This window comes from Zalophus californianus, chromosome 2, assembly GCF_009762305.2.
Source record: "Zalophus californianus isolate mZalCal1 chromosome 2, mZalCal1.pri.v2, whole genome shotgun sequence".
NCBI lineage: Eukaryota > Metazoa > Chordata > Mammalia > Carnivora > Otariidae > Zalophus > Zalophus californianus.
This window is the reverse complement of record NC_045596.1, coordinates 153,363,362-153,507,540: the sequence shown is the minus strand read 5'-3', so window position 1 is coordinate 153,507,540 and position 144,179 is coordinate 153,363,362. Positions and strand designations below refer to the sequence as shown.

General features: G+C 39.9%; 3 protein-coding genes across 12 annotated transcripts; 1 reads left to right on the top strand and 2 right to left on the bottom strand.

The window, feature by feature from the left end:
• Positions 1 to 25,224: 25,224 nt before the first annotated feature.
• Positions 25,225 to 63,423, bottom strand: CCDC25 (coiled-coil domain containing 25). 6 transcript variants are annotated; one of them, XM_027598157.1, is made up of 10 exons: positions 63,285 to 63,358; positions 59,137 to 59,193; positions 58,347 to 58,394; positions 54,278 to 54,317; positions 49,395 to 49,446; positions 43,577 to 43,652; positions 38,375 to 38,478; positions 37,966 to 38,168; positions 29,825 to 29,870; positions 25,310 to 25,404 (listed from the first exon to the last, which is right to left on the bottom strand). In XM_027598157.1, the coding sequence occupies exons 3-10, from the start codon at positions 58,366 to 58,368 to the stop codon at positions 25,375 to 25,377; spliced, it is 573 nt and encodes a 190-aa protein (XP_027453958.1). In that variant the 5' UTR covers positions 58,369 to 58,394; positions 59,137 to 59,193; positions 63,285 to 63,358; the 3' UTR covers positions 25,310 to 25,374. The 6 variants fall into 6 exon arrangements, with proteins under 6 accessions (XP_027453956.1, XP_027453958.1, XP_027453957.1 ...); XM_027598155.1 differs by lacking the exon at positions 59,137 to 59,193 and having other exon boundaries at positions 25,225 to 25,404; positions 63,285 to 63,423; XM_027598156.1 differs by lacking the exons at positions 58,347 to 58,394; positions 59,137 to 59,193 and having other exon boundaries at positions 63,285 to 63,386.
• Positions 63,424 to 64,968: 1,545 nt separating this feature from the next.
• On the top strand, positions 64,969 to 89,112 carry ESCO2 (establishment of sister chromatid cohesion N-acetyltransferase 2). Of its 2 annotated transcripts, none has more exons than XM_027599150.2 (11): positions 64,969 to 65,095; positions 66,587 to 66,655; positions 67,436 to 68,273; positions 70,000 to 70,093; positions 74,105 to 74,162; positions 77,531 to 77,657; positions 78,752 to 78,883; positions 79,709 to 79,798; positions 80,384 to 80,527; positions 83,487 to 83,662; positions 87,616 to 89,112. In XM_027599150.2, exons 2-11 carry the CDS (start codon positions 66,603 to 66,605, stop codon positions 87,746 to 87,748), a joined length of 1,845 nt encoding a protein of 614 aa, XP_027454951.2. In that variant the 5' UTR covers positions 64,969 to 65,095; positions 66,587 to 66,602; the 3' UTR covers positions 87,749 to 89,112. The 2 variants fall into 2 exon arrangements, with proteins under 2 accessions (XP_027454951.2, XP_027454952.2); XM_027599151.2 differs by lacking the exon at positions 64,969 to 65,095 and adding an exon at positions 65,241 to 65,256.
• Positions 89,113 to 94,096: 4,984 nt separating this feature from the next.
• PBK (PDZ binding kinase) lies at positions 94,097 to 120,403 on the bottom strand. Of its 4 annotated transcripts, XM_027599113.1 has the most exons (9): positions 120,329 to 120,403; positions 120,064 to 120,128; positions 111,751 to 111,828; positions 107,481 to 107,574; positions 102,657 to 102,799; positions 101,970 to 102,139; positions 100,398 to 100,527; positions 95,499 to 95,672; positions 94,097 to 95,027 (listed from the first exon to the last, which is right to left on the bottom strand). In XM_027599113.1, exons 1-9 carry the CDS (start codon positions 120,358 to 120,360, stop codon positions 94,828 to 94,830), a joined length of 1,086 nt encoding a protein of 361 aa, XP_027454914.1. In that variant the 5' UTR covers positions 120,361 to 120,403; the 3' UTR covers positions 94,097 to 94,827. The 4 variants fall into 4 exon arrangements, with proteins under 4 accessions (XP_027454914.1, XP_027454916.1, XP_027454915.1 ...); XM_027599115.1 differs by lacking the exons at positions 120,064 to 120,128; positions 120,329 to 120,403 and adding an exon at positions 116,974 to 117,136; XM_027599114.2 differs by lacking the exons at positions 120,064 to 120,128; positions 120,329 to 120,403 and adding an exon at positions 116,644 to 116,819.
• Between the last annotated feature and the right edge of the window lie 23,776 nt (positions 120,404 to 144,179).

Genomic DNA, 144,179 nt, shown 5'->3' with positions numbered 1-144,179 from the left:
ACTCTATTTTCAACTTTTTGAGGAACCTCCATACTGTTTTCCAGAGTGGCTGCACCAGGTTGCATTCCCGCCAACAGTGTAGGAGGTTCTCCTTTCTCCGCATCCCCGCCAACATCTGTCGTTTCCTGACTTGTTAATTTTAGCCATTCTGACTGGTGTGAGGTGGTATCTCATTGAGGTTGTGATTTGGATTTCCCTGATGCTGAGCGATGTTGAGCACTTTTTCATGTGTCTGTTGGCCATTTGGATGTCTTCTTTGCAGAAATGTCTGTTCATGTCTTCTGCCCATTTCTTGATTGGATTATTTGTTCTTTGGATGTTGAGTTTGATAAGTTCTTTATAGATTTTGGGTACTAGCCCTTTATCTGATATGTCATTTGCAAATACCTTCTCCCATTCTGCTGGTTGTCTTTTGGTTTTATTGACTATTTCCTTTGCTGTGCAAAAGCTTTTTATCTTGATGAGGTCCCAACAGTTCATTTTTGCCCTTGCTTCCCTTGTCTTTGGCGATGTGTCTAGGAAGGAGTTGCTGCGGCTGAGATCGAAGAGGTTGCTGCCTGTGTTCTCCTCAAGGATTTTGATGGATTCCTGTCTCACATTTAGGTCTTTCATCCATTTTGAGTCTATTTTTGTGTGTGGTATAAGGAAATGGTCCAGTTTCATTCTTCTACATGTGGCTGTCCAATATTGTTTTTATTATTATTATTATTATTATGAACTCATGGGTTTTAACAATTTGGATGTGTTTCAACCTATTGCACTTACTATTCTTATTTGTGGTCAAATAGCCCATCTTTGGCCTTGTCAAGTTTGTTCCTGAATTCTTCTGACCCAAACTTAGTAATTATTGGTAGTTTTCTTGCTTTCAGGAATGATAAAATGTTCTTGGCTTATCTTGTATATTTCCAGTCTTGGACCTATCTTCCAATACTCTTTAAGGAATTTTGATTCCTTTTGGTGGAAAATTGTATTTAGAATTCATAATCTGGGCACAGGAGGCACTCATTGCTCCTGGTTGATCACTGTTTCTGAATATTTTTAAAGATTTTTTTTTTTTTTTTTATTTTAGAGAGAGACAGCAGGAAGGAGAGGCAGAGGGAGAAAGAGAGAATCCTCAAGTAGACTTCCTGCTGAGTGTGGAGCCTGACACGGGGCTTGATCCGAGGACTCTGAAATCATGACCTGAGCCGAAGTCAAAAGTTGGATGCTTAACCGACCGAGCCACCCATGCGGCCCTAGTTATTTTTAATGGTTAGAGCCAGAAAATGCATATATTTTGGTGCTATTTCTTTTAGTTTTGAAAAAATTCAAACTTATGAAAAAGTTGCAAGTAAAGTATGAAGAACTCCACCTCCCCTCCCCCAAAAAATTAAGAGTAAATTTCTGGCATGAATGTCCTATAACTCCCAAACACTTTAGTTGTATTTCCAACAAACAAAAACATTTTTCCCCATAAGCACAGTATAAGTATCAAAATGAGGTTGTTTTGTCATGGTCTCATTGTCTTCTATAACAAGAGATCCAATATAAGATCACACATTGTAATCTGCTGTCATATTTCCTTAGTCTCTTCCAGTCTAGAACAGTTCTCCATCTTTCCTTGAAATTCATGCCCTTGACATTTTTGAGGATTATAAAGCAGCCATTTTGTGGAACGTCCTACAGTTCATGTTAGTCTGATGTTTCCTCATAATTAGATTCAGGTTGTGCAACTAGGGCAAAAATAGCACAGAAGTGACATCACTGCATCTTATTAGGTGACACATGATTTCAATTTGGTGAATTACAAATGATGTTTGTTTTGATCACTTGATTAACAATGGTGTCTACTAGGCTTTTCCATTGTAAAGTAATTCTTTTCCTCTTTGTAAGTAATACATATTTTATGGAGAGGTATTCTAAAAACTCTTTGTCAAACTTTTAATTTAAGCATTTATACATTTATATTGTATAGACTCAAGTTTCCTATTTTATTAAATGGGTTATAATCCATTGCAAACGTTATTTAGTTTGGTGCTCAAATTGTCTCAGATATGGTGGTCATATAGTTCTGTGTTTCTCTGACTTGTACCCATTATGTTCTAGGTTCATCTTGTCCTTTGCCCATCCCAGCTGTGAAATAAACCATTTCTTCAAAGAATCCAGTTTCTTTTAGTGTAGCGTGGTATTTAGAAAGCAAGATGGGCTAGATGGGCTTATTGCTTTCTGAGGTGTTTGCGTTCTCAGGACTTCTCTCAATGGACATAGCTAGGGGAGATATAAATGCGTGCGCGCGCGCACACACACACACACACACACACACACACACATCTGTATTTATTTCTATTTCCATAGAGTTCAATTCCAACCTAACACCACAGGGTCCATTCTGCTTTTTCCCTTTCTGTATTTGTAATACATTTTCCCAGTGGTTAGACAATTGCTCCCATTAACCATAATGTATTTACTCATTGAGTCAATCCCCCACAATCTCCCATAGCAGCTGCCACTTCCTCTCCTCTGGGGATCCTTCTGCCCACCCTCCTGGGGCAGTGATTCCCACTTCAGCTACTGCCTTTGACTACATGGACACCCTCTTCATCCTGCCCTCACTCCAATATTCAGTGTCAGGCTGCTCCTCTACACAGGCACACTCTGTCTCACTCAACTCTGAGCCCCCACACTGGCAGCCCACCTGTCCACAGGGACATCCTCCACACCCCCTGGGCTCCTCTGTCCCAAAATCCCAGCATGGACACCTATTTTACTCCTCAGCTGCACATTATGGCTTTAGGAGTTTTTTCAAGGAAAAAAAAAAAAGAAGGGAAATGAAAGGAAAGCACAAGAGGACAAGGAGAAGAAGGAATAGCTACGTTTTTTTTCTTTAAATAAAGAGAAAATACTTCTTGAGTATATATAACATTTCTAATTTAGATTTAGGAGGAGTACACAATTTTACTTAACTTCTTTGATTCTATATTTTTATCTTTTTTCTCTTAAGCTAAAAATCTTGATTCCTGACATCAAGATTATTACTTATTTACTTCACCTTACCATATATTTAATAGTTTCAGAATAACAAAACCAATAACATTACGAATAACTTGGTGAAGCAAGTTTAAGATCTTTAAGAGTTCTTTTTATCCTTAGGGTATTTCTGATTAAGAGTATACAGCCAAGTTACTGTGCTTTTTAGGTCAATTAAAGTATTACTCTCTGTGTGATTAAGCCTCCAACTCAAAATGTGGTTATGTTTGTTAGTTTCATTTGCCTTTGTATTTTAGGGATAATTGGAGGGCAAAAAGAGAACTGAGAGTGAAAAGAAATTTTGGTGAGAAGAACTGTCTGAAGGAGGCTATCGTTTGGGCTGGGTGCAGGACAGAGTGGAGAGGTCCAAAAGGTTAGATGGTCAGAAAAAAGGATTGAAAAGCCACAGAAACCATATAACCTCTTTTAAGAGGAACTTAGCAGTATCCATCAACACATACTTGATACTTTACTACCATGTAATATTCTATTACTCACTATAGACTTACTACGTAAATCTCCACGTAAGTCTACTTACATATAGAATTACCTTTGACCCACAAACCCCACTTCTAGGAATCTATCCCAAAGACACAACACCAGCATAAATATGAAAAGATATGTGTTCAAGGCTATTCATTGTGGCACTGTTTGTAATAGTAAAAGATTAGGGATAACACAAATGTCCATCAAGATGTTGAGACAGGGGCACCTGGGTGGCTCAGTCGGTTAAGTGTCTAGCTCTTGATTTCAGCTCAGGTCATGATCTCAGGGTCCTGGGATTGAGCCCCATGCTGGGCTCCACACCGAGCAGGGAGTCTGCTTAAGGATTCTCTCTCTCTCCCGGCCCTTCCCCCGTTCACTCTTTCTCTAAAATAAATAAACCTTAAAAAAAAAAAAAAAGATGTTGAGACAATCATGAGAACATAGGACCGTGAGGCATCATGATAAACCAAAGTTTGAGGAAGCAGAAACTGTGGGGAAACAGAATTATGAGGGAGAAATATAGGGAGAGAAGAGAAGAATTGATTCAATTGGAAGCTCTGTGAAGCCAGTCAGGAACCTTTCTGTTTAAGTCACTATAGTATCTCAAATACCTAAAATGGTGCTTGGCACATAATGGGTGCTCAATAAATACTTACTGATAAATAATAAGCTAGCAAGATAGGAAGAAAGAATGAATCTGACAGAGAGACGTGGTGACCAAAAAAACCCCAAAAACAAACAAACAAAAAACAACTATATAAGCCACAAAAAGGAGGCAAAGAAAGCAAGTTTTTCTTCCCTAGTCTACCATGTTCTTAGCATACTTGATTCAAAGCATCCTGGGATCCAAAGATCTAACTCAGGGGTCAAGATAAAAACTGCCCTCTTATAAATTCTACCCCCTGTATTCTGGAATTATCAAAATAAAAATATGTGGTCAAACTTTTAGCTTTTTCCTGTTGAATAGATAAGAAGTGATACCTCTGTGTAGTTTAAATTTGCATTTCTTTTATTATGACTAAAGTTGACCATATATATATATATATATATATATATATATATATATATATATATAATTTTTTTAAAGTAGTTTCTACGCCCAAAGTGGAGCTTGAACTCACAGCCCTGAGATCAACTGTGAGTTCTGAGTTTTACTGACTGAGCCAATGTGCCCCTCTTCCCATGTTTAATAGCCATTTGTACTTTTCCTTTTTGGCCCCTCCCTTAGTGTCCTTTTTGACTTCCTGAGTTGGGAGACCTCTGTATTGCCTTTGGGAACATGATAAGCCTGTCTTAATTACTTTATGACATAGACTGTTTTTTTTTTAATTTTTTTATTGTTATGTTAATCACCATATATTACATCATTAGTTTTTGGTGCAGTGTTCCATGATTCATTGTTTGTTCATAACACCCAGTGCTCCATGCAGAACGTGCCCTCCTCAATACCCATCACCAGGCTAACCCATCCCCCCACCCCCTCCCCTCTAGAACCCTCAGTTTGTTTTTCAGAGTCCATCGTCTCTCATGGTTCGTCTCCCCCTCTGACATACTCCCCTTTTCTTCCTCTCCTGTTATCTTCTTCTTTTTCTTTTTTCTTAAAATATGTTGCGTTATTTGTTTCAGAAGTACAGATCTGTGATTCAACAGTCTTGCACAATTCACAGCGCTCGACATAGACTGTTTTTTAATTGCACAAAAGTTAATAGCAGCCAGACACAAGAAGGTGAATACGAGGTATAAGTAAAACAACTTCCTAACAAATTCCATTCTAGGCCCACCCCCTGACCTCACCCCCACTCCACACTCCTCAAATCAGCTCAAACCTCAGAAACAATAGGAAACCTTATTACATTCTTAGCAACAGCATCCGGCCAGAAATCTCAGTTACTCTCACCTCCTCTCTTGCTCCTTTCTTGCCCCACCCACTATACACCTTGTCACCTAGTTGGTGACAAATACACCCTTCTCTCAGTCCTCACAGTTATAACAACATCTTAACTAACTGGTTTCTCTGCCTCCAGGCTGGCTCTGCTCTAAACCATTCTTCACAGTCTTTCATGATGGGGAAGGCTTTCTTTTTTTTTTTTTTTTTAAGATTTTATTTATTTATTTGACAGAGAGAGACAGCGAGAGCAGGAACACAAGCAAAGGGAGTGGGAGAGGGAGAAGCAGGCTTCCTGCGGAGCAGGGAGCCCGATGCGGGGCTCGATCCCAGAACTCTGGGATCATGACCTGAGCCGAAGGCAGACGCTTTAACGACGGAGCCACCCAGGCGCCCCGGGGAAGGCTTTCTAATGATGACTCAAAATCTAGAAACCATAAAAGAAAGTATTAATAAACTCAATTATATAAAAATAAAAAATTCTCTGCATGGAAAATATTCTTTATGCAAAATCCAAAGGGAAATAGAGAAGTGGGAAAATGGTTTGCAGCTTACACTGCAGACAAAGAGCTAATCTCCCTAGTAGCGGACGTCTGACAAATCAAAAAGTTAAGAAGGATGGGAACAAAGAGACAGAAAATGAAATATAAATGGCCTGTAAGAGAATGATGAAGTTAACTCTTAATAAATGTTCTCAAAGAGGGCAATTTGACAAATTTATCCAAATTAAAGTGCACTTGCATCTTTAAACCAGTAACCCTCTCATGAGAATTTATCCTGCAGATTCATCTGCGCATGTACAAAATAATGCTAAACAGCATTATTGGTTAATTCATTTCACCATTCCAACAGACTGGAATCAATCCAAGTGCCTTTCTAAATGGGACTGATTAAATAAACTGTGGTACATCTACAAAATGGAATGCTATGCAGATTTTTTTTTAAAAAGAAACATACTAATAAGAAAGATCTCCTAGACATATCAGTGAAAAATCAAAATGCAGGCCCATGTACACATATACGTGGCAGACACTGGCTAGTTGTTTTCCAAAATGTTTCCCCTTTTCTCCTGGTACCGCTAGGCAACAATTCTCACCTCCATCGCAATAGGGCTGCCTATTGACTAAATTCTGGCCAAAAAATGTAAGCAAAAGTGATTTAATGTCAGTTGGAGGCCTGGCCCATTAAACTGTTCCATGGGCCATTTGCCATTCTTTCTCTTATTATACTACTGGCTAGACGCATAGTATCCTATAGAGCTTTCCAAAGCTTTAGTGGATGGTAAAGCTATTTAGAAGAAGCAAAGTTCTTGAAGGCCTATATGATCTGCCAACCAATACCAGACTGTTGTGAGCAAAAAATAAATCTATTTTGAGATGTAGGGGCTATTTGTTACACCAGGCAGCACACATTGATTATGATGGCATTATGCTACCAAAGTAGTTCATTCTATGCATCAACTTGGGTAGGCCATGGTCCTCGGTTATCTGATCACATATCCGTCTAGATATTGTTGTGCAGGTATTTTTTAGATTGATTAACATTTAAATCGGTAGACTTTGAGAAAAGTAGGTGACCCTCCATAACTCAGCTAGGCCTCATCCAATCAGTTGAAGGTCTTAAGAGCAAAGACTGAAGTCCCCCCAAAAAGGAAAGCCTTTTGCCTCTAGACTGCAACATAAACATTTGCCTGAGTTCCCAGCTTACTAACTCAAAATTGCAACATCAATTCTTGTCTGGATTTCTAGTCTGCCAGTCTGCCCTGCAGATTTCAGGCTTGCCAGCCAAGCCCCACAATTGCATGAGCTAACTCCTTAAAAAAAAAAGAAAGAAAGAAAGAAAGAAAAGTGTGTGTGTGTGTGTGTGTGTGTGTACGTGTGTGTGTGCGCACATGCATGCTGGCTGAGATGGCCAGTAATGGGGAGCCACACAAACATGGCATTAGAGCAGGTGGTAGGGGAAACCTGGTGGTAGGCTACATGCATGAGATTGAACAAGTAAATAAATTGAGGACAATGGGAGTCAGGTTTCTCATTGACAGAGACAATCGGTGTAAATATGAAAAGGGGGAAAAGAAGAATGAACCCTGCAGTATGAAACTGAAAGTATCAGTGTGAATTCATGGTTTGATAGATGATAGATAGATAGATAGATAGATAGATAGATAGATAGATAGATAGATAGATAGATGATAGATGATAGATAAATGATAGATAGAAGATAAATGGACACGTAAAGGGGTCTGTGCATATATCTCTGCTGAGAGAGCTTGAGAGCAATGCTCCCCAGCAGAAATGATCACGTCTGGCTCTGACATCTCAAAGGCCCTGACCCTTCAATACCACTCTCTACTAAAAGGAACCAGGAATTCATGAAAAAATGACTGATTCCAGGGTTGGGGAAGTACAAGATGAGCCTGGAACTTTTCTTTTTTCTTTTTCTTTTCTTTTCTTTCTTTCTTTTTTTTTTTTTTTTTTTTGGTAGTACTAGAAATTAAGGAAATTCTCAAAGAATGATAGGAATATGTAAAAGGACATGGAAACTAGTTTGCAGGGGCTCCTGAGTGTCAAATTTGGAATACTTCAAGCATCAAAACAATGATATTAATAGATATTAATCTATTACTTAAAATAGGAAATCTACACTGATATATGTACGCAAGCTAATAAATAGATGGGAAGAAGAGAAAGATGTTTCATATAACAAAATGGCACATAATACATACAAAGGAATGATGAAGTTTAAAAAAAACCCACTTTACAGCCACATTAGGAATAATTAAATCAGACCAAAACAAAATTGATGGATGTTAAAACTAGTAGGTGAGAGTGGAATAAGAAATAGAATAATCACATAGTCTCAAAGGATTGCCACACCAAGTATCTTTTTGGTACAAAGTAGGAAATACATAGATTTCCAGTGGAGAAACCTGGCAGACACCATCTTAATTACCTGATTAAAGCTAACACCACCAGGAATGGAACAAGTCAACATCATGTGAAATCTAATAGGGCATAACAAGAACATAGCATCACTTCTGTGCTATTTCTGCCCCCCTCCCAATGCATAATTTGGGCCTAATCCCAAGGAAATATTGCATGAACCCAAACTGCAGGATCTTCTACAAAGGCTGCCTTATAATCCTAAAAATATATGCCCAGGGTCTGAAATTCAAGGAGGACCTGTTCCAGATTGAAGGAGACTAGACAGGCATGACAGCTGGGTGTGAAGTGTACCCCAGGACTGCACTGGGGCCAGTGCTCGAGTATCACCAGGGCAATGGGTGTAACATAAGTCAGGGCTTTGAGTGAAGTTCTTCATAGTGTTTTTGCAACTTTTCCATAAAATCGAAATGGCTCCAAAATAAAATAGAGATGTAGATGTAGATATAAACATTAGAATGATACAAAAAAGAAACTAATAAAAAGTGGTAAGCTAAGGCACCAGGGTGTGGGAGAATGGATGGTTGGAGTCAGGTATGAGGACAAGACTTCTCAATGTATATCTTTTAATATATTTTGTATTTCAAACCATGCAGGTATTGATTTACTCAAAAAAACAAACCGATCTTGAGAAGTGCAAAACAACTCTGACCATGTCCCTGTTCCGCCTAAACCTTATCGTGGTATTTAGTTCTGTCCGTCCTTCTGTCTCAAGCAAGTTTCCTTGCTGTTCTCATCTCCATTCACACCCCTTCAACCCTGCCTCTCCCCCAGACCCTCCCTCAGGTTCTGTTACCACCATGAATACTTATGGGCACTCCTAGGTACTCAGGTTGTGCCGAGCACTTGGCACATACCTTATCTAATTGTATGTGCTTCCCCCACTGTGGCCCTGGTTCCACGGAAGACCCTCTACCGAGAATGCTTTTCCACAACCCGGTAGGTTCTTACCGATCCTTTGAAACCCAGCTCAAACCCAGCCTTCTCTGTGGAATCTTCCTTGGCCCATGCTGGTTAATTGCCCCCTCCCCTGGGCTCTCAGGGCACTTTGTCATCTAATCACTTGTCCACTGTGGATGTGTTTACCTCTAGCAACTTTAGGTGTGTCTTCAGGAAAAGTTATCTACTTCTGCATATCCTCAAGCAAGACCTGAAAGGGTCAGATGTCTAATGAACATTTGCCTATGTCATTTGGATGGAGAAAAATGTTCCCCCAAATGTTAGATCAGCAGCTAAGACCTTTTCTTGGCAAAGAATGGATTTCAAACAAATTTTGGGGTCCTATGGCTCTTCTACCTGAACAGAACCCCAGAGAGCTCAGAAGGTTGAGGAACTCTCACCAGCTCCGTTGTTTCAATCGGACCACTGGCATAACTGTAGGTCCCTTGGGCAGTGGGGGAGTATTTCTTGGGAAAAGCATATAGAACAGTAGAGTAATTCATTTAGGCCACAAAAGATGCAATACACAAGTGTAAGTGCAGCTTTTCACCAGCTGAGGACAGAATGACTTTGGGAAGAAGGGGGAGATGCCCCCTGTCTCCCTAGTCTCCATTAGGACTACTCAGAATGTCACAGCGCCCAGATGACTGTATAAAAGCAAAAATCTCAGGCTTTTACATTATATTCTCTCCCCTTCTTTGAAGTAAGGTGCTGTACCCTTATAACTAACTTCCAAAACACAGAAAATGATTCTTTTTTTTTAAGATTTTATTTATTTGTTTTATTTTAGAGAGAGAGAGAGTGGTGCAGGGAGGGACAGAGGGAGAGGGAGAGAGAGAGAATCTCAAGCAGACTCCATACTGAACGTGGAGAGGCAGGGCTCGATCCCATGACCTTGAGATCACACCCTAAGCTGAAACCAAAAGTTGGATGCTTAACCACCTGAGCCACCGAGGCGCCCCAGAAAATAATTCTTATGTTTTTCTGGGATGGAAAGAATAATGACTTTCCCTCCCTCTTAAATCAGCTAGGCTCAGATACCCAACAGTCTCAAGAGACAAGTAGAAGGTCATTATGTTTGGAATGTCATAGTATTTTAACACAAAGAGAAGTTACTTCCCCTGCAAGAAGAAATGCAAGTTGTTCTACTCTGGGAGATTGTGAGGATGGGGAGGTTTTGAAGACAAGGAAACAGCAGCATGCGTGATCCTGTCCACCAGGGATAGTGATGATTACTTCCTGGAGTGGTAAGGCCCAGGCTGTGTGATGCTGAGCGAGCCGCTGGGCTTCTCAGGGTCGGTGTTCCCATCTGTTTAATGTGCACACTAGCAAAGGAGTCTTCAGGATCGAACAACACTGTACCTGGCATAGAGGAGGCACTTGGTAAATTCCTATTGGTTGCCTTTTTTCCCCGTGTGCTTTTTATGTTTTTGCAGTGAGAGAAGCAAGCGGGGTCCTCGGCAAACGAGTTGTCTCCATTCCCAACTGCCTTTATATAGCTTACCCTCCTCACTTGTTTGAGCTTCTGTCACCAAAATGTCTTTGGGTTTAAGTGATAAAAGGCCCAGTCCTTGCTCCCTGAGGACAAATAATGGATTACCATTTACTGTGAGAAGTGCTAAATAGAGATCATCCCAGAAAACCAAGAAACACAGAGAAAGAGCGGGTAACTCAGCCTGCAGTGGATCAGGGAGAGTAAAACCTTCAAGGCTGAGCAGGACTTGGCTGGGTCAAAGATGGGAGGGGACCAGGCCTCCTCTCCAGGAGAGACCTACAATTGGGGTTATGGAGATTATAGAAGATGAGGGGGGCTGCACGGCTGGGTATCAGCTGGGTGAGAAAGTGCACCTAACTCCAGCAAACTCAAATCAAGAGGTGCTGAGCAGCCCCAGTAACGGAGGCTGGGTCTCCAGCCTTTCTCAAGGTGGCAGAAGATCCAAGGGAGGCTGATGGTTCAGAGGCAGCAGAAGTGGGATGGAGCCATGATCACTGCCTCAGACCCAGACTTCCTCCTTTGTTCTTCATGTGAGTTTGAGGGTCCGGTCTTCTCAGCACCATATTTGGGGGTAGCAGGTGCAGAGGGAATAGACACCCTGGGCAGGACTCTGTTTTCTCCCTGACTACCAGCCCAGCCCACAGGATGGCTGGCTTGCCAAGGCCTGCCCCTTCCCTTCTATCCAGCAAGGCCAGAGCTCATCCAGGAAGAGGAGGGGTTTCTCCCCCAAATGGCCCCATTTCCAACCTCTCCAATGAGGCTGTTGCAGGCCCTTACTAAGCCACGGCAGAGAAAGGGTACCTTTTTGTTACTCTTGTCTCTTCTCCAAGTTTGGGGCCTGGTGGGCCTGGGAGGTAGGTGGGTCAATCATTTAGGGATATGTGTATGGGGTAGGAGTGGGGAGTAAGGTAGGCCATTTGTCTGTGCCCAAGACTGGATGGATCCCAGTTTCGGGGAGCCTGAAGCTGATACAGTTTGAAAGGAGGTGCTTTTTAAGAAGAGGAACAGAACATTATAAATGCAAAAATATAGACCTTGGGTATAGGTCTGTGCAAGTGAGTTGACTCTGCAACTTAAGCATCATTGATCTCAGGGTAAGCCCATCCCTGCTAAGATGCTCACCACACCCTCCACCCACTGTGCGTGGGGCTGGGGGAGGGGGGGAAGAAGGACACGGAATGGAGACTCCAAAGACAGTAGCGGCCAGGGAGTCCAAGACCCTGGTTCCAGTCCTGCCTCTGCCATTCCCTGGATGATGAAATCAGAGCACATCTCTGGCTCATTTGTAAGGTCCTTTTCATCTTCCTTCCTCTCTCTCTTCCTTCCTTCCTTCCTTCCTTCCATTCCTCCTTCCTTCCTTCCTTCCCTCCTTCATTTCATGAGCAAAGCCATTTAAAAGTCACCCAAGCCCCTATTACTTTTTTTAGAAGCCCCATCTTGCCTCACATTAAATGCAAGAAAATGCATTCATATCACCCATTAAATGTATACTCATATGTTCTGTAAAATCTGGTGTTTTTAAACTTTTTTTAAACTTACAAGTTGAACTTTTTCAACTTCGCTTTTGAAAATTTCATTTGTTCAACAAATATTTTATTGAGCACCTAGTATGAGCCAAGCACTATTCTAAATGTTGGAGTACAGAGTTAACAAAATCCCTGCCTTTATGGGGCCTATTGTGGGATTCAGCCCAACAAATAGATTACAAAAATATATATATATTATGGCAGATGATGATAAATGCTAGGGAGAAAAATAAAGCAAGAGGGAAAAAAACAAAAATTAAATTTAAAAAATGAAGCCAGAATGGGGGCAAAGTTGGTTTATTGCCCATGAAGTTCCCTGGGTTTCAGTGGTTAGTTCTGGCCTGAGGCCATGATTAATAAAGGATCCCTGAAATTAGCCCGAGGGAGATAAAGTCGGTGAGACTGAAGGTCTTGCCAGGAAAAATCAGGATCCTGGAGCTCAGCCTTGATTCAGAGATGATTCAGATGTTGTTTGGCTTGGATGAACTCCATCACTTTATAGATGATTATGATTTCTCAGTTGTCAAAGTGTATTGCTAAGTCACAAGTTTAAAATGGAATGTTTATGAACGCTAAATCTAAGCATTCTTAGGATGGCATCCTAGTATTACATTTGTAGACATAGTTCAGTATATATATATATATATATATATATTAGATTGTGCTGCTTCCTCTTTCAGTTTGGAAGCCAACACGTGTTTTTAAAGGTGTCACCTATTTCCTATGCCCTGGAAAGCTCACGGGTATTGTGCCGAGTAAATCGTCCTGTTAATGAGCTCCCCACATTGGGCACGGATGTGAGTAAAGAGCCAGGCAGGCCCTGCTTGCAGGGTACTCATCATTTATGTTCATATCTACTCTGCATTTATGAAAGGGAGATCATCTCTACCCCACAGGGCAGTGTGAGGCTGCAACAAGATCATTCCTGGTCCTCACACAGAGCCCCCAACTCTTTGCTCCTTCCTCTCTATTATCCCCAGCATCTGTCCTTGAAACCCACCCCCCCACCCCCCACCCCCGGCTTCCCTGCTAGGTCCTGCAACTCTCCCTTCGGCCTCAGCCCCGTTCCCGAAAGTCTGACTCCCCGAGCTGCTGTCCCTGAGCCCAGCAGTTCCAGCTTCATCAGTGTGAACTTCCACTCCCTCTCATGCCTTTCTCTCTTTGGCCCTTCTCCTTAGTCAAAGTGTCTATTCCCTGTCCTTTGGGGACATCTGGGGAACCCACTGCCATCACGTTCTAGGGCCCTGTAGGAAACCGCCTTGTCCCCCTGCTACAGCGTCCAGACCACTAGCCCGTTGCTGTCCCCCAGCTCCTCCTTGGAAGATCGTGCCATCTGACTCTGGTACGGACCCTTTCAACTCCAGTGACTCTGGCACCTAAGGTGTGGGCCTGGTACCCTGACCATCAGCAGTGCTCACCTGCATGGGGATGTCCCACCTGAGCCTGTCCCCACCCTCCTGATGTCTTCAGCAACAGGCAGCACCACTTTCCAGGCCACATGTCACCCTACTCCGTGTGTCTCCTACTCAGGACCTTCCCTTTCCTACCATAACCAAACTCACTTACCTCTCATTAAACGCCCAGTCACATAACCTATCCATTTGCCCCAGTCTACACCTCCTTTTGCTCCGATTTCCTGCCTCTAGGGCCTGGAGCCCTTCAACCCCTCAACCCCTTTGGTGTGGCCCCCACAAATGGCCTAAACTCACCCAAATTTACCCCGGCTTATCCTGTCTTCTTTCTCCTCTCCTGCTCCTTGGCTGGGAGTTGGCCGGTGGAAAGAGTTATCATTCCATGCTAAATGGACCGACTGCAAAATCATCCTCTCTACTCTTTTCTTTTGGCAATCTGATGCATTTCTCATAAAAGCACGCTTTCATGACTCCAGTCACTATCTCAACCTGGCTCCTTCACCCTCAAATTCTTATTCCCACTCCTCTTGCCAATTTCTGAAAATTACTTCATCTGCCACTTTCTGGAAGCCAGTCATTAAGAGCTGTGTCCTCCTCTCTGTGCTAAAAATGCCGTCCTCGTCCCGGCAGATTAATCTCGTCCCCTCCAAGTCATAACTCCCTGGTCCAGGCGAAGGACACTCCAGGTACTGGAAACTCGTGAAGGGAGGTCATGCAAGCGTTATTTGTGAACTCAGAGCTCATGAAAGGCAATAGACTAGAAAGTGGAGCTCTGATTTTCTGAGGGTCAAAAGTGATTTTCTACAACCATAGGCTTGGTGAGCTTGCGATCATCTCAGGCAGAATTACTGAAGGGCTGCTTTAGGTGATTTAGAAAATGTTACAGCAGTTATTAGGAGCCAGTACTAAGTCTCATTTTGACAAGGTTGCTCAACGGGTAAATCAGGAAAATGCCATAAATCTATTTGATCTGGATTTCAAACAAGGTGTTTTCTGATACCTATGGGAGCAAGTAGAAAAATATGGTCTGCATTAAAGTAAAATTAAGAGGATTAGTTACTGGGAGAGTGTGCCCAAAAGGTGTTGAATAATTGATTAATCTCGATCAGAAAGGATGGTTCTAGAGGTTTGCTGAAGGTCCTACCCTGAGACCTTCCCCATTCAATGCTTACCTAAATTTTTGAATTATAATATGGAAGGAATATTTACAAATATGTAGGTAATATTTGTAAAAGGGGTTATTTTGGAGTGAATATTTAAAGTCAGAATTAAGTCAATGGACTCTAAAAAGATATCTTTAATAGGGAAAATTCATTAAACACATAATACTCAGTGAAAGAAGCAAATCATAGAAAAAAAATTCAATAAGATTCCAAGTGAATGTATCTTTCTATGCACTCCTTTGGGTGTTTGTTACATTTTAAAACAAAACAAAAAAATCAATCTATCTATCCATCAGTCAAAATGCCTCTAATCCAAAAAAAACTCCCCAAAGTCCCAACACTCTAACCACCAGGATGTGTGGAAAAGAGTTTGGGGACTGAGTTGACAGTGTCGGTCGGAGTCAGCTGATCGAGGCTACACGTGGAGAAGAATGGTTTCTCCCTCCTCCGTGCAAGCGTCTGGGGTTAGGGCCAGGGACTGTGAACCCTCGGGGAGCTGCTCTTTCCCTGGGAGTCAGGCAAATGACCAAGTGAGGGGCACTTGCCCCATGCGATGTGAGGGGTCTCTGTCCTCAGATGCCTGTTTTTCTGCTAAGGAGACATTTAGGAGCAGTCCCAGGTAGCAAAAGACAAAATGATGGGTAGAAGTCACTGTGGGACCTGTGTGGCTCCATAAGTAACTTTCTAATAGACCTGTGGCTTCAGATTTTTTTTTCTTTAAGATTTACTTATTTATTTGAGAGAGAGAGAGGCACAAGCGGGAGGGGCAGAAGGAGAGGGAAAGAGAGAATCTTCAGCAGATTCCACATTGGGCACGGAGCCTGACTCAGGACTCAACGCAGGGCTCGATCTCACGCCCCTGAGATCATGACCTGAGCAGAAACCAAGAGTCGGACGTCTAACCGACTGAGCCACCCGGGAGCCCCTAGATAAATGGCTTTAGAAAGTACTGAGCTTCCTGTCTCTGAATGCATTCATGCTGACATTGGAGGAGTTCTGTTATAGGATGTCGTAAAGGGCATAGAAGAGCTCAATCGGCTTAGGTGACCTTCAAGGTCCCTTCCAAACTCCATGGGATACGTTTCTATGAAAATTCATGATTCTACGAAACCTGTGCATGAATGCCCATGAGGGAAAGCTAGAGGCTGAATCAGAAAGAAGCCTGTTTTTAAATATAGGCATTATGGGGGTGTCTGGGTGGCTCAGTCGTTAAGCGTCTGCCAGGGTCCTGAGATCGAACCCCGCATCGGGCTTCCCCGCTCAGCGGGAAGCCTGCTTCTCCCTCTCCCACTCCCCCTGCTTGTGTTCCCTCTCTCGCTATGTCTCTCTCTGTCAAATAAATAAAATCTTTAAAATAAATAAATAAATAAATAAATAAATAAATAAATATAGGCATCATGTTTTGACAGCCATTTTCTTTTTAAATCAATACATGGTATTAGTTTAGAAGATTCAGTCACTTTCTACCCCACATTTCTAAGATTTCAATGGCAAAGAGCTTTGAAACCCCTCCCTGCCATCCACCCAGACACCAAAGCATAGCTTTTCCAGATGTGCTTCCAGATTCTTGGTGCTGGAGGGATACCTGAGGTCCTGTGTTCCTTCCCCAATCCAAATGCAAGACCACAGTACAGACTCACAATCTGACAGCTGGAACCACAACTGGACAGAAGCTGAGGCCCGTACTATTCTCTCCTGCCACCTGCTGGCCCTTCCCATCAGGTCTTGTTTCAACAGGACAAGAGAATTCATTTCCAGGAGGCCTCTGCCACCCAGAAGGCCTCTTAGAGGGGAAGTGGGGGGAGTTTCCCTGTCTGTAAGGGGAAAGCTTGGATGACTTCCAGTGGTTCTTACTCAGTCTAAGAAAATCATAACTTTGCAGATAACAATGACTGGAAGAGACCTTCAAACCTGTTCTAAGCCAGCCCTCGATTGATAGCTCACGGGCAGCCCTGGTTTGGCCCAGCAGTGTTGAATAATCTTGAGCTAACATATACAAATTTGACTTAAAAATCAGATTCGTGATGTAATTTGCTATTGGATAGTCACAAAGTGGTAAAGCTGAGAGCAGCCTGTAGGTGAGTACATCCACATTTCAGTCGCAAGACACGTCAGTGATGAGAGTACAATAGTACCAGTCACAAAAGGCCCGCACCTGCCTTGTCTACCTTTCTAGCCCCCGCCCCACTTCTAGAAGAGCTGGCCGCTGGGGAAGAGCAAAGCATCGGGGAAGAGCTGGAAGAAGCAGTGACCAGTCAGACCTGAACTAGCAGGTGGGTTGAAGTTTAGAATTATTTTTGGGATTAAAGTTTTGATTTAAATGACAACATTTTTAATACCTAAAAGGAAGTTGTAATTTTAAAGTGAATCTCTTCCTATTTGGGGGCACTGGATCAGAAAGTCACGGAATCTGATCTATTGGCCCAAGACATCATCAACGGGTGGACAAGAGAATCCAGAGTTCTGCTGAAGAAAGACCTGGAAGGAAACCACCACTCTTTTTTCCGGTCCTATGAGGTTCAGCCCCTCAGATGACTCGGTTAATAAAAGCTTGTTTCCCCATGGCGATTGTTGGCCCGCGCTGAGAAGCAACTGCCCCCCTTAGGAAACTCATGCGTGGTGTGTGTACGCACTCGCCCGCCGCGCCAGCCCTCCTTCCCATCACCTGCCTGAGCCCACAGCCTGGAATTAACCTTGCTCTTGTTCTCGTACTCCTTTTCCAATGGGCAAAAGGAAGCCCAGAGGGGACAACTGGCTTGTGCTAGGCCACATAGAAAAGGAGCTGAGTTTCATCCTAAAATCCACACTCCTAAAGGTAAAATCCATGGAAATGGTGTACGGTGTATGGCTCCCTTTCCTTCGTGTTCCTGTGCCTCTCCTCACCCATACTAGATCTTTCCTCCCATCCCTTACGTCACAGGAGGAAGAGGCGCTGGGACACAGGTAGCGAAGGTCGCAGGGGGGTTGGGGTGAGGACATCTTGAGTTGCTTGAGGCCAGTTCTGTCGCCATCACCTCCTCTCCCACCCCCAAGCACCAAACTGAGATGAAAGCAAGCAGCTCTCTTCCTTGTGTTCCTTCTCCACTGAGCGCAGACTGACCTGGAACATGGGAGTTCATCGAGAGACAGCCTGTCCAAGCGTACATTGTTTTGTGGGTGGGGACACCAAGGCATTCCTCTCTTGATCCTCTCCATTTCAGAACTCATTACCTTCCCCTGAGCCCCAGAAACCAGATGTGACATCTGGGAAGTGGCTGGGCATTTTCTTTTGGATTAGATGCCCCAGGAGGCAAAGGCAGAGAGAAGCCCCTCTCCCCTCCCTCCTTAGCCGAGGCGCTGCTACATCCAGGCCCAGGTCAGCTGAGTCCAGAAAGAGAAATTCTACCTTTGATAAAAACCGGTAACACTGGTTGCCTCCAAGAAGGGGAACTGGGAACACATCACTCTGTACCTTTCTCTTAAGTAGACTTTATTTTTTAGAGCAGTTTTATGTTTGCTGTGTAATTGAGAAGATACAGAGCGTTCCCACTTACCACCTACCCCCGCACCTACACAGCCTCCCCCACTATCAACTTCCCACCAGAGGGGTACATTTGTTACCATTGATGAACATCCACTGACACGTCATCGTCACCCAGAGCCCAGTTTACCTTAGGGTCCATTCTTGGTGTACATTCTATGGGTTTGCACAAATGTATACTGACATGTATCCACCATTACAGTATCCTACAGAGCATTTTCATTGCCCTAAAACTCTGCGCTCTACCCTTTTATACCTTTTGAATTCTGAACCATGTATATCTAATTCATATAAGGGAAAACGGTTTAAACATTCTTCCCAACTCAGAATGCCAGGAGATCCTGGGGTTGGGGGGTAGTCCTCGAGTGGTCATTCACAGCGCCTGGAGGCAGCTGTGGACAAGCCCAAGTGAGGGAGGGTTTGTGTTTCCTGTACTCTTTAATCCCTGCTATATGAGCAGTTGTCTGAATACAAGGGAGGAAGAAAAAGTCCAGCTAATCAATGTATTGTTCTGTTCAACAAGGTTTTACTATGTTACAAATCTTCAATCATTATCTGGTTTTAAACATGGCGGATAACACCTTTCACCATGGCAGAAGAGGGACCAGGCAGGGCCTCACATTGGGGGTGAGGGGCAGGAACATAGATGACCTTCTCCCTTCTTGGGGAAAAAGGAAACATTTTCTAACCACAGGCATCCATAAAGTTTTCTTTGTGACCAAATTTAAGTTTTGTCTCTTTGAGACCTTCCACCCCTTTCCAAAGACTTTTTTTTTCCCTCCCATGAAAAATGTTAATAACATCCCAGAAAAGGCCAGGGAGAAGGAATTTCACAGTCCCTGAGCAGACGGCTCTAACTTCAGCTTCTCCTGCAGCAAAGGTGGTGGGAAGACTGGGCTGACCCTGGGCAAAAGCAGGGGCAGGGGAGACGGGGCCTGGCAGGGTGGTGGGAGAGGCCACAAACTTCCTACCTGCTAGGAGCTCTGGAAGCACCTGGGGAAGACTGGGGCATGGTGGTGGGTAGGGATTGTCCAGGGGATGCTTGCACATCCAACATTCACACATCTTGACAGCAGCTTTAGGAGATCTCATGCCCATTTTGCAGATGAGGAAATGAAGGCTCTCAGAGGTGAGGTCTCAGCAAACAGCAGAGGCAAGGAGAGCAGGCCCACACTTTCACAAGAGGTCTGGAGCAGGACTGTCAGCACAGAGGTCCCCATGGTGACATTCTCATACAAGCCAACGTGTAGTGGCTGGCTGAATGTGGGCAGGTTGTCATTCTCATTGATGAGGGTGATCTTCACCTTAGTGTAGCCCACATGGTCAGACACACTCTCTGGCAAAGAGGTCAAAGTCATAGCGGTCCATGGTCTCACAGTCCAGGGGGACGGCCACCTGGATGTGAATGTCCGCTTTCCCTTGGACAGAGGTAGGGAGATAATGGGAGTGCTGGGAATCGTCCCCTACCAGATACACCTTGAACATGCTGTTCAGGCCCAAGTTCCATTACTCTATATGATCTTCCCATGGGCCATAGGGCAGGGATGAAGGAACACTGGAGCTTGGAAACCCCTCCAGAGGAAATGGGAGTTCAGAGTGGTTGACTAAGCCACCCAAGGTCGCACAGGACATTGGAGGCAGTGAGGATACAAGTCCAGGTCCAGCTCCCAGGCTGGGCTGCCTTCCAGGCCGGGGGAAGCAGGGTCAAAGCATCCCCCAGTAGCAGCTCCAGTGCAATCTGAGTTACCAGAGCAAACAGAGAGTAAGGCTGAGCACTCCAGAGCCACATCCGAGTGAATGCCAGCAGGTGAAGCCAAGCAGGGAGTTGCCCCGAGGAGGGGAGGTTTGAACTGGCTTTAGGAATGAAGGGAGAATGGACTAGAAGAGTTTCAAAGATTAGTAATTCTAGTTTTGAAATAAGTTACATAAGCCTCGTTGATACTGAGGACGTTAATGATAAAATGAAAAAGTTAGAGTCCTGAAGTGACAGAACAGAGCTAAGGGCTTCACAGCTGAAGAGAAGTCTGGCAAGGCTGAGCTGGGTAAAGGGCACTGCCTCTAATAGTATTTGTCTCTTGACCTTCTTCAGTCTGTAATTTTGACCCATTGAACCTGGATTTGGCCGAGGAGCCAAAAAGGTTCAAGACTAACGGACCAGCCTTTGACAGCTGACAGATCCTATTCTCAGAAGCAGATCCCAGGAATCAGAAGCAAATGTTAGCCTGGTCTTTGCGAGGCAAACTGCTGAAGCAGAACCCAAAATACCAGCAGGAGTGCGGGCGCCTAGGCCTCAGCCAGGCAGGATGTGAAATGTCAGGCCATTAGTCTTATATTTTTACTGCAGTGGTTACAGGATGGGGTTGATGTAGGAATGAAAACACATGCTGACTTAGGAGAGTTTTTTGGTTTTTTTTTTTTCCCAGTCTTAAATATCGACACCCACTCACCAGGTTCGGGAACGAGTAAACGCTACAGAAGATATTAAGGGTGAACCTTCATTTCCCCTGGCCTCCATTCCTTGGCTATCAACACGGGCAGAAAATGCCAGGTCAGTGCCAATCGGTGCATGCCAACAGCAGAGAAGTTTATTTCATCTGGCTCCGGGGCAGAACTACAGTCACAAGGACTAAGGTGGGAAGTTCCTCAAGTAACTGATACTGTGAGATCAGAAAAGCAGAAGGAGGCCATCAACGTGAGCCAGAAAAAGAGGTAAAAATCTATTCTAATGACAAACCATGCATAACACGTGGTGTGAGATAGGTATTTGTATTTGCAGTGTATTCCTGAAGCCACCAAGTAAATGCATGGACCTCTACATTTTTGGTATGAAAATTCTGGTTTCAACTTACATTCTCCATATTTGAGTTTACTCAAACACCGAAATCCAAGAATTCTCATAGCTAAGGCAGTTAAAACCAAAAGGATGTAGGTATTGCCCTGACTAGTGAGAAATAGGACTCAAGAATGTCTTCTAATAATCATTGAAGAATTCAAATATGCTTTTGCGGCTGGGAGAGACACTTGAATGTTTCTGTGGCTCCCTCTACCCCAAGACCTCCCCCTGCAAACATACTCAGTTACAGAAAAAGCACCACCACAGAAGGGGTGAATCTGTAAATAACGCTGGTCCAAAGCTCCTACATTCATCAAGGCTACCATTCCAGGGCGCCTGGGTGACTCAGTTGGTTCAACTTCTGACTTCAGTTCAGGTTATGATCTCGGGGTCATGGGATCAAGTGATGAGCCCTGCGTCGCGCTTCTTACTTGGCAGGGAGTCTGCTTCTCCCTCCCTCTGCCCCTCCCCCACTCATGTTCTCTTTCTCTCAAATAAATAAAATCTTTAAAAAAAAAAAAAAAGGATACCATTCCAGCAAGTCTTCAGAAGTGTAGCCTCATCCTGGTCAAAATCTGAGCAGACCCCTAAGAATTCTGGAAGGCGGGGTATCAAGTTGTAAACTTCGAATGCTAGTGCTCAAACATCATGGTCCTTGAGATCCAGGCTTTTTGCTTCTCTTCCTGAATTCTCAGGCAATCTTCCCTTCACCCTAACTTGCTCTTTTCCTCCTGGTAAGGAGCAAAACTGACCGTTTGAAGGGCATCATTTCAGGCAGCCAAGAACCTCCTTCTTCCTACTTGCCTAAAAGAGGTATGCACATCCCATCAGTGAGAGAGGCTTGGGGAAGCAAAGTGAAAAGTAAAATCACACACACACACACACACACACACACACACACACACACACACACACACACGATTCTACTCAAACTATAAGCTTTTATTGTATTTTACATATCATTCCTCCAGGACGTGATGAATATGCAGTTGGCATCTTCTCGTTTGTGTAGTGCGCCTAAGGCCTCCTGCCGCATGCCAGGCCCAGGCGAGCAGAGAAGAGCTCCAACTGAAGCTGGAATGGGAGGCTGCCTGGGCGCTGGCAGTGGCCTCATTTCTGAGCTGTCACACTTACTGGATGGAGTGAGATGGGCTGCGACTGACACTTAGCTTGGAATTTCAGTTTCTAATTTTACACTTCTGATTATAGGACAGTTGGATTGTTTTATAGTCTACTTTAAGATCAAAAGGTTGCCCACTCACTGGGATTTGTTATTCACAATGCTGTATTTGAAATCAAACAGAGACAAAGCAGGCTTCAATATCACAGCTCAGGAAAAACTGGAAAGGAAAGGTGTTCTATTTCTGTGTCCTGAGCGGTTTTCCCCAGAACCTGTTCTAGCCCAGAGAACAAGGGCTTTGCCTCTCAGATGCAAAGGTGGCAGGGAGAGCTGGTCCCCAGCTGGAGGCCAGAGCTGAATTCTTTCTCCTCCTGCTCTGTGTACACCCGACACCTTCCTTCCTGAGTGGGGATATCATTGGCACTGAACAGTTTAAAGGCTCACCAAAAGCCGGGCTTCAAGAAAGTTAAAAATAAAACAACAAAATAAACAAGGGCTACTGACAGGGTTCAACTAAAGCTTGTTGCCTATTCTGCTAAAGTCCACACCTTACAGACTTCGGTAAGCTCCCCAACACGCGTTCCAGCACCAGCACTGTGACGGAGCGCCCTCGCCCAAAGATCGTGACCCCAGATCGACAAAGGCCGGTAAGAAATGAATTCTAAAGCTGTAAAAGAGCTGAGCTTGTGAAGCAGATTAAATAATGCGACCCTCACTGGCATGCAGATCGGAGCAGGGAAATGAGACACAGTTGAAAAGACACACCCTCACAATGCACGGATTTGATCACAGGCACAGTTCCTAAAAAGAACGATTTGCAATTCTCCTACAGGTAGTTTAGGAAACATGTCACTAGCAAGAAATGAGATGGTTTCAGCGGCAACAGTGTGACCTGTGGGCACGGAACCAACGTCAAGAGAAAAGGTCCTTGTTTTTTTCTGGGACCACGGGCGCTGGGGAGAAGACTGCCCCCCCCCCACACACACACACAGAGGCAGAGGAAATCAGCACAGAGCAGCTCAACAAGTTCGAGAGCTAGGAATTCAACTTGGGCAATTCAGAGGAGAGGCTTTGACACTTGAAACTAACGTGAGGTGCGAATTGGGAGAGGTTTAAAATTTGGACCCCAGGATCTCTCACTACCCTGAACATAGACGTCTGTTCCAGAAGTGTTAACTCTACCTGCCGTAACGGGGGGTACAGGAGTCCTTCAGAAGCGGTGGCAGGCTGAGGTAACACGGGTGAGGCCAGAGACAAGCTCTCCCCATTCTAGATGTTGGCCGCAGCGTGAAAGAAGTGCCTGTGGTGCCTGGCAGGAGCCCTACCAGCTTCCACTCAATCCACAGAGGGCTTGGGAAAGGTCATCCACTTCGGCCCCCTGGGCATCTGGAGGGGAGACACACATGGCCACGAGGGAGGAAGAAGTTCTAGAAGCTGCCACGTTGAGCCTTGGATGGACGAGGTTTTTTATAACCGGATCACTCCAAAACCAGCGTGGGGATGGGGATAATGAGCAAATTCTAAGAGTTCATATATTAATGTCCTTCCAAATAAAAAAATGATTCTTTATTTTTACATTTCTAAAATCACAGAACTCCAGGCTGAATGTTCTCTCTCTCACACACACACAAAATCACTAATTTCTAGAGTCATCATATGGGAAAAATCTCCCATATCTACCTCTTCAAAATCTGGCCGAGTTATGCTTCAGGGAAATTTTCCAGTTCCACCCCACACACCAACTTGGGATAAATAGAAACACTGAGGTCATTTAGTTTTATCCATAGTTCCAAAGTGCTCTGACAGGATAACTGTCACCGGGTTAGAATACAGTTAGGAAGAATAAAGTTGCATGTAGAGTTCTGGGTGTGGTTAAAATGTGAATGTGAGCGCCTCCTGACCTGCAGGCTTTGTTCTCTTCTTCTTTCATTTGTTTTGTTTTGTTGCTTCCTACCGGGATTGCAACAAAAACATACCTTCTATTCAGAATCCCACTGGAGAGTAGGTGGTTCAGATGAGTAGTCCTGTTACATATTAAGTTACTGGGCCTACAACTGAGAAATCTGAACTCTGGGGATACAACTCAAAGTAAATATTGTCTCAAGGTAAATAAACAAATTACTTGGCTGGCTGGTGAAATGCTTCCTTCTAAGATCATAACCCCAACATGGGACGTTTGCTTTCTGCATGTGCATCCCAAGACAAAAATCAGGTAACCTGACATCCTCAAAATGATTCAGATCATGCCTTCCTATTTCTCCCCTCAGCGCTGAGCAACAGCTCCAGAGCCTCGAAGTTGTCACGTATGTGGCTTGGGTTACTCGGCACTCAGGTAAACACTGCCACGTGCCTGACCTTGACTAACACGGACTACTTCTCTAAGCACAATGGTAACTAGAGGGAAGGCCCTCGCTCAGAGAAAGGATGCGGAAGGTGGAAGCCAGGACAAGGGGAGAGCTGAGGACAATGCTCCTAACAGACTCACACGATACCATGGGACGGGACTACTGAAGCCGGCAATCTTCTGAAAATATCACTATCAAATATCACCGTCAAAACCCGGAAGCTTTCTTGTTCTAGTCAGGAAATCGGGGCCAAGGGCAACGTTCGCATACATTGCTCACTGATACATTCTTCTTAACAGAAGTGAAGCTATTTTAGGAATATGAAAAAGCTTCTCAAGACATCTGTTCTCAGGGACAGACCACAGTAACAAATACTTCTCAGAGCTGGTCTGTTCTGAAGTCTATCCCAAGAACAAGGGCAGCCAACTGTCATGAGGTACCAAGACATCTTTCAGCAAAAATATTTTCACTTTCCTAAAGTTATATGCTGTTTTTCAAGTCCAAATATATTATAAATATCTGATCCTTTTCCGTCGGCAAAAAAGGGAACACTTTTTTTGTTTTTTAGACTCCAACGTTGGTAATATTTGTGTAGAATGAAGGTAGAATTTTAGTTTTTTTTTTATAACTCCAAACACAGATGAAATCAAACCGTCTGCAACTGTCCCAAAATTCACATCTTTCAAAGGTCCTTTCCTCCATTCACATGAATTCATCCGAATCATTGCCATCCTGTAGGAAACAAAAAAGTGAAACTATAAAAGCCTTCAAAATAAATAACTCAAATTTTTAAAAATGTACACAATGAGTCTTAAGTAACAAGCTTCCTGATGCGTAACTGCAAAGTTCAGAAAGTAAAAGTAAAAAGTAACATCATTAAATTCACTCACCGCTTCTCTATCTTAAAGTAGGAGTTGTTTAGACTAGCTGGATTTCTATGGTGTCATTAAATTATGGCCTGACTCACACAGCAACAAGTGACCAACGGTTTCCAAATGATGAAGTAAAGGCCCACCTGCCCTAGGACAGGATGTAACAAGTGTGATGAGAACAAAATGTGATCACTCCAACAAATGCAGCAAAATATGAATCCAAACAGATCCTGCCTCAAATCCTTATGCCAAGGATGCTGCCAATAGGTAATTAGGCAAACACATTTTTGGCCTAGATTCCATTATTTTGAGCCTCAAGGTTGTCACAAGATGGATTTTTTTTTTTTTTTAAATAGGAAAAGTGATTAGGAAGCCATAGGCTAGGTAACAAGTTCAGTGGCCTGCCAAGTTTTTGATTAAAAAACCTTATACGATGGTATACAGTAGAAAGGCCCTGATTTTATTGTGTGGCTTACAGACATGTCCTAAAGACCAAGGACAAAAGTAGAGCCCCAGACTTCTTTTTGATCTATTGCATACCCTGAGAAAACGGCCCTGGATGCCAACATTCACTAAGTGTCTAAGTTTGGGACATCAGCTTGAAAACGTCATAACCTGAACAAAGCACTTGCTGGAGCTTCTCTTTCCCATGGCCTGATACCGGAGCGGAGAGAGAAGGGGAGGGCTCAGGCTTCCAGGTATGTATGCTCTGCTCCTCCTTAACAGCTCTTATAAAAGATGGGCCAGGAAACAGGAGACCCCAGCAGGAAACGCTGGTTTCTGAGGTCTGCTTTGATCGCCGGTTTCACTCAGTAGTTCTCTGTGCTTTTCGTCAAGGAGCACAACGAACAAAGGCCACGGCAAATATGCCTTAGATAATTGTATGAAGAGCAAGCTCATGTTGGTATTCTATGCACAAACCAGAACTGTGACTGCCTTAGAGTCCTATGCTGAAATTATAGCATCAGAGATGTTCAAAGAGTCACCATCTATCTTGGAAGGTCAGTATTAGAACCCAAACACCGAGGTGGAAAAATGCTCTAAGACAATTTGGATTGGTGACAATGAAAGTGTGTCACTCCCGATAAAGGCTGTGAGTCAGATTTGCAGAGTGTCTGCAGATCTGTATTTGGGGATTACAGCAACTTTTAAATAGACATCCAAGATCCAAGACTTTATTTGGATAATTTATTTTATTTTTTTATTTTTTTTTAGAGAGAAAGAGAGTGTATGAGTGGGGCAGGGGGTGGGGAGGGGCAAAGGGAGAGGGGGAGAGAAAATCCCAAGCAGGCTCCAGCGTGGAGCCCAACGTGAGGTTTGATCCCACCACCCTGAGATCATGACCTGAGCTAAAATCAAGAGTCGGACGCTTGAACGACTGAACAACCCAGGTGCCCCTATTTGGCCAATTTTTATATTTAAGATTCCCTTTAAGAGTCAATATGTTTTTCAATATAGCAAAATAAGTTTCCTGTCATCCACCTATAAAGTGATAAACAAACAAAATTGTATTGAAAGGAACTGTTTACTGATAACAAATTTAAATGATTAGGAAGAAACTACAGATTGAAGACGATTAAATAGGAGAACAAGAGCTCAAAATTAAAACCAACTTCAGAGTGGAAGACTAATATTTTTCCTGATGAATTTATATAAGCCACATGAAAACTCAAGTCCTATCATATATAAACACAGCTTTAACTGAAGATCAACTGATCATGCAGCCAAACTGGATCATAAAAGGTCTGTATCCCCTTAAGAGAAGAGGGTTACAAGGAGAATGAAAACCTATTCTTTGGCAGTATGGGGGGAAAGCTGTAAGAGTCCTTCCACTGCAAGACAGAGTAAAAACTCCCAGTGCAAAACTTCCCTGGAAACATGAATCTGATTGAAACCTGGAGCTCAGGGACAGGGGAGCAAACAACAGACAGAGAGGAACGGCAGAAGAGTTAGGAGTCCTTTGGTCTATAAATCTGACTTGCTAACCCTGGAGCTTTTTTTTTTTCTAAAGATTTTATTTATTTATTTGACAGAGAGAGACACAGTGAGAGAGGGACCACAAGCAGGGGGAGTGGGAGAGGGAGAAGCAGGCTTCCCGCCCAGCAGGGAGCCCGATGTGGGGCTCAATCCCAGGACACGAGCCAAAGGCAGATGCCTAACGACTGAGCCACCTAGGCGCCCCGCTAATCCTGGAGCTTTTAACATCTGTCGCTACTCAGATCATGTCTGTATATTTGTGTGTGTGTGTGTGTGTGTGTGTGTGTGTGTGTGTGTATTAATTCCAGAAGAATGTCCAAAATTTAATAATCCACAATGATGGAAATGAAAATGCCTAAAATTAACATAATCCAGGTGCCCAATTTCTGCTAGAAAGTAGCCTCTAAATCACAGAAGATTTTTAAGCAACAAAACCGCAACAAAGACATTAGACTGAGGGTATGTTAAAGACTTCTGTTTAAATGTTAAGCTGTTTTAAGAGTTCCAAGAAATCTAATAGTAGATTCCAGAAGAGATTAAATACATATCACCATTAATACTGAAACTCTGTGGGAAAAGAGCAGTTAAGGGCTGTATCGACAAGAAGTAACAATGACCATTTATATTCAGAGACTAAGGAACAACTTTCACATATATGCCCTTGTTTAAATTCTAGTGCAGACCCAGGAAGTAATTAAGTCTCCCTTCCACTGCTGATGAATACTCCTTCAGAGAGGTTAAATAACTTTATTAGGCTTATCCATGTAGTAAATGATAGCTTAGGGCTCTAACCTTCAAATTCAAGGTGTATTTAATTACATAATGCTACTCTTGAATTTTTCAGGAATAAATTACAAAGCTACATCTCTGACTCACAAAGGAGCCTCATAAATTTAGTTCTTCCCAGAGACAGAAATAAGAATATTGTCCTTATTCATTTTTAGAAGGACATCGAGATATGAACAAGGTGTAAAATCCTACTAACAACCCCCACTGATGAACTAAATATGGGGTTTGACTAGATGACCTTTACGGGATCTTAAATTCTGTTAATTATTTCTAAGCATCTAGAGCAGTAGTGTGTAATATTATTTTCTGTGATGGTGGCAATGTTCTATTTCTGCGCTGTCCAATATGGTGACCACTAGCCACATGTCGCTAGTATGACTGAGAAGAGTCTTTAAAGTAAACTAAATTTTAATTAAATTTAAATGGTCACATGTAATTAGTGCCTAGTATCCTCAACAACAAGATCTAAAGCATACATAGTTGCCCCCTGAACAACAAGGGTCTGAACCACACGGGTCTACTTCTACAGACCCTTTTTCAACAAATATAGTTTGGGACTGTAAAAGTATTTTCTTCTCCCTATGACTTTATGGTCTTTTCTCTAACTTACTTTATCGTGTGAACATGGTACATAATACATATGATGTATAAAATATGTGTCAATCGACTGTTTATATTATGGGTAAGGCTTCTGGTCAACAGTAGGCTACCAGCAGTTAAGTGCTGGGGGAGTCAAAAGTTATATGGAGATTTTTCAACTGTGTAGGGGGTTTGGCACCCCTAGCCCCCTTACTGTTCAAGGGTCAACTGTATTTGTAAACTGTACTATAAAACGTGCAACATAGCAAATATATCCACCCAGTTCGATTTCTGCAGCCTGTTACATAATAGTTAAATTGAGCTATCTCCAGCCACTTCAAAATAAATTTTGGGAAGAGAGTATTCATGGACAGTAAGTCCCTGACGTAGTTCCAATAAAATAATTAGATGCTGATACTAAGAAAATTCTTTCAGTACTATAATCTGATCTCCATTTCTCTTTGAGGTCCTGAGGAACATGAAATCAACCAATGTTGTCACTCAGACTGCAGGTAAGATCTCAGGGTTAATACTTTCATTTTGTTTTTTAATTGAAGGTGAGAATTTTGTTTTCAGTTGTAATATAGGATCTACAGTAACACTAATGTAGAATTTTAATGAGGGCCCTTCTGCATGCCACAACTAGGGAAGGGGAAATAAGGAGCAGGAAAGTTCTGTTAACAGACCTGCACGTCATAACAGAGCCCGATGATCTCTTTCCATGAGGTGACCTGCTTAAAAACACATTGCCCCTCTTTCCCTCTTGCCCCAGGGAAAGAGGGGCAATGCCCAACAGAATGCACTTGAGCATATGATGGTTGCCAAATCATGTCAAGCCATCAGCAACATGTGAATCAGTACTGGCTAGTCACTCGATTATTAAAAACTCTTGATTATTTTAAGGTACAACATTAAAACAAATAACTTGAACATACCTGATTTGAAGACATATTCTCAACTTTCATTAGTGATGAATAGCTCCTAAAAGAAAACAACACATTTAAAATAAGGTTATCCAGGGGCGCCTGGTTGGCTCAGTCGGTTAAGTGTCCAACTCTTGATTTTGGGTCAGGTCATGATCTCAGGGTGGTGAGATCGAGCCCCACGGCAGGCTCCGCATTGGATGTGGAGCCTGCTTAAGTCCCCCCTTCTCTAAAAATAAACAAAACAAAACAAAATAAGGCTATCCAGCCAGCAAGTATTTCATGAACATTTACCATGTATCCAGCACTGCTGAGGGTCTTTCGAAGGAAAATATGATCCCTGCCCTCAAGGAGATCACAACAAATATCTTTGAACAGTGAATAAGATGTGCACAGCACTTTACAGCTTACAAAGTGCTTGCTCATACTCATTTCATGTCACTTCCACACTAACTGTGAGGTAAGTGGCGTTTTCAGATGAGGAAACCCATCTATGGCCAAGAGCAGACAGGACTCCTTGCTGGGGACGGACTGCCCAGACTGCAGAGGCTATAGGAACTCACGAGGAGATGCACCAGCACAGCGGCAGATCCGGAGAATGGTAGGAACAAAGGCAAAGAGATGGTATTTATAATGACATCTCAAGTCAATTCAAGTGAAGTCCGAAGACAAAGTAGCGGGAAATTAGGCTGGATGTGTGGGGCCGGATTATGTTGTCCTAACTGCGTGAGCTAACACAACATGATCGGCAAGAAGCCACAACATAAGATGGGAGCAGAGGAGAGACATATGAGATTCAACAAGCATTTATTAAATATCCATGAGGTGTAAAGCCCTGTGCTAAGCCTGGGTGGAGGATGAGATGGGAAGAAAACAGAACATGATGAACAAGACAAAGCCTAGCCCCAAAGAGCTTACCAGGAGAAGAGATACGACCTATTCAGCCATAAGTCTGCAAAAAGTTCAATTAAAAATACACAAAGAGACAAAGGAAAGTGAGACCATAGAACACCAGTGTTTAATCTGTAGCAGACAGAAGAGAGGGAGAAGGGAAATTAAGGCAAGGAGATGAGTTAAGAGTAACAGTATTTACATTTACCATTTACCAAGTATCCTTTTTTTGCTAGGACCTGTGTTCTATGCTTCATAGATTACTGCCAATCCCCCCAACCACTTTATAAGGCAAGGGAGAGTCTCATGCCTACTCAAGACACAGGAGGCAGAGCGGGGGACGTTAAGGAAGTCATGCAAGCTCTCCCAGCTAACTAGTGGAGAAGCGAGCCTCTGAATCCGCGTCGGACTCCTGAGCTCACACTCCTGCCATCATGCTCCATCCAGTCTGTTGCAATGTTCCTCTACTGAGGGCATGAATCCAGGCTGTTAACAGCTGTCCTGGTAAGACGGGATAAATCTGAGAGGAATCAACGATGACATCAAGGTTTCTACCTTGGGTGATTTGAAGAAAATAATGCTACAGTTGAGAGAAATGGGCAAATGCTGCAAGGAAGGTGTGCTCGGTGTGGGGCAGGTTGCATGTGAAGGAATGGTGAGACATCCAAGTAGAGAATACGAACTGTAGAAACGGAAAACTGAGAACGAGAGGGAAGGAGAACAGTCCCAGTTTGAGACAACCATCTGGGAGACGTTTGGAGAGAAATATTAGGCGAAGCTTGTCGGAGGAAGTGGTATCTCTAAGAAATAGCCAGGTAAGATGGAGAAGCGGCACGAGCAGAAAGAGAGAGTCATGCTGAGCACAAAGTGGTTACAACAGGGAATCTCAATCCTGGCTGCATTTCAAAATCGCCTAATGAAGATGGGCATCCCCGAGCTGTGTTCAAGAACCACTGGGTCTGAGAGCCCACTTCGATGAAAGCCACATACAGAGTTACCCTTTGTTAGGCCATGCCTGTCCTCTGAGCTCTGTCCCATTAATCCATCTGCCTATCTGACATTTTTTTGGATACCTCGAGGTATTGTCAGATTCATATGTCCCTTCGCAACTCATGGTCCCACGCCTGTTTGGCTCTTTCCCAGCATCCCCTGGGCCCAGAGAACAGCACCGCCATCCATTTCATCTCACACACCAGAAACCTAGGAGTCACTCTTTTCCCCTGCCCGTCCCCTCCATTCGATCTAGCTTCAAATCTTGTGATTTTACCTCCCTGGTCCACTTCTCTCTACCCCTCCGCAACACTCCCATATTCCAAGCTACTATCACCTGTCTTGTGGACAACTAATAGTTTTCTAACTGGCCTAGCCACCCCCCACCAGGTTCCCCTTCCACTCAGGTCAGCAAAGTGAGCTTTCCGAAGCACAAACCTGATCATGCAACCCCCTGCTTAAAAGTCTTTGATGATCTCACAAAAGTCTGATGAAGGATGAAGACAAACATGACACCAACAGGCCCCGTGTGCCCGGGCACTTTGATCCATGCATTCCCTCACTCCTGGGTTCCATACATTTGGGCCTACCTTTCTAGTCCTGGGTTCTGCCTTGCTGCCTCTCGCACAGAGTCTTTCTTTGCACACCTAGTTCCCTCTGCTTAGAGCCCTCTTGCCACCCATCCCCCTTTTAACCAGCAAACATAGTTCTGATCTTAGCTCGGACATCACTGTATCAGAGAAGCCAATCTCTGTTATAAACATCCGTAAATATATTAACCAATCACTCACTGCATATGCAAAGCACCGGATCACACATAAAGGGATGCAAAGATGCATATAAGTGCCTCTTCGAAGGAGTTTGCCATTAAAATGGAGAGCTAGAGCACAAAGAGCATTAGTTATAGAAGGCAGCAGTGTTCGTGCGTGAGGGAGAAACCAAAGAAGATCCAATTAAAGCAGTCATTTCTACATTGGACTACATCCTCTTTTTAATCATTGGTCTTTTACCTTTTCTACATGTTGCCACTAAACTCCTCCTACGGGTCTACTTCTTCCTAACATCCTAGGACACCTATGATGGCTCCTTATCACTTACAACCTGAAACTCTGTACTATGCAAAACCTTTTAAAATCACTCTCCGATGTGCCTAATCTTTTATTCTTTTATTTGCCTATATATGACCTTGACTCTGGCCTTGCCAACCCATTCCTTTCTTGCCTTACAGGCAGTACGGTGTGGACCTCAGGACTCCAGACTTGAGTTAGAATTTCTGCTTTGCCACTTATCAGCTATAACTTTCCACACATTAACCATCTTTTTTTTTTTAAAGATTTTATTTTATTATTATTTTTAAAGATTTTATTTATTTATTTGACAGAGAGAGACACAGTGAGAGAGGGAACACAAGCAGGGGGAGGGGGAGAGGGAGAAGCAGGCTCCCTGCCGAGCAGGGAGCCCAATGTGGGGCTCCATCCCAGGACCCTGGGATCATGACCTGAGCCGAAGGCAGACGCTTAACGACTGAGCCACCCAGGCGCCCCAACCCCCCCCACATTAACCATCTTGCTAAAGTCATCTTTGTCCCCAAATCCAGCTCAGGTTACTTGTCCAAACTGATGATCCATTCACCTGTGAGTTGCTGTTTTACCTGGGCCTGGTACTTGTCTGACTTCAATCACCCAAGCCTTGGGTTCATATTTCGACCTCCCAGACTCCCAATTTTTAAATATCTCTATCTCAGGTAGCCACAGTCCCTACCTTTTTCTTTTCTGATTTGTTACTCACTTATCCTCTATTAACTACCTTTTTGCTTTTTCTATTGTTTCTTCTGGTTTCAATATCCACATGGTGGAGCTTGATTTTGATGTTGATGTTTGTTACAATACCACAAAGCCCAAATAAGTGAATACAAGACGAAACAGAGCAGGTGAGCTTTCATTTGGATGCAACCACACATTCCACTACAGAGATGAAACGACGCAGCCAGGACACACTGAAGAGAGCCAGGGATGCTCTTCCCTAGCACCTGCTAATAAATGATGGTGTCCACTGGGAGACTCACAGGTAACCTGTCTAAAGGATTTCTCCAAATGCCTGCTCTCTCAAACCAAATGTAGACTGAGTAGAAGCTGTTCTGCTTCTCTCACTCTCAAGGTCACATCTAAGACACCAACTACTCTAAAAACCTGTGTTGAATCTCTGCTATTACCTCATCTTAATGTATGGCTTGCAGTGTAGCAGTCACAGAAAGGAAGGAGGCTTCTTCCCTACACCCCAAACCCCATGAACTCCTAGGCTCACAGGGCATGTGTCTAAGGAACTAACGAGTAAGATGGGTAAGTGAGAATATGCAAAGTCTAAGGAAGGGGAAAATTTTCACAATGGTTTAGATGAAGAAAATGGTGAACAGATGGTGTTAATATACTGCCCTCTCAACAACCCCAAATATTTCTAAAACCTGTCTAAGAGGATGTTCCTTATGTAGACCTATTTACATTATCAGATCGTTACAGTTTCTGCATGCTGAGGAGTAAATGAGTAAAGGCTCATCGGCAAGAACAAGATGGAGTTCTGTCTCCAGGGGTTATCATTCCTCGCCTCGGAGCAGGAAGTCGTGCCTTCCACAGGGTGGGCTGGGCTTTGTTCACTGCTGAGCTGAGGGCCGAGAGAGGATCCTGACTAGAGCTCGGAGAACTTGGAGCTGTATAATGGCAATTCCATCCATTTCTTCTCCCAGTAGACATTAGAAATGAGAGGCTTACTGCCATTCTTGTTCAACAAGTTGAGAAGAGAAAGGGGACAAGAATCTAAATAATGGTTTTAGAATTGGAGGGAAGTTGGATATCTCCGGATATGAGGCTGTTGAGTATTTCTTTGCTGAAATCATCTGGAGGCATTGGGGATCACTTCCAGGATAAGAATATCTCTTGGTTTCTCTGCAGAATCCCCTTCAGACTCAAAAGTCGGTTTCTTAGGCAGTCGAAGCAACTAAAGTGGACATCCCCTACCAGATGGTCCAAATAAAAGAACCAGCTGCTGGTGAAAGCTAATGAAATTGTCATTGTCAGAAAGCCAAGTGAAAGACTTGAGAATGAGAAGATTCTGTAGGCCCAGCATTTGATCTCTTGGGTGGAAGAGTCAAAGACAGAAACTAAGGTGATGTATAAAGCACTACCAAGGTATAAAAACAGATTTTAAAACAGGTCAGAAGCTTAGAGCTTGTGGCTGGAACTTCAGGACCCTTAGAGCTTGTGGCTGGAAGCTGCAGGACCCGGCACGCAAACAGGCAGGTCCCTGGTCTGTCGCTGCGTGGCTTCCCAGCGCTGCAGCCTTTCCTCTCACCCTCCCAGCTTCAGCAGCTTGGGAAAGCAAATCATTGCTGTGGCACAGGTTTCACAGAAATGAACGCATCAGCTGTTTCTGGTTTTCTGAGAGCCACGATCATTTATTAAAAAGAAAGCATCAAGGACAAACTGTGTAGAAAAACATGAACTAGAAAAGTGATTTTCCCATTTATTCCACTTACATTCTCCTTTTGATATATATGGGCCAGAGTGATATAGGATAAAAATTTGTGTCTGAGAAAACAAATGGAAAAATTACAAGTGACGAGGGACAGCTTAGAAAATGGGACTGATTTAGATAAATTTGCTTTTGAGGCAAAAATTTCATTCAATAACAATGAGAATTTCTCCCCCCTCAACTTATTTAAGTATTTCACGTGTTGTTGATACTATAAAAGAAAATCTGGGCAATATGCACATGGTGTTTTAGTTTAAACTAATAAAATCAAATATACAAAATCCCCTAAATTTTACTAGTACACAGCTTGATTTGAAGCAAAAATGAAATGCATTTTAAAATGAATTCCCGTATCTATAAATTACTTGATTCATATGGAATAAATTTTACTTTAACACTGAATAGACTGAACAGAGGCAGAAAAGAGTGGTAATAGCGTGTTGCGAGCTTGAGAATCAGACAGACTAGCTCTGTGACTTTCGGCAAGTTACTTAACTGCTTGTCAGGCTCAGTTTCCTCTTCTAGAAAATGCAGGTAATAACAGTATTCGCCTCATATTGGCTATTGTTAGGATTAAATGCAATAATGGAGCTAAATATAGTACAGGGTTTGGCAGATGACAAGTGCCCAAAAACGTTAGCTCTTCTTTCTTGTTAAGTTTTTAAGTAAATTAAGTGATATTATATTCCTAACATATTATGTTTCTGAACAAAATTGTTAGATCTGTAAAGGGCACAAGAAGGTATGTTTTCAATCTTTTCCCCACTCTACACAAAAAACAAAAATGAATAAGCTACTCTCAATCCTACATTGCTCAAAATTCCACACATTTTACTGCGCTGATTGAGCTGATAATTTTTCTTTCACTCACAACACAAAGCAGACTCGCACTAGCTCAAACCAAATCTGGGCATTCGTTTGTCTTGCGTCAGCAGATTATAACTCAGGATAACACTTCCGGAGTTCTCCATCTGAATATATTTTAAATGAAGCCACTTATCCCGTTTCAGCAGAACCCCCAAAGGAGCACATGCATGCAGATAACTAAGAAATACCAGTACTTGATCATTATACCTATGTTCTGACCCAACAACCTTTCTAATCATCCAGTGTATTCCAAGGAAACCGAGTCAGGACATGGCAAGACAGCTCATTTTGATCCTATGGCACTCCCAAAGGCACAGCAATACCTTTTCTTCCCCCCATTTCTTTTTGGTATACTTAACACAAATGATATCTACGGAGAACTGTGGGAAAATCTAGAAATCCTGTGAGTAGAAGTTGCAGGATTAAATTCCCTCTTTGACAAAGAAAACCCAGGAGTCTCTTTAGGTATAAATATACATCTACTACAGATTCAGTGTGGTGGGCAGACTAATGATCCCATAGATATCCACATCCCAATCCCCAGAACCTGCAAATATGTCACTTCATCTGGCACAAGAGGCTTTGCAGATGTGGTTGGGTTAAGGATCTTAGATGGAGAGGTTATGGATTGTCTGGGTGCGCCCAAAGTCACTGCACTGGTCCTCAACAGTAGAGAAGGCTGTGGTCAGAGATGGGGCTGTGACTCTGGAGGGATGGTCTCAGAGATGCCATGTGGCCAGCTCTGAAGATGGAGGAAGGGGCCACAAGCCAAGGAATGTGGGTGGCCTCTAGGAGCTGGAAAAGGAAACAGATTCTCCCCTAGAGCTCCAGAAAGGAACACAGCCTGGCTGACACCTTGATACTAGCCCAGAGAACCACGCTGGACTTCTAACATAGGAATGGATGGAACTGTAAGATAAGAAATCTATGTTGTTTGAAGCCACTAAATTTGTGATAATTTGTTATAGGAGCCACAGAAAACTAATACAGTCTGGATTCTCATACATCAGAAATTCAGGACTCTAGTTGTATTTTAACTACTATTTATCATTTGACTTACTTATTTTTGTTTATTTTTTAAAGATTTTATATCTTATTTTATTAAGTAGGCTTCACACGCAACATGGGGATTGAACTCACAACCCCAAGACCAAGAGTCACATGCTCCACCGACTGAGCCAGCTAGGCACCCCCTACTATTTATCATTTTAAAATGTAGTGCTGTGGGGTAGGCCTCATTACATTAATCACTTCTAACTTATGAAAAAAATTTTTTATTTTAAAAAGCAGATTTTAAGAATTACTAGCATTGGGGCACCTGGCTGGCTCAGTTGGTTAAGTGTTTGCCTTCGGCACAGGTCATAGATCCCAGGGTCCAGTGATTGAGCCCTACGTCAGGTTTCCTGCTCAGCTGGGGGTCTGCTTCTCCCTCTCCCCTCTGGCTCTCAACTCCCCCTACCCCCACCCCTGCTCGTGCTCTCTCTCTCGCAAATAAACAAATAAAATTAAAAAAAAAAATTACTAGCATAGGGCTTCAGAGCTAAGACCACCTTATTCAAGTACCTCAGCAAGTCAATGTTAAATCCTTAATATAACATCTTGTCTTTTCCTGAAGATGTTTACAAACCGAACTCTAAAGATGGTTTATCTAAGAATAAAATTAGCTCTTTTATTTCACACATACTCATATCCCGTCCCTATAAAAGGGCGTCATTTGACCAACGCATGAGCATAACTGCCTTTTCCTAGACCGTCTCAGGCCCTGAGTCTGTTCTCTGTCCTGCCCTCCACCAGTATATCCTTCCTACGGGCTGGTCCCTGATGAAAATCAGCAGCAAGGAATCTCCAAGGTCAACACCAATACCACAGCTCTGACATACCTAAGTTCGTCCATTTCCCGCTTCTTCTTCATCTCTTCCTTCTCTCTCCTTTTCATTTCCTGAATTTGGGCTTTTTTCTCATTCCTCTCTTCTCGGTCTCTGCATTCCTTCTCTGCCGCGAGGTCTGGGAACCGCTCCATTTTGGTCTTTTCTAATCGGTTCAGGATCTCATTCACTTTCTTCTCCACGGTCACAATTTTCACCTTTGAGGGAGATGGGAGGGAACATTATTGAATCTTTATTGTAGGTTTTCCCCCCCAGAACAGAGACAACACTTTCTAGGGGCCAAACAACCCAGCTGAGAAGGGATTTAGAAGGCATACATCATGCTGAGCCTTCAACAATGAAGGCAGGAGCCGGAAAAGCCCGGGGCTCCACTCCGCCTCCTCTGGCAGTGCACAACACTTACATCCTTCTGCCTGTGAAAGCCTATCTGTCCCACATCCATGTCGGCTGTTTTCTTCAGGTTAGACCACGGTGTATATACCACATTAACGTTGTTCATCTTGCAGCCTGCCAAGAGAGACTGTCTTCAACATGAGGGCCGGAGGATACTGCGTTCCCTCACCCACTGGCCAATTACCAAAATCCAACAAAGGGAAAGGCTTAGCGCAGACAGCCATTGAGGGATTCAAACCACCAAATACTTTTTTTTTTGAACCCACCCACGAAAGGCAAATGGTAAAGGTGACCAACACAATTCAAGCAATAGTGTTATGAAGGAAAGCAGGGGTCTGTGGATTAGCTTCAGGGACTTCTGAGACTCCCAAATACTGAAAACAAAATTTATGATACACATTTTTAAAAAAGAGAAATGGACCAAACAGGTTTCCCTCAGATTCCCAATGGAGTCCTTGATTCAGTAAAGGCTAAACATCGAGATAAAGCAAAAAGCCATGGTCTGGGATTCAAGAGACCAGCACGCGACCCTGGCACCAACACAAACCAGCTGTGTCACTTAGGGAACGGGCCCAGGGCTCCCGGAATCTCATCTGAAACAGGAAGAGATTGGACTAGAATTTTTTGTTTGTTTGTTTCTTTTCACAGTGGTAGTACCTCTTTTACCAAAGAAAACATATCAAAGTAATAAAAGCAGAGATGCTCTGGATGAAAGGGGTGACGGGTACCCCATACCCCATTCATTCTTCCTACCACCTCCACCTCACATTTCCCCTCTGCCCCGGACCACTTGTCAGGCAGCTTGAAGAATCCCAGTTTAATCACTGGCCCAACACTCTTTAAGGCCCTTTTCAGTATATTACATAGTTTATTAAATCACCACATACAGGGGCGCCTGGGTGGCTCAGCTGGTTGAGCGACTGCCTTCGGCTCAGGTCATGATCCTGGAGTCCCAGGATCGAGTCCCACATCAGGCTCCCCGCTCAGTGGGGAGCCTGCTTCTCCCTCTGACCCTTCCCCTCTCTTGCTCTCTCTCTCTCTCTCTCTCATTCTCTCTCTCAAATAAATAAATAAAATCTTTAAAAAAAATAAATAAAAAAATAAATCACCACATACACTGGAGAAAACTGGTGAATAACTGCTTACTTAAGTGATCAAAACTAACATCATCAAAAATGGAGCAAAATGGCACCATGTGACTCCTGATTGTAATGCACAAGATTTCACTTATATGTTATTCCTGACTGAAAATGCATGTGATTCTACTCAAGTGGAAGCATCAGACCAACCCAAATCACAGGATATCCTACAACTGGTCTCCATTCAAAGTGTCAATGTCTTGAAAGACAAAGAAGTATCTTTAGATTAAAAGAGATTAGAGACATGATGAGTAACTATAACATATGATCTTGGATCTGAAAAAGAAATGCTAGGGAGCCTGGGTGGCTCAGTCAGTTAAGCTTCTGCCTTTAGCTCAGGTCATGATCCCGGGGTCCTGGGATCAAGTCCTACATTGGGCTCCCCATGCTCTGCAGGGAGCCTGCTTCTCCTTCTGCCTGCAGCTCCCCTTGCTTGTGCATTCTCTCTCTCTCTCTCTCAAATAAATAAATAAAATCTCTAAAAAAAAAGAGAGAAAAAGAAATGCTATAAAGGGATAGTAGTGGGACAACTAGAAAAACTTACATATGGACTGTATATCAAATGACAGTATTCTAGCCATGTTAAACTTCCTGAATCTGGTCACAGTAATGCAGTTACTTAGACAATGTCCTTGTTCTTAGGACATGCTAAAGAGTTATGAAGTCTATAATTTTCCTTCAAATGATTCAGCTAAAAAAATGAATAATTAGAACATTAAAGAGAGAAAGCAAATACATATGGAAAAATTATTGAATCTAAGTGAAGGGCATACAGGAGTTGTATTTTTCTTGCAACATTGCTGTAGGTTTGAAATTTTTTTTTTTTTTCAAAATCAAGATTTTATTTTATTTTATTTATTTTTTTTTTTTAAAGATTTTATTTATTTATTTGAGAGAGAGAGAATGAGAGACAGAGAGCACGAGAGGGAAGAGGGTCAGAGGGAGAAGCAGACTCCCTGCCGAGCAGGGAGCCCGACGCGGGACTCGATCCCGGGACTCCAGGATCATGACCTGAGCCGAAGGCAGTCGCTTAACCAACTGAGCCACCCAGGTGCCCCAAAATCAAGATTTTAAAAAAATCTCCATGTGTGTGGTGCTACGGGAGATCCAAACATGGATCAGAGAATGGGTCTTGTCTTCCAAGACTAAAGGAAAGCAGGTAAGTACATAAATAACCTCAATTAAAAGCAGACCTCTTCAGGACACCCAGGTGGCTCAGTTGGTTAAGCGTCTGCCTTCGGCTCAGGTCATGATCTCAGGGTCCTGGGATTGAGCCCTGCATCAGACTTCTTGCTCAGCAGGGAGTATGTTTCTTTCTCTCTGCCCTCCCCGCTTCCCCGCCCAGCTCTCGCTCTCTCTCAAATAAATAAATATAATCTTTAGGAAAAAAAAAAGAAAGAAAAGCAGAACTCATCAAATGCTATTGGAAAGGTACAGGTAAAGTACTAATGCTGCTCTGAGAGGGCAGTGGTCACCCACGCTGGAAGAAGGGAAAGGCTCCATCAGAGAGGTTAATACAGTTTAGTGGTTAAGACAGAAGACTTTCAGATCAGAGTGACTTCAAATGCACCCACCACCACACTTCAAAGCTCTGAGACCTTGGGCAGGTTCCTTAACTCCCTTAAGCTCAGCTCCCACATCTCTAGAATGAAAATAATAACGCATATCTCAGTAGGGTTGATAAGTGAAATAATCTGTGAAGTTTTAGCATGTAGTGCCAGGCATGCAATTAACGTTTAAGGTTAGCTATTACTACCATTACTACAACTACTGGGTGGACCCTGAACCTTAGCTTGCATCTAGACACAGGACGACTGACAAGGCAGACAAAACTGAGGACAGAGGAGACAACATAAGCAGAAATATATGGTAGGAAAACAGCCAAAACATGCTTTGGCTGGAGGGTGAAATATGTGAAGGGAAAAAAGCCTGTAGTCAGAGCAGAGATGCTTAACTTCTAGCTTAAGAAGTCTGGACTTATTTGTATAATTAAGATGAGGCGTGTCATAGAAAGTATCTAAGACTTTAGAAGGCTTAATCTGGCAAAAGATTCTATGTATAAACTGACTGACCAGATTCTACGATGACAAACAAGTTTAACCCAATTTCCTTCGTTCTGAGAGCCAAAGGCAGTCTAGGAGGGGGGAAAATATTTTAACTGCACAGCAACGCAAATGGAGCATCCTCAGCATCCTCTGCTGTCAACTCATGAGTGAGGCTCCTGGGCTTAGCTCTTATTCTGCTAATTGAGCTCTCACTGTGGAAGGATGAAGTGGAGAACAGAGGAGGGCAGTGTCATGACTCTTCTGCCTTTTCTGTTTTCTCTAGAACTAGTAAACTATAAAGAGATTAAGAATAAAGAGGCCAGGCCCAGAATAAAGAGTCCAAAGACCCTTTAATAAAGTCACATCTGCTAGCCAGGGGCATGGAAAGGGGACAAGATCATGTGAAAGAGGTTGCAACACACAAGAGGATAATGATTGTTTTAATTTTATTATTTTTACTTTAATAACTGAAGCTCGTGACTAGAAACCTTAAAAACTCTGTTCTGCTCATAAAAATGGAATGTCCTAAGACTAACTGCAATTTAATGATTTATGGCATTGAAAACCAGTGGCTCTGCAAGACCAGACTTCTTTCTTTGGCTAGGTATATGACTCGGTAAAGCTGCCCAACTTAGTCTTAAGTGATGGGAAGTATACTGGCCAGCTCTTACCCTGTAATCTCCAACCCTGGTACTTACTATCAGCTAAGTGTCTGCCCTCTATCCAAACCATATTTCTTTCCGACCCTCTGGATAATCTCTCAACCTCACATCAAACCAAACTTACCTCCACTCTATCTAGCTCTGTGTCCTACACCCCAAAATCCAACCTACTAGCTCAACCATTATTAGCAGAACACCATCTCCTGGCTCCCCTTTTTAACTCCCACTTCCTCCCCCAAAATTGTCCTTCTTGACCTGTACCGACTACTGACCAATTAAATCTACTACTGACAGGGGCCCCTGGGTAGCTCAGTTGTTTAAACGACTGCCTTCGGCTTAGGTCGTGATCCCAGGGTCATGGGATCGAGCCCCACATTGGGCTCCTTGCTCAGTGGGAAGCCTGCTTCTCCCTCTCCCTCTGCTGCTCCCCCTGCTTGTGTTCTCCTGCTCTGTCTCTGTCAAATAAATAAAATTCTTAAAAAAAAAAAAAAAAAATCTACTACTGACAGAACTAAACAAGCACCAAACCCAGAATTACAGGCCTCCCCTAAAACAGGGCAATTGTTCTCAACCAACCCTCTGTACATATTACAATCTCCCGGAGAACACTGGAAAAATACAGATACTCATGGATCACCCCAGACCAACTAAATGAGATTCTCTGGGAAATAAAAAGATCAAGAGACTCGATACCTTCACAATATACAGGGAGAATAAAGTATGAAAGAGGAGAAGGAGAGAAAGAAAAAGTAAGAAGCAGGGATACAGAGACTTGAGTTCTAGAATTTAAGGACAAATGATGGAAAGAAAGACATCACACAGCATTAAAAATAAAGCCATGACATACATCTCTTGCTTAGCTATTAACCTAACCTCATTTCCAAAAGCCCTCCACCTTTTTTTAAAGATTTCTTTGAGAGAGAGAGCGCATGCACACGCATTGGGGGAAGGGCAGAGGGAGAGAATATCCAAGCAGACTCCCACTGTGTGGAGCCCCACGAGGGGCTCGATCTCACGAGCCATGAGATCAGGGCCTGAAAGCAAGAATCAGATGCTTAACTGACTAAGCCACCCAGGCGCCCCCAAAAGTCTTTCTACAAATAACATCAAGGGTAGGCAGGTTTAGATAAGCTTCTAGTCAAGGTAAGGGGAACAACGGTAGAAAGAGCTGAGAAAGGACCACGAACATGAGAGGGGTGCAGAGATTAGCTTTCAGTTCTCGGATAGGTAGCAGAAGAAAACAGGGGAAAGGTATATTACATATTATTCATTTGACTCAAGCCCAAGTCACTGACATGTTCTCTAAAATGTATTCAATTTCAGATACAGATTTTGGCGTTAATTCTGAAAATCTAAGAGAACTGACCTTGAATGCTATTGGCCTTCACAAGATGGGCACAGTCCATCAGGACTTCCTTTGGTATGTCTTCTATCTTCTCTCCCTGGAACATAAAAATAAAAGAGATGGTCCACTACCTTGTCACTGATCAATACTGGAGCACTTATAGGGCTTTACTGCCTTACTAGGCACAACTTTATTAAAAGCAGAGGCTCTTCACTGTATTTCAGAACACTGAAAAATGAAGTCTATTATGGGAATGTTTGAGAGAAGGCCGTACAAGTAATATGGAAAATATTAATACTTAATAAGTGAGTGAAAAGGGTATAAAAGAAAACCACCGAAGTACTAACTGTAATTATGTCTCAGGAACTTTCTCCTCTTTCTTGTCACTTTCTTCTCTTCATTCTTACTTCTGGAAACCTTGTGGGGAAATGGTGCCTATTTCTGATAACTGGAAGTCTTCTTTGCTGAGGTCCCTATGACCTTCCTTTCAAAGAGATATCTTATGGTCTTGAGTCTCAAACATCGTTTGAGGTAGGTCATCTATCAGCCTTAATTAGGAACCCTGCTCTTGGTGTGTTCGATATAACCACCCACCCTAAGGGAAAAATAATATTGACTCATTTTCTGTACAGATACTGTAACAAAGTCAAAGCTGAAAAAGCAAAGCCATTCCAAAAGAACAAAAATATTTCAAAGGCAGAGCAAGTGGGAATCACCTCAGTACTGGCTCCAACTAGGCATGGGATTAAAGCAGCACTTCCATACGGGGATGAAATGTGCGACCTACCTAAATAACTGGAGATAAATTAAGTTTATCCCATTACGTTTCAGAACTTTTTTTGTTTCTTTTTAAAATGTTTTAAAATGAGGATGTCTCAAGTACATAACATTGACCAAAAAAATACGTGATTTAAGTTTGCCACTACTTTAATGACATAGCTCATAATGTGCAATTCCCTGACCACTTTAAGAAAGGATTCTGAATTTAACATCTTGATAACACAATGTCATTACTAAGAATATCAACCATTACACTAGGCCATAATATGGTGATAGTGATGCCTTCAGGAGGTTCAAAAATACACAGAGGCAGACTGACCCTATTCTAAATAAATCAACATGAGTAATTATAGAACAAAACAGCTACCACTTTCGAAGTACCCACCATGTGCCAGGCACTAAGTAAACAGCCATATGAAATAGATAGTATTATCTTCACTTTAGCAACGATGAAAATGAAGCTTAGCAGGGTTAAGTAACTGGGCCAGGATCCCCTAAATCTAGTAAGTGACAGAGCTGAGAGATGAACCCAGGCCCAAGGGTTGTAGCAACTGACCCCAGAGTACAGTGCCTTTGGAATTCTTATGGAAATGTAGTTTCTTGGTCCTGGATATTAGCCTACATCCTCATATCCCTTCTTACTACCTGTGTCTGTCAGTATTCCTGAAGCAATCTCATCTTCCTGTTGGCTACTTCTAATATAATACGAGCGGACTTAAAAAAAAAAAAAAACAAAAACAATCCTTCAGCTTAGCGTTATGCATAAAGTCAGAGTGAACTCTGACTGGAGAGTCTGAGGTGCTCTCAATATGTAAATGTCAGAATTGTGACTGTGGGCTTTGTGCCATCTCTGTCAATAAGGTAAGAGACCTCTAGATAGCTGAGGGTTTTCTATGGTTTTCAAAAATCAAAGAAGCCTAGGAAAGAACACTGCTGAATATCTCTGATCTTCAAGGTCTGGGTTGAATTCAACTGAATTCAACAACGAAAAGTTAACACATACGATGCCTAACATGTGCCAGGCATTATTCTAACTGCTTCAGTCATACTAGCTCATTTAATCGTCACAATGGCCCAAGAAGACAGGTACTGTTAGCTCCCTTTTACAGATGAGGAAATGGGCACAGCTAGGTGACTTGCTCAAAGTCACACAGCTAGTACGCAGGACAGCCAGGGCTCCCCTCCAGCAGTCTGGGTCCCCAACCACTGGTTTTACTCCATCTCCAACACTCACTTGGTACCTACTGAGTACAAAAGGCTACGCCACTTACTGCAGATCAACCAGGTCAACGTTCCCTAAACAGCACATATTTTTATTGAGCACATGATGTTGCTTCCAAAAGAAAATGAAATTAAACTTCTTTTCAAACAAGGAGTAACTGGTAGTAAGTGAACTTGGGACTACCACTATTATTTCCATTTTCTGACACAGCAGAGTCTAAAGGAAAAGAAAAACTTAATCTGAACCGAAAGGAAACTTGGTAACACCATACTCTATTTTCTCCAAACTTAAAATTTGAGTTCCAAAATGGCAAGAAGTTGCCAAGGAGAATTCAGACTTTTGTTCCAGCAGAGTTCACAATCTTCCTCTTTTTGACATAGCTCATGATGTGCTTTACAATACAGTTCTCAAAAACATAAACAGTATAAATAAAGATGGGGCACAGTGTATAACCTTGCTAATAGATTAAGAAGTGAATATTATAATCATAATGAAATAGCATCTTATACTTACTTAAAAATTGTCAAAAGGTTGCTATTTTTTTTAAGTTGTAAAATCCCAGGAAGGGTTTGGAAAACCTGTATATATCAGGTAGCATTTTAAACTAGTGCAATTATTTTTAGAGGGCAATCGGCCTCTGAAAGATTTACCAAATGTTTCTATCTTTTGGCTCAGTGATTCCATTTCTGAGAATCATTGTAAAAAACTTACTTTGAAAGAAAAACAGAATATGGTTCATAAAGAACATTTCTTGTTGGGGATTCATAATGCTGAAAACTGTAAACAACTTATATTCTGAAAGGGAGGTTTTGTATTAATTGTGGCATATTATCTACCAACTCAAAGCAGCCAGTCAAAACAATAAATATGAAAATAATATGGTAAGATGAAAAAGTTTATCACACTGTCACTTTAAAGAGTCATACAATCAACTAGGGGAATTAACAACTGTAATAATACAACAGGATGGAATGTAAACAAAAAAAATCTAAGTGCATGGCATGACATCACTCAAAGGCATGTGGTAAAAAATAGAGCAGCTTACAAGTAACTCTGGAAAACAGCATTTTGACTGGAAACTAACGGCAAAAAGACAAAAATAATTGCACATAAACACTGTACTTTAGTTGATAAAGTTGTTTTGAATGGGGAGACAGCTTAACAAATCTGAAACCACTTACACAAATAGTGCAAATAAGCAAATAGATGGTGGATGGTGGGAACCAGGCTTCTCGCTCTGAGAAGAAGTAACAGAGAGAAGCAAGGAGAAAAGGCTAGAATGGCCTCTGTAATAATAGAGTTGTCAAAGACATCAGTATGAGCTCGTGTTTAGCTTAACATAGATACAAATGGAGACACAGAAACAAAGATTCACAGGAATTACTAACATGCGTTAGTATACCTACATGTAGTTCCTAGCTCTGTAGCTCATGTATACATACATGTAGTTCCTAGCCCTCTGACAGGGCCTAGAAGCAACGACACTCCAGGAGCAGTGAGCACACCACATCCAGATCTTGGCTTCTAAATACCATTCCCCAATAAAAGGAATCAGGGTTCCTTGGAGAAAGGGCTGATTCAAGGACTGGGGCAGGGAAAATACAAGATGAGCCCATAGCATCTTAGAGAGCCAGAGAGCAAGGAAGTGCTCAAAAACCAAAGGATGGGAGCATATCAAAGGAACACAAGAGCCAAGCTGAAAGAGCTCCAACTAAATCTGGGACAATTTCAGCAACCAAATAACAAAGAACTGGATTATAACCCCGAGTATAAAATAAACATATGAGTCCATAGTGATACAAATAAACTACTGTATTAAATATATAGGGGAGGGGCGCCTGGGTGGCTCAGTCGTTAAGCGTCAGCCTTCGGCTCAGGTCGTGATCCCGGGGTCCTGGGATCGAGCCCCGCATCGGGCTCCCTGCTCAGCAGGAAGCCTGCTTCTCCCTCTCCCGCTCCTCCTGCTTGTGTTTCCTCTCTCACTGTCTCTCTCTGTCAAATAAATAAATAAAATCTTTTAAAAAAAAAATAAATAAACATATAGGGGAGAAGAGATGAATCTTCCTTATATATGTAAATACTCCCCCCACTGTAAGAAGTAGAGTTTAATTCCATCCCCATCCCCTTGAGTATGGGCTGGACTTGGTAACTTGTCTCCAAATAACAGAGTATGGAAGGGGGGAGAAAAACAAGACTCCAGTGGACAAACCCGGCAAACACTGAGCTGGCCAGGAGATGAAGGTTAGCAACATCAGTGCTAAGTTCTATTAATGCAGGTAGCCTTGACATGATGTGATGCGGAGGGCACTCCACCTCTGTGCTATTCTTCCTCCAAAACCCAGAACATTAGTCATGAGAAAAACATCAGATAAACTCAAATTGAGTGATATTCTGTCAAGAACCTGACCCGTACTTCTCAAATTGTCACGGTCATGAGAAAGAGGGAGAGTCTCACACTTTCACAGTGTGAAACTGCCACAGACCAGAGCCTAGGCAGACATGACAATTAAACACAATGTGGGACACTGGGCTGGAGGAGGACATTAATGGAAAAACTGGTGAAATCAAAATAGAGTCCAGAGTTTAGTTAATGGTAACGTACCAATGTTGGTTTCTTGGTTCTGACAAATCTGCCGTAATAAGATCAGATGTTCACAATGGCGGGGGAAATAGGCACGAGGTATATGGGAACTCTGTACTATCTCTGCAACTTCTCTCTAAATCTAAAATCATTCCAAAGTAAGACGTTAAAAAAAAAAGTACTACATATAGCAAGTATATATACCCTATGATTCAACTGTATAAAATATAATATATGAGGGGCGCCTGGGGGGCTCAGTCGTCAAGTGCCTGCCTTCGGCTCAGGTCATGGTCCCAGGGTCCTGGGATCAAGCCCCACATCGGGCTCCCTGCTCTGCAGGAAGCCTGCTTCTCCCTCTCCCACTCCCCCTGCTTGTGTTCCCTCTCTCGCTATATCTCTCTCTGTCACATAAATAAATAAAATCTTTAAAAAAATAAAAAAATAAAATATAATATAATATATGAAAGTAAAGGCATTAGAAAACCAGTGCTTTTGGGACGCCTGGGTGGCTCAGTCAGTTGGGCGTCTGCCTTTGGCTCAGATCATGATCCCAGGGTCCTGGGATGGAGCCCCACAATGGGCTCCTTGCTCAGCGGGAAGCCTGCTTCTCCCTCTGCCTGCCACTCCCCCTGCTTGTGCTTACTCACTCTCTCTCTCTGACAAAATAAATAAATAAAATCTTTAAAACAAATAAAAAATAAGTAAAGTCTTCTGCTCCAGAAAACACCTCCACTACCTCAAAAAAAAAAAAAAGAAAAAGAAAAAGAAAACCAGTGCTTTTATGTTACTAGGAAACGTTGCATCTTTTCCCCTTACTATTCTAATGCTGTTTTAAATGTCCCAAAGAAGCCCCTGATAACTGGGAACATCCACCCTCGGTGAGGGAGTGTGAAAAGGAACACACATGATCTCCATGGGAAAAGACAGAAGGTCCAGAATTGTCCACTGAAATGAAAAGGAGAGAGAGCAGAGGTGACAAACCACACAGCTGAACTGGCAGGATAATTACGCAGTGGGGACAGTGGTTCTAGCTGGGGTATATGGACTATGCCCCCTTCCAAGTATCCAAAAATCACCAGACTTTCCCTTAGTGATTTTCCAGGTCAGGGGTAAGACATCTCTTCATTTGCTGATTTTCCAACTTTTATACATATTTATTACTTTAAGCAATTTAAACTGCAAAAAAAGGACAGAGGACAAGATAGGATGCTCATAGCTAGAGAAAAAGTCACGAGTCCATGTTTAAATCCAGTTACCTTATGTAATCGAAGGTATACATGAGCCGAAGAGAGTTTGTCCACATGAAACCTACAAAGAATGAAAACCACTTTTAGCAAGAGGTACAAGACAACCACCTCCTCAGACCCCTTGCCTTTAAAGCATTCTAGTCCAGAAAGTATTAACTCAGTGCTCACCACATGCCAAGCACCATAGGGAGTATAAAACACAGTCACTACCTCCAAAGGCACTATCAACTGGGAGAGGTAAGATAAACATGGAAGGTTCTGCAGCTGTGTGAGACTAAGTGCCAAGATGAATACTAGAGACGATAAATGGAAATGCCCTGGAAAGGGTGATTTTTCCAGTGAGAAAGAGCTATCCATAACCAAAGGCTTCACTGATGGACTGAGGTTTAGAGGGTCCCTGACTGAAGCATGGGACTTAGAGAAAACACAGAGAAAGGAATTTCAGGTGAGGAGAGAAAGGAATGGAAGAAGTCATCAAGACTGCGGTGTTGCAAGCCTGGGAGACTGGCAGGACCACGGAGAGAAATACTTTACAGCTTGGGGAAGTGACACCAGTTTGGGGAAAAAAAGATGAGAGGTTTGGTTTGGGACATCCTAAGTTTCAAGCGATGGCAAAACAATCCAAAGAGAAGCACAGAGTTGGAAGAGTCATAAAATGGGTCAGACCAACAATTCATCCTGCCTCACATGTGACAATGGCCCTAAAACAGGGCTTCTGGGAAAGCATGGGGGTTGCCCTTTATGATATTGTCCTAAAAACATAGGAACGCCCTACCATCCCAATGTCCCAAATTTACCTTTTATTAAGGCTCTATCATCTGCCAATTTAATGAAATCTTTCTAAACTTAATTCCTTTCTCACCTAATCTTAACGTTTTGAGATACTAAGTTTTTCATATTTATAATTCACCAAATAAAGTTGATTTTCTCTCTCCTCAACTTCCAGAGACACCCCCAGGACTCTAGCACCAAACAACAGTAACACATCATGGTCACTTTGGGATTCTGTTAACTTTAATCATCTCTTCCTTAGTTCCTAACTTTCCAGGCTAAAGAGTTTTCAGTAAAAACCTAAGGAGGTATATATTTCTCTAGACATTTTCTTAGCAATAATGTATCTTTCAGAGGTGAAAATGGTCACACACTCACACCTAGTACAAGATGCAGACAGCGTGGTTCTATATAAATGTTAAGATTACGGTGTTCTCTCTTCAACAAGTTAAGCATCTTGTTAGTCACTTTGGATCCAGAAAAATATTACACTTTTTTGGCAGTCTATGATGACTCTAGGTTCTATTATTAACCTTTACTGCTAGCCAGAAGTGGACATTGATTTATTTTTCCCCAACTGGTTCATTTACTCATTTGCATTCCCATATAAGAGATTCCTACTGATTAGTGTCTTCAGCTCGGCCTTTTCCACTGAAAAAAATGTGTTTTTGCAAATCTGAAATTACATAGCTCATTACCCTCTTGCAGGATCCTAGGATTAGAACCCATTAGGAAGCAAGTTCAGCTGAGAAGTAACTTCTCCCATTCCAACTTGTCTTAAGCCAGTTCTCCATTTACAACAACTCTTTCCTACATACCCACAGTAGCTCGACTGTATTCTGATTTTCCTTAAGAAAAGGTCTCTGATGTGGAATTTTGTCAAAAGAAACACACAAATAATTCAATATACATCGAATGGAGTGATACATAAGTAGTTGAAATGCCAAAACACACAGAGAATATATCACTGCTGATACACAGACCAACTCCAGGCTGGTAGGTATACCTCTATAAACAAACTATCGTGAACAAGTTTCCTTAAAAAAACCTTTCCAAACCTTCTAAAATGTTCACTCCAAAAAGTGTAAACCATGCCCAGTAGTTCCCTAGTTAACTTCCTCTCTCTCTACTTCATCACTGTTTTCTTTACTGAACGCAGAGACTAGAAAGCTCAATAAATGAGCATCAGTGACCGGGGGATGCAGAGATGCAGGCCCTCAGAAGCTGAGTCATTTAACTCCTGAAAGTGGAGTCCCTGGAAATACTGTTCATTAGGGAGTTTGGAGGCAGTAAACACACACTATTTCTATTTTCTTTTGTTTAAAGATAAATTCAGTTCCATTCTCATTTAGTCCTGGGAAAATCCTTTGCTTAAAGGTGCCTCAGAAGGTTTTCTGGTATAATCAGATGCTGATGTTCACACAGGTAGAGTTCCAAAATTTATCTCAGAGTGAACCATGTTGAAAAACTACCCCGGAATGTCGATCAACTGAATCATTCCTAGTATGCCCAGGAATGTTTCCAGGACTGACAGAACAGTCTTGAAATTTAGGGCTGGCTATTGTACCTCACATTAGGCCTCGAATAGGTTCTAAAAGTGAAAGTCAATCACTTCCAACAACAGTCATTAGTCTCAAGGGTGTCAAGATGGCTATCAAGGTATCTGTAGACACCAATTTGGTTAAATAGCATTCCAGGAGATAATCAACCATAATGAAATAAAAAACCCAACTCAGAACACAGAGGGTGCATGTTATAAATTAGAAATTTCTCTTCCACTTATTTAATTAAAAAAAAAAAAAGTCAGGTAAAAGGCTGTGGTAAATTGACTTTCGTGATGCATCTGAATATGTACCTTTACTATGCAGGTACTTATGCCTCAAAGCTGACATGTTTAAAAATTCACAGCAGATAACTACATAACAGGTGTGGCCATTCTCATATCCCTTGACAGGATCTGGAGATCTTTGGGCTTTAAGGACAACTGAAATAATCCAGCTCGGTGACAGGTGCTCAAAATGGAGATACCAGAATGCAGTTATTATGAAGAAATGTCCAGGAGAGATCATCGCTAGAGAGGCAGAGAGTTAGTCAATTTTTCCTGAACGTGTACCATGGGCCAGGTCCTATGGTAGGGAATGGGATGTGGTAGTAAACAAAGTAATCGTTGTCCTCATAGGACAACTTTAGACTTAAATAGTTTAAAGTTCCAGGAAGGTAAGCAGCACTCAGTCTAGAAGCCCTGGGCATTGCAAACCCCCGACCTGAGGTAAGGGGGTACAAAGCAGTGTCTACCTGATGACACCTGGTATTTGAGTTCAGAAGATGGGCCACTGTGCTGGAACAGGGGGGAAATTAAAAAAAAAAAAAAAAGACTTTAAAATTCCTCAGGTTTATAGTGCCTCTCGGTTCCTTTAGCGAGGACAAACAGGAAAGCATTCCCTCTGCATCATGAATTAGCCCCTCCATAATGGGGTAGGCTGGAGCAACAGAGGAGGAGCCCTTTGGTGGGTGTCTGCAGCTGGGCCCGGGGGGTTCTGAGGATGGCCACATCTGGGGGGAGCTTAAGTTAGTCTCTGTGCAACAGTTTTCCTATTAAATGTCCAATGTTGTCCACTCTACTGAAAATCAAGCAGCTCTTTTTAAAAAGTGCCTAACCTCTGTGTCTCTAGGGAATTGAGTGAAGGATCCAGGCACACACTTGGAGAAAAGAGGTCCAGAGAGAGCTGCAGAAATGGCCTGAGGAAGGAAGGCATCCTTAGCCAAAGAGCAGCAGCCGAAGGGAAGAAAGAAACTGGTAATTCAGAACTAAAGCCGGCTGGGGGGGGGGGGGGGCGGCCAGCAACAACCTGAGCACATCTGTTCAGTTTCCCTCAGCCTTAGCTTCCTCATCTGAAAATGGGCTTAATACCAGTAACTCTTTTACAGGGCTACTGTGAAATTAAATGTATTAATAAAGTAAACACCTACCAATACTTGGCATATAGCTAGGTATTAAGTGTTCATTATTATTATTAAAACAAAGAGGATCGGGGCACCTGGGTGGCTCAGTTGGTTAAGCGACTGCCTTCGGCTCGGGTCATGATCCTGGAGTCCCGGGATCGAGTCCCACATCGGGCTCCCTGCTCAGCGGGGAGTCTGCTTCTCTCTCTGACCCTCTTCCCTCTCATGCTCTCTATTCCTCATTCTCTCTCTCTCAAATAAATAAATAAATAAAATCTTAAAAAAAAAAAAAAACAAAAACAAAGAGGATCTGTGTGCTTATCTTTAGGGATAGCATTTGGCCGGGGGTGTATGGAGTTGTGGAGACCACACCCAGCTCTATATATAGAATTAGGCTCCAGGAGAGACACATCACAAGAGTAGAAGCTGAAGACAGAAAAGGAAAGCAAACTGAGCTCGACAGTGTTACATGAAAGTCATGGGAGCCCATGTCCTCCTAAAAGGTTTGAGGTCCGAGTGGTAGAAATGCCCATATGGCATTCTAAGGCAGTTAGAAAAGGAAAAGAATTCAACTAAAATGAAGGAGTTTTTTGTTCATTGGTCATTGTTTTTTGGGCTGGGTTTTGTGAACAGCAAGAATAAATTATCTTGGAAGGAGACAAAGAAAGTATAATTATTATTCTTTAAATTTCCAGAAAATATTTTAGAAAGAGGGAGTAGAGGCGGATCAAGACAGGGCTAACGTCATGACGGAGTTGAGAAGACAAAGGGAACCCAGCCTGTGTTTTCTTTAAAGCTGGACCTGGTCAGATGCTCTATCTATTTCATCTACACGGAAGTTTCTATTTTCCTCACTGCTACTTGTGAAGCCCTCATCCATCCTTCATCCTTTCAAGAAGAGTGGTCTGAGTGTTTTTGAGTGAGGTGGTCTCACTAGTCCACTCTGAGAAGACCACATATGAGGTTAAAGAATGTCTAGGTTCCAGAAGCCTCTATGGTCATCCCCAGTTTACACGGCAATTATAAATGAAGGGGGCTGGCAGGCAGCTACTTACCACTGACCATTCATAAACAAAATGCAAAGCAAGAGTTCTAGGTTTCATCATAAAAGTCAGGTGGTTGGCCAAATCTAAGAAAGTAAATAAGGCATAGAAAGGAGAACCAGAGTTATTACTTACCAAATATCTTCAGGCCAGCCATGCTTTATTAGATCTTCATCTATAGTGAGGAACAAGAAAACAAAGAAAAGGTTAAAAAAAACCTGTCAAATGAAAATAGTTTATAGTAAGCGGGGGAGTGGAGAAATCCCAAGCCTTTCCACAAGTGTTTCTCTCCCTTAATGGAGGAAAGAGTAATTCAGAGGCTATGATGCTTGAATAATACAGGAAAAAAAATTCGTAAAAATGGTTTTTACATTTGGGCCATCATAATTGTTATTATTTTTATAATAATACTTATAAGAAACTTCAAAAAAATTTCCATTAAAAGACAGTAAAACTTCAAATCAGAGCAGCTAAGAAGTTAGATGAGGTCCAAGAAAATTGATTCACTGTAAGAAACTTATTTGTTAAAATGGCTTTGCTAATCAGTGGACTGCATTTTACTTTTTAAAAAAGACCTCTCAATTATAAAATTGTAGAACATTGGAAGATAAAATAACCACCAGAAGTATAAAAAAGGAAGTAAAAATCACCTAAAATTCTGTCACATACAAAAAGAAAAACAGAATAGAAGAAATAGCTACAAGTTAAAACGGTCTCTGTGGGATGGAACACGGGTGTTGGAAAGAATAGGGTGAAAAACTGATGTTTTTATGACATGCATTCTGTTACTATTTCAATTTTTAAGCTATGTATTTATTAGATCAAAGTAAAATAAAAAATGAAAACGTTCTTTGGAAACAATGACTACTTAATTCCATCATGTGAATAAACTTTTCTACTGTTCAGATTTGGATTGTTTTTAATTATAAATGCTTCAGTAAATATTTTTAAAGTAAGTATGTCCATATTCCTGATTATTTCTTTCAAAGCATATTTATAAAAGGTGAATTATTCATTCAAAATGTATACTTTTACATTTTTAAGGCTAATAATATATATCACTACAGAAAGGTAATATCAATATACATTTCCAATAGCCACATTAATAATTAGAAACTAATTGTGTTTAATACAAAAGCATTATTTAAAGTATTAGACAATGATTGATATGATGGTTTAAAATGTACCCAAGAGAGTATAATCTATCCAACTTGAAAGGTATTCATTTTCCAGAAAAACAAAAGGATGATAAATCTTGGATGAGGGTACTCTCAGAAACGGCAGACACCATAAATTTTCTGAAGGGCTTTCTACTAGCTTAAATGGGAAGCCGAGCCAATAGCCAACAAGTAATCAAAAAAAGTAAAGGGAAATATAAAAACCTCTTTTCCTCAGTCAGGCAATGTTTGGCTCCCTGGTGACACCTGCTGGCTAATAAAAAGAAAACATCTGAAAGCTTTTTAGTGAAAGTAAATTATTCAATTAAAAATTCATTTATGTTCCATCTAGTCATTTGTCTGAAGTCATCAAGGCTATTAGACATAAGTATGAAGTGCTAGGAGCACTAGAAAATGGGGTACTTTAAAAATGTAATACCTTTCTTACAAAGCAGACTAGGAAAGCTGACACCTCCAAATGACTCCAAGTGGTCATGGGGAAAAAATGTTCCACACATAGATTTTTTTCTACATACATTTTAATGACAGCAAAATACTACTCCAGTGGGCTCTGGAAAGAATCTAAATTTACATCTGTAGGCATAAATTGTGTATCTAGATTTATATCTGTAGATAACAAGTTTCTACAACTGACATTCCTTTAAATGGGCTGCAATCAAGCCCATCCTAACCCTTCTCCACGAAGCCTTCTTGGTTCTCTCGGAATCACATTTACTCTCTGCCCCCTCTACTGCTACAGCACTTATTCATATTGCTTCACTTCACCCATACTCTTTAAACTAGGCTTCATTTTTTAGAGAATTTTAGGTTCACAGCAAAATGACCCATTATTTTTGTGTGCACCTCTCCACCTTTAATGCTATAATAGCACAGACCACATCTTCCTCTTTGGCTACTCAGACAGGTTGGCATATGGCCCCAAGAAGATCAGCCCCAGCAAATCATAAACTAAAATGGAAGGAAAAAAGAGACATGGTGGGAAGGTCACTGGCAAAGCTGCCTTAGGTCAGTACCACCAGGAGCCCATCAGTGGGAAGCAGTATCAATGCTGTCCTTCACTGTAAGAAAATTCCCTGCCCAGAGTCACACAGTGCAAAACCCACACAACCGTATGTAGCAGCTCTCCTTTAGGTGCTTCTCAGTAACCTAAGTCTTGGGCTTGCATCCTTGATGTGGTAGAAAGAAAAGTAGATTTAATCAGGTGTGGATCCATATCTACTGTAGATAAGCAGGACTGGTTCTAACAGTGCCTCCTTGCTCAGTCTCATACAAGGAGATGCATCCCCTTCTCAGGCACATTCATCAGGAGGATACAAAGAAAAAAATACAAATTACCTATGATGATGTATGAGTTACTAGGAGAAATAGAAAACTCAAGTATTAATATACAGCAGACTGCTTCTCCATAAGTCACACCAGAGACAATGGCATAAATTCATTATAAGAAAAAACTGTTTAAAAATTATTTTATGGTCGTTTTTGTTTTTTTTCTCTTGGATAGGATGTAATAGTCTTGCTTATTCTGATTCTGCTTTATGGCAACCAGTATCATTGCAAAGTTCTAAACCATTTATATAGATCTGAATAATAACTATATATATTTACACAGCTATTACATATATCACATTACATATTTTATATATGCTACACTGTATGTGTTATATTAGATATGTGTATATGTTAACTATAGTTACATATCTATATATACTACAGTAATATATAACATTACTGTTCTTTGACATTTTTTCCTTTCTGGCTTTATTTATTTCATTCATGTCAAATGTCTCATACTGAAGAATGTTATACTTGCCTCTTTTAGAGAATCAAGCTTAAACTGTTGTCAGTTTCAAACTGCACCTAGAACAGACTGATGGTTTTAGGGCCGGGGGGGGCGGGGAAGCAATACCCGGAGGTTCAAGAAAAGTAATTGGAGGGAATTGGCCAGCTCTCAGATTACTGAAACGGTCACCTGGCCCTGGAGTGGTCCCAGGAGAGGGAGGAGCCAGCTCTGGAAAGCTAAAAAAACTCCATCAGTTTACTGAGCGCCCACCCTGGGCCAGGTGCTTTACTCAGGCTCTTCCATTTAACCCTCACACCCCTGCAAGGCAGATACTGGCCCATGATGCTCTCCTTATATCTCAGCAATGTGAGGTTCAGAGAGGTGAAGTGACTACAGCTAGTCTGCTAAGAGCTGGGGTTTTAACGCAGATGGGCCTGACTTCAGAGAGCTCTTTTCCAAAACATAACTCCGTCCCTGTGAGAAGAGCCACTGTGTTTTCTCCAAGCTTGAAGAAGAATGCTTCTGTCAGGTCTCCAAGCTCCCCTGCTGCAGATCTTTTCTCCCTCAGCTCAGTGCTGTCAACTCACTGCTCCAGAGCAAGCAGTTTTCCCTTTTAAACTTTAGTTCACATTGATTAGTGGGTCAAGAAATTAATTCAGCTGGTTGAGTTTAGCTTTGTAAAAATAAAACAAAACAGAAAAGAGGGCATAGCAAAGAGTTTGGGTATTTTTTTGTAAATTTTTGTTTTAGTTACATCAATGTGTACAGTATGGAATTGATTTCATTCTGATGAGAGTGATCAACAAAGTTTGAAAAAATAATGTTAACATTTCATAACTCAAAAAGAGCCATCTTCAGCCTCAAAAACCCTAAAAGTATGTTTCCTCTATTCTTAAATGGGGTAAAATGTACAGAAAATGATCTTTTCAACCAAGTCACAGATGATTTTTACTTGACATAAGTTAGCACAGGTAACCTCTGATTCATATCACCCTAAATCAAACGATACCACAAAACTCTTAGTAAAAGTTAAGTTTCTAATCAGCAACAAGTGGTCCAATAGGCCCCAACATTATTTGATATAACTAAATTCTAGGAAAGTTAACACACTGAAGTTCCTTATAATGGGCTTAACTAGTAGTAGTTAGCTGGAAACTCAAATCTGACCAACTGTGGGGGGTTGGGGAGAAGGCAGTTAACACTTACCTGATGGAAATTTCAAAATCAAATGCTTTTGAAAACTTACTTTCATATTTATCCTTTCCCATGTAAATAGTGTAAGCAGATGAGTTAACTAAGACAAAACAAAAATATAAAAAACAGTTAGAGAACTTCATCCCCAACAAAACTGTTTCATGGGAAAAAAACATGACAAATGCTTCGATTAGAGGTTGGCAACACATGGCCCAGATGCCAGATCCAGCCCTGTTTTTGGACAGCCCCCATGCTAAGAAATGACTTTTACATTTTTAAAGAGTTGAAAACACAAAATGAAGAAGAATAAAGCTACAGAGACTGTATGTGGCTCACAAAGTCTAAAATATTTAATACCTGGCCCAAATAGGACAAGTTTATTGACCCTTATTATAGAATAGCACTTCCCTACTTTCATCAGGGATACAGTTCAATACAATTCCAGTTCAGTCCTATACTTCTGCCTTCTTCAAAAGAGTAAAAAAACAAACAACAACCCAACCTTCACCTCAACCATTTAAAAATAGGCTCCTATAACTTTGATGAGTTTTTTCATAATTTTATTTAGGCAATATTAGTTACCTTCCATGTTGCATATTATAATGGACTATCCCATTCTGGGGAAAGATGGTCAAGCATCTTCTAAATCAGTGACTCTGAACCCCGATCACACATTAGAATCACCTAATTATGTCCCAGCTCCATTAAGACTAACCAAATCCAAATTTCTGGTGGATAAGTAATGGTGTGTTTTTTTAAAGGCTCTTCAACTATTTCCAATGTGAAGTGAGTGTTAGGAACCAACGCCTTAAACCAAACTGAATATTCTAGGTATGGCTTACCTTGGAAATGACATTTGCTTTACCGAGCTAGTGTCTTTTACTGCAGGCATACTCCATCTGGAGTCAAACAAAAAGTTAAGTTTCCGAAATTGAAATTCTATCTGGGCACTGGGTTTCCAAGCTAGTCTACCAAAACTTGTTTGACCCCATCTGGATCTAAACTCCTGAGTTAATATATTGTCACTGGGCCCCCCGTCTGGGCAGCTTGTTGGCTGTCACTCTAGAGCACAGAACTAGTACACGTGAGTGGAGCTCTGAAGGCCAGGGGGTAGCACGCTCATGTATAAATTCTTAAATTCTTAAATAAATTGCCTGTACTTTCAGCAATGAGAAGCTCTTTAAATTATCATAGTTGCCTCTCTTGGGGAAGGAAAATCCCATTTCCTTCAGTCAACAGTTATAATGACCACAACTCAAAATTACCTGGAAGTAGTTGAGAGAACTATCTGAAAAGGAGAGAATATTTGCACTGACTAGTTGACAGAAATACTTGTCTATAATTGAGCATTCCATTAGCTTGGCAAGGCCTTAGCATAGCCAGAACAGCCATTATAACAAATGGCAGAAGTGCAGAAATAAAGCCATTTCAGATGGTCTCTGCACAACCCCAGCCTTATCCTATGTGTACACTCTTTGATCCTGTAATGTCACCACTAAGTATATGCTATAATTACTCTATCAAGCAATGATGTTCTTTTTACAACCTAAACACTCATTAAGACTGGTTAAACACTTGGTAGAACATCCATAAACAAAATACCACCTACCCACCGAAAACAAAAGGTAGAAATTAAATAAGAGTATTTTTCTATACATACAGCAAGATTCAATTTGTAAAAAATGAATATACAGTTGTATATGCATGTTTACAACTAGATGCTTAACATATGTACCTATTTTCTTTATATGTATGGGAAGATATACATATAACTGTTAACAATACTTACCTTGGCTAGCTGGCTTACCAAACATATAGATGGTTTTTATAATCAGAACGAAAGTAATTTTTCAAATGATTAAAATAAAATAAAGCTGTTTGTGCAGGCTAAGCCATCTAAATTATAGCCAAGAGAGTGACAGACAATTGTTTGGATGGTTGACTATAAAATGAGGTGATTAAGAACATAACTCAAATGCAAACTGAGGGGTATTCTACAAAATAATTCTTCAACAACAGTGTCATGAAAGACAAAGACTGAGCAACTGCTCCAGATTAGAATAGGCCGAAGAGTAATGAATGACAACTGAATGCAACAACGATTTGTAATGTTCCTTTGTTATAAATGCATTATTAGGACACCAATGAAAACCGAATAAAAGCTGATGAGTTAATAGTATTGCTGCAATGTTAATTTCCTAATTTTGATAATGAGGAATGCTTTTTGATAATAGAACATCTTTGATTTTCGGGGGGGGAAACCCTGAAGTATTTAGGGATAAAATGTGACAGACAAATGGCTCAAGAAAAAATGTGTGTGTGTGTGTGTGTGCACATGTGCACGCGTGTGTGGAGAGAGGGAGATGAAGAAAAAGAAAGAGGAAAAGAAAGAAATAAGTTCTAATGTTAGAATTTGGGGGATCTGAGAGGTTAGAAAGGAAATCTATTTTGTAACTTTCCTGAAAGACCGAAATTAGTCAAAATAGAAAATTCAAAATAAAAAGGAGCAAAACTGCTGAGCAAGAAGTCTGAATGAAGTTCCTGTGTATGTTAATAGGGATAAAGGAAAAGTAAATTGAATTATTCTAGTACTTTTGTTACTCTTGCCCAAAGAATCGGGTTGATTAGTATGGAAACTAGTCATCTTAAAGGTACCGGATTCAGGTGTAGCAACCAATCCAACTTTAGAGGCTCTGTGATAATTTCATAATTTACATAACAATCTATCTTGAGGTAGATGCAATTAAAAGGTACTAAAAGTACAGATGGACTTAATGAGCCAAGTGCAGATACTTCGTGGGTCCATAAATCAGATGGTCTTGAATTTGACAGTGGAAATACAGTAAGGCTAATGTTTCACTATTCGCTTAGGACAGAGCATGAAAACATGAATAAAGTTTAAGAGATTTTAGTTAGACACTAATTTTAAAAGGAAAGGCAAAAACTTTGTAACTGAGATTTTCTCCCCATTTAAAAAAAGTTTTTATACAGTAAACCTTAAGTTGGTTGAAAAGCTTGGCTAGCTAGATGAAGTCATTTCCTGAAGATTCTGTATGTTCAGGTTGTTTTCTCTAATGGAATATGTTAAGGTTTCATTACTATTTTACTGACAGTTATAATTTTTTCATTAACTTTGCAATTTTATTTTTAAAAGATTTTATTTATTTGAGAGAGAGAGAGAGAGAGAACAAGAGAGAGCTTGAGAGAGGGAGAGGTGCAGGCGGAGAGGGAGAAGCAGGATCCCCGCCGAGCAGGGAGCCTGATATGAGCCTCCATCCCAGGACCCCGGGATCATGACCTGAGCCGAAGGCAGACGCTTAACCGACTGAGCCAACCAGGCGCCCCTTTTGCAATTTTAAAGATTTGCTGCCCAGGTACGTTTTTGTTAAAGTCCAAATATTTTTCCAACAGGAAGCAGTTCTAGCCTTTTAATGGAAGCCAATGAGAAAAATATGACCCATAATCTTCTGAAACACTGTTATATTACAGGCATCTTTGTAAATATGAACATAGCTCAAAGAATTTAGAATGGCTTTAAGGAGAATAAGGCAGCTAACATAAAAAACATGTAGTACCTATATACCCTGCCTGTATTTTTTATTCCATTGTTGGGCTTCTTTGGATACCTATGTTGTTGGGAACTCTCATGAGTGGAGAAGCTAAAAAGAGATGTTGGAGTTAGGACAAAGTGTGCAAACAAAAAAGAGGGAGGATGCTATTAGGGGCCTATAACGGCTTTTCAGCCTAGTGTGAATTGTTTCTGGTAATTTTAATAATATGGGTAAGACAAACCAAATCTATAAAGGCAGAGAAATGGTTTATGGCACACTGTGGAAGTCTAGACTACTGAAAAAAATAATGAGATGTGACAGTGTCATGGAATGGGGGGGGCAGTCCGTGAGCAAATTCCTTGGGCCTTAATGTTCTCATCTTTAGAGAAAGTACCATCACCCTATTCAACAACATGGGGCTAGTTTCGCTTCAATCTCACGTTTAACAAGCAAGCAGAGAGAGTAACAATAGAATAGTATGTGCTATGACTAAGTCAAAAAATACCTTTATTCAACAAGCATTTATCAACTACTATGAGCCAGGCACTAGACTAGGGAAACAAGGAGATCCTGCCCCTGTCCTCAAGAAGCTTACGCTCTAGATTAAGCAGACAGCATTTAATACCATATGATAAGAGCAATACCAAAGATACACACGGGGTGTTAAGAGAGTCCCCTAAAGAGGTTTAGCTAAGCAATCTCTGGGTGGGAGTTAGGTTGGGAGAGTCATTTGTAAAAGATGAGCCAGAGCTGTCTTACGGGAGTTAATGGGATTGATCAAGCAAAGGGAACAACATACGCAGAAAAAACGAGGTCAAGACATAGCACTTCCTGGGAACTAAAAGCACGCTCTCCTTGGCTGCCAAAGACAAATCAGAAACACTATCATATGTCAATTTTTGAGATCTGGGACGTCAACTCGGCCCAGTGAGTGGCTGTACCGCCACTCCACGGTCTTTTTATTGTTTTCTGTTGCATTCCAAGACCTACAACGCTATCCTAGAAGGGTAGGGCGCACTTCCTGGAAGGCAGTGTGGTTGGCAGGTGTCTCCTTTCTCCTACAAAGTGGGTAATTACCAGGACGCAGTGAGAATAAAGGCCAAGGAGGTGGGAGTAACACCTGCGACGGGGGTATAAAGAAGCCCACAAACTCTGCCCAATTCCAGGTAGCGAAGGGAGGTCTTTCCGAGAAAAACAACTCCCGGATGCAAAGACAGCAGGGGTGATGGTCCATCTACGCTCCCCCAGGCCCTGACAAGGGGCACACGGGGACGACAGGGACGGACACAAAGTGGGGACCGAAAGGGCGCAGGAAGAAGCACCCACTACCGAGGAGGAGCAGTTTTAGGATGAAGTTCAGGCTGAACAGCAGCTTGGGGGTCCCGGCTTCGGAGCCCCGCTGTCAAGCAGGGACGGAGGAGGTTACGGCGCCCACTCACCGCTGTTGCTGGTAAAGTAGAACACCATGATCCCGGCGGCGGCGCAGATACTCCAGCGCGAAACAGAAGCACTCAACTCGACAGCTCAGGATACCAGAGAGCGGAGGCCGCCTGTTTCCCGGAATTCCTCGCGCACTTCCGGCGGACGTCGGGTCGCGTCATAACGCCAGCCCGTTGGCGCCATCTTTAATCCTGGCGGGGGGGCGGGGTACGGAGGGGTGCCGGTGGCGGGGGAGGGTGCAGGCGCGCTAATGGCAATCATTGGTTGGGGGGTTGAAGAAGGAAAGAAGATGGAGCTAGGACAATTCGTGGTTGGGAAACGCAGCGGGGAAATTCTATCTTCTTTAAAAAGATAAATACCTTTGGCCGACTTTATTTTTAGAATCTCCATCGAGTGGGCTGTCCTATCTTGAGGCCTATCTGTTGGTTGTATTTGCTACCCATCACCCGCTGATGGGCTCCCTGACAGCATTGAAACCGTTTGCCTTCTTCACAGACAGGCGTTCACTGTGCCAATCACAGTACTTGGCACGTAGTAAGAGCTCATTTTATTTTGAAATGAACGCGAATTCTTCCACTATTCATATTCTAGCTCCACCACTTGTAAGGCGTTTGTTGGGCACATTCTGTGCTTCACTTACCTGATCTGCAACTCATTCATAGGTTATTTTTCTAAGGTTAAGTAAGTTAACAGGCGTAAAGGGTTTAGAACATAGCGCTCAACTAAAGTGATTTGCTAATGATATTCCACAGAGGCATATGCTTCTTGGGGTTTGGACTCGGGACTGTTCTACCGTTAAATCTAAGATCGGCCATCTATTACCTCTGTGATAGGGCAAATTCCAAACAAATGAAACTTAGAAATCTAACTGCTTTTGTCAAGTGGGAATAATATTACTTATATAAAGCTCCCCAGCAGTTAGTTTTGACCTGATTATTTCTCTTCACTCCGACAGACTACATTCTATGAAGTAAAGTGCATCCTTTAACTAAATTTATTTAGAACTAAAAATGTGCCAAAGACTACCAGGATCTGGTGACACAAAGATAATAACAGTAGCTGACAACCCGTGGGTACTTTAAGAACCGTATGGCTTCCCAAAGCAAGAACCTAGCTATATCCTATAAATAGTACTTGTTTTCAGGCCCTCGGTTTTAGTCTCAGTAAAATGGGAATGATAATACATATCTCACAGGTTGTGACGAGAAGTAAATGAAATAAAACTCGTAAAGGGTGTGAGACTGCCTGGCACATCACAGATGCTTAGAGCCATGATTTGATTTTTTTAATTTAAGTTGAAAAATAAAAAAGGAACTAGAAATCTAACATTTTACTAATAAAAAAAGTTAAATTAATGGACAAAGCTTCAAATGTGAAAGATAACCTGCCTCGAGAATCTTGGGGAGGCTACTTTACAAAAACATGCTAAACCAAGTAACCCCAGAAGGTAACTCGACCTCAAGAGAGTGACTTTATTTTGCCGAAAACTACAATTCCCAGAATGCATCTAAACCAGACCTCCCTACCTCGAGAACGGAGCCCGGAGCTGCCGCAAGGGATTATGGAAGGCGTGGATTCCTTGCGTGAAGAGAGCATTTCACCTGCTAAGGGCGGGAGAATCTTGGAGACCACCTCCCGGATAGGCGGGGCAACGGCTAGGAGCGACCAATCACCGAGCCAGCCCTTGGAAGGTCTGAAAAGCGGCGAATCAGAACGCAGCAGCTTCAGCCTTCACGGGCGCGCGGTAATTTGAATACAGTGGAGGAGAAACTGGCTCCTCCAAAGAGAGGTTCCCGGCTTCGAACCTCAGGTAAGAGCTGCGGGGGCCAAGGCGTGGGGCGGAAGACTGAGGAGAACCGGAGATTCTGTGGAACGTGCGGGTGAATGTCAAGGAAAAAGATCTTTTAGCTCAGGGCTTGGCGCCACGGCGGCTCAAGACCGAAGCCACCCGGGGGTTTTCCGCACTTTGAGGTCACGGGGTTTCCATTTTTCTGACTTAGGGTTTCCTTGTCTATTTGCCCTGACAAGGTTCGGGAACAGGCGCGCTTTTCTGTCATATCTCTCCTCATTCAGCCCCAGAAGTGTCTTCTCTTAAGCCGCTACTTGACATTGAGTTCCAGGGACCTTGGTTTTCTGTTTCACCCTGAAATCATATTTGTGTATTATTTTTTTTAACGTACCTGATCCGAAGGAAGGAGAAGAAACTACTGAGCAACATAACCAGGCTCTCTCATGCTCGAGAATTAACGTGCATGATTGTGTTTATTTTCAGCAGCCGGAGGACGTCCAAGTCTTTTATAAACAAGAAACAAGCGGCTTGTTCTAGGCTCTTTAGTAAGATGGGAGAGGATTATGCTAAACCCGTTTTCTTGCTGAACTCTGAAGAAAAAACTAGAAACGTCTCTGCTTCATTGAGCATTGAGGCTGTTGAGGAAGACAGTTAAACCAACAAGAAAATGTGTTAAATGGCGTATTAAGGAAGTGTGGGGTCTGGTGAGGAAAATCAGCAGGGAGATATCCCAGTAGAGCATTTAAACTTGGTGTTAATTAATCAGGCTAACTAAAGGGGAAAATGTGTCCTGAAATGGAATTTAAGGGCGCCTGGGTGTGTCAGTCGGTTAAGCGTCTGCCTTCGGCTCAGGTCATGATCCCAGAGTCCTGGGATCGAGCCCCGCATCGGGCTCCCTGCTCGGCGGGAAGCCTGCTTCTCCCTCTCCCACTCCCCCTGCTTCTGTTCCCTCTCTGGCTGTGTCTCTCTCTGTCAAATAAAAAAAAAAAAGAAAGAAAAAGAAATGGAATTTAAAAAAAATATTTCCTCCTTGGTAGGATCATTTTCCAGCTTGAAACAGATGTACTAATTCTGCTTTTATTTCTTCTTAATTGCTCCGGTGATGCAGTGTTTTCCTTTTTTTAATTTATTGTTTATTAAGTGTTCATTAAAGTGATTTGCTTTTTTAAATAAGCTTTTATTTTTTATTTATTTAAAGATTTTATTTATTTGACAGAGAGAGACACACAGCAAGAGCGGGAACACAAGCAGGGGGAGTGGGAGAGGGAGAAGCAGGCTTCCCGCCGAGCAAGGAGGCTGATGCGGGGCTCCATCCCAGGACCCTGGAATCATGACCTGAGCTGAAGGCAGACGCTTAACCACTGAGCCACCCAGGGGCCCCAAAGTGATGTGCTTTTTAAAATACCTCATCCATCAAAAAACTTTTTCAAACTCTAAAACTATAACTTTGATATAGTGATTTTTGTACATATTGGATAAATTTGGTTATTATAATTTTTCTATTGCTTTTAGGAGTTCAGTTAAGAAGATGTCAGCTTTTACTCCAAGAAAAAGGAAGCAGCATTCTTCGAACTATGACAAGTGAGTCTCATCCTGTGGTTAGAAGCTCTTAAAAAAAGAAAAATCCACCTTCTTGTCTTTCTTATAGTCTCTCTTCTGTTTCTTAAAATTTCTGTGATTCCACTTGTCTACTCCTTGTGGCTGTAGTAACATTTTATATTCTAATTCTAATCTGGAAATACTGTAAGCTTTCAAAATTAATTATTCAGTGCCTTTGGAGAGAATCAGAAAAAGCTGTTTTCTGTCACTTGGAAATGTATGTCAAATCTTTTATTATCTTGCTCCTTTCTGTTCTCTTATATAATAATTAACATAGTGTTTTTCATACAGTACTTTTCTGTGAGCGATCCTAGAAAATCTGTTGACTCAGTGCTTACTCCATGTCATAATAGGAGATAAATTACTCCCCACAGAACAGGCTTGAGGGGGTCAGTTTATTACATAGAATTAATAATTTTAGGGAACTTGTAACCAGTCAAGCCTGGTGAGCTCTGAGTATATGGCCAAAACTTAGAAAGATTTTAAAGCGCATGCACACACACAATATCAAAGCTTTTTTTGTTCACAGTGTTTGTTTTTGCAAGCATTATTGGAACTTTTGAAAAATATTTGAATGCTTTGGTAAAGACATAATTTGAGAATCAATTGTTAAACTAATAATGTGTATGGATGGGTGTTTGGTAGAGAGGATGTATTGTTTTTAGTATGACCTACAAGTATGGTTGTTTATTACTTAGCAGTAGATTGGCACAAAATTGAAGCAAAATGATACTTAAAATTGGACCTTGTTTCTTTTCATAGCCTATTATCAGACATTCCATCAAAGAAATTAATTTTGGACTTTGCTGAAAATATATTTTCATCACCTGATCAAAATTACATTTGCCAAAGCAGTGATAAAAATGAAGAAAATGTACATTGCTCTGAACAGGACCATTTCCTTTCAAGTCCACTCAAAACAACTAAAAAAAACAGACTTCCACCTGCAAATCAAGGTTCACCATTTAAATCTGCTGTGTCCACTGTATCCTTTTACAACAAAAATAAGTGGTACCTCAACCCATTAGAGAGAAAACTGATAAAAGAGAATAGGTCCATTTGTCTAAAAACTAATAATGAAGACAAATCTTTTCCCGTGGTGACAGAAAAAATGCAGGGAAAACCAGTCTGCTCCAAGAGGTCGAATAAAAAACCGCAAAAGAGTTTAACTTCTAAATATCAACCAAAGTATAAATGCATCAAACCTCTATCAAAGAATTCTAAAAATTCCAAGCAAAATCGAGTGGCCTATAAGCCCATTGTAGAGAAAGAGAATAATTATTATTCAGCTCAAAATAATCTGAATGCTCCTCGGGTTCTAAGCCAAAAAGTCAAACCACAAGTTACACTCCAGGGTGGAGCGGCATTTTTTGTTAGTAGAAAAAAGCCCGGTCTTAGAAAATCGACTCTGGAAAACAAGCCATTACTGGGAGTCACACAAAAGAATATATCAGAAGTGATCGAAGATTTTGATTTAGAGACTGTCAGTAAAAGAAAAACTTTTGAGACAAGGCAAGTGCCAAAGTGCTTGCTACTAGAAAAAGAACCAAGCGTCGAGCTGCTTCGTGAAAGAAGTAAAAATGAAGAGAAATCAATAAAGGTAAAGAAAACCAAATATGTAACTTTAAAAACTAAAACTTCAGTATACGTTATATATATATATATATATATATATATTATATATATATGGTTGTTCAACATGGTTGAACAAAATTTTATTTTCTTTATAGTCCAAAGGACTGTTTTATGAAGCTGAATAGTATATTTTAGTCATTATAAAGAATTTAGGGGCAGGGTGGAATGATGGGACTTTTCTCTCTTTTTTGGCTTAAGGAAGCCTACAACATTTTCTTGCATTAAGATATGCGTTTCATTAAATCCCCTTATTACTAAAGTCCAGAGAAACTTAGCAATTTTTACTTGGTAGTATTTTTAGAAAGTAGAAATAAAAAACTAGGGTAGTAGTTTTAAAGTATATGAGCATATTGCTTTTATTTGTTTCAGCTCATTAAAGTGCTAGATTCTAGAAAATTTAGAGAAGACAAAGTATTTTTTTATACCTTGTTCTTGCTGGCTAAGCCATGACATTTCTGATTTTACTCATTCTTCCTATTTTTTCTGCCAAAAAACACCCCCATATCTTGACTGGAGTTTTGGGTTTCGGTGATATAAGTGTGTAAGTTTATCAAAACTGATCAAATTGTATACTTTATATCTGTGGACTTTATGTAAATGTACCTCAGTTTTTAAAAATGCACAATTCAGGCTAGAATTCTCAGTTTAGCAAAACAAAGTGGCAGTGGGGGGGGTGGTGTCTGCATTTCCATCCATCCATCTCCTGGTTAGTATTCTCCCTATCTATTTGGTAATAAAGATACAGCATTTGTACAATGACATGAATTCTCTGCAACACTATTCTGCCTTATTTTCTTTTCTGAACTTCATTTTGTGGGGCTGGGTATTGGGTTCTGTCTAGTTTTCAGTGATCTTTGAGCAGCTGGGCTTTTGCGCATCCTAAATTTGTGGAACTGAACTCTGCTCAAGATTCTTAAGATTTTGTTAAATACCCACTACTAGTATTCATCTCTCCTAGCCAAGGATGAATCCTCTTTTCGTTAGTGGGTACATCACCTTTCCCCAACTCATTATGGAGCTCTGAGAAATGGTGAACTGATGCATTGTGCCATGTCTACTGAGATGTAATGGTCTTGAATAGGAGTTCTACTTTAATCAAAAGGGGTTTTTTCCTTTCCTCCCAAGCTATATATTCTCTCAGTCTTACCAGATTAGTACTGTTAATGAAATACTTGAGAATGTTTCTACTTTGCTTTTCCCCCTTCCCTGCTACTGCCCAACAAGTGGGATTTAGAAGCCTCTCCAGCTACTCCAGAGTGTTCTTTTTTTTTTCCTTGGCTGCCTGTTTTTAAAGCTTATGACAGAAGGTTGTCCCTTCCAGTTGGGTGGCTGCTGGGGAAAATTTTGCCATTTTTGCTAATTTTTTTTAATTCATTATCATAGAAGGGATGTTTTATAATCTTCAGTCTACCATCTTTATCAGGAAATGTAATACATTTTGACAGGATGACAAATTACAGTATTAAATATGTGCACTCTTATCTTTTAAAAGATTATGTACATTTAGTAAATATAGAGGAAATTTTACTTAAAGTAGTCTGAAAATTGATGATTTAAAATCAGTTTAAAAGTGTAATTTATAATAAACTAGATATTTTGCTTTAGGAATAAATATTGGGATTCATTCATGAGATAGGAAATAATTAAGAATTATAAGTTTCCTTTAATTTTTCCCTACTCATTTTTTTCAGGATTCATTAGGTGGAGTAGTTTCTTTAAGAGAATGTATGCCTAATGAAAATAAGTGTTTTCCTTCAGAGGATTCTCTCAGTGAAAACAAGGCGGGTAAGTAAGAGAAAACTTCTCAAAATGAGTTTATTTACTTGTAATGATAATTCATTAGTATCAGTATGGAATTATACACAGTAATATGTTGGGGTTTTTTTTATTCAGTATGTGTGCTTGTGTTTGTATCTTTGTGTTTGTCTCAGTGACACTGTTTTCTATGGTAAGCAATGCGGTGCATTTTGAAGACAAGGAGACCTTGGGCTGGAATTTAAGACAAATACTGATGCATAGTTGGTCTATGCGATGTGGCCAAGTTACTTAGGCTCCCTAGAACTCAGTCTTCTCATCACACCTGCTCTACCTATCTTTTACCCAAAATAATAGAAAGGAGTAAAAACAACTTATGTTATATATTTGTGATCAAAGTCCTATTTTAAGTAAGCATAATTTACGAAGCCATAGAAAGGACACTGAATTGGGCATCAGGAACCTTGGGATTTTGTCTAGGTCTGCCACTAATTAACTGTGTGATCTAGGGAGGAGATCTCTAAGGGGTTAGTCTTCATTTTTTAATTTTCTCTTAGTTCTGAAATCCCATTACTAACTCGTGGTGTCATTGTTCAAATAAACAGTATTTACTAAACTATGAATATATATAGAGGTTAATTAACATTTTATTTACCAACCAGATTCTTGGTAACTTTACCTTGTTGGTTATATCTGTAATTTTGGAAATAAATTAAAATTCTAGGAATATATATGTTGACTATAGTGAGAAAACTGCAGTTCATAGGAAGAAAACAAAGATAAAACTAAAAGCATAATCTGGAGCAATAGCGCTTAACAGACTAAATGATATATATAGAAGGATTGTTCATAATGATAATTCTGAGATTCACTGTTAGTAACTAGTATTTACTAGGTGCTGAATATGTACCAGGCAGTGCTAAGTGTTTAGTATGTGTTATGCTTCACATGGGTTGTGCTATTACTGATATAATGCGACATGTAACAGAACAATAATGGCTTTCTCTTTACAGTAGTTGTAAAGTTTTCTTTTAAAATAAATTTATTTCAGAAAACTAAATTCATTTAAAGAAAAATATTTAATGAATAAAAAATAATACAGATGGCATAAGAATATGGCAAAATTCAAAAAGGTAGTATACAAATGGTAAAAGTTGATTACTTCATAATTAGTTTATCATTTCTCACAACAACCCTAGGAAATGGGTGTGTATGCCCATTTTATAGAAGAGGAAAAGAGACTTAGGTTAAGTAACTTAGCCACAGCCAGTCAGACCTGTTTTGGCCTTGTTTCTAGAGAATGAGCTCTATTTTTCAATGCAAAGTTAAAAGTTTGCTTTTTGCTATATAGCCCACTTGCAACATATTTTTCTCTAGGCAACTACTATTTTAACTTTGGTCTTTAAAACTTTTTTTTTTTTTAAGATTTTATTTATTTGACAGAGAAAGCAGGGGGAGCAGCAGAGGGAGAAGCAGGCCCCCCACTGAGCAGGGAACCCAATGTGGGGCTTGATCCCAGGACCCTGGGATCATGACTTGAGGCGAAGGCAGATGCTCAACTGACTGAGCCACCCAGGCACCCTGGTCTTTTTTTTTTTTTTTTTTTAAATAGGCTGTTTATTGTGCAATAATTTTATTTTTTTAATTTTTTATGTATTTTTTTAAGCATTTTATTTATTTGAGAGAGAAACAGAAAGTGAGAGAGAGCACAAGTGGGGTGAGGGGCAGATGGAGAAGCAGACTCCCCGCCGAGCAGAGAGCCCGATGTGGAGCCCGATCCCAGGAACCTGGGATCGTGACCTAAGCCGAAGGCAGATGCTAACTGACTGAGCCACCCAGGCACCCCAATAATTTTAGATTTATAGAAGAGTTATAAAGACAGTGCAGAGAGTTCCTATATATCCCTCACCCCATTGTTACCATCTTATATCTCCATGGTACTTTTGTCAAAACTAAGAGACTGGTGTTATTAGTACGTTACTATTAACTAAACTCTAGACTTTATTTGGAGTTCACCAGCTTTTCTATTAATGCCTTCTTTCTGTTCTAGGATCCGGTCTAGGGTACCACACTGCATTTAGTTATCATGTCTCATTCGTCTTCTCTGGTCTATGACATTTACAGTCTTTTACTTATTCCATGTTTTTCATGATTTTGACGTTCTTGAGGAGTACTAACCAGTTGTCCTATACAGTGGCCTTGAATCTTGGTTTGTCTGATCCTTGTCTCATTAATAGACTGGACTTACAGGTTTTGGGGAAGAATGCCACTAAAGGGAAGTACTCTTCTCACCACGTGACATTACAGATGATGTTAACCTCTGTCATTTGGTTAAGGTCAGGTTTGCAGGTTTCTCCCCTGTAAAATCACTCCTATTCCTTTTCCATACTGTTCTTTGGAAGTAAATCACTAAGTTTAGCCCGTCCTTTCAGGGAGGGGAATTAAGCTCCATCACCTGGAGGGGGAAATATTTACATATTTATTTGGAAATCTTCTGTAAAGTGTTGTCTCTTCTCTCCTAATTATTCAATCTTTAAATGGACTCATGGACACATATTAGTAGGGACTCATAAGTATTTTATATTTTGGGTTATAATCTAACACTACAGTATTCATCCTGTTGTTCAGATTGTTCCAGCTTTGACCATTGGGAGGTCTTTTCAGGTCATTCTCTTTGGAATGTCCCGTCCTTTTGTTTTTTTGAGCACTTCTTTATTTTCTGGCACTACAGGATGCTCCAGGCTCCTCTTGAATCTCCCTGCCCCAGTCCTAGAATCAGCCATTTCTCCAAGGAAACTGGTTCTGTTGGGTTGCTCCTGGAGTATCACTGCTTCTAGGCCCTGTCAGCAGACAGCTAGGAACTACATGTCTGTATGCTAATGCATGTGTGCACACGTATCTCTAGTTGTTCCTGTATCTCTCCATCTGCACGTATACTAAATAAACACAAGTTCGAACCTGATGTCTCTGACTCTAATCCAGTGCCTCAGGGTTTATCCCTTTCTTGTTTACCCATAGCCTCCCATGGACAGTGAAAAACCTGGTTCCCACTATTCACTGTCCACCCACTTAATTGTTCAGTCCCAGGACACCTGCACAGTATTTTCAGAATTGTTAATTCACACTCCTGTGAGAAATACTTACCAGTTAGAATATGATATTTACAGTCCTTTTGTCTTTAGCCTTATAATTTCTAGTTAAAACAGTTTTGTCAAGTTCCTTAGATCAGCTGCCTATTCTTCCCCTACCTCTTCCATTGCAGTTATGCCGTGCAGTTCTGATATACTTACATGCATTCGTCCCAGTCTGCATCCCATCTTGAAATCCCCCACCATCATGGCTGATGTTTAAATTTGATAAAGTTCAACTTAATTAATATTTTCTTCCACGTATTGTGCTTTTGGTGTTGTATATAAATACATACCCAAACCCAAGTTCATGTGGATTTTTCTCTTACATTTTCTTCTAGAATTATATAGTTTTACATTTTACATATAGATCCATGATCCGTTTTGAGTTAATTTTGTTTTTAAGATTTGATTCATTTATTTATTTGAGAAAGAAGGAGCAGAGGGAGAGGGACGAGCTGAGTGCAGAGCCTGACACTGGGCTTGATCCCACAGCCCTGAGATCATGACTTGAGCTGAAACCAAGAGCCAGACACTTTAACCCACTGAGCCACCGAGGTGCCCCCCATTTTAAGTTAATTTTTATGGAAAAGTATTGTCAGATTTTTTTTTTTTTGCATATGACTGCCCAGTTGTTCGAGCACCATTTGTTGACTATCCTTTCTCCATTTAATTACCTTTGCCTCTTTGTCAAAAATCAGTTGGCTGTTTTTGCGTGGGTCTGGTTGGGGCTATTTTGTTCCATTAATCTATTTGTCCTTCTGCCAATACCAGACAGTCTTGATGATTACTTGTTAAGTCTTGAAATGAAGTGACTTGAATATTTTGGTCATATTAACCTTTAAATATTTATGATTTAAAGCTTTGGGTTTATTTTGTAATATAAATTATTGTCATTTTTTTCCCCTACCAGTTTCTCCTGAGTCCATTGTCTATCCCATCTTCAGTGTGTCTTCGGTCAATACGAAAAGGTAGGGATTGCTCTTGTTTTAATGTTTAAGGTTTATTTAATTTTGAGTCCTTTGGATATCTTTCTTTTTTGCATTATTTAATTTGGAGAATATATTTTTTCTTCCCCACTTAGGGGATATTGAGAATAAGATGAAATCAGACCCTCTCATAAAAACTTCATAAGAACCTAAGAGTTGAGAGAAGGGAAAAATCTTTATGGATTTGAACAATAATAATTGCTAACATTTTTTTTTAAAGATTTTATTAGAGAGAGAGAGAGGGAGAAGCAGGCTCCCTGCTGATCAGGGAACCTGACACGGGGCTTAATCCCAGGAACCTGGGATCTTGACCTGAACCAAAGGAAGACACTTAATTGACTGAGCCACCCAGGTGCTCCATTTTGCTAACATTTTTATACAGTACCTGACCCATAATAAATAGTTTATATCCTTTATCTCACTTGATTCTTACAACAACCTAGAAGGTAGATACTACTAATAATTCCATTTTCAGCTGAGGAAACTGATAGTAATCCAGTTACAATCGCACAGCTCTTAGGTGCAACAATCTTAGCAGCCACGACTAGAGTCCATATCTGAATTCGGCTATATTGCCTTTCCTGGGTGATAATGTATTAACAATAGTTCATGTTTAATGAGCATTTACAACCTTATGATGTAGGTACCATTATTTACCCCATTTTATAGACTAAGAAACTGGCCAGAAGAGTGAGTAACTTGCAGCAGCTCAGTGCTCTTATAAATCCCAGCTGAAGCTACCACTATCCTAGTCAAAGCTAAGACTGGGATGGGGGAGACATGGGTGGGTATGAGGAGAATCGGTGGGAAAGCTCTGGAAAAGAAGTTTCTTAATAGTCTTAACATCTTCCTAAGTGGTTTTGGTCCTTCTCTCCCCACTTGATAAATAACTGGAGGTATCGAGCAAGGAGATTCTAGCTTGGTTCTACTTTCAGAGTAGCTCACCTTAAGTCATCTCAGAGATTGGGTTGGGTGGGCAACTTTCCTTTTTCCAAAACTATATTCCTAGATTTTTGTACGTTTCCATTTTTTCATCTGTCTTCTTTCATCACTATTTATTGAGGATTGAAACCTACCACAATTAGCTGATAAAAGTGTATACACTAATCTAATCTAGCCTAAAGAGATACTAGGATACTATTGGTTGAATTGTTCGAAATTTCTTTTTATATAGAACCCAAAAGGTCAGATCTCATCAATTCCTTATGGTTTAACCTATGACTTTTAATTTAGGTAGGTTACAGATTCTCCAGGCTCATTGTCTCACATTCATTTTTTGTTTAGTCACTCATTTGGCATTTATAGAGTACTATGCGGTACTGAACTATACTGAGTTTTGGAGCTGTGAAGATAAATAACACATAGTTCTATCATGGAAGTTATGGTTGAAGGAGGACAGGCATTTAAACGAATACATATAATAAAGTGTTAAAATTACTAAGGTGGAATAAAGAGGGGCGCCTGGCTGGCTCAGTCAGTTGGGTGTCTGCCTTCTGCTCAGCTCATGATATCAGGGTCCTGGGATGGAGCCCTATGTTGGGCTTCCTGCTCAGCGGGGAGTCTGCTTCCCCTCTGGCCCTCCCTCCCACCCCGCTCATGCTTTCTCTCTCTCTCTCTCTGTGTCATAAATAAATAAAATCTTTAAAAAAAGAAAAGAAAAGAAAGAAAAAGAAATAGATTGTGGTCATACATGCAGGGATGGGAAGAGCTGAGTTCCTTAGCAAAGGTTGCATAAACAAGAGGGGGTCAAGCAACCTAGAGTGTGTGTTTTATATAACAGGCATGTACCATTAGTGGTTTGTCAGCAGTTTAAAAGCATCGTATCTAGCGTTTTTTAAATGGAATAAAGCATCTCACATTTATTAACAGTAAGTTATTTAGTGAAACTTTTGTTTTTAGTTTTATATGTGTGTCTGTATTGGTCAAAATGTAAAATATATTTCTTACCATGATATTGCCAAATCAGTTGGAAAGATATTCTTCTAGTCAAATGATAACAGGGTAGCTTGGTTTAGCCTTGAAGCATTGGACAGGTTTTTCTCTAGTGTTTTGTTTTTGTTTTTGTTTTTTAGCTTGTTAGTTTTCTCTGAATCTCTTGCTTTGGGCCCTTGGTTTTTTCCTTGCCGATTTTCTTTACCTCTACTCTCCACAGATTTTTATTCCTTTCGTCCTTGGAAAACCAAGGTCCTTTCATTATAAGATGAGATTTACAAACTCAGGGCCTACAGAGATTGGGTGGGGGTTGGAGCCAACTGAAGAATGCATACCTCATCTAAAAGAGCATGCGCTGCGTTAGTTACATTCTTTGAAGACATAGTGGTCTGGTGATCTTATAGTGTCTCTTGCAATATTGGAAATACACATTTTTAAGTGAAATCTCTAGATTTTGAAATATTGGTAGCTAATCCAAAGTTTTAAACACTGTGTAAGCCAATCAAAACATCAAAACATGCTAGCTGGATTTGGCCTGAGAGCCTCCAGTTTATAACCTCTGTAAGCCAATCCCAACATTCTTTCCTAATGAGAACAGGTTGCCTCAACACCATCTATCCAGCCAAAATATTTTTTTCCTAAGTATTTGAGAATAGTGGGGTGGTGTATTAGGTATGAGGACAAGTGAATATATTAGCCTCATTCAACTGCCCAAGTAAAGAGTTGTTGGATCATAATATGCTGGTGGCTAACTTCCTGTGGAACTATGAGGTTCAATAATAGAATCTACTTATTTGGGGCACCTGGGTGGCTTAGTCGTTGGGCAGCTGCTTTTGGCTCGGGTCCTGGGATCAAGCCCCACATTGGGCTCCCTGCTCAGCGGGAAGCCTGCTTCTCCCTCCCCCACTCCCCCAGCTTGTGTTCCCTCTTTCACTGTGTCTTTCTCTGTCAAATAAATAAATAAAGTCTTTAAAAAAAAAATCACTTATTTGCTGTGGTATTACAGGAATTTCTTTATGCCTACATGGGTAAACATTGTCCTAAAATTTGGCAAAGCAAAAAAAAAATCACTTTTTAAGGAGGACGTCAACTTAAGACTGCATATGTGCATCTGATACTATAAATGTTAGAGTCCCTTGGACTTGGAGTTAGAAGATGAGAATTTGTGTCTTACTGCCACTCTTCACTAGTTACTTTACCTGGAGGAAACTACTGATCCTCTCTGAGTGGGCCTCAGGTTTCTCATAGTTCTGAGCCCTATTACTTCATCAAGTTACTGTCAATAGAGAGCAATAAAAATTGCAAGGTGCTCTGCAAGTATTATGTACATAACTGTTTTCATTGTAATTCCTCAGATATTTTTAATTTATTAAATAAATATTAAATATTAAATAATTTATTAACTTTCATTTCTAAAGATCTTTAGTTGAAGAACAGTCTTCTGTGGGATCCGTCATATCTGCTAACTTCTTGAAACAGATCAATACGCAGAAAAGTACTAATACCAGAGATACAAATAAAGAAACAAAAGAGCAGCTCATCATTGTGAGTAAATTTAAAACAAAACTCCTCCTGTTTTGTGGCTCTCACATACAGAACACGAAGTCAGACTTGTTGTCTTAGCATAGTTAACATGGTTTAGAGACATTATGAGTCTTGTAAATGCCAGCTTTTTTGTAGTGATAACATTTAAACCTAGTCAAGTAGATTTTCAAACTCATAATGTTAGGCAATGCTAGTAATTTAGTAGAATGCTGATGAATCAGTTGTCTCCGGATAAGGAAAATTATTGTTGATCCACAAAAGATGTAATGAGAATAGCTACACTCTAATAGACCTGGGCTTGGCAAATTATGGCCGTGGACCAAATCTGAACCATGGCCTATAAACTAAGAATAGCTTTGGTGTTTTTAAAGGGTTGGAAAAAAGAGAATAATATGAGACAAAAAGAGCCTAAAATATTTTCTGTCTGGCCTTTTGCAGAAAAAGTTTTACAACCCCGGTATTCATTCAGAACTTGGTATTTTCAGTAGCATTAAATATTGCCTCATGAGATAGAATGTAAGTTAATAAGCCACAAAATTGAATATTCCTGACTTGCCTACATTCATGAATTTATCTGTGCTTTTTCTGAACTTTTATTATGTATTTATTTTTTTATCAACTCTTGGGGCAAAGAATTTTAATATTCCTAATCACTTAAGGAAAAAATACTATATGATGAATATACAAGTCCTGAGATTTTTGCCCTGCCTCTTTTAAACAAGGCCTTTTCACGGCTCATTTAAGAGCTTAATAAAGAAGCACTATTGTTCATCTTAGCTATTATCCTTATGATTTAATCTGATTCCTTCTAGAATTATGGGTCCAGCCAAGGGATCTTGATTATTTTATACCATCAAAGAGACAGTTTGATTTCTTTCATCAATTTATTGCATTTTTAGGTCTCTTCTCATTCCATTTTGTTTAGGAGATGGGGGAAGAGCATACAGTAACCAGACTTTCATTTAGTATTTTACTTGTGCCGGCATAAAAGAAAAATAGGGAGAAATTTGAGTGAGTGGTTACATGAACTAAAATACAGAGCTATTTGTGATATGTTTAAGATGGGCTTTTTCTTTTTCTTTTCCCAATTACAGGACGCAGGTCAGAAACACTTTGGAGCAACCATGTGTAAGTCTTGCGGTATGATCTATACTGCCTCCAGTCCTGAAGATGAACTACAGCATGTTCAGCATCACTACAGATTTCTGGATGGCATCAAATACACAGTAAGTCAAAAGTAGTCTTTCAGTTTGTTCTAAAAGTAAAACTGCCTTAAAAGATACATTTCTTTTGCTTAAACATTGAAAAGATATATATCCATAAATACCATCTGCAGTTTTGTTTTCAAAATATTTGAGGCTGACGGTATTTGAAAGCTACCTTTTATAAAAGTGCCAGTTCAAACTTTCTATCCTAGTATAAGTATTGTTCTAGGCTGAGTGAACACCCTTCATTCTTAATTCTAGCCTTTTGAGCAGAGCTGAACAATTAGGATACAAAACTCAAAGACTTGAGGAGACCTCACTTCCCTGCACCTCCTCACTTTCTTCTTTGTAGATTAGAAAAACAACTTTTCTGTGACTTCTCCAGGCTTTTTCTTTTCTGATAGGAGAGGTTCCATCTTTTTGTCAAGCACCTTTCTAGCCCAGTACATCCTGTTGTTGGCCTTTGTGACTGTTCCTGCTACTCAAATGCATTTCCTTTTCTCCTCTATTTTTAGTGTGGTTTATTAAAGCTCTGCTTACCCTAGCCCTCCCCCACCTTCCTACTCCTAATAACTCATCATTTTTTCTCTATATTCCTATGAAGGGTTCTTTAATTGACTTCATCTTATTTTGTAGTAGATTATGTACATGTCTCCCACTAGGGTGTCAGCCTCCTGAGGACAGGCAGTGTATTTTAGGCCATCTTTTATTTCCCTTCTCACATCCCTTGAGATGGATTGTGTCTTTTTTCATATCATTCATTGTTCATCTTTTTGTTCTCTCCAGACTATTTGATGTTTTTTTTCTCTCTTTTGCAAATTAAACTGACTTTTTTCTTTTTATCAGGGCTGGAAAAAAGAACGCGTAGTAGCAGAGTTTTGGGATGGGAAAATTGTGTTGGTCCTGCCACATGATCCAAGTTATGCTCTCAGAAAGGTATGGAACATAAAAGTTTTTTAATCCTTGTTCTCCTCCTCCTCCCTTTTTCTCCTCTTACCGAGAAATCAACCTAAGTATAAAACACCTTTCCTGTGAGCTAATCCACCTTGATGTACATATGCAAGGATGACTCTCATAGTGGTTTATACAAAACTAAATTTAGAATTATAAGACAGAGTGTCAAAGATTAAAGAAAACAGTTATCTGTTTTATCCTTTACCTTCATTTTCACTTGCTAAAGATAAACTAAACTTTTTAATATTGAGAAATTGCCCCAGAGTCTTTTTCTGTGTTGGTATTGTCTGTTTCTTGGACTGGATGTTGAGCTCCCCAGTGAACAGTGAATAAAGCTGAAACAAAATCTCTTCTGGCACTTCCCACTCCTTACTCCCCGAGGAGTCTGCATTTCTTTCTGCTGAAAGTGATCTGTAAAATAGGTTTTTCAAACCTTGTTTCCAGAGTGGCAGATACATGCATCAATAGTGAAATAATTTGGGGATTGTGTAAATTTAGGGAATAGAGGTAAAAGAGGCTAAAATGATAGTAATCAAATTAATCTCTTTTGGTTTTTAACATCATTAGGTAGAGGACGTCCAAGAACTTGTTGATAATGAATTGGGCTTCCACCAAGCTGTTCCCAGATGTCCAAACAAAACTAAGACTTTTCTCTTCATATCTGATGAAAAGAGAGTAGTTGGGTGTTTAATTGCAGAGCCCATCAAACAGGTATGGTATATGTCTTTTAAATTATTGGCATAATGTGTGGGCAAAATAAAGTAGTTGGGTGAAATCTCCATAAGCATTTAAGAATGCTACCATTGATGACTTTTTTCCCTACTAAAGTATCCTTGACCATATGGATAATTGAAATCTTTTATTTCTATTATATTTGGTATTTTGTCATATGTAAGCAGAATAAGTCAGTCAGTCTTATGTTCATGTAGTCATTTCCATACCTGGACTATAAAATATAGTGATTTTAAATAAGCAAATCTATAGAGCCCAGATGTTGAGCATGTGGTTTAGTGCAGGTTAATGTAGCTGGCAAAATAATTATTGTCCCTTAATTAGAATCTATTTTAGGTGCTAATTACCAATGTTCTGGAAGAGGAGTTGGCAAACTTCAGCTCATGGACCAAGTGTAGCCCACCACCTGTTTTATAAATAAAATTTTATTGGAACACAGCTATGCTTATTTATTTCCATATTATCTGGGATTGCTTTTGTAACAGAGATCACCTGGCTCAAAGAGCCTAAAATATTTGCAACTTGGCCCTTCACAGAAAAAGGCTGCCAACTTTTGTTCTAGAATAGAGATAGTTTTTGCCTCCAAGGATCTTATAGTATAATCTTTAGCTAGAGAGAATTATAGTTCAGATGTGTTCTTTTTACTTGACTTTTTAGTATCCCACACTTATGTCTCCTTCCTTTTAAAAATAGTTTCAATATGTCTTAAAATGATACTAGCATAAATTCATCCTATACCTTTGTGTAAGTGACTCCCTTTCTCCTCTCATTTCTACTATCTTTTTTTTTTTTCTTAAAGATTATATGTATTTATTTGAGAGAGAGCACATGCACAAGCAGGGGGAGGGGCAGAGGGAGAGGAAGAACCAGACTCCTAGCTGAGTGGAGAGTCTGATGCGGGGCTCAATCCGAGGACTGTGGGATCATGACCTGGGCCAAAGTCAGACGCTTGACCGACTGAGCCACCCGGGCGCCCCTCATTTCTGCTATCTTTATTGTTCTTCCTTGTTTTCTCTTTTTATCTGCTTTTTCATTGTATGTGATATATATATATATATATATATGTGTGTGTGTGTACACACAATATAGTGTCTCTTGTGGGTTTATCAGAAAATGGAGAGAAAAGTAGCTGGTTTGTATTAGTGATCAGTTTGGCCTTTTCTTTCATTTTAAAGAAGTAGACTATTTATGTAGTGATGATAGACAAATATAGCCAAACATATTCTCTTCTACTTTTTCTTGTTTCTTATTTCAAAAGCAAAGTTTTCTTGATGGTAGTTAAAACTTAAGTACCCACCTATCAGAACAGCTACATTTAAAAATAGTGACAGTACCAAATGCTGGCAAAGATGCGAGGAAACTAGATCTTTTATTTTATTTTTTTAAAAGTATTTATTTATTTGAGAGAGCGAGAGAGTACATGAGATGGGGGAGGGTTAGAGGGAGAAGCAGGCTCCTCGCCGAGCAGGAAGCCCGTTGCGAGACTCGATCCTGGGACTCCAGGATCATGACCTGAGCCGAAGGCAGTCGCTTAACCAACTGAGCCACCCAGGGGCCCCGAAACTAGATCTTTTAGACATTGTCGGAGGGAATGTAAAATGTTAAGACTGCAAAACATTTGGCAGGTTTTTTTTTTTGTCTTTTTTTTAAGACATATTTATTTCAGAGAGAGAGTGCGTGTATGTGCACACAGTAGGGAGCGGCAGAGGGAGAGAGTCCCAAGCAGACTCGATGCCGAGCCCGGCACCAACACGGGGCTCAGTCTCACAACCCTGAGATCATGACCCAAGCTGAAGCCAAGAGTTCTGGATGATCAGCCAACTGCACCGCCCTGATGCCCTGGCAGTTTCTTAAAAAATTAATCATACGTTTTTCATATGACCCAGCAATCCTATTCCTGGGCATTTATCCCACAGAAATGAAAACTTATTCTACACAAAAGCCCATACCTGAATGTTCATAGCAGCTTTATTTGTAGTAGTCAAAGCCTGGAAACAATGAAAGTGTTCTTCAGTAGGTGAATGATTACACAACCGGTACATTCATACAGTGGAATATGACTTAGCGATAAAAAGGAACAAACTGTTAATATATGCAACAACTTGGTTAGATGTCAAGGACATTGTGCTAGTGAAAAAAAGACGATCTCAGAAGGTCACATGATGTATGATTCCATTTATATGACATCCTCAAAATAACAATTATAGAGATAGAGAACATATTGAAGTAGCCAGGGCTTAGAGATGGTGGAGGAGAAAAGGTGGGTGTCACTCTACAAAGGGAGCAAGAGAAAGGTCTTTGAGATGGTACAGTAGCTCTGTGTCCGGGTTAAGCTGTGGTGGTGCTTAAATAAGTATACAGGTGTGATGAATTGTCCCATGATAGGGAACTATATGTATACATTATACTTACGTTAATTCCTTGGTTTTGGTATTGTACTGTAGTTACGGAAAATATAACTATTGGAGGAAACCGGGTGAAAGGTACATTATTTCAAAATAGAAAGTTTAAAAAGATCCTTAAATACCAACCAAATTTCATAGTTAATATACAAAAATCTTCTTTGGTATTATCAGTTTTTCAGGATATCATAAATATAGTTTAGGCTGGAGAGAATGGGAGAAGTTTATGTACTGGATTAAAAGTAAGAGTCTGATTTTTATAATTTTTTAATCCGAAGAAGGAAGTTTCATAATGGTATGTAATACACTAGAATGTAGGAATATCTCAACACCGGTAGTTTTTTGTGTTTTTTTTTTTTAAACATTGTGTGACTAAATGGATAAGAATTCAAAAAGTATCAGAATTTTAACATTTTTGGTGAAGGCATAACAAGATTAATTTTAGATACTTAAGTCTTATTTAAGGAATGGCTTTTAAAAAGAAATGTGAACTCAACTGTACTGTTAGCTCTAGATGCATCTGTATATCATTGCAGGCCTTCCGTGTCCTTTCTGAACCAACTGGTCCAGAATCCCCAAGCTCTAAAGAATGTCACCGGGCTTGGCAATGTTCAGATGTACCAGAACCTGCAGTCTGTGGAATAAGTAGAATCTGGGTCTTCAGACTAAAACGAAGAAAGCGCATTGCACGACGATTGGTAGATACTGTCAGGTAAGAAATAAAATAAAATGGATTATTAGATTAGCTTTCCCAGAACCTTTGCTGGCTCATGAGTCAAAGGGAACGATGTTGTTAAGACACTTCTGTTTAAATACTACCAAAGTCAGGCTAAGGCAAGTGTTGGCACTGGGGGAAAAAACCCACTAGAGGTACTCAATTTAGGGCACAACATTCCAAGTATGAAACATGATAGCCCAGTGCTCATCAAACTACCTGCGGTAATAAACTAGTTTAATTATAGACCAACACTTTAATAAAATGAGATGAATTGCTAGAAAATGAAATAGAAAAGCAAAATAGAAAATACAAGCCCAAATTTTTATTAGATTCAGCAGATGTAAATAAAAGTTAACATTGCAATAAATATAATTTATACAAACAAAATACAGGTTTAAAAAAAGAACTACAGAAATTGTACATGTTCATTGACTAGTGTGTGACCAGGTATAATTAATGAAGACTTACTATAATTCACAAGGGTAACTAAATGGAAAAGTGAGTTAGCAAGGCAACCCACAACATGGGAGAAAATATTTGCCAATCATTTATCTAATATATCCAGCATATATGAAAGAACTCTTACTACACAACAATAAAAAGACAGGTAGCTCAATTTCAAGATGGGCAAAGGATTTCAATACACAGTTCTCCAAAGAAGAAATACATAAGGCTCCTGTCAAGGATTTGCTAACCAAGGGCGTCTGGGTGGCTCAGTCAGTTAAGCGTCTACCTTCAGCTCAGGTCATGATCCCAGGGTCCTGGGATCGAGCCCCGCATCGGGCTCCCCGCTGAGCGGGGAGTCTGCTTCTCCCTCTCCCTCTGCCTGCCACTCTGCCTACTTGTGCTGTCTATCTTTCTGTCAAATAAATAAATAAAATCTTAAAAAAAAAAAAAAAAAGGATTTGCAAACCAAAACCACGATGATACCACTTCACACTCACTAGCGTGACTATAAATTTTTTTATTTATATTTTTATTTTTTTTTAAAGATTTTATTTATTCATGAGAGACAGAGGCAGAGGGAGAAGCAGGCTCTCCGCGGAGCAGAGAGCCCGATGCGGAACTTGATCCCAGGACCCTGGGATCATGACCTGAGCCGAAGGCAGATGCTTAACCGCCTGAGCCACCTAGGCATCCCTATAAATTTTTTTTTAAAGGGGGAAAATAACAAATATTGGTGAAGATGTGGAGGAAATTGGGATCCTTGAATTTTGCTGGTAGGAATGTAGAATGGTACAGCTGCTGTGGAATAGTCTGGTAGTTTGCAGAAAACTAAACTATTAACCATATGACCCAGCAGTTCTGCCCCTAGGTATATACTCAAAAGAAATGAAAGCATGTGTCCATATAAAAACTAATACATGAATGAAGCTTCATAACAGCATTATTCGTAAGAGCCAAAAAAGTGTAAACAACCAAATTCATGATTAATGCATAAATACAATGTGGCATTTCCATACAATAATACAATGGGATCTTATTTGGCCACGGAAAGGAACGAAGTATTAACCTCTACTACAACATGGATGAACCTTGGAAACAATATGCTAATTGGAATAAGCCAGTCACAAAAGGCCCCGTATTGTATGATTCCATTTACAGAAAATATCTAGAACAGGCATATCCACAGATAGAAAATAGACTAGTAGTTTCCAGGGACTAAGGCCAGGGTGAATGGAGAGTGACTACAGATCGGTACAGGGTTGCTTTTTGGGGTGATGAAAATGTTCTGGAATGGATATTGGTGGCAGTTGCACAGTGATGTGAATATACGAAAAACCACTGAATTGCACACTTTTAAAGGGTGAGTTTTATGATGTATGAATTGTACATCAATAAAAAATAGTGGTTTGCCATTTTAAACTCCCAGGTTCACACTTGCAACTAACATTTAATTACTTGAAGTTTCTTCTGTGACAAATGAACTTACTTCTTGCTTGTTAGTGTACCTGATCTAGGTTGGCTGGATGAGTTTCACAAAACTTATCCTCTCAACTTCTATTCCTAAGATAACAGGTTACAATCCAGTGACCACACTTTGACCAGACCAGGGACCACAGTTTGAGTAGCGCTAGTCAAACCTGTTGAGTCCTATACACTTTAAGAAAGAACACCCAAAACCACTGTGGGATCCAGTGTTGGGCCATAATCCTGGTCCACTGCACATTCCTTATAAAAGGGGAACAGTGAGAAAAATTAGTGTCTGTAAAGATTTTTGACAGTTAATTATGAAATATCTCTACTTTCTGTATTTTATGTTAAGAGATGCATACATTTGGCATGGGGAATACCAGTATCTAACCTAGTTCCACCAGTCTGTAGTCCAGTGCTTCTCAAACGTGAAAGTGTGTATCAGTCACCTGGGGATCTTGTTAAAATGCAGGTGTGATTCAGTAGGTTGGGGTGGGGCCTGAGATTCTGCATTCCTGATAAACTCTCAGGTGATGATGAATGTTGCTGGTCTGTAGATCATACTTTGAGTACCAAAGCAATAGGTTATCTATAAGCAATAATGAATAAAAATTAAGTTGCCTTTAACGGAGAAATAAAAATACATTCATTTGAGAACACATCTCTCTTCTCAAGCCCGGGAATTAAAGATACAGGTAGCATAATTGGCAGCTATCCTGTATATATATTATATACAGGATATATATATTGGGCAATATATATTTAAATCCTCACAAGAGTAGAATATTGTTCATGGTTGTTTTACCTAAGAAGCAACTGAGGCTCACCTGGGATTATTAGTACACGTCTATACTGATAGGTGAATAAAAGGACAGAGTTAGGACTCAAACCCACAGATCTAATGTTCTTTCCATAGCTGATACCACTTATAAAGAGAGTAAGACCTGTTTAATATTTTGCTTTGGATTCTAGTAAATTCAGCAATAAACTTTGTATGAAATTACATAGTATACCATATGCTTATATCTTCTAATTGAATCCAGTCTTTAATTTTTTATTTTTTGAAATAATTTCAAACCTATAAAAGAGTAGCAGAAATAGTAAAAAGAAGCCCTTATTTACCTTTGCCCAGATTCATCAAGTTTTAACATTCACTTTCTTCCTGAATTATTTAGAAGTTATATACATTATGCCCCTTTAGCCCCTCGTACTTCATTCAGTGTGTATTTCTTAAGACCAAAGGTAGTCTCTTTCATAAGCATACTTCAGTCATCAAACACAGGGTATTTAATGTTAATGTAATGCTTTTATCTGACGTATAGTTCATATTTCCGTTTTGTTATTTGTCTTCAAACATCCTTCCCAGCATTTTTTTTTTTTCCTGCCAGGATCACATTGCACGTAGTTGTCCTAGCTCTTTTGTCTTCATCTTCCTTCACTTGGAACAGTTTCTTAGTGTTTGTCTTTTATGGCATTGAAGAATTTGAAGAGTACTGGCCAGTTATTTTTGAAATATCCTTCAATTTTGTTGAATTCTTTTAACCATTTCATTTTATTACTTTTAATCCTAGTTGAGCTGGGTCAGGAGAGTTGTGGTCAAAATGCAGGTTAGTTTTTGCCTCCTTAAAGCTCTGAGCATGTGATGTGGTTGAGGAGAATAGTTGTTGGTTAAAATTGTTGATGGTGGTTTTTTGGTTTTAATGAACTGTGGCTTTTAGTCAGCAATATTATCGTCTATTCGTTGCTCATCACCATGGGTCCCCTGGAGTCAGCTAGATGGTTTTTATAGCTCTTTTTGCCTCTCAGCAGAATTTTTTCTGGACCTCAGTTTGCTCATCTGTGAAATGGTATCATTAAGACTTCCATTTCTAAAATCTAAGGCATTAAATCACTTTATCACTTAATTTTTATTTTAATCAAGAGTATTTAAAGAGATTGAAATTGTATATTTGGGTTGCTTTAAAATAAATGCTAATTATTAGTTGGAATTTTAAGTTGGTTCCATTGTTAAATTGTCTTTTCCTCTTCTTTAGGAATTGCTTCATGTTTGGCTGTTTTCTCAAGATTGATGAAATAGCATTTTCTGACCCAACACCAGATGGCAAGTTATTTGCAACGAAATACTGCAACACCCCTAATTTCCTTGTATACAATTTTAATAGTTGAAGCCAGTGTCTACTATAGAACAGTTACTGGGTGGATGAGTTCAGACAGCCCCATATCATATAACATTTAGTAAATATCAAAATAAATATACTAAGACACACACATACACAAAAACCTGTATTGGTTTTGTTCCTTATGAATTGAAAAGTGAGGGATGAATTTGTTGAAAATTATCTGGGGATTCAAAAAAATTTTTTTTTTGGATAATATATACTGACTAGCACTGGAATCCTTAATTATGAAACTTTGTAGCTATTACTGGAAAATGACATGCCTCCTACATAAAAACATTGACAAAGCAAGGTGGTTTCCACAGATATGTGACCACTTACCTTTTATAAAGCACACTTTTGCACCAGGATTACCTCATGCCCAATCAGAAGCAAACAGCAAAATTTAAAGATGGGCAAATAATTTCCATGCCCGGTCTTTAAAGGTAATTCCTGAATTTTGTACACAAAATTCTCACTTTATAGGTATTGGCTGGAGCAATTCAGTTTGAACAGATTTAGTATTTTGAATTTTTAATTTGTAAGAGGGCTTTTGCCTCTTTATGGTAAAGAATGAGTAAGATTTCCATATCCTTTTATGTAGAACAGAATTCTGTAGCTTAAGGTTTTAATCCTTTCGAAAATCATATTAAGCAAAATGTACCTGTCATCGGATCCGAATACAATTAAACGTAGTAATTGCACTATTGTCATTCCATGACCTTTGGGAGTGTGAAAATGCTAATTTGGGCTGCTTACCTTCAGTGCCCTTGTTGCTCGTTGCTGGGGATTGACGGCATTAACAGAATGGACCCCTAGTTGGATTAGATGATTCATATGGTTACATTTTTAAAACTTTTGCATGTTTAAAATACATCTGACTTGTTCTGAGGAGTCTGGCTGCAATGCTGACAAAGTGAATAGTAATATTTAACTGAGGTCAGTAAATCAATGTATGTAGGTGGATGGGCCAGAGAATGTGATGACGTTATGTAAACACACCTCAGTATGCACACATTTTTCTAGTATAATTCTTGGATACTTACTTTGGAGAGCAAAGAATATTGTTTTGATTCTAAAATTCATGTAACTGCTTATCTGGCAGTAGGACTCTAGGGAAGTAGTTTTCCGGGTTATAACTCTGTAGAATCAGTTCATCTGCATTCTTGCATTTGCCTGTAAGTTAACATGTTTCCAAAATTTAAAAGCCTAGATTCCAAAAAGAATGTGGAAGTGTAAAATGTGTGTAATATGCGAACATTTTAATGCTGTTTTCTGCACTGCTGTTTTTGTTTTAAATATTTTATTTAAAAATTTTTATTAACATTATTTTGCTTGCTCAATGCTTTGTGATGAATCAATTAAAATTCCTTTCAATGTCCTCTGTCTGTTCTCTTATACAATCAAATGTATTGATTTTCTTTCCAGATTATTTTTGTGATTATAGAAACAGTACATGCTCATTGATTGTAAAAACCAATCATTGAAAACATATCCACACGAAAACCTGCCCACTGGACGTTTATAGCAGCTTTATTCATAATTGCTAAAACTTGGAAACAACCAAGATGTCCTTCAGTAGATGAAGATACATCCAGACAATGGAATATTATTCAGTGCTAAAAAGAAATGAACTATCAAGCCCCAAAAAGGCAGAGAAACCTTAATATTACTGAATGAAAGAACCCAATGTGAAAAGATTACATACTGTATGATTCCAGCTGTATGATAGTCTGGAAAAGGCAAAACTATGGAGACAGTAAAAAGATCAGGTGTTCAGGAGGGAGGGAAGGATGAATACGTGGAACACAGGATTTTTAGGACAGTGAAACTAGTCTGTATGACACAAAAGGGTGGATACACTTTAAACGTTTGTCCAAACCCATAGAATGGACAATACCAAGAGTAACCCCTAATTTGTCAGTGTACGTTCATCAGCTGCAACAAATATCCCACTCTAATAGGGGATGTTGACAGTGGGGGAGGCTGTGCATGGGGGGGGGGAGGGAGTACATGGAAATCTCTGCTTCCTCCTAATTTTGCTATGAACTTAAAATTGCTCTAAAAAATGAAATTTAACAAAAACAAAAGGATAATCTGAAAAATTCTAGCCAAGGAGACATGACAACTAAATGTAATGTGGGATCCTGGAACAGAAGAGGACATTAGGTGAAAACCAAATCTAAATTAAGTATACTTTAGGTAATGTAGCAATATTGGTTCATTGGTTTGTTAATTGTGACAAATATACTAACTTAAAATGTTGAGAGTAGAGGAAGCTAGGTGTGGAGTATATGGGAATTTTCTGCAATTTTTCTGTAAATAAACTTCTTTAAAAGTTTATTTTTAAAAATGTACACCTTAGTTATCAAACACCTTCATAATTACTACCCAGGATAAAAAAATAAAACACTGCCTCATGTTCTCTTCAATCATCATTTTCCTCAAATGATTACTACCGTTTTTTTAAAAGATTTTATTTATTAGAGCACAAGTGGGGGGTTGGGCTGGGGGGCAAGGAGAGGGAGAAGCAGATTCCCTGCCATTGGGAGCCCGACTTGGGGCTTGATCCCAGGACCCCGGGATCATGACCTGAGCCCAAGGCAGATGCTTAACCAACTGAGCCACCCAGGTGCCCCGTAACTACCTATTATGTCTAAAATTTTAGTCTGTTTTTTAACTTTATATAAATCAAATATGTTGTCAAGATGCATCCATGTTATTTCATCTAGTTGAAACCCATTTTCATTCCCGTATATTCTATTATAGGAATATACTGTAATTTATATTACTGTTGATAAGCATCTTTGTGACTACTTGAGCCTCTTGCCCTCGTATCTATTTATTATTGATTTGCTACCTTTGTCATAGATTGTGTCCAATACATGTGTCTATTTCTGCCTGTTTATTCCCACTAGCCTTGTGGGTTTTCCTTATTCTAGTACCACATTGTGTTACTACATTCTTGATGTTGGTATTCTAAATGCTCCCACCTTTTTTTCCTACAAGAGTATTGGGTCTATTCTTGGTCCTTTGCATTTGCATGTACAGTTTACACTCAGTTTGAGACCGTCAAAAAGCCATCACCAATTCAAAAAACAACTGTTGGGATTTTACTGGAATCGCATCAAATGTATAGGCCAATTTGGGAAAGATTGATCGTAAAAGCTATTTTATCTTGTCTGTACACATGGTATATTTCTCCATTTATTTAGTTTATCAGTAATTTGGGGTTTTCACTGTTGGAGGTCTTATGTAGTTTATGTAGATTTATTCTTAAGCATTTGATACTTTGAAGCCACTGGAAGTAAAGTTGTTAAAGTTTCATTTGTTTGCTGATAAAATACGACTGACTTTTCTATATTTGACCTTGCATTCAGCAGCCTTCCTAAACTTATTTAATTCTAAAGGTTCATCTGTAGATTCTTATGGATTTTCAGTTCTGAATTAATGTCTCATTCCATTTTTCATAGGAAAAGCTTTCAACATTTCACTATTGTCTTAGTTGGGCCGCTATAACAAAAATACTATAGCCTGGATGGCTTAAACAATTTATTTCTCACAGTTCCCAAGGCTGGTAAGTTCAAGATCAAGGCACTGGCAGATCCAGGGCCTGGGGAGAGCCCACTTCCTGCCTTGCAGCCTTGCTGCATCCTCTCGGGGCAGAGTTCATCTCTCCGTCAAGAACAATTAAGTCCACTCCTGAGGGCTCCACCTTCATGACCTAATCACCTTCCAGATACCATCACATCAGGGATTGGTTAGGCTTCAACATGAATTTTAGTGGGACATAAACTTTCTATAACTATAAAATGTTAACTATAGCTTTAGATGTGAACACACTTATGTTAAGGAAGCTCCTACTCTCTGTTCCTAGGTTTCTAAGAGGTTTTGTTTTTATTTTCCAAGCTTTCAAACGTCTTTAACTGGATTTTATCAAAATTTTTCTTCTCTGGAGATCACTGAATTTTCTTCATTGGGCAAATATGATGATTACGTTGTTCTTTGAATGTTAAGTCAACCTAGTCTGCCGAAATAATCTCAACCTGGCCTTGAAGTTTTTAGGTTATTGGTTTTGGTTTACTAATACTTGGGATTGTTTTCAGCTGTTCATGAACGAGATTGGGTATCAGGATATGTGCTGTTTCCTTTTCTCATTTATGATGCCTTTTTTACTCAATGATTCTTGCTAAGGCTTATTAGCTTATGAATTTTATTTGTATTTTCAAAGACAACCTTTGGCATTGATCCTATTATAGGTTTGTTTTCTGTTTTCTATGGTAGATTTTGTTTTTAAATATATGCTCATTTCTTTCCTTTTATTGGGAGTTTTGTTTTTCCTATATACTTAGCTTGCCAATTTTTCAGGGTTTTAATAGCATTTAAGATTATAAATCTCTATAAAGCACAACTTTAGCTGCACCCTCAAGTTTTTATATATAGTATATGATTATTTAAAAATCTCTTCTAGGGGCGCCTGGGTGGCTCAGTCGTTAAGCCTCTCCCTTCCGCTCGGGTCTTGGTCCCAGGGTCCTGGGATGGAGCCCCGCATCAAGCTCCCTGCTCAGCGGAGAGCCTGCTTCTCCCTCTCCCTCTCCTTCTGCTGCTCCCCCTGCTTGTGCTGTCAAATAAATAAAATCTTTAAAAAATAAAAATTTTTAAAAAAGGAAAAATTTGCTAGGGGCGTCTGGGTGGCTTGGTCAGTTAAGTGTCCGACTCTTGGTTTCAGCTCAAGTCGTGATCTCAGGGTTGTAGGATCAAGCCCCAAGTCTGGCTCTGCGCTCAGTAAGGAGTCTGAGGATTCTCTCTTTCCCTCTGTCCTTACCCCATCTCTCTCTCAAATAAGTAAGTCTTTATGGTGGCTCAGTTGGTTGAGCAACTGCCTTCGGCTCAGGTCATGATCCTGGAGTCCTGGGATCCAGTCCCGCATCCGGCCCCCTGCTCGGCGGGCAGTCTGCTTCTCTCTGACCCTTGCCCCTCTCATGCTCTATCTCATTCTCTCTCTCTCAAATAAATAAAATTTTAAAAAAATAAAAATCTAATTTTATTTTAATCAACGAATTGTGGATTAAGTAGGAACCAGGAGGCAATAAATAAACCACAATGTTTCTTGAGCAGCTACTGATCTCTATTTTCTAGAGGTGCAAACAGGCTCTTGACGGCCTTACCCTGATAGCAAAGGGAGATTTTCTGGGAGGTGAGAAAATGATCTGGGAGAATCCTGTTTGGATTTGCCAATTAAAATTAATTCAGCAGAAAGATTAGCCCTGCTGTATCCACCCAGTCACATTACTTTTCTGAGAATGAGGCAGATGGCCAAAAACAGGATAACATCTGAGACTTAAAAGACCAAGTTCCGGAACAAGGATAGAAAACTTTCTTGGCATTGGCAGCAGATTGTCTGCAACTTTGTGTTGAGCCCCATCCAGACACAAACTGGAAAGCACGCCGGGAACATTTTGCAGTGTCTGCCATTGACAGGTGCTGTGAATTTGCTGACCCAGTTCTTGGGCATTAGTTTGTTCCCATTTAGATATCCCAACTATAACAACTGGAAACAAATTTCTCAAGGAAAAAAAAGTATTGGATTATGTATTAAAAAGAAAGCTGCAATTCACGAGAATGGACCAAGAGACACACTGCCTTGTCAACTTGGCAAACGTAATGAGGTCATATAAAAGTCAAAGTGAGGGTAACTACATGTCAGCGTGCAAAATTGTATACAAGATTTTTCTATGACAGCTTTCAGTTTGCTTTAATGTCACTTTACTGGTGTGTTGAAAGAAGATATGCCCATTAATAATCTGTGTACTATGGCTTGGTATAATCTTATTCTAAAAGGAACTCCAGTGAATTCTAGAATTGTTTAAAGCTCAGCGTGTAATGGTTCCTCATCTGTCCCAGAAGTGACAGTAACTTTTAAAACTCTTTCTATAGTCAAGTCTTGCTGTATGGAGTCACAACCACAACTCATTAACTAAAAATGCCCAGGCAGGGGGCACCTGGGTGGCTCAGTTGGTTAAGTGTCCAATGCTTGATTTCGTCTCAGGTCATGATCTCAGAGTTCTGGGATCGAGCCCCATGAGTCTGCATTGGGCTCCATGCTCAGCAGGGAGTCTGCTGGAGATTCTCTCTCCCTCTCCCCACCCCACTACTCTCTCTCGCAAATAAATAAATCAATCCATCTTAAAAAAAAAAAAAAAATGCCCAGGTGGCTGTGGCACAGAGAAACTGCTGATCCAAATCACCCTCATTTTATAGGCCACGAGAAACACATTCACTCACATTCATTCAATACATTTAATGATGACACTCAAATTAATGACGTATAAAATAAGACACCTTCTGGTAACTGAAGTCTCCTTTATTCTAGATCATCCTATTAGAATTTTATTATTTTTACACCAGAACTATGAAATGCTTAAGACAGATTACTAAATAAAAAATAAAATAGGGATCTCAATGCATAAAACATAAATTAAAGCAAAAGCAAAGACCTGGGGAGATCCAAGAGAGCAAGACAAGCCTTAACCAAAAAAAACCTGTGAGTACCCAAGGAGCTAGTGTTTTGAGCCACGTTCTCTCAGCTTCTGGTGACCATATTTAGTAATAAGCACATCAGCCAAAAAAGGCCAGGAAAAAGTTTAATGGTTTAAAAAATAAGCAAACGGAGACTTATTTTGTATTGCACAAAGTGCTAATTTCAATAGATCCATTAAAATAAAGAATTTTTGAGAAACTAATAAAAGTGATGGTTGCTCAATCCAAATTGTTAGACATAAGAGTTTACAGCATTGTATTATGCTAGTGTTTTAAATCTGTATGAACAAATTCAAATACTTGAGTAGCTAGTTTCTTAAACTTAATAGAAAACCTTCTACAATCTCAAATGCTTATCATTGTAAACATGTTAAGAAATATTATAAATAATTGTTTAAATGTTAACTAGGTGCTATGGTCCTAAAGCGGGTCACTTCAAAAAGCCCAATAATTACAGCTTATCATAGTAACTATATAATGTATGACAGTAAACAGAACAGTTATATACATGAGCCAACGTAAAGGTCAGTAGTCATGAATATGAGGGGGTCACTGGACATCTATTTCCAAAGCTTCCACGATGTGTGCGGCAGAAGGACGATCTTTAGGATCTTCATTAGTGCATACAGAAAAGAGTTCAATCACTTTCTGGTATGTTTCATCCAGTTCTTCCATATTAACAGGTGGCCTCGTCCCCAGAGCTGCATAGTATGCTTCATCGTCAAAGTCACTTTCATCAAAAGTTTTATCTGCTCAAGAAGGAGTTGACACAAACAGAATTAACACTAAGTCAGGGAAAAGTTTAGCAACTGCTCGAACTCACCCTCCTGAAACAAGAACTCATCATCTGGGATGCTTTTCATGATACACTGCGGTCTGCCATGGTGGAGATCAGCTATTGTCATGGTTTACAGGTCATGAACCCCGCCCCTCTTACTAAGATAGCTCTCTAATCTTTTCCTCAGGCGAGGGGAGTTTCCAAGGAAACTTTCTGCTCTGCTTCTCAATTTATCTCCCTATTGTCAATTAACCTACTCTCATTTGTAGGAGATTAAACTGAGATTGCACCAAATTAGTATTAATATAATCCATATCTCATGCACTAGATCAAACAACTTCCTCTTTTAAATTTTAACTTAAAGATGAAATAAAATTTTACCAGCTAATCTTTAGTTCAAACTGAGGAGATTGGGGTTTATGTTAAAAATAGTTAGTTATACCTTCATCATCATCATCTGGAAGATTAATGTGTGGAATAGACAAAGTCATCATTTCCCACAGAGTCAGGCCAAAGGCAAATATGTCAGCCTTGTCAGTAATAATACCATTCTCTTCCAAAGCTTCCTTGGGTTTCCAAGGCTCGGTGCCAATGTAACAGGCCTCGGGGTCGGTCACTGAAACAAAATACAAGGAAGCTGGTCCTTAGGGCAAGCACTAGAAATCACTAAGAAAAGCAAGCAACCCAAAGAAAACTGGGTAAGTGATTTAACAGGTAGTTTAAAGGTTAATACGTGTAGGTAATAAACATGAAAATATACTCAATCTCATTAATAAGAATTACTTTTTCCTTATCAGGTTGTAAAATATTCAAAATCTGGCCAGTTGGCAAGGGTGTAGAGAAACAGCACTTCTCTTTGAAGGTAGCAGGAATGAGGGCACCTGGGCGCCTCGGTCAGTTAAGGGTCTGATTCTTGACTTCGGCTCAAGTCATGATCTCAGGGCCCTGGGATCAAGCCCCGAGTTTGGGCTCCCTGCTCAGCGGGGAGGCTGCTTCAGATTCTCCCTCTCCCTCTGCCCCTCCCCTCACCTCTCTTTCCCTCTCTTAAAAAAAAAAAAAGAAAAAAGAGGCAGGAATATAGATACCACAAAAGACCTCAAAGAGCCAAAGCAATCTTGAGGGGAAAAAAAGCTGAAGGTATCACAATTACAGATTTCAAGATACACTACAAAGCTCTAGTAACCAAAACAGTATGGTACTGGCACAAAAATAGACACACAGAGGAACAGAAGAGAGCCCAGAAAGAAACCCATGCTTATATGGTCAATTAATCTATGACAAAGGAGGCAATCAATAAATGGTGCTAGGAAAACTGGACACCTACATGCAGAAGAATGAAACTGGACCATTTTCTTATACCATACACAAAAATAAACTCAAAATGGCTTAAAGACCTACATGTGAGACCTGAAATCGTAAAACTCCTAAAAGAACACACAGGCAGTAGTATCTTTGACAGTGGCCTTAGCAACATTTTTCTAGATACGTCTCCTCAGGCGAGGGAAACAAAAGCAAAAATAAACTATTGGGACTACACCAAAACAACACACTTTTGTACAGTGATGGAAACCATCAACAAAACGAAAGACAACCTACTGAATGGGAGACGATATTTGCAAATGATATATCTGATAAGGGGTGAGTATCCAAAATACATAAAGACTCATAAAACTCAACATAAAAAAAACAAACTATTGATTAAAAAAATGGCCAGAGAATCTGAACAGACATTTCTCCAAAAATGACACAGAGATGGCCAACAGGCACATGAAAAGATGCTCTTCATCACTCATCATGGGGAAATTGCAAATCAAAATCACAAGGTATCACCTCACACCAGTCAGAATAGCTGGTATCAAAAAAACAAGAAATGGCAAGTGCTGGTGAGGATGTAGAGAAAAGGAACCCTCATGCACTACTGGTGGGAATGCAAACTGGTGCAGCCACTGTGGAAAATAGTATGGAGGTTCCTCTAAAGTTTTGCAGTCTGTTCTGCTACAATAAATATTTTGTAACACAAATTAGTGCAGACACAATTAGGTATAAAAAGATCCATTTTTTTTCCCATTACCTGTTATTTTTAAATGATCAGAAGTAAACGTCCTCATAAAGAGAAAGCCTTATCCCAAGGGAACAAAAATGCTTTCTCTTAATGCATGGTTGGTTTAGCAGCTTTAAGAACTGCTAATGCTGACTATAACCTTAAATTGTCTCGTGAAGCTGAGAGTGTCAGCAAAGGGGCTGGGGAAGCACTCCCCCGCCCCCATGCTTACAAATATTTTTTTAATTAAGAAAGCCAGATCAAATTTTTAGTTTTAATTAAAAGTACCTATTGAAAATAAATGCCCTCAAGGAAGTGCAAACCCAGGGTTTATGGTCACACAGGATGAACTGATGCTGGGTGCCAGCCAAAATTCTATGTGTTCATATTTTTATCAGGATCATTATTGCTTTTGTTACTGCTTTGTTTTCAAAGCTACATGGGGTTTGATTCTTCTGTCTCAACTCTATTTCTTCTATAAGCTTAGGTCTCTTTTGGTTTTGTAGAAATTAATATATCAGGTTATTATAAAAAATGCCCACACTGCCCAATTAGTTTTTGGAATATGTTCTTGGGAATGAATTACAGGATCAAAGGGCGTTTTGAAAGGTTTTTGGTTTTTTAAAAAATACATATTTCCAAATTGCCCACTGTAGTAGTTATCAGTGCTGTTCATCAAGTAGTTCATACTCTCTCCCTTCGGGACACATAGAAAGATTGCACTTTCTGGCCTGTCAAGCTTGGATGGAGCCATCTGCCTAGTTCTGGCCAGTGAGTTGTGAAAGAAGGGACTTGTGTCATTTCTAATCTCGAGCATGTGTTAATGCAAGACTTTCTAGGACAGCACCTTCCAATAGAACTTTCTGTGACAATAGAAATGTTCCATATCCGCACTGTCCAACATGGTAGCCACTAAGCATATGTATCTACTGAGTGCTTGAAAAGTGGCTGGGGAAATGAGAGTTTAAAATGTTAAAATATTAACTAATTTAAATAGCCATATGTAGCTAGTAGCTCTGTAGTGCACAGCTCTAGAGCCTTTTTTACCCTCCATACATACAATAGCAATATTCCATATAGTGGATGTTCCAGCAGCTTAGGTCCTAAAGTGAGAATGGCATGGGACAGCCATTATGGACCTATAGCCTGGAAAAGCCTGGGTTTGAAGCCGCTGAAGTTTTTGAGGGCCTATGCTACCACAGCACAACTTAGCCTAACCTGAATGATACACCAATCGCAACTTTACTTCGCGTATGAGAAGCTATCCTATTGCTCACAGTAGCAGAGAGAAATTTTTCAAAGGATTTTTCATGGTCACGGCTTTTTTTTTTTTTTTTTTTTAATCGTTTCTGGCTTTGGTGTCCTTCTTAAGCCCAATATTAAGGAAATATTTACCTACAATTTTTTCCTTTTTTTTTTTTTACATCCTCAATCTACAAGGATATGAGTGTGAGGATGGAAAACAGCTTTATTTTTTCTAAAATATCCAGGGCATCATCATTTATTGACTCAACTACCTCTTTTTCACTAATACTAACATGTCACTTTTATTACAAAAACTCGATATATTTGGGAATACCTGACTTCCTTATATTTTTCTGCCTATTTTCTCATGAGTATCACTGCTTTAATTACTGTGGCTTTGTAATACTTAACATCTCCTCAGGGAAATTCCTACTCATCATTCTTTCACAGAATTTTCCTGGCTAAGTTTGAACATATAAGAAGGATGAACTGTTTATGAACTGTTTTACAGGTTTATAAACTATGAACTTTGACACGGTCTAAAATAAAATAGATCATATTGGGATAATGCACAATTCATGGATTTTTTAATTCATTCACTTTCTGCTTTCTATTTTTAAAAGGGCTTCATTTTTTCTCTGATGAGAGTTAAATACGCAAACTTAATTTCATAAAGGTTAAATAATGAAAATGTTTTCCTCTGTGTAGTGTTGACCATATCAAATAGGTTTTGATTTGTTATTACATTCTCATTATTTTCTAAATATTTGTGTAGGTGAAATTTGATTTCAGCTAAGAATTATTTACAAATATTTTGAATTCCTAAAAAATGTGGGTGTTGTTGTTTCCAATTGTGTCACTAATTTCTAGATTTATGATGATCTAGATGATGAACGTCAACCCTTAGATCACTTTCACTTTTTGTAATGAGGTTTTCTCATATAACTTAATATATGTCCAATTTTAATAAATACTTGGACATACAGAGATTGACCTTATACTACTCAGACCTTCTACATCTTAATTTTGTCTATTTGATCTATTAAGGATTGAGAAAATTTTGCTTAAAAAATCTTATTCTTATTGTCTCACAATTTCACCTTTCATTTTTCAAAGTTTCAACTTTGTAGCAGTTATGTAGCCTAAAGGCTCATGAATGATTATAGACATCTTTGTGTAGTCCCTCTATTCAACCTGGCTTTTGCCTTCGACCTAATTTATAGACTTTACCTTAGCTAGAAATTACAGTGCGAAAAAGTTCTAAACAGCATTCATTAATCTTTCTTTTACCTTCTATTCGTATAAAGAAGCAAATTTAAGTGTTATTAAATAACATGTTGAAAGCAGAGGCTTTCTTTACAAGGCTGGCTCTGGGTTCTCACCAAGATCTTAAATTCCCTGAGGATGTCAGTATTTATATTAGAGTGAGAAGAATGAGTTGGGGCAGGTCAAGGGGCAAGAAGCAGAAGGCTTTTATTAGCACCCTATTTTCCTACTTCTACCCCAGTTTCTTCTTCTACCAGTTTCCCCAATCTCGTCACTAAATGAACTCCTTTATAAAACCTTATTAAAACTTTGTTTTCTAGTCCCAGATCTTTTACCACATAAAAATCCCAATCCAGGTTAGAAATAGTTCCTAAAATTATCTTCAATTAAAGCAGATATTAATAAAAATGCAATAAGTTATATTGTGGGTATGGCAAAGGAGAGGGCTGGAGGCTGAGTCAAAGAGAGACAGGAAAGGAAGGATATTATTGTATACTTTTGATACAGTTTTTGATTTTTGAAGTATGTAAACTTATTATCTATTTAAATACATAAAAATTAGAAATTTAAAAATTGCATAAAAATAGAGTTTTAAAAAATTCGAATACTACTGGGGCACCTGGGTGGCTCAGTCAGTTAAGCGTCTGCCTTCAGCTCAGGTCATGATCCCAGGGTGCTGGGATCCAGCCCCCAGGGAGTCTGCTTCTCCCTCTCCCCACCTCGTGCTCTCTCTCTCAAATAAATACAATCTTAAAATATAATAATAATAAAAATTTGACTACTACTTACCAGTCATATTTTCATCCAGTGGTAGAGAGACTCCTACATCACAGATTTTAACTGTTTCAAAATCACCTTTAATTACAACATTTGAAGACTTTATGTCTCCATGAAGCAGTTTCTTTTCTTGGTGTAGATACTAAAATAGTGGAAAATTTAACACATCTGAGCAAATACATAAACTGATAAAAATATATGATAACCTCCAAACACAGAAAAAACAACTTGAACTCCCTTCCTGAACTACATGCAGGATGATATCTGTCCATCATTTCAGATTATTTGAAGTCAGACAAGGGAACATCCCATATTACTCCAGTCTGCCATACTGAGCAGACATAAAGAGTCTTTGGAAATCAATGTCTATTTATAGATAAGCTAACTTTTCAAACTCATCTCATACTTTTACAGCAAAAGAGGATACTGCAGCTTTAAAAATATATCACAATTTTACTTGAGACTAGTAGGTTTTAGAACTAAATCTGGAACCTTCACAATGAGGCACACTTTTCACAAACAAGTTGTTGAGATAACGCAGAACAACAGATAATTAAGGGCAAAAGTTACACAAGAAGAGGAAGCAGAAATGTCATCTAAGACTAATACTTTATTTTACACATTAACTCTTAGTAATGATACTCATCCATAATCAAAAACAATCCTGAAAACCTGTTATTTTTTCATTCATCAGCATCTACTCTGTGAGCTGCTTGAAAATAGTGCAGAGACAATTTTTGGTATATACTTTCGAACACTTACTGTGCTTCATTTAAATGTTGATCATAAATTGAGTATGCTCAAATATGTTCATAGTGAAATGTATTAATTCCACTATCCATATATATTTAAAGTCATTATTTATTAAATAATTCAAATTTTTAATTTAGCTTATCCTATCCATTTAAAATCAGTTTTTCTACATAGATATTAAAATATATATTTAGGAATATTGCTTTTATGTAGTTTTATATTTCATAAGTCAATTTTATATCAACTCTTAACATGCAACTTTGATATCAGCATCAATACATGATCCACTCTTGAGTCATCCAACAGTGTTCCGGAGCCACCATTTCTCCGGCTTGGTTACCTAGGATAACGAATCCTTTTTCTTCCTTACACTGTACCTACTCAAAGGCACAACAATTTATTTGACAATATTAAAAGAGCTTTTTTCTTCATTTGACCTATAGACGTATATTGACATCCAAAACTTAACATCTCACAAAGCAATCTTCAAGAGGTCTGTTTATATCAACAGAGGATTAGGCTACACCCCCAGGAATAATTACTAAATTTGTGTTAAATTGATTAATCCTTTTAACTAAATCTAACATATGATCTGTATAAACAAAACTACCTGACTTGGATTATTTCAGGCTATGTAAAGACCTCAAAGAATACTCTGCTGATCAAGATAAGGAAATAGTGCATTCTGCAATACGAGAGAGTCTATAAAGACTTTAACTTGGGGCAACTACTTCTTCTGCAGGAAAAAAAAAATCCCACCTTGTAATTAGGTATATAAAGTAGTTCTTTCTTGTTCCACAAAAATCATTTAAAATATAATGGCACGGTTACCTTTAACCCTCTCGCCATGTTCAAAGCAACTTTTAAAATTATGGCTGCTGGAAAAGGATCTTGTCTGTCTTTATATCGTTCTTCTATTAAGTCATTTAGAGACTTTTCCCCTCCATATTCCATAGCGAGACACAGACTACCATCACTGGCTTCAGTGAAAGCACGATAACCTTAAAGAAAACAGGACATTTTCTTACTAGAATAGGGAAGAATAACAGTATTTAAGTTTTTTTACAGTGATGTGATTGGAAACTGACAAAGTACAATGAAACAACTATTTATAAAGCTAACTCAGTAGATATAAGTTAAAATGACTTCAGTGTTTGCCAATAGGATCACAAATTAAAATATTTTTAAATGCTCTATGCCTTCCTAAATATAATGGTTTCACTAGTCTTATTTACATTGAAAATGAAAATAAGGAAATTATCTAAATGAAGGTCATTTTATATTCCTGAATTCTCTACAGCACCAGCATCATAATGAGTATATCTATTCCCATTAAATTTTAAAAATACAGAAGCATCTAAAAATATTACATAATTCTTATTTGAGAACATTCACAATAATCTTGTTCTTGCCAAACTCCACCACCATCTTCATTTTTATTAGTGACACTGGTCGAGAGATTATATAAACTGTTTCTGAATAAACACATGTACTGCTACAAGGTAAATTTAAACTTACCTACAATGTTTGGATGATGGAGGTTTTTCAAAATCTTAGCTTCATCTATTAGTCTCTTTTGATACATACTTTGATAATGATCATTACATCTTGGGTTAATCTTTTTCACAGCCCAAGGAGAATAAGACAAACCTCTTGGAGATCTTAAAAAAATAATCAAACAAAGTATAGAAAGAATAATAACCATAATGCATTTCAAATGACTAACAAGAACTTTCAAATTTTGAAAAGAGTTCAGTAATAATTTAAAATTTTTTTACAAATATTTTCGACTATTGGGGCACCTGGGTGGCTCAGTCACTTAAGCATCCAACTCTTGGTTTCGGTCAGGTCATGGGATCAAGCCCTGCATCGGGCTCTGCGCTCAGCGCACCGTCTACTCAGGACTCTCTCTCCCTCTGCCCCTCTCCCCACTCCATGCACGCTCTCTCTCTCATAAATAAATAAATCTTAAAAAAATTTAAAAATAAAGTATTTTTGACTATCAACACCTCTGCTACATATCCTTTTTAATTGGAAGATATATAGCTGATATAGCTATTAATTACAAGCCTGATATCTATTGCTGAAAGGTAGGGGTTAAAAAGAGACAACTAGGAAAAAAAAAGAGAGAAAAAAAGAGACAACTAAAAGGAAAAAGATGGGACGTTATAAATTTTAAACTTCAAAATTACTATTTTCTAATTTTTCCATTTCAGCATGTCAGACTACCAACTACTTATCAAACATTTAACTATATGTACCAGAGGTAAGTTACAGAATGCTAAGTAATAAACACTGACGTCCAAGAAGCTTAAAGAACAGATGTACAAAAAACATTTGGCCCATATATGATTGTGCAAAGAATAACACTGCTCTTCACCAACAAATATTGTCCCTCTATAGTAACCAATCCATCCTATACCTTTCACCATATACTCAAAGACTCACGTGTAAGGAGATAATAAACGTACAAATGAGAAAAAACGTAAACTGTCTATTTTCTGGGAAGAGTCAGTCATTTTAAGAATATTTAAGGTGCAAACATTCTGAGGTCTAAATAAACAGGTAAAACAAAGTCAGGGACAAGTTTACCCGATAAAGTAGTTATTCATGGGTACAGCAAATTAAGGAGGACAAAGTGCATGCAGCATATGGGCAAGAAAGCAAATGAAAAGAGCCTCGAAAGTTAGAGATAAAAAATTTTACCATAAGAAGATAAAATAGACTGAACCAAGAATCAAGAATCCACTTAGTTTTTTACTAACTCATGAACATGGCTCTATGCTTGCAGGACCTTTTCATTTTTAAATCAAAAAACATGCACTCAAAGGATCATTAGATTTCTTAATTCAGATACATCTATCATACATAAGTTTATCCAAAGTATTCTTAAACCTCCAATTTTAGATAACAACAGCAGTTGGGGATGCCCCTCTTCCACGTCATTTTATTATGGAAAATATATTTTTCAAGTTTCAAAGGGTACCCCTCAGCTTCCAAGGATTTAGAATTCAGTGAACAAATCCATCTTCACCTTTTTCATATCTCAATCTATAGAATGCCAAGAACATACTTACAAAATCTGAATAAAATATTTTACCAAGCTAAAAGTTGGTTCATTGAAAAGACAAATAAAACAGGCAAATTTTTTTAATGAGACTGCACAAGGGAAAAAATGAGACCCAAATAATATTGCCAACAAAAACAGAGACATAACCACAGATTCATCAGAGATAAAAAATATAAGTGAATAGAAAAATAAAACTTTTATCCCAATAAATTTAAAAGACAAAATGGACAAATTCTTAGAAAAATATAAGAAACCTGACAAAAGAGAAAATGTAATCACGAGTTTAAAATATTCACATAAAAAATACAAAGCCTAAATAATTTTACAGGTGAGTTTACTAAACTTTCAAGGAACCTATCATTCCATCTTACACAAACTGTTCCAGGGACTAGAAAGAAAAGGGACTATGAGCCTAGTATAACCTTAATAGACAAATCAAATAGGGACAGCAGAAAAAGGCAAATCACAAGCCAATTTCACTTAAATCATAGACATAAGAACCCTAAATAGCAAAATGAATCCATCAGTTTTATTAAAAAAATAATAATGTATCACAACTAAGTTAATCTGGGAATGAGAATTTGATTGAACATAAAAAAATATAGACTTCTAGGTTAAAAAATATAGACTTCTAGCTTGAACATACACATATAATTTTGATCCCTTCCAAACCCCACTAAAATAAAAGCAAATGGGTATTTTAAGACCTACACCCAATGAGAAGGATGGAAATAATGAAAAGGAGAAAATACACTTTTGGAAGCTTGGAAAGCAGATGAAAGTAACGGACTTAACAAGCCTAGTGAACTTCCTGAAAGTCACTTAAAAAACAGGTGAATTTCGAGCGCCTGGGTGGCTCAGTTGGTTAAGCAACGACCTTCGGCTCAGGTCGTGATCCTGGAGTCCCGGGATCGAGTCCCGCATCGGGCTCCCGGCTCGGCAGGGAATCTGCTTCTCCCTCTGACCCAACCCCCTCTCATGCTCTCTCTCTCTCAAATAAATAAAATCTTTAAAAACAAAAAACAGGTGAATTTCTAGACACCCTCCCCAATTCTGTCCACCTCCTATTCCTCCAGCTTCTGCAGACCGGAGACTGGCTTTGGAAGGGGTTAAAGCGGAGGGTCTTTAGCCTGAGGTTTACTGGCATAGTTGAGAACCCGTGAAGCACAGGGGAAGAGTAAATGACCATACGCGTACTAAATGCTGAATGTGCTTTCACATGTGTATATACCTGTTTATTAACACCCAGACCAGGATACAGAGCCCTTATAGCACCCTCAAAAGACTTAGGATGCCATCTGAACATGGAAAACATTAAGATAATTATTAAAAACAAGACAGACAAAAATGAAAAAATAGAAATATCAGAAGATGAGGTTGGAGAAATCTCCCAGAAAACAGAGCAAAAAAAAAACCCAGCCCCCCCACCCCCCGCCAACGGTAAACAATAGGATTTCCAGATAGAGAAGAGCATAATGGGGGTGAAAATTATCAACAAAGTAATTTAAAAAACAATTTCCCAAGATTTAAGAGTAGGAATTTTCAGATTCCAGAAGGCCCACACCCATGTATGTCATTGTGAAATTCCAGAACAATGGTGACAAACAGAAGATCATACAAAGTTCCAGGAGAGTGGGAGGGACAAATAACCTAAACCAGATTACATAAAAAGCAGCAGCAATCAGAAAGGCTTCAGAAATCTCAACAGCAACACTACAGGCTAATAAACAATGGAACAATGACCTCAAAATTCTAGAAGAAAATTATTTCCAAACGAGGATTCTGACTCAGAAAATCAAAAAGGGCCATTCGAGAATGAGAGTAAAATGAAAACATTTCATAAATGCAGATTTTCAAAAATGTTATTTCCTGTGCATCTTTCAATGGGGAGCTACTACATGCCCTCAGTCAAAATGAAATGTAAACCAAGAAATAGTAAGATGTAAGATACAGAAAAACAGAGGATCCAATTCACCAGAGAAATGAAGGAAATCTCCAGGTTACCAGTAAAAGAAAACCCCAGGTTGACACGGCTACATTAGGAGGAGTGGTATGGTCAGTCACTGACTACTGTTTTTCAGTGACAGCGATATGAAGCCTTCTAATTAAGTCTCACAGAGAGAACTTTGTTGGTAACACACTTTACATGTAAGGACATTTTTTATTTTATTTTATTTTATTTTTTTAAGATTTTATTTATTTATTTGACAGAGAGAGAGACAGCAAGAGAGGGAGCACAAGCAGGGGGAGTGGGAGAGGGAGAAGCGCTTCCCACTGAGCAGGGAGCCTGATGCGGGGCTCGATCCCAGGACCCTGGGATCATGACCTGAGCCAAAGGCAGACGCTTAATGACTGAGCCACCCAGGTGCCCGGTAAGGACATTTTTTTAAAAGGGGGAAAAAATGAGACTAGCCATAAACGTGTGAGAATTTTTTCTTTCAAAATAACTTAAGAGTTTTTAGACCCTAAAAAATGAATGTCTATAAAAAAAATAGCACAGAAACACACGAAGGGGGTGTTTAAACCACAAAAATTCTTCAAGAATAGCCACATATAATTGCCATGCTACGTAACAGAAAGTATTTCTATTTGGAAACAATATAAACCTAGATAAAGCTAACAATATACTGGTAGGTAGGCTGATTCCAACAATGCATTAAGGAATATAAATTGACTTAAGTTATTTGACACTTAATAAATAAAGGTACAGAGTAATGAGTAAAAGAAACAACTTTTAAAAAAATGCTTGTTGACACCTATAATTTCATTTTTCTTTTAATACAATTTTCCTACTTTAATATCATGTATATACCCCTCTTACTGAACAGTGATGACATAAGAAATTAAAAAAATGTCCTTTTTTAAAGGAGAGTATCTTGAGGATGCCATTCTCCAGATACAAGAGGTTAACAGTCACTGACATCCCCCAACATCAGCATCTTCTCGGAGGTTTTCCTATTGAGAATCCTGTGTTGTTACCACACAGGAACCACCTTCCCTCTGTCTCTTTCCCTTCCCACACAAGCCAAGGAAAAATTATAAGATAAATTCCTTCTCCTTTAATAATCCATCAGTAGGAAGGTAGGAGAAAAGTATACCAGGCAAAATTCTGGCAAAGTTATAAAAAGTTCTAGGACTGGAATATAGCAGTCAGATAAGATCAGGAACACATCTGACATCAAAATATTTGAATTTTCATATTCTTTTTTGTCTTCAGGTACACAGCAACTATGGTTCCATGTGAAAAGGTTAATTTGGAATGTTACACTCACCTTTTCATAAGGTAGACATTTACCCCAGTGCCAAAGCCAAGCTTCTGCATAAATGGAGAAGCAGGAATATTTATACATGGAGTTGAACATAGTGCTAAATGTCAGAAAGACAAATAAAAAATATAAAATTAGTATTTGAAAAGACCTCTACAAAAGCATCCAAGTATTTTCAACATCTGAGTATTAATTGGCATAGTCTTCTGGAGAGCAATTTGATACTATCTACCCTAACTGTACATGGAAACCCTTTGACCAAATCCACTTCTGGAGCCCTATCTCACAGGAACACCGAAGCAGGCGTCAGCAAATGGCCTATTTTTGTTTGACTCACAAGCTAAGATTTGTTCTTAGATTATAAAAGTGTTGTTAAAAAATAAAGAAGAATATGCAACAGAGTCCCTATGTGGCCCACAAAGCCTAAACTATTACTATATGTTGTTTGCCAACTGTGTACTACAGCACGTGTGCAGACAACATGCACACACTTCTCTTTGAAAATTGGGATTTTTGTGACTGCAAACAAACAAACAAAAAACCCAACTAGTCATCATTAGGGTGATAATTATACCATATCTGTATTACAGAGCATTATGTAGTCGTTAAAAAAGATGAGATAGAGGAGTCCTACTTTTGTTCATGAACAACTGAACAGACTTCTTGCCATGAATAACTAAAACACCTGACAAAATAGAAGTTTTCAGACATTCGACAACAGGCAGAGCAGGGTTGTGAACTCTGAGAGAAAACAAACAAATGATGGGAGCCCTATCACTGCCCTAACTTTACTGCTTTAAGGCAGTCTCTGGGCGGCAGCACGAAGAAACACAGCCCAGAAGTCTTGTCAAAATCAGGAGACAGAGATCAGAAGTCCAAGAGACCTAAGTAGCTAGCTAGAATTTGTGGAGCAGAGAACCACAGGGAGCCACAAAATGAGAAAGAAAGCTCCAGACACCCGAAAAGAGGTCTCCCTTCAAGTGTTGAGTTATCTGCATATCCAACAGACAGAACTCCCCAAAGTCAGGGAAAGCACCATGCACGGGCGTGACTAAACAGCCCACAGAGAGCACAACGGTCTAGGAATGGTTCAATTACCATCAGCCAGGGCGCGGCAACTTGGTAACACACAGGGCATTGAGTAAAGTCCTCTAAACAGTCACGGCTCTATTTTAGCCCAAGGAAAAGGTTTACAGTAAAGCTCAAAAGCAAACCTCAAAAGAAATAAGCTAACATGCAGGTAACGTAACTGGACCATCACAAAATCACACTGCCCTCCAAAGAATGACGAAATCTAGCACTTGACAATGTAAAATGTCCAGCAGCCAATAAAAGAACTACCAGGTATGAAAGAAGAAATATGACCCACACCAGGAGAAAAATAAACCGACAGAAACGTACCATAAAATGACAGTGATGTAGAATTAGGAGGTAAGACCCTTAAAATAGAAATCTTAAAAACATGCTCAATAATGTAAAGGAAAATGTGAGCATAACAATCAAAAAAAACTCCTAATGGAACTTGAGGGAATAAAAAAGACAATGGATAAGAATAAGATCATCTAGAGATGCTGTTAGAGAAGCATCTAGAGAAGAAGGTAACTAAGTTTTAAGACAAAGCAACAAAAACTACCAAAAATGAAGCACAAAAAAAAAAAGATTAGAAAAAATACAAAGAAATCATCAGCGAGCTTTGGGACAATAGCAAAAGAGTAGATTTGATCCAACCACACAGAGAATTACATTAAAGGTCGTCTAAGCAGTGTTGTCCAATAAAACTTTCTGTCATGATGGAAATGTTCTATATCTGTGTTGTCCAGTATGGTAGCCACTAGCCACATGTGGTTATTGAGCACTAGAAAAGTAGCTAATACAACTGAGGAACTAAATTTGTAATTTTATTTAATTTTAATTCATTTGAACCTAAATTTAAATCACTAGATGTGGCTAACGAATGAACAGTCCAATTAAAGGCAGAAATTGTCAGAATGGATAAAAACAAAATAAGACATAACTACATGCACTCTATAATAAACTCATTTTAAATATAAAAACACAGATGGGTTAAAAGTAAAATGTTGGAAAACATCCTATTCAAACAGTAATCAAATTAAAACTGGACTGGTTTTATCACATAAAAGTAAACACACATCACATAAAGTGAACCTCAAACAGTTCAAGACTGGATAAAGAAGACATTTCATAATAGTAAAGGGGTAAATCATCAAAAGAAATAACCATCCTAAATGTAAAAGTATCTAGTAACAAGCTTCAAAATACATAAAGCAATCACTGTAGAACTCAAAAGGAAAAAAACCAGATAAATCCACAATTGTAGTTGGAGATACCTCTCTCAATAGTAGAATAAATAAAATTCGTAGAGATACAAAAGACCTGGACAAAACAACATAAGTCAACCAGCTTGACCTAAATGATACTCATGGAACACCGTACCCCAAAACAGCAGAAAGTATGATCTTTTCAAGTGCCTGAAACATTCGCCAAAATAAATAAACCTCAAGTCAAGAAAGAAAAAGTAAAATACCAGTGTCAGACATGAAAAAGGAGATACCACCACAGATCCTAATGACATTAGCAGGGTAATAAGGTAATAAGCGTATAACACAAATAACATTTTGCCACTTTATTTGATAACTGGAAAGTGAAAAACTTCCCTGAAAAACACTAACAAAGTTTACACAAGAAGAAACAGATAATTTGAAGAGCCCTATACTTATTAACTGTGATGTCACAGTTAAAATCTTCCTCCTAGGAAGAAAAGGGGAGTATGTCAGAGGGGGAGATGAACCATGAGAGATGATGGACTCTGAAAAACAAACTGAGGGTTCTAGAGGGGAGGGGGGTAGGGGGATGGGTTAGCCTGGTGATGGGCATTGAGGAGGGCACGTTCTGCATGGAGCACTGGGTGTTATGAACAAACAATGAATCATGGAACACTGCACCAAAAACTAATGATGTAATATATGGTGATTAACATAACAATTAAAAAATTAAAAAAAAAAAAAAAAAAAATCTTCCTCCTAAGAAAACTTCAGGTCACATGTCTTTCCTATCAGTAAAGGAAGAAAAGCCAGTTAAGGGAAAAAAAAACACCCATCAATTCTACATATACTTTCCAAGGGAAGAGAAGGAAACACTTCCCCTCTTACTTTATGAATATAGAATATGCTGATATCGAAACCAGAAAGATATTCCAAAAAGAAAAGACAACTACAGTCCAATATCCCTTATGAACACAGAAAATATTAGCAAACTGAATCAAGCAATATATAAAATACATCAAGACCAAAGTGGCTTTACCCCAGGAATGAAAGTTTGGTTTAACATTTGAAAATTAACACAAATTACCACATTTAAAGACTAAAAAAGCAAACTATCTCAATAGATTCTGAAAAAGCTCTTGACAAAGTTCAACATCCATTCATAATAACCTTCAACCTGATGAAGGACAATAAAAGGAAATCCTTCACCCTGATAAAGGATAACTGTAAAAAACCTCCATCTAGCATAAAACTTCACTGAGAACAAGGCAAGTATGTCCAATCACACCTCTTCTATTCAAAAATATACTAGAGCCAGTGACATAGGGAAAGGAAAAAGAAATAAACTAATACAGTGACACAGGGAAAGGAAAAAGAAATAAACTAATACAGGTAAAAACAAGTAACACTATCTTCATATATTCATCTACAACAGTACCAACTATGTATGAAATAGCCTAAGGAACCCATAAAAAGCTAATAGAATGAGTGGCTTTAGCATGGTTGCAGGACACAAGGTCAATATACAAAAATCTATATACTAGAAATGAACAAGATAAGATTTTCTCCTATATTATCTTCCAGAAATTTAGTAATTTTAATCATTTTTGTATGTGATGTGAGCTGAGAGCAATCTGCATATAAATATCCAAATGCTTTTATTTGTTGAAAAGATTATCCTTTATTCACTGAATTGCCTGGGAAACTCTTTCCCTCACAAGAGCACTGCATGTACCAGAAGGGGAAAGGTAAAGTACCTCATGGTTCAAACTGATTCTTTACCAGGGAGAACCTCCCAATCTGTTAGAATGTCAATAAAATTAGCTAACAGATGGCCAAACCTGGCCTACAAAATAAGTCTTATTTGTTAAAATCAACATTACAAAGAGGACTTGTGCTAAAATTGCTTGTGTATGATAAATAATAGTTAAAGGATCAAATAATGCTAAGACATTTTTATAGCAATAACAATGAAAAAATATTTTATATCTTACCAGATTTCTTTTTTTCAGATAATTTGCTTGGTGTCTTGAAATTACTGATTTCTTCCATTGTAATAAACACTCTAGGTCCTATGATGAAAACAAATTGAAAGTTACACTGCAGTTATACAGAATACAACTCTCTTTCATGAAGAAAAAAAAAGTCCTATAATACTGTAACTCATTTTATCATATAAACATAAAATTTGAGAACTGAAAAAGACCATGACAAATATTTAGTCCAATTTTATTTACAATGAAAAAACTGAGACCTAGGAAGTATAACTACTTACCCAATGTCATGCTATTAATGATTAAGTTTTTACACTTGTTTGTATTAAGAAGTAATATACACACTAGGAAAAAGTAATATATGAACTTGGTTAAAAAAAAAAAAACCACCTCGTACATAAAGGTAAAGGTAAGTTTCCCTCTCACACTTCCCAGGGGTCACTGTTAACAGGTCCTTTATACCTTTTAGAGATACGGTCTAGCCAAGCAGCATTTATTCGTAATAGCCAAAAAGAGGAAACAGAAGTATTCATCGGATGATGAATAAACAAAATATGGCATACAATACACACAACAGAATATTACTCAGTCATAAGAAGGAGTCCTGATACATACTACAACATGAATGAACCTTGAAAACATTATGCTAAGTGAAAGAGGCCAGACACAAGAGGCCACATATATGATTCCATTTACAGAAAATGTCCAGAAGAAGCAAATCCATAGACAGAAAATAGATTAGTAGTTGCCAGGGGCTGGGGAGAAGGGAGAAGAAAGAGCGACTCCTAGTGAGTGTGGGGTTTCTTTTTGTGATGATAAAAATATTCTAAAATTGGGTAGTGATTTAATATATTCAACTCAGACTATTCGTAAAGTCACTACATTATATACTTTCAGAGTGAATTTTATAATATGTGAATTATATCTCAACAAGTTATGTAAAAATGGTCTATGAACAGAAAACACTGTATATACAAGCAAGTTAATCCACGGTTTTTATTTCTTCTGTAACATATTTATTAAAGAATCCTTTTTAATAAAAACTTTAAGTATTACTTTTTCTTTTTAAAAAATAGTTTGGTTCATATTAGATTTATTGTACAGCAAATTGTCACTACATGTATATAAGATTGTTTGGTTTGTCTATAAAAAAATGGGAGGCAGACAAAGGGTTTGCATCCAAAATACATAAAGAACACCAAAAAAAAAAATAATCCAATTAAAAAATGGGCAGAAGACCTGAACAGACATTTTTCCAAAGAAGACATACAGATGACCAAGAGGCACATGAAAAGATGCTCAACATCACCCCGTGAGGGAAATGCAAATCAAAATCACAATGAGACATCACCTCACACCTTTAGTCAGAATGACTAAAATCAAAACCACAAGAAACAACATGTGTTGGTGAAGATGTGGAGAAAAAGGAACTCTCATGCACTGTTGGTGACAATGCAAATTGGTGCAGCCACCATGGAAGACAGTGTGGAGGTTCCTCAAAAAGCTGAAAACAGAACTACCCTATGATCCAGTAATCTCACTACTGGTATTTGCCCAAAGAAGACAAAAACACTAATTCAAAGGGATACATGCACCCTAAAGTTTACTACAGCATTATTTACAATAGCCAAATTATGGAAGCAGCCCAAGTGTCCATCAATAGATCAGTGGATAAAGATGTGGTACATATATGGAGTGGAATACTACTCAGCCATAAAAAAGAATGAAATCTTGCCATTTGCAACAACATGGATGGATCTAGAGTATAATCCTAAGTGAAATAAGTCACTCAGAGAAAGACAAATACCATATGATTTCACTCATATGTGGAATCTAAAAAAATAAAACAAAGTGGGGGGTAAAACAAAGACAAATCAAAAAACAGACCCTCAACTACAGAGAACAAATGGTTACCAGAGGGGAGGTGGGTGGGGGATGGGTGAAATAGGTGATGGGGATTAAGAGTACACTTACCATGATGAGCACTGAGGAATATACAGAACTGTTGAATCACTATATTGTACACCTGAAACGAATATAACACTGTATGCTAACTACACTGGAATTAAAAAAATAAATTAAAAATTGGCAGGCAGAGAGAACATATGCTTAAATTTTGTATAGAGCTCTTAATAAATAGCATTTTTAAAAACTGCCAAGAAAAATCACCTCAAAGGCCTACCTTTAATTGCCGATTAATGAGAAGCCTGTTTCTTTTTAAATGTAGCCACAATCACCACTGTTTTCAGATTTGCCTGAATTTTGAACACCAAAGACCTCCTTTTCATGCAAAAATACACTAATTTTATCAAGTGAAACATTTAACTAAAAGGAAGGAACATATTTTTCCGGAACACATTTCAGGCCTTTCGGGAAGGATAAACTATTTTAACGGAGTGGGTTGGAGGAGCTACTTCTACTTTGGAAATAATTTCCCCATGTGGTTCTGACTGCCCTTCTTCCATCTTCATTCATCTACCCTCACAAGAAGTTGTGAAGGAGCACCTCAATGAGCTTCTAAGACTCCTATCTACCTATGGGAAGCTACTCTTCATTCACTCACTCAACACATACTTATTGAGCATGTACCATGTGTTAGGCACTGTTCTAGGCACCGGAGCCCCAGCAGTGAACAAGACCCAAACAAACAAGAAGATAAATACAGAAGATAATGATATATAGGCAGGGAAAATACACACCAGTTAACTGAGACAGAGTGCTGGGAAGGGGCTTGAAATTTGAGTTGGGGTGGTCAAGGGGAGGTCTCCTTGAGATGTCATTTGAAGGAAGTAAGGGAGCTAGACCATGCAAATATCTAGGGGAAGTCTGCAGGACAAAAGTAGTAAATACAAAGGCCCTGAGGCACAACATTTTCAAGGGAAAGTGAAGAGGGCAGGGCTAGCAAAAGGGAGAAAGGAAATGAAGTCACAGAGTTTGGGGATGAAGGACAGCAAATCAGGTAGAGCACTGAGCCATAAAGACCTCAGCTTTTATTCATAGAGCTTTAGTCACAGTAAGGATTTCAGCTCTTGCTGAGAAAGGGGAAGCTATTGGAGGATTTTACAAGGAGGAGTGAAACACTCCATGTTATGTTTCAGCAGAATCACTCCCATTTGTGTTTATTAACTGAAGGGGAACAAGGACAGGCACAATACTGAAATAATCCAGGAGAGATGTGGTGGCTTGGATGGTAGGATGGTAGCAGTTAGAAGTGGTGACAAATGGTCGGGTTCTGTATGTATTATGAATCTGGAACCAATAAGATTTCCTAATGTTTGGATTTTTGTTAGGAATGAGAGAAAAGTCAAGGATAGCTCCAAGTTTTCAGACTGAGCAACTGAAAGAATAGAGATGCCATTACTCAGATCAGGAAGTCAATCTTGAATGTCTGATTAGACATCCAAATAAAAACATGAAATAGGCAGCTGGATATAGGTCTGGAATCCAATCTGAAGGTACAAATTTGTGGCATAGCAGCATGTATATGGTATTAAAGCCAAAGACTGGATGAGAGCACCTAAGGAATAAGTAAAGATAGGAAACACAGACCTCTGAGGGATCCCAACATGAGAAATGAAGAACAGAGTAAACTGACGAGGAGCCAGAAAACTAGGATGCAAAACAATCCCACAAAGTGGGGTGTCCTGGAAATTTTACCGCCTTATAAGTCTCACTGCCCTTCCCTTCAGCATAAAGAGGATCTCATATTCAGAAGCAGCCTAAATGTTAAAAAACCTTCCTCCAACTAAAAAACATCTAAGTTTAAACAAGTCTTTTAATACTACATTTTAGAACACTCTAGGACTCAGTCCCACTTCCCACTACAACCTACTTGCAACTAAATAGACTACACCCTCTCTCCATCTCACAGTTGTCTGAGGCACCTTTTTTTCTTGACAAAACAGTTTAGGCCTCAGTCTACTGAGAGATAGATGGCTTCTGGCCACTAGCCCAAACTCTCAGATTTTATATACGTAATCTATATACATATAGATCTATCTCTTTCTATATATTTAAATTGCTAAATAACTATAGTAATCTAAATCACAAGATTCTTATGAAGGTAACAGCATAAAATTGTAAATATCTTACATGAAGATACATTAGAAATGAAAGTATTACGACTGTGGGCAAAATTTCATTGTGGAGTATTTAGGTAATTTTTTTTTAAATCAAGTACTGTTTAAGAAGCAGTATTTAAAAATTAACAGAGCTCAGCAAGTTAATCAAAAGATCCATTGAATCAGATATCAATTAACTTTTGGACCCTAAGCCACCCTAGGGCTAAACAAATACATGGATACTACTGGGCAGAGCTGAAGTATATAGACAGGCAGCAAAAAAAAAAGAAAAGAAAAGAAAAGAAAAAAAACAGAATGAGAGAATTGGTAACGATGAGAAAAGGAAATGGAGGGGGAAAGTAGCCTGAAAAAGAATGGCAAAGTTCTGATCAGATTATTTCTAAGGTCCTGTACACTTTACACCCCACAGCTTCCTGGAGGTAGAAGCACAAACTGTTTATCCCCCCATCCAGGAGCTTACGGAGGGCTGGTTGTTAAAATGCTTCTTCCAACTGCTCAACCACCTCCCTTGAAAACTGGAAGCAACATTAGGTGAGAAGTTCAAAGGCGGGAACTGTGCTTCATACGACCCCTCTTTCTCAAGCCCCACCCTCCCGTTCCCACCAGAAATCCTTCACCAATTCCAGCCGCGCCTAAGAACTGGAACTGAGACTCACTGGGAGGCGATAAGAAACCACCGTTTCCACCAAGCACAAGCCGGTGTTCCGATCTGGTGCATGTAAGATGTCCCTAAACGCTGGGGTCTCGCCTCAAGCAGAGACCTGGGCCTCAGGGCGTCTGTCTGTAAAACCAATTGTAAAATAACGGCAACCTGCTAGATCCATCGTCTTCTCCTACGGATCTTCCATAAAAAAGTAGATTGTTAGGCTTCACTTCGAGAAAAGGGCAGTTTCTTGAAATCCCCACCCTACCCTGCTATTCAGATGCGCATTCGGGTTTGGGTCGCACTTTTCTAAATTAATTCCCAGTTGAACGCCACATTCCCAACGTCTTCACCTTTCCCGCTAGGTCCCGAGCTGTCACCAAGCAAAAGCAGAGGCCGCGGCCCCGGGGGAGGGGGGGGTGGGGGGGGGTGGGGAACAGGACTCCGCCCCAACCCGGGCCCACGCGCGGTCAGGGGTCCACAAAAAGCTCCCCTTACCGCAGCCGCGCCGGGGTGGAGAAGTTCAGGCCAAGGCCGTCTTGAAAACTGATCCCGAGTGGCCCTCAACACGACCCGGGGCTGCCTCAGCGTTCCGCCACCGCCAACACAAACACTCAGTAACAGTCGTTGTGACGGGACCCTCCCCGCTTTCAAAACAGCGCGCGCCGCCCCTGAGCGGCTGCGAACTACGGGGTGGCGCGAAGGACACAACAAGCCGTATTCGTCGTTCTTGCTTCTTTTCCCCCCCTGGCCTTTCCAGTCTCAGCGGTCCCATCTTACTACCAAATGGGGACGCCTTGAAGACAAATGAAAGGAAGAAGCTCAAAAAAGGACAAACTGATTTTTAGAGCCACTGTCAGCCTTTCAGACGGACAACTTCGGTTAAAAAGAGTATTTATCCATGCATGTACTTAAGGCTGAAATTCTTCCCCCATTAAAAACACTGTTGTCAAAATGTGTAACGATTATTATATAAATTTTTATTACAGATTTATTTGGCCTTGAAACACTCTAAAAACGTATTAGCCTAGAGTAACAATCATTTTTGGCTACGAAGAAAAACAGATATTTGGAAATTTTGCTAACTCTTGTAATTACCACACTCAGATAACATTTGTTCATCTATTTCTAGAGCATCATTGGGAAGGCACCTACCATTTGCCAGGTGTGTATTGAATTCCTACTACATAGGATGGACTATAGTCGTTATACAAGAGGTGCGAAAATGATTTAAGTCATAGAATGACCTCCTGCTCAGGAGGAGCTTGGACTCTATGGGGTGGAAAGGAGGAAGAAATTCACTAAGAACACACACACGCACATGCACATGACATAGTACAAAAAATACTATTTTGGACACTACAGATAAGGGCCTGGTATCCAAGATCTATAAAGAACTTCTCAAACTCAACACCCAAAAAACAAATAAGTCAAAAAAATGAGCAGAAGACATGAACAGACACTTCTCGAAAGAAGACATACAAATGGCTAACAGACACATGAAAAAATGTTCATCATCATTAGCCATCAGGGAAATTCAAATCAAAACCACATTGAGATACCACCTTACACCAGTTAGAATGGCAAAAATTGACAAGGCAATAAACAACCAATGTTGGAGAGGTTGTGGAGAAAGGGAAACCCTCTTAGCCTGTTGGTGGGAATGCAAGTTGGTACAGCCACTTTGGAAAACAGTGTGGAGGTGCCTCAAAAAATTAAAAATAGAGCTACCCTATGACCCAGCAATTGCACTCCTGGGTATTTCCTCCAAAGACACAGATGTAGTGAAAAGAAGGGCCAATGCACCCCAATGTTCATAGCAGCAAAGCCCGCAATAGCCAAACTGTGGAAAGAGCTGAGATGCCCTTCAACAGATGAATTGATAAAGAAGACGTGGTCCATATATACGATGGAATATTACTCAGCCATCAGAAAGGATGAATGCCCAGCTTTTACATCCACATGGATGGGACTGGAGGAGATTATGCTAAGTGAAATAAGTCAAGCAGAGAAAGTCAATTATCACATGGTTTCACTTATTTGTGGCACATAAGGAATAGCATGGAGGACATTAGGGGAAGGAAGGGAAAAATGAAGGGGGGCAAATCAGAGGGAGAGATGAACCATGAGAGACTATGGACTCTGAGAAACAAACTGAGGGTTTTAGAGGGGAGGGGGGTGGGGGGATGGGTTAGCCCAGTGATGGGTGTTAGGGAGGGCACATACTGCATGGATCACTGGGTGTTATATGAAAACAATGAATCGTGGATCGCTGCATCGAAAACTGGTGATGTATGGTGACTAATATAACATAATAAAATAAAATTTAAAAAAGTACTATTTTGTAGGCTATTATGATCATAAACCCCATTTTTCTTTTTTTAATTTAAAATAAATTATTTAACATATAGTGTATTATTAGTTTCAGAGGTAAAGTTCAGTGATTCAACAGTTGCATATAACACCCAGTCCTCATTACATCATGTGCCCTCCTTAATGCTCCCCACCCACCTCCCCTCCAGCAACCTTCAGTTTAGAAACCCCATTTTTCAAATGAGGACACTATGGCACAGAGAGGTTAAGTCATTTGCCGAAAGCCAGAAAGCTAATAAATAGTAGGATCAGAATTTGAACCCATGTTGAGCTTAGACTTCCTCTTTAAGAAAAGTGCTCAAAATCTCTTCCAACACACACACACACACACACACACACACACACACACACACACACACACACCCCTCCACCTCCAGGGCCTTCTCATTTGGGCATCCTCTCCTAAGCATGGATGGTTTTATTGCACCTTCCCTCTATTTGCATGCTAACTTTTTTTGTGGAGGCATAATATAAACCTCATCATCTTTTTTAAAAAATCTATCATTTTCTTTTTTTGGTAAAGATTTGTTTATTTATTTTAGAGAGTGTGTGAGCGTGGGGGGAGGGCAAAGGGAGAGGGAGACAGAATCCCAAGCAGACTCTCCCCGCTGAGCACAGAGCCCAATGTGGGGCTGGGTCTCACCACCCTAAGATCATGACCTGAGCGGAAACCAAGAATTGGACGGTTAACCGACTGAACCATCCAGGAGCCCCAAAATCTAGAATTTTCCACACTTTTAATTAAGTTTTACGTTTTTACAATTCTCTGTTTTCTATTCTTACTGGCTAATAAAATCCTGCCTAAGGCCCAAGACTGAGAGCTTCTTAATTAACCAATGCTTGTGAAAAGAAACTCTAGGGAGATGAGGGTATTGACACAGGTGTAACATGAGGCAGAAAATATTCACAAGAATGAAGGCCCTTGGGTAAAGACTCATAACCATCCTGTTCCCCATCTTATAACCAAAAAAGTATCTCCAGAGATTATCCCTAGAAGCATCTGAACTTCACAAGCTTAATGTTATTGCCTGTGAAATAGAATTGTTAATCTCAAAGTCTTGCAAACCAGTCAGTTGTCATGGAAACAGCTGCCAACTTGGATTGGCTAATTCTTCCAGTGTACAAATGGTCTGGAATCCTTGGTTCAGGCAAAAGAACTGCAAAATCTATTTGGCTCTGGGCTGGTTGTGTCCAGAGGAATATCTGCATTGTCACCTTTTTTATGGCATAAACTCCAACTTCTGCTCCAGTCAAGGCCTCTCCTTCTGGCTTTCAAGGGCCTAGTTTGAAGAAGAAAAAAAAAAAAAAAAAAGAATATTAACATTTTTTTCCTCGTTTCTGCTGCTGTTACATTTGCATTCTCTTTGAAGCCATATGGATCTACTGATTAGCTAGAAGAATGGTAGGAATATTTTGGGAAGAGAAAGAAAAATAAATTTCACCATTTCATCTTGTTATATCCATATATCCAACCGGTTACCTCCACATGTCCCTAGGGTGCTGCTCAGGCATTCTGAAGGGTTTGTCAGGCTTCTCAAGATGTGGAAATGCCTCTGTGTCACCCCATTCCAGGGGGAGGACTTCAGATATGTCAAGCAGACTGTTTCTTCTCACACAGCTCTAGTTTTCAGGAAATTCTTTTTAATTTTGGGACAAAAACGGACATATCATCACAAACTCTAGCCTAATGACAACATTTAACTAATATATTTTTTAAAGTAATCTCTACACCCAATATGGGGCTCGAACTCACAACCTCAAGATCAAGAGTCACATGCTCTACTGACTGACCAGCAAGGTGCCCCTTAACTAATATTTTTGATGCAGCTTCTGTATGCCAACCACCGGGCTACATACTGGGGAACCAACATGGGCAAGATCAACAGCTTGGGCCCTTTAAGGCTTTACTGTCTGCTGGGGATGGTAAACAATAAATAATGAAAGCATTTGCAAATGTTGATCAAGGCTGTGGAGGGCATATGCAGGCTGCTGTGACAGAGAATGATGGGCAGTTGTGTAGAAGGTTCTACTCTCACAGCGTAGTCAGAAAAGTTTATCTGAGGAGATGATTTTAAACTGAGCCTTCAGGGAATAGAAGGAGCCGGTCTCGCCTAGAACTAAGGAAAGAGCCTTCCAAGCGGAAGGAAAGGCAAGTTCAAAAGCAATTACATTGTTTAGGGGGCTGAAAGGAAGAAAAGCTGGCTGGGATATAGTGGGAGGTAGGTGAAAGTTGGCCCAGGATGAAGCTGGAGAGCTAGGTGTTCTCTTAGTGCAGTGAGAAGCCATTGAAGAATTTTAACAGAAGAATGGCATGGTCTGATTTTTTAGTTTAGGAGGATCACTTTGGCTGGAACATAAAAAACACCTGTGCTGCTTTTTCAACAAATGATGCTGGAGCAAGCAATTGGACATCCCTAGACAAGGAAAGAAAAGAAAAGAAAAAAGAAAAGAAAAGAAAAGAAAAGAAAAGGAGAGGAGAGAGAAGAGAAGAGAAAAAAAAGAAGAGAAAAGAAAAATCTTTGCCTAAACCTCAGCTTATAAAAAAATTAACTAAAAATGTAACATTATCCACACCTACATATATACCCAACTGAAATGCACATAAGTGCACCAAAAGACATGTACATAATTGTTTATAGCAGTATTATCTGTAATAGTCATACTGGAAAACCACCCAAATGTCCATCAACAGTAGAAAGGCTAAATAAATGGTGATATATTTATACTGTGGAATACTATACAGCAATGTCACTATCGCACTACCTGGAATTAACCTCACAATGCTGAGCAAAGAAGCTGGACATAAAAATATAATACGGCATAAGTCCATTTATATAGCTCAAACACAGGCAAATGAAACCATAGTACTTAGGGATCTGTTAGTTTGACTGGCAAATATATATATATATATATATATATATATTTTTTTTTTTTTTTTTTGAAAACCACCAGAACGATGAGGAAAACAGATTTGTTGTGACTTAGGAGGAAGGGAGCGGAAGTGATTGGAGAACAGGAAGGGCTCTATAGCTCTCCGCTGGGTGATACTACATGAGGGTTTGCATTGACCAATCATTGAGCTCAACGTTTTGCTTGAGTGCATTTTTGTTATCTTTTACAATAAAGGAGCTTTGAAACAGAGTAAAGGAAGGAAAAGAAAGTGTGTGATGGAAGATGGGTCTGAGAACTTTGGTAACCTGCTCAGCGGTCAGAGTGAATGCGCTCCGACTGTGCATTTGACTCCACCGACGACATGTATCCAGTGCGGTCTGGAAGGCAGAAGTGAGGTGGATCCTGCTTCCCACCCCTTCCTCTGTGTCCCCAGGCAAGCAGAGTTGCGGCGTCTGGGAGTTTCAGCAGCTGTGTTCTAGTGTCTAGTCACTCACTCCCGTGGACATTAAAAGACATCTGTATGGCGATGGTGGTCTCTTCACCCCTGGATTACAGCTATAGTGGATCTTCTTGAACCCGACATTCCCAGTCTCAATCTCCTGCCTGGCAATGGTCACAGATATCAAATCCTCCTAAAGGGAAGCGGGAGAGTGAGTAATGCAAGCAGCAATATAGTCCACTACGACATCCTAGAAATCTTCATAACGGTGTAATAAAGTTCATCATGGCAAACAACAGGAAAAACATGGATTCAAAGGTAAGATGCAAAACGCTAAAACTTTCAGAAAAAAATGTGAAACATAAAACCATAAAACTTCTAGAAGTAAACTGGTGCTCTTTAGGGGAAAAATTCAGAACCAAGGGCTGGATGAAGAATTGGTGGCCCTGATATTAAAAGCATGCTCTGTAAGGGGAAAAAAATGATCCCTTGACCCTCATCACTTTTGTTCTGCAAAAGACCCTGTGAAGAGAGTGAAAAGACAAGCTAAAGAATGGTAAAAAATATTTGCAAACCACCTATCTGCAAAGGATTTGTATCTAGACTGTTAAACGGAACACTCAAAATTCAACAGTAGAGAAAACAATCCAGACAGAAAATGGGCCAAAGGCATGGTGATCTGCTAAATAATGGCCTCCAAAGACCGCAGGTCCTAATCTCTGGAATCTGTAAGCATGAGCTCATCTGAAAATCAAATCTTTGCAGATGGGATTAAGTTAAAGGATGTTGAGATGGCGAGTTTATGCTGGATTATCCAGAGAGCCCTAAATGTAATCACACGTGTCCTTATATGAGGAAGCAGACAGAGGCGATCTGACACACACACACACACACACACACTCTCTCTCTCTCTCTCTCTCTCTCTCTCTCTCTCTCTCTCTCTCTCACTCTCAAAGGGGAACTCGATGTGAAGATATGGCCCTGTGGCCACAGACCAAGGAGACTGAGAGAGGCAAAGCATGGATTAACCCTCCTCACTCACACTGTATTCCACAGGGACCCACAAGCCTGCCAAAGCCTACTGCCGCTTCTGAGACAATGCTTCTGAGGATCACGTTTGCCCTTTACATTTAATCTCACAGAGAAACCACCTTTGCCTAATTGTTGTCATCTCCTTCATGGATGCACTTATGTGAAGTAGGCAAACGGTGGAACACCAGGCAAGTATAACATCTTAGTAGAGTTTAATTACTTTTCGACTTCATAGTCTGTCCCCTCTCTCTGAGGACAGTGAAAGGGCGAGTTAGTTCAGATGGATTGTGATCAAGAGATGGAAACTTTTGAGGAGAGCAAAGAGAAGACGGGAATGGGAGTATAAGGGAACTCTAAGAGGAGCTCTGCCTGCCCGGAGCAGTGTCCTGGGACAGGGCACAGCTGCAGCCTTGGAGCAGGGCAGGAGCCGAAGCCCTCCACACAGCTGCTTGTTAGGACGGCCGAGCTCCCCAGCATTTACTCATCCTCAGTGGCTAAAAATTTCCACTTGCAGCTCTCCGATTTTTTTTCCTACCGCCCAGTAAGAAGGGAAAATTTGCTGGTTCTGGGAATACGGGGCTTGAAAAACAAGAAGTGCTTTGGAAAATGTGCTGGGATCTGAGAGGCCTGTAATTGATGAGTTCCTTCCTCCACTGTAGTCCAGAGAACTGAGAAGATGTGACAGAGAATTCTAACCTCCCTCGGGGAAGACGCCTACTTCAAGCCTGACAAAGATGAGTATTCCAGCCTCTGGAATTGTGGGAGATTTCTGGGCTGGCCCTGACATCTGGCCACAGTTTGGGCACCCTGACATTGTTTTTGCTCCATGGTGTTCTTTGCTTTTTAATTCAGCCAGAGAACGTTTCCTTGACTCTCGGCTTCTTGGGATGAATCAGTACAATGAGTAGCAGGAAAGAAGTTTGGGTGGTTTATATTTTACCTACTCAATACCCACGTGGAATGTGTAGGGAACTTAGAGGGAATGGAAGTCCTGCTTACTTGGTGCTACTGGAAAAGAGGGAATGGAAGTCCTGCTTACTTAGTGCTAACCCGCCTCTAAGGCAACAGCATCTACTGAACAGATTGTGTGATTATGAAATAGACCAGATGATCTCAAGACATTTGAAAATCATAGGCTCGGGGCCTTTCCCCCAGGAAGATAGTTAAATGGAGAGGGTTTTCAGGCTGTACACACATGTACCATATATTAAAACCAGTCCAGCAGAGACATAAAAACAAGCCCAGAGTTTGTTACCACCAAAACACCATTAACCAGAGAATACTTTCCCAGTAACATGATACACCGACCTTTTACAATAATTACTCCTCAGGAACTGTGAAGAGCTAAGTGGGTATCAGAAGGAAAGCACCGCCCCCCCCGCCGCCATCTGCCCCTGAAATCCCCAAAGCTATGACCCTTTGTGTACCTATTAATATTCTCAGCACAAATTCAGCAATCCTGAATCAGAGAACAGTCCTAAACTAGGTATATAGCTTATTAAGAAGTGGCTGTTATAGGGGCACCTGGGTGGCTCAGTCATTAAGCATCTGCCTTTGGCTCAGGTCATGATCCCGGGGTCCTGGGATCGAGCCCCGCATTGGGCTCCCTGCTCAGTGGGAAGCCTGCTTCTCCCTCTCCCACTCCCTCTACTTGTGTTCCTTCTCTCGCTGTCTCTCTCTCTCTCTCTGTCAAATAAATAAAATCTTAAAAAAAAAAAGTGGCTGTTACAGTGCACAGGAGTTACTTGTTTATTTAAATATTTATTTAAATTGTAAACGGGAACTAGGTAGACTTTGATGAGACTCTTTCCCGAAAGAGAGGTTACACTTAAACAATTGTTCATGGAGGGGCACCTGGGTGGCTCAGTGGCTTAATTGATTCTTGATTTTGACTCAGGTCATGATCTCAGGGTTTTGAGGTCCAGCCCTGTGTGGGGTTCCGTGCTCAGCAGACAGTCTACTGGAGATTCTCTCTCCCTCTCCCTCTGCTCCTTCCCCCCACCCCCACTTGTGCAAGTCCCTCTCTTAAATAAATCTTTAAAAATAAAAAAAAAAAGAATTGTTCATGAAAATTCCAGAAGTGGTGAACTCATTCATCCCCTGCCTCCTTCTCTTATTCTTTATTTCTTTTTTGAATACACGATCCTCAGCCAGGTGCTAGAGATTAAAAAAATGAAAACAAAGACCCCAAACACCCTGCCTTCAGGGTGCACACAGACTAATTAACAAATAGATACAATACAATGTGTTAATTAGAAAATTGAAAGCCTGACTATGCTTGAGGTGTGGGGAAGATTTCATTAATGTAGTCTTGCAGGATGAAAAGTTTGGGTGAGGGTGCGTGGGTGGCTCAGTCGTTAATCGTCTGCCTTTGGCTCCGGTCATGATCCCAGGGTCCTGGGATCGAGTCCCACATAGGGCTCCCTCCTTGCGGGGAGGCCCGCTTCTCCCTCTGCCCCTCCCCCTGCTTGTGTTCCCTCTCTCGCTGTGTCTCTCTCTGTCAAATAAATAAAATCTTTAAAAAAAAAAAGAAAAGTTTGGGTGACCATCCTGATCAGTGGGCAGAAGGGGCGTGGCAGGAATCTGCCCCCAGAGGACGGAGTGTGTGGAGGCATGAGAAAGGCTGTATAGGTCTGAGAGCAATAAATACCAGGGAAAGTGACTGGGAAAATAGATAGAGGTCAGATCATGGGCTTTTCTGATGGTAGGAATTTGGATTTTGTTTTGTAGGTAGTGGGGAGCCACAGAAGGAGTTAAAGCAGGAGAGTTGTATGGTCAGAATCACATGTTAAATGGAGAGATCTCCTTGGTGGGCGATGGTGGGGCAGACAACAGGAGATTGTTTCAGAAGTCCAGGTGAGAGAAATCAAGAGGGTTAAACTGGCCGGTGACGGTGACCTGGATGGACAAAATTAATCTGGGCAGTGTTTGCGGGGCAGAATCAATTTGCAAGACTCGTAAGGCTTTCAGAACCCTATTGCCAAAACGAAAGGTTAGTCCCTCAGGAAGAGTATTGGAATATGGTCAAAAGAGGGAAAAAGGCCAAAAGGGCTTTCCCAGATATTGCTCCCCTGTGGTAGGGAGAGACAGAAAGCTGGAAGGAAAGGAAACTAGGAAAGGTGTCCACTAAGCTGAACTGACATCACATTGAATTCCCCTTGTGGTTTAGATCGAAAAATCCATTGATACATAGTAGAAATTCCAGGCAGAATCAAGACTGAAAGCATGCCTTTTTGCATTTTCTGTTGTTTCTTTTTCTTTTCTTTTCTTTTTTTTTTAAAGACTACTTTGAAAAATGCATTTATTTTCATTCGTGTTGAATCGAAATTCACATACAGTGAAACACATAGATTTTACAGCACAATTAATAAGTTTGACTTATCTCACATACAATATGCAAATGTGTACCTCTGGGTAACAAATACCGCAATCAAAATAATATACATTTCCATCACCCAGAAAGTTCCCTCAGCCCCCTTCCTGATAATCCCCACCACCCATAGATAACCATTGTTCTAATATTTATCATTGGATTAGTTTTACCTGTCTTTGAGTTTCACATAAAAGAATCATACGATATTTACTGTTTTGTTTTTGTTTTTTTGTCTGAATGGATATATGACAATTTGTTTCTCTAATTTTCTCTTGATGGATATTAGAGTTGGTTTCAATTGGGGGCTATTGTGAATATAACTGCTATAAACATTCTTGTACAGGTCTTTTTGTAGATATACGTTTTCATTAGTCTTGGATAAATATTGAAAGTGAAATTTCTAGGTCATGGAGTAGATACGTATATTTAACTGTATGAGGACCTGCCAACTCATTTTTTCAAAATTGTGCCATTTTACACTTCCACAAACAATGTATGATTTTATTTCTAGAACAAAGTATCATATTGTGGTTTTAATTTCTATTTCCTTGATGACTAATGACGTTGAGCATCCTTTCACATGCCTATTGATCACTCACATTCTTTTCTAAAGTGTCTGTTAAAGTGTTTAGCCCATTTTTTTTTCCAATTTGGTTGTTTTTCTTTTTATTATTGAGTTGTAGGAGTTGTTTACGCACTCTGAATACAAATCCTCCATTGGATACGTGTAATGCCAATACTTTCTCCTCGTCTTTGACTTGCCTTTTGGTTTTCTTGACATCTTTTGAGAAACAGATTTTTTAATTTTTTCTGAAATCCAATTTAACAATTCTTCATTGTTAGTGCTTTTTTTTTTTAAAGATTTTATTTATTTATCTGAGAGAGAATGAGAGAGAGAGAGCACATGAGAGGGGGGAGGGTCAGAGGGAGAAGTAGACTCCCTGCCAAGCAGGGAGCCTGATGCGGGACTGGATCCGGAGGACTCCAGGATCATGACCTGAGCCGAAGGCAGTCGCTTAACCAACTGAGCCACCCAGGCGCCCTGTTAGTGCATTTTATGTCCTCTCTAAAAAGACTTTGCCTAACCCAAGTTTGCAAAGATATTCTCCTAAGGTTTCCTCTAGAAGTTTTATCGTTTTAGCTTTTAATTTAGGTTTCTGATCATCTCAGTTTTTGTGTATGGCATGAGGTAGGGCTTAAGGCTCATTTTTCCCACATACATATCCAGTTCTTCCAGGACTGTTTACTGAAAAGACTTTCCCCCATTGAATTACCTTGGTGACTTTGTTGAAAATCAGTTGGCAGTATACATGCGGGTATATTTCTGAACTTCCTAATATGTTTCATTGATCTATTTGTTGTCCTTATGACAAAATCATATTGTGTTGATTATTATAATATTATAGCAAGTCTTTAAAAATCAGGTACTGGAACTCTTCCACTGTGTTTGTTCTTTTCAATGCTGTTTTGACTACTCTAGGTTATTTTTCATATAAACTTCAGAAATATCAATTTAAACCAAAAAAATCTCTTGAATTTTGATTGAGATTGCAGTGAATCCATAGATCAATTTGACATCTTAGTAATATTGTATCTTCACGTGCGTGTGAAGATTTACTTCACAAAGCATATCTTTCCATTTATTTAGGTCTTCTTAGCAATTCATTATAGTTTTTTTTTGTGTAGAGGTTTTGCATATCTTTTGTCAAACATGTTCCTAAGTATTTTATGTTTTTTGATGCTATTGTAAGTGATCTTGTTTTCCACTTTAGTTTCCATTTTTTGTTGCTGATATAAACCATACAATTGATTTTTCTATGTTGACTTATGTCCTGTCACTTATTTTATTTATTAGTTCTAGTAGGGTTTTTTTGAGACTCCTTAATATACACAAAACATAGACATGTATTTCTGAATTTAATTTGCCCAGAGTTCATTCAGGATTTTTCCACTGATATTCATTTAATTTTTCTCCTAACTTCTTAAAGTGGAGATTTAGATCATTAATTTTAAACATTTTTTTCTTTTATTATGGGAGTATTTAAAGCTATACATTCTTTTTAAGCATTGCTTTAGCTGCATCAGATAGATTTTGACATATTGCATTTTCATTATATTTTAGTTCAAAATATTTTCTAATTTCCCCAGTGATTTATTCTTTAATTTAGGTTTATTTAGAAGTATGATTTTTAGGATTTTATTTATTTATTTGAGAGAGAGAGACAGCACGTACACAAGCAGGGGGGAGGGGCAGAGGGAGAGGGAGAAGCAGACTCCCCGCTGAGCAAGGAGCCCAATGTGGGACTCCATCCCAGGACCCTGGGATCATGATCTGAGCCAAAGGCAGACACCCAACTGACTGAGCCACCCAGACGTCCCAAAAGCACTGGTTTTCTAATGCCTTTACTTTCATATATTATATTATATTTTATTTTTTTATTTTTTTAAAGATTTTATTTATTTATGTGACAGAGAGAGATATAGCGAGAGAGGGAACACAACCAGGGGGAGTGGGAGAGGGAGAAGCAGGCTACCCCCTGAGCAGGGAGCCTGACGTGGGGCTCCATGCCAGGACCCCAGGATCATGACCTGAGCCAAAGGCAGAAGCTTAACTGACTGAGCCACCCAGGTGCCCCTAAAACTGTGATTTTTAATTTCCAAACATTTAAAGGGTTTTTTTTGATATCTTAGTATTATTGATTTCTAATTTAATTCTATTTAGTCAGAGAACATGAGATTTTTTTTTTAATTTATTGGGATTTATTTTTATGACCCCAAACTTGGTCTGAATTAGAGAAACCTCCATGTTTATGTTTAGAAACAGTATATTCTGATGTTTGGAGTGTATTACCCTATTAATGTCAGTAGGTGGATTTGTTCTAAATGTATATTCTATTTATATAGTGACTTCTATATCCTTACTGATTTTCTGTCTACTTGTTCTTTTTTTTTTTTTTTAAGATTTTATGTATTTATTTGACAGAGAGACACAGCAAGAGAGGGAACACAAGCAGGGGGAGTGGGAGAGGGAGAAGCAGGCTCCCCACAGAGCAGGGAGCCCGACGCAGGGCTCGATCCCAGGACCCTAGGATCACGACCTGAGCCGAAGGCAGACGCTTAACCGACTGAGCCACCCAGGCGTCCCCATGTCTACTTGTTCTCTCAATTATTTAGAGAAGGGTGCTAAAATCTTAAATTATGATTGTAGATTTGTCTCTTTTTTCTTTTTTAGTTCTGTTAGTTTTTGCTTCACGTGTATTAAAACCGAAGTGGTGGCATGTTTTTTCACCAAGAGACACAGAATGGGGGTGCCTGGTGGCTCATTTGGTTAAGCATCCAACTCCCAAATTTGGCTCAGGTCATGATCTCAGGGTCATGAGATCAAGCCCTGAGTCAGGCTCCAGGCTCAGCAGGGAATCGGCTTGAGATTCTCCTTCTCCCTCTCCCTTTGCCCCTCCCCCTGCTCGAGCTCACTCTTTCTCTCTCTCTCTCAGATAAATAAATAAATCCTTAAGGAAAAAAAAAAGGCATAGAATGTCTGGTTGTGTCCCTTTTTATGTTAGTAGTTATTGATGCTCAGTCCCTAGATGCATTAACTTTTTGGAAGTTACATAAAGGTGATATTTTAATTCTATCAATTCTTTTTCATTTAGTAGTTTCTTCTCAGCTACTATTTTTTTTTATGTAGTTATACCATTTGTATAAATGCTTCATTCCTTTCATTTCTTTATCAATTTTCAAAGTAACGAATTGGTTGAAATCATCTTTCTAAGGTGACCACTTATGGTTTTTCTTAAAAATATCATTATAAATACATGGATTCAGACAGATTTGATGGATTTTTAATCCACTGCAACTGTTGTCCTTACTGATACTCATACTGTAACATCTTTGGCTTGTGGAATCCTCTTCAGATTGGCTCCTGAATCTTCTTTACATGACCTTAATAGTTTTTGGTACCTTCATCTTTAATTGATGTGACAAGATGTTTCAGACTCATCTTGTACATTTCTCACCCAAGACTTGGTGTCGGCCATTTCTCTAAAAAGCCCCCAGGTTTTTCTTTTAAAGTGGGAAACGGTATTTCAGTACCATGATCTGGGTGCTAGGGATGATCTTTTGATTTGATCACTGTTTCTAGGTCTAACTGTTTCTTTTTCTTTTTCTTTTTTTTTTAAAGATTTTATTTTTAAGTAATCTCTACACCCAACATGGGGCTCAAACTTACAACCCCAAGATCAAGAGTTGCATGCTCTACCGACTGAGCCAGCCAGGCACCCACTAGGTCTAACTATTTCTTAAATAGACTTTGAAACAATCCTCTAGTTTTAGCCACACCTTTATCCCCACTTCCAAAAGTAGCTACTACCACCGATTCCTAAGTTTTTTGGGAATTCTGTAGCCTTCTCCACTTCATTCAGCCTTACATGCGGCCCTTTCATGTCTGTTAAATCATTCACCACTCATCCACCAGCTCTCCAATGTCAAAAATGCTGTTCCTTTTGTCTCCCAGCCTGTTAGCCCACTCTTGTAGGTTTATGCCTAGAAAAGACAAAACAGATTTATTCTTATTTCACTAAGATTTGGGGAGAGAGTAAAAGAAGGTACATAGGCCCAATCTACCATTTTTAGTTCTGAAAGTCCCTCCTTTATCTTTGTATCCCTGGTCCAAGCATAGGCTTCATTACTCCTTGGTAAATATTTATAAACAAGAACCACCCTCTCACAAGCCTTGCTTGTGACAAGATAGGTCGGTCCAGGACACGCTGGGACAAGCTGTTCCTAGACATTTTTCACTTCAGTCCCTGACTTTGCCTGGCCTATTCCTGGCAATCACTTCATCATTTAGGTAAACTCATGTTCCCCTGAGGACTCCTAGTTTCAACATGCATCTAGTTGATCTGGACTTTCTGATTCAGTCAGGGTTGGAGAGTCCTTTCTTGTTTAATAACCTTGTTAGTGACTGGTTACCAAATCTTGACCCGCAGCTCTGATTCCCAGGTGATGCCCCTGGAGTTGCAACAGAAAGCCTTGTGGAGGGCAAGCCTTGATAATACTGACATTTAAGGCAGTTAGGCCTTCTCAAACAGGAAAACACTTGAGGAAAGGACCGTTCTGATCTGTCTATGGAGCATGGAATATCATCAGCCCAGCTCTTCCTTTTGGCTTCGTGGAATCTGAGCTTTCCTCCCCACCCTAAAGTCTAGGGAGGAGACTCTTTTTGCCCGAATTATTATTTATTTCAAAACATTTTATATTCTGAGAAGGGGGCAGAAAGACCCTTACATTGTTTGTTTTGGAAGACATTTTGCTTTGCCCCAGGTTATTTCTCATCTTCCAGATAATTTGTGGGGTGAGTGGATTACCTGATTGCGCTTGTGAAAGGAAAAAAAGGAAGAGAAAAACAACCCATTCTCTGGAGAAGCAACATGGAATTTAAAACGGAAAAAGAGGCACCACTTATACATTCCATCTACCTCCCGCAAACGCCGTGTAGGGGACGCCTTGACCACAGAATCCACAATGCCAGAAATGAATGCCGACTCCTTTTTTCAAATGTGACTTGTTTTCCACAGAATTTGATTCTGATCTTTGCTATGACTGCCTGTGGCCACTCAGTTACTGGAAACCTATAATGCCAGCTCTTTGCTAAGTGGCCTTGGCAAGGCCTTTCCTAGCATTTAATCACAGTAAGAAGGCTCCAGAGACTTTATTAGCTGTATAAAGAATTATAGAGATATTAGCCTGAGTTGGATGAAGCCCAGAGCAGCTGTACCGCTCTTTAAGTGCAGAAAATTTCTCAGAGATATATTGTGCTAAGAGAAAAGTATCCTGGGATTTAACCATAAATTATGTGAATAATGAACATAAGTATTCCTAAATTTTACCAAATAGCTATATTCCTGAAATTGTGGTGTTAAATCTAATGTTCCATACCCAATCCTACTTCCCCATTTACTACCTTATAATTTCAAAATTGCTTAATCTCCATTTATGGTTGAATGTCAATGTCACCCTGTTATCTTTCAATCCCTCTATTCTCCAAGTTTCTCTGACAAGTACTTGAGTATAAACAATGTAAATATACTATGATAGCTATGTATTTAGGGGAGAGTTTGTTAAATATTTTGGTAAAGTGAATATTCACTCAGTATTTTGGTTTTTATATATTGACTGGAGTTAAGTCTTGGCTTCATCCAAAATGTACAAATGGGGGAGGGGTAACTTGCCAAAACAAAGTTTACCATTTTTATTTGTTTAGCTTACAAATTTTGATGGTTCCAAAATGCCAATTTTCTAATCTGTCTGTAACAAAGTTCCCACACGTCTACCATAAAAGGAGTAAAATAAGGGGAATAAATATTTTAGAAGGCTAAATGTATTCAATTTAAAATATTATGCTTCATAATCCTGAGATTATGATCTTCTTTCTTTATTGATGCTTAAATGCCCTCTTGGATCTGAAATTGTGGTGGTTTGTATAGATGGTTTTTCAAAGATGTCCTTATATGGCAAATAATAAAAGTAGGCAACCGAATATGTAACAGTCTCCCAATTTTGGAGGAAAACTACCTGGTCAGTGAAATTCTAAAGTGTGCAATCTAACTTTCTGAAATGTATTTTCCTGTAATTGATATTGTACTGGCATGAGGTGGTGATAATGCTTTGGCCATGCATACTTTTTCAAATGAGATAAATATGCTCTCCCTTTTAAAATCCTATATGAATCCTATTTTACTGTTGAAATGGTATAGTCTATATATTATCCATTAATCATTAAATATCAGCACTCTCATCTTACTCTAATTCTCAATTTATTCCAGTGCTTGATTAGCCTATATCAGTGTTTTTCCAAATAAATTTTGCACAGCACTAATTCCTTGTATAATAGTTTTCCATGCTATATAACAAATTACCAGAATCCTAGCAGCTTTAAACAACAAACATTTAGATTTCTAATTCTGGAATGACATTCTGAAGAGCGCCACAGTCTCCAGCAAAACAAGCATAACTAGTGAAAATTATTCTTAAAATCCAATAGTTAAAGTCTCAGGAAATTGTCCTTAAGGTATAACAAACAAAGAAACATTTATTCTGGGGCACCTGGGTGGCTCAGTCGTCAAACGTCTGCCTTCGGCTCAGGTCATGATCCCGGGGTCCTGGGATCAAGCCCTGCATCGGGCTCCCTGCTTGGTGGGAAGCCTGCTTCTCCCTCTCCTGCTCCCCCTGCTTGTGTTCCCTCTCTTGCTGTCTCTCTCCCTGTCAAATAAATAAATAAAATCTTAAAAAAAAAAAAGAAATATTTATTCAAGAAAATCCAGTAAAACTTGGTAAGAACAGTGAGAGTCTGTAGCATTTGAACAATAACTCATTGCCTCCCTCCTTACTCCTGGCTCAATGTGACAGAGACTCCACCCCAGGCAGGTGAAGCCAAGAACCCAGCACTCTGTCTTCTCCTAGCTTTCACTTAAGGGATATGGATCTTCCTGGGAGGGGCAGACCACCAGAATTTTTCAAGCGCCCCAGCTACATGTTGGCAAGGACCTGGAGAATCAGAACTCTTGTACCCTGGTAGAAACGTAAGATGGCACAGCTGCCTTGGAAAACAGTTTGGTAGTTCCTCAACAGTTTAATGACAGAGTCACTGTATAACCCAGTGGTTCTACTCATGCATATATTCCCAAGAGAAATAAAAACATATGTCCCACACAAAAACTTGTGCATGAATATACATAGCGTCATTATTTCTAATAGCCAAAAGGTAGAAACAACCCAAACATCCATCAACTGATGAATGGATAACCAAATGTGGTATATCTATACAATGGAACATTATTCAGCAATTTAAAAAAGTTCGGTACTCATCCATGCCATAACATGAATAAACCTTGAAAATGTTATGCTAAGTAAAAGAAGCTAGTCACAAGAGAGCACATATTAGATGACTCCATTTACGTGAAATGTCTAGACTGGGCAAATCTGTAGAGACAAAAAGTAGATTAGTGGTTGCCTAGGGCTGGGGGAATGGGAGAATGACGATTGACTACTAAGAGATGTGAAGTTTCTTTTTTTTTTTTTTAAAGATTTGTTTTTATTTATTTTTTTGACAGAGAGAGATACAGCGAGAGAGGGAACACAGGGGGAGTGGGAGAGGGAGAAGCAGGCTTCCCGCTAAGCAGGGAGCCTGATGGGGTGCTCGATCCCAGGACCCTGGGACCATGACCTGAGCTGAAGGCAGATGCTTAACAACTGAGCCACCCAGGAGCCCCAAGATGTGAGGTTTCTTATGGGGATGGTCAACATATTATAAAATTGATTGTGGTGATGGTTTCACAATGCTTGAATTATACACTTTAAATGGGTGAATTGTAAGATACGTGGCTCGTATAGCAATAAAGTTGTTACCAAAAAACCTACAAAAACCTACACGTTATCTCATATTTTCTGTGGATTAGGAGTCTAGGCATGGCTTAACTGGGTACTCTGTTTAGGATCTCACAAAGCTGCAATGAAGGTGTTGGGCAGGGCTGTGATCTTATCTGAGATTGGGATCCTCATCTAAGTTCACTGGTTTTTAGGGCGCCTGGGTGGCTCAGTCGTTAAGCGTCTGCCTTCGGCTCAGGTCAGGATCCCAGGGTCCTGGGATCAAGCCCCACATCAGGCTCCCTGCTCAGCGGGAAGCCTGCTTCTTCCTCTCCCACTCCCCCTGCTTGTGTTCCCTCTCTCGCTGTGTCTCTCTCTGTCAAATATAAATAAATAAATAAATAAATAAATAAATAAATAAATAAATAAATAAATAAATAAGTACACTGGTTGTTGTTGGCAGCATTGAGTTCCTTGTAACTGTAGGACTGAAGTCCTCAGCTTCTACAGGCTACCTGCCATTCCCTGCAAATGGCCCTCTCTGTAACATAACAGTTTGCTTCTTCAAGGCCATTTATTAGCTTTTGTGATTTTGAATAATTGATCTAACCTATATATCCCACATTCTTCATTTGAAAATGGTAATAATAATAATAATAATAATACCTGCTTATTATGGTTGTTGTAAAGATCAAATAAGGTAGTGCATATGTGCCTGGCTTTTTCATATCCAGTCAATAAATCTTAGCTAATACTATTAATAATAGTGTATTATATACTATACTGTTAATAGGATATTAATAGATGTTGCATAAAGAGTTCTATTAAAAAAAGTTTGAAGAGTCCATCTTCTAGAATAATGTATTAAAGATCTACAAAAACCTACTCCTCCATAAAGTAGTGAAAACACTGAAAAATTGCCAAAATCAACTTTTTTATAACTCTGGATATTAAAGATTTGCAAGTCTGAAGAGCTTTTATAAAAAAAAAAAAAAGACAGCTGAATCTTAGTGAAGAGTGAAACGTGTAGCACTTTAACTTGCCCTATCCCATTCCCTTCTCCTCAGCTCCATGGTAGCCCTGAAAACCAACAACCTCACAATGATGGTATCCATGAATCAGCAGGCTAGCAACCACTGAAGGGGAAAATCTGTTTGAGCTCCCCTTAAAGCCCCATTCCCAGAGCATTGTCACTATTTGACCTGACTGGAAGTTCCCAGGAAACACCCGCTTGCAGGGCTTGTCTTTATTTGATCTGACTCAGAGTTTGCTCAGTGCCAAACAGCCTTTTCCCTAGGGCATTTGCTGAAAACAATTAGTGGCAATTGCTTAACATCACAGCTGGCTTTGGCAGCACTAACAGTTGGGGCAAACAAATAGCTGACCAAAAATTATAAAAAGAAAAGCTGGGAAATGAAATTTTCACAGGAGCTTTGAAAAGCTCTCACACATTCCTGGGAATCTAGAAAGCCACATACATACATGCCCAGGGCTGTGAACATGCTCAGGAAAGTCCTGTGAAGGCTGTAATCTCTCACCTCTGCTTGACCTTGAAGCTCCATGCAAACAGGGAGTGAGGGCAGAGGCAGTGTTGCAAGCTGCTTGCTAGAGCACTGAAGGCATTTCCCAGATGCCACTCAGAGCCTCTGGGCAAAGACTGGAAAACTTGTTGGTTCAAAGTATTTAAGGAAATCCCTATCCAATCATTAGCTGACCACTAAGGTAACCTACTAGCGACTTCGATGGCTACACACCGACTGCAGACTTCACAGAATTCACTTAGGAAAGTCACTAAACAAACAGTAATAACAACAACAACAAAACCTGTTGAATGGAAGGAGGGGGATCATGTGAAAGAATTTCAATTTAAAATAAAACTGAAGAATATAAAATGGAGAATTTCACTCATTTGCCCTCAGAAAGACAAAAGTTAAGGATAAAGACGTTGATTTCCTATAAATGCCTCATTTACAGAAAACTGATGTTGTTGGAATTTTCTTGGATGGTGAGAAGGTGATCAGAGGTTGTCTTGTATCAGGGTGCCTGGGTGGTTCCATCGGTTAAGTGTCTGCCTTTGGCTCAGGTCATGATCTCAGGGTCCTGGGATGGAGCCTGGCATCAGGCTCCCTGCTCAGCGGGGAGTCTGCTTCTCCTTCTCCCTCTCCCTCTGCTCCTCCCACCTGCTCATGCCCAGTCTCCCTCTCCCCCTCTCTCTCATAAATAAACAAACTCTTAAGAAAAAATAAGAGTTTGTCTTATATCAGTCTTGGGAAGTTTCTCCAGAGGCATGAATGGGAGATGGCCCAGGTCAGACTGATCTCACAAAGTGGGCTGAATTGAGTTCTGTGTGTTTGACTGGACTGATTCTGGCTGCTTGGGAAATTTTCAAGGCTGGTCTCCATTTGTTTTTGATTTTTAACTGACTCTAAGTGAACTGTTCCTATATATTCCCTGCCTATAAATACAGTCAATCCCAACCCCTTAGTGGACTCACCTGTAGTTTGCTACAGTTCACCTGTTCTGAATTGCAATTCCTCTTCAATTCCCATATAAATTCATCCTTTTGAGGTTGCCTCAGTTTACCTCCTTATTTAGGTCAGCACCAATTTCCAGAGTTGCCATAGTATATTACTTAAATGTCCAACTTTCAACAACAAAACATTGTGAGGAATGCAAAGAAACGTGAAAGTGTGGTCCATACACAGGGAAAAACAATAGCAGTCAATAGTAACCCTGAGGAATACCAGATGTTGGAATTACTGGACAAAGAGTTTAAATCAGCTATTATAAATATTTTTAAAGAACTTAAGACAACTGTTTAAAGAACTAAAGGAGAATATGAGAAAAATGTTCAATAAATAATGAACATTAATAAAGAGAAAATATAAAAAAGAATGAAAACAGGGGCGCCTGGGTGGCTCAGTCATTAAGCGTCTACCTTCGGCTCAGGTCAGGATCCCAGGGTCCTGGGATTGAGCCCTACATTGGGCTCCCTGCTTGGCGGGAAGCCTGCTTCTCCCTCTCCCACTCCCCCCTGCTTGTGTTCCCTCTCTCACTGTCTCTCTCTCTATCAAATAAATAAATAAAATCTTTAATAAAAAAAAAGAATGAAAACAGGAAGAGAGCAAATGTGTTCTTCAAGAAATGCTAAAGGAATCAGTCTTTCAGGCTGAATGAAAACACTAGACAGTAACTTCAATAAAGAGCACTGGTAAAGACAACCGCATAGGTAAGTATAATGTAGCTTTTGTTCATAAGTCTCTCTTCTACCTGATTTAAAAAGCAATTGTATAAAGCAATACAGTTGACCCTTGAACAGTGTGGGGGGTAGGGGTGCAGTCAAAAATTCACATGTAACTTTTGACTCCCCCAAAACTTCACTACTAGTAGCTTACTGTTGATTGGAAGCCTTGCTGATAACATAAATGTTGATTAACATATATTTGTACGTTATATGTATTATACACTGTGTTCTTACAACAAAATAAGCTAGAGAAAAGAAAACATTATTAAGAAAATCATACGGAAGGGGTGTCTGGTTGGCTCAGTCAGTTAAGTGTGCAACTCCTGGTTTCGGCTCAGGTCATGATCTCAGGGTCCTGGGATCAAGCACCGAGTTATTGGGCTCTGCACTCAGCAGGGGGTCTGCTTGAGGATTCTCTCTTCCTCTCCCTCTGCCCCTCTCCCTGCTTGCACTCTCTCTCTCAAATAAATAAATAAATCTTTATTAAAAAATCATAAGGAAGAGAAAATATATTTATAGTACCGTACTGTATTTATAGAAAAATATCCACATATAAGTGGACCCACACAGTTCAAACCCATGTTGTTCAAGGGTCAACTATAATTTTAAATCTGTACTATGAGCTCACAATATATAAAGATGTAATTTGTATGATGATAATAACAATACTAAGGAAAGTGGAGGAAATGGGGCTGTATAAGAACAGTTTTTGAATAATATTGAAATTAAGTTGGTATTAATTCAAACTACGTTGTTATAAATTAAGATGTTACTTATAATTTTCAGGGCAACCACTAAGAAAGTAACTTTTAAAATATAGTAAAAAATTTTATTTTATTTTATTTTTTTTATTTTTTTTTTTTTATTAAAAGTCTTTTTTTTTAAGATTTTATTTATTTATTTGAGAGAGAGAATGAGAGAGAGAAAGCACATGAGAGGAGGGAGAGTCACAGGGAGAAGCAGACTCCCTGCTGAGCAGGGAGCCCGATGCGGGACTCGATCCCAGGACTCCAGGATCATGACCTGAGCCGAAGGCAGTCGCTTAACCAACTGAGCCACCCAGGCGCCCCAGTAAAAAATTTTAAAAAGGGGATTAATATAGTATACTAGAAAATATTCAACAAAAAGGCAGTAATAGAAGAATAGAGAAACAAAAGATATAAGATGTGGAAAGCAAATATAGCAAAATGGCAGACGTAAATCCTGTCTTATTAGTAATTACATTACACGCAAAAGGATTAAACAGTCCAACCAAAGGCAGAGATTGGCAAAACAGACTTTTTTTTTTTTTTTTTTTTAAGTTTGGGGGTAATGACCAAAATAAAATTAAACAGATTTCTTAACTTTTCAGAACCTTGAATAAGCTTCAGGATATGCTGGTCTACATCATTCTAATGAGTAATAAAGCCTAACTTGAAGTCAAATTTCTTGCACTTCTGGTCAATTTTGTGTCAGGAGTAGTTTGTACATAGCTTGCAGATTTTGTTGTCAAAATTTCCTTATTTTCTCTAACATGATGGTTGGGTTTCTGAATTTTTCCCTTGAAGCTCCCCCATTTTAGCTACTAGAAAAATATTTCCTTGAGTGGAACACATTATCTTTCTCTCTCTTTTTTAAAGATTTTATTTATTTATTTGTCAGAGAGAGAGAGCACAAGTGGGGGGGGCGGAGAGGGGCAGAGGCCTAGGGAGAAGCAGACTCCCCGCTGAGCAAGGAGCCCAACACAGGGCTCAATCCCAGGACCCTTAGATCATGATCTGAGCTGAAGGCAGACACTTAACTGACTGAGCCACCCAGGTACCCCAAGTGAGTAATCCTTGATTAAATAGTTTTAAACCCAGTTCTTATGGTTATTCATTACCACTGCCATAGAATAATCAGTTATTTACTAGGATGGTGGTTCTCAAGCTTTTGTGTGTTTTGAAATCACCTGGAGAGCTTGTTGAAACACAGGGGTCAAGACCCCTTCTCCAGGGTCTCTGATTCAGAAAGTCTAGATTGTGTCTGAAAATCTGCATTTCCAGTAAGTTCCCAGGAGATACTGAATCTGTTGGTCCAAAGACCACAATGTGAGGACCCTTTTAGGAGGATAGGAAATTTTCAGTCTTGTTAGAAATTGCTACGAGTGCCCTGAAAGAGGATGGCAGGGTAATATGAAAGCATTAAAAAAAGAAGCTGGGGTGCCTGGGTAGCTCAGTCAGTTGGGCATCTGACTCTTGATCTTGGCTCAGGTCTTGATCTCAGGGTCATAGTTTCAAGCCCAGTGTTAAAAAAAAAAAAAAAAAAAGAGGTGTCCTCGTTTGGAGGGGTCCCAGAAGTCTTCGAGAAGGAAAGCACTTTTGAGTTGAAATTAGACATATGAGTAATAGTTTATCAATGTAACAGGGTGGAGAGTGGGAAGAACCGCTAGCCCCAAGGAAGAGTGTGTCAAAGAATCTTAGGCCTGATGGAGCCTGATGCTGCTGGTGAAGGGAGAGGCCAGCGTGCTGGAGTGCAGGGGGAGAGGGGAGAGGAGGCACCAGCTGAAGCCAGGGAGAGAGGCACAGGCCAGACCAAGCAGATTCTGAATTTCATCCGAAGAGCAAAGGGAGTTTGTTGAAAGATTTTTCTCCAGGGAATGAAGAGACCAAGTGTGTAATTTTTAAAGTTCTCTCTGCCCACTGTATGGGAAAATGGTTGCAGGCAGGCAAGAGTAGAAATGGTGTGACAAGCTGGGAAGGTACTGAAGCTGCCCAAGGGAGTTGGGGGCCTGGGCTGAGGAGGTGTGAGTGCAGTGAGGGGCTGCGGCCAGGGGGCGTGATGCACTGGATGCAGGGGCAGGTGAGAGGGCTGTTAGCATGCCAGCTGGACAATGGTGTGATGTTTACTGCACTAGAGAGTCCTAGATGGCAGGGGGCCATCATGTGATGGTGGTCACAAATAGTTGTGCGTCTGGAATCAGTTTTGGACATATTATGTTACAATTTTAAAAGCTGACATAAGTAAAGTTCAGGGATTTTTGGGGGAGAGAATGAAGGAAGAATACACATTTCTATAAATTTTGGGAAATGCCTAGATTCACATAACCACCACCAGTATCAGGATACATACTAATTTCATCTCCAAAAATTCCTGCTTGCTATCCTTTGTAGTCAAATCTTTCTTACTCTTAAGACCTGGCAACCACTGATATAGTCTTGGGACATAATTTTACCTTTTCAAGAATGTCAGATAACTGGAATCATACAGTATATAATCTTTTGGGTCTGGCTTCTTTCAGTTAGCATAATGCATCTGAGATCCAGCTGTGGTGTTGTGTTTATCAATATTTCATTTTTAAAAATTCCTTTTTTTTTTTTTTAAGTAGGCTCTGCACTCAGCATGAGCCCATTGAAGGGCTTGAACTCACAACCCTGATCAAGACCTGAGCTGAGATCAAGAGGTATCAGGCATTTAACTGACTGAGCCACCCAGGCGCCCCTAAAAAAAATTCATAAATAGTACTGCACTGCATGGGTACGCCGCAATCTGTTTAGTCACTCAGCCATTAAAGGACATTTGGGTTTCCCATTTGGGGCATTTATGAATAAAGCTGCAAGAAAGATTTGTGTACAGTTTTTTATGTGAGCATAGGTTTTCATTTCTCTAGAGTAAATGCCTAGCATTGGGGTTGCTGGCTCATATAAGGATATGTTTAACTATAACAAAACTGCTAAGCTATTTTCTAAAATGGTTGTGCCATTCTGCATCCCCACTAATGAAGTATGAGACTTCTAGTTACACCACATCTTCATCACTACTTGGTTTGGCCATTTTTTGTTTTTTTAAAAATGTGGCCATTCTAATGGATGTGTAGTACGGTGGTTCTCCTGGCATTGAATGTCTTTTCATGCATTTATTTCCATGGGTCTATCTTCTTTGCTGAAGTATCTGTTCAAATCTTTTGCCTAATTTTTAATCAGGTTGTTTGTTTTCTTATTGGTGAGTTGGCCATACCAATAGGCCAACTTTGTGATAAGTGGGTGATGACGTAGGCCATTGGATATATAAGCTTGGGGTTCAGAGGCGATGTCTGGTCTGAAGATACTCATTTTGGAGTCGGTGGCATGTAGTTGCTTCAAAGTCCAAGGAGTGCTTAGAGAACTGAGTCTTGAGGAATTCCAGCACTTAGCGGCCAGGGGAGAAGGTGAGGCTGCAAAGGAGACTGAAGGTAAGCAGCCATAGAAGTTGAAGGAAGCCTGGAAAGTGTGGTATGATGGCAGGCAGGTGAGCGTTTTACAAAGAGAAGAGTGAAAAACAGAGCTGAGTGCTGGTGAGTGATCATGCATAACAGACACTACAGAAAGCACATATGATTTACCAACTCTGCTCACAACCCTTCTGACACCAAATGTGTGGTTTTTCCCCACCACGCATTTCTCGAAATCTCTGTAGACACCAACAAGATGTCCTGCAATTTAATTCAATTCTGCTAACTACCTGGAGTTAACACAGACCCCAATTCTGCTAACTACCTGGAGTTAACACAGACCTCACGGGTTAGGGGCTCAGTCCCACAAGACTGCCCCTCAAGATGCCAATTGCAAGTCTGGGCCTCCCATATTCTGACCAATTGGCTACAAATCAGGGGTTCCCGTGACTCTCTCCTTTGGATTGATACTTTTCTACAGTGGCTCACAGAACTGAAGGAAATACTTTACTTACGATTATCAGTTTATTCTAAAGCACAGAATTCAGGAGCAGCCAGATGGAAGAGATGCGTGGGGCAAGGTAGAGTGAAGGGGCATGGAGCTTCCATGGCCTCTCCGGGCATGCCACCCTCCCAGCAGCTCTAACCCAGAAGCTCTCTCAATCCTGTTGTTTAAGATTTTTATGCAAGTTCCAATATTAGGCACGACTGATTGAAATCATTGGTCATTAATGATTGACTCGGTCCCCTCCTCCTCTGCCCCTCCCCAGAGATCCCAAGTAGGGCTAGAAGTTCCAACCCTCGCATCAGATGGTTGGTTCTTCTGGTAACCAGCCCTCGTGTTCTAAGAGTCACCTCATTAGCATAAACAGGTATGGTTGAAACGGGACTTATAATTATGAGTACTAAGAGACTCCTCCTCTCATCCTTATCACTCAGGAAATTGCAAGCATTTGCGAGCTCTGTCCCAGGAACCAGAGACCAACATCAGGTTTGCCCATCTCACAATATCATACCAACTTGGAAGTCACTGGTAAGCTTTGGACTATTTCAGTGTCCCTAAGGGGGTAAATGTCAGACTGGAACATGATGAGAAAGGGAGTGGAAACTGAGGAAATGGAGTAAGCAGGTCATTTTTTTTTAATATATATTTTTTAATTCGGGTATAGTTGACACACAATGTTACATCAGTTTCAGGTGTACAACATAGAAATTTAACTTCCTCTACATTATGCTGTGCTCAGAACAAGTGTAGCGCTATTTTTTTAAGTTTTTTTTAAAGATTTTATTTATTTATTTGTCAGACAGAGAGAGAGAGAGAGCACAAAGCAGGGGAAGCGGCAGGCAGAGGGAGAAGCAGGTTCCCCGATGAGCAAGGAGCCTGGTGTGGGACTCAATCCCAGGACCTGGGATCCTGCCCTGAGCCAAAGGCAGATGCTTAACCGACTGAGCCACCCAGGTGTCCCAGCCATACATCACTATTATAGCATCATTGAAGCAGGTCATCTTCTGAGATTTGGTTTTGAAGAGGATCAAGGAAATTGTGTTCTTATGCTTTGCCATAATTTTAGAACTTCTAGATTAAGACTTGACTCTCCATTCACTTACTCAACATTTCTGAGGTCCTGCTCTGTGCCAGGCCCAGTGCCGCTGATGCAGGCAGGCCGGGTCCAAGGACCCAGAGGGGGTCCCACGGGACCAGTCAACAGGGTCCTTGGCTATGTGAGGGATAGAAATCAAACAAGAGCCAGCAAAGAAGTGAGCCAGCAAGCAGGGTTTATGGAAGATAGAGAGCAGATACATAGAGAGCATCTGGGAG

Bases quoted from the DNA above. Each gene is read 5' to 3' on its own strand.
- CCDC25 (XM_027598155.1), bottom strand. From the start codon at position 63,312: ATGGTGTTCTACTTTACCAGCAACAGCG. The intron at 54,318-58,346 runs GTAAGTTTTCAA...TCCTCACTATAG, and splicing joins GGGAAAGGATAAATATGAAA to ATGAAGATCTAATAAAGCAT. The intron at 25,405-29,824 runs GTATGTTCAAGT...TGTTTCCTACAG, and splicing joins AGAATATGTCTTCAAATCAG to GATGGCAATGATTCGGATGA.
- ESCO2 (XM_027599150.2), top strand. From the start codon at position 66,603: ATGTCAGCTTTTACTCCAAGAAAAAGGAAGCAGCATTCTTCGAACTAT. The intron at 68,274-69,999 runs GTAAAGAAAACC...CATTTTTTTCAG, and splicing joins ATGAAGAGAAATCAATAAAG to GATTCATTAGGTGGAGTAGT. The intron at 78,884-79,708 runs GTAAGTCAAAAG...TCTTTTTATCAG, and splicing joins TGGATGGCATCAAATACACA to GGCTGGAAAAAAGAACGCGT.
- PBK (XM_027599113.1), bottom strand. From the start codon at position 120,360: ATGCCTGAGCAGCACCCTAGGGACATGTGGAG. The intron at 100,528-101,969 runs GTAACCGTGCCA...CCACTATTTTAG, and splicing joins ACATGGCGAGAGGGTTAAAG to TATCTACACCAAGAAAAGAA. The intron at 95,028-95,498 runs GTATAACTAACT...CTTCTTGAGCAG, and splicing joins TCCAGATGATGATGATGAAG to ATAAAACTTTTGATGAAAGT.